Here is a 144179-nt window from a genome sequence, read left to right on the forward strand (position 1 = left end):
AATTTCATCAAACATACTCTAAACGACTGAAGAGTGCAGATAGACTCCAACACAGTGGTAGTGGGAGATTTTAATATGAGCCTATTATCAATAAATAGGTCATCCAAACAAAAACTCAATAAAGAAATTTTAGAACTAAATTACACCATAAACCAAATGGATAAAACTGATGTCTATAGCATATGTCATCCAACATCCACACAATATACATTCTTCATAGCAGCCCAAAGAACTTTCAAAAAAATTGATCATATCTTAGGCACAAAGCAAGCCTCAGCAAATATAAGAAAATAGAAATAACTTTCTGCATTCTATCTGATCACTATGCATTAAAACTAGAACTCAACAACAAAAACAACAGCAGAAAATATACAAACAATTAGAAGCGGAATAACACATTGCTCAAGGATCAGTGGGTCATAGGTGAAATAAAAGAGGAAATTAAAAGGGTCCTAGAAGTTAATGAAAATGAAAACACAACCTACCAGAACCTATGGGACAGAGCAAAGGCAGGCCTAACAGGAAAGTTTATAGCCATGAGTACATATATGAAAAGGACAGGAAGAGCTCAAATAAACGACCTAATGGTACATCTCAAACTCCTAGAAAAACAAGAACAAGCAAATCCCAACACAAGCAGAAGGAGAGAAATAATAAAAGGGCTGAAATTAATGAAATAGAGACAAAAAAAAAAGCACATAAAGAATCAACAAAACAAAAAGATGGTTCTTTGATAAAATAAACAAGATTGACAAACCCCTGGCAAATCTGACTAAAACGAGGAGGAAAAGATCCAAATCAGTAAAATCAGAAATGAAAAAGGGGAGACAATAAAAAATACCAAGGAAATTCAGGGAATCATTAGAGACTACTTTGAGAACCTATATTCCAATAAATTTGAAAATTTTGAAGAAACGGACAAATTTCTAGATATCTATGACCATCTAAAACTGAGCCAAGAGGATATTACCACCTTAACAGATCTATATCACTAAGTGAAATTGAAGCAGCAATAAAAAGTCTCTCAAAGAAGAAAAGTCCACAACCTGTTGGATTCTCTGCTGAATTCTACCAGACTTTTAAAGAAGAACTAATACCAACTCTCCTTAAACTTTTCCACAAAATAGAAAGGAGAGGAACACTGCCTAACTCATTCTATGAAGCCAGTAGTACACTCATCCCAAAACAGGACAAAGACACATCCAAAAAGGAGAACTATAGGCCAATCTCCTTAATGAAGATCATAGAAAAATCCTCAATAAAATAATGGCAAACCAAATCCAACAACATATCAGAAAGGTCATTCACCATGACCAAGTCAGTTTTATCCCAGGGATGCAGGGGTGGTTCAACATACACAAATCTGTAAGTGTAATACAGCACATTAATAGAAGCAAAAACACTTTGTATCTCAGTAGATGTAGAAAAACCTTTTGATAAGATTCAACACCACTTCATGATAAAAGCTTTAAGAAAACTAGGAATAAAAGGAATGTACCTCAACATTATAAAAGCTATATATGGCAAACCTATAACCAACATCATAGTTAATGGAGAAACACTGAAACCATTTCCCCTTAAGTCAGGAATGAGACAATATAGTCCTGGAATTCCTAGCTAGAACAATAAGGCAGGAAGAAGTAATAAAATGAATACAAATAGGTAAAGCAATTGTCAAAGTATCCCTATTTGCAGATAACATGATCCTATACCTCAAAGACCCAAAAACACTGCCCAAAAACTCCTAGATATTATAAACAGCTTCAGCAATGTAACAGGATACAAAGTCAACTTAAAAAAATCAGTAGCCTTTTATATACCAACAATAAACAAATTGAGTAAGAATATTGGAAAATAATTCCATTTATAATAGCCTCAAAAAAACCTCAAATAACTAGGAGTAAACCTAACAAAGGATGTAAATGACCTCTACAAGGAGAACTCAAATCTTTGAGGAAAGAGATTGAGGAAGAGTACAGAATGTAGAAATATCTCCCATGCTCATGGATTGGCAGAATTGACATAGTAAAAATGGCTATACTACCATAAGCAATCTACATGTTCAATGCAATTCTCATCAAAATCCCAATGACATTCATCACAGAGATTGAAAAATCTACTCTAAAGTTCATTTGAAAACACAAGAGACCATGATTAGCCAAGGCAGCACTCAGCAAAAACAGCAATGCTGGAGGTATCAATATACCCGACTTCAAACTATATTATAGAGCCATAACAATAAAAACAGTATGGTACTGCCACAAAAACAGATATGAAGACCAGCGGGAACAGAATAGAGGACCCCGATATGAATCCACATAGCTATGCCCACCTTATTTTTGACAAAGGAGACAAAAACATATGATGGAAAATAGCCTCTTCAACAACTGTTGCTGGAGAAAGAGGTTATCTGCCTGCAGAAAACTGAAACTAGATCCATGCCTATCACCCTGTACTAGTATCAAATCAAAGTGAATTAAGGACCTTAATATCAGATCAGAAACTTTGCAGTTAGTATATGAAAGAGCAGGGAATATACTAGGAACAAAAGGTATAGGCAAGGAGTTCCTCAGTAGAACTCCAGCATCACAGCAACTAAGAGAAAAGATAGAAAAATGGGACTACATGAAGTTAAAAAGCTTCTGCGTAACAAAAGAAATGGTCCCTAAACTGAAAAGACTACCCAAAGAGTGGGAGAAAATATTTGCTGGCTATACATCAGACAAAGGACTGATAACCAGAATATATGGGGAGCTCAAAAACTAAACTCCCCCCAAATCAATGAACCTATAAAGAAGTGGGCAACTGAATTAAACAGAACTTTTTCAAAGGAAGAAATCCAAATGGCCAAAAATCATATGAAAAAATGTTCACCATTCCTGGCCATAAAGGAAATGCAAATCAAAACCACACTAAGATTCCACCTCACCCCTGTTAGAATGGCTACCAACAAAACACCACCAACAGCAAATGTTGGTGAGGATGTAGGGAAAAAGGAATCCTCATACACTGCTCATGGGAAGGTAAGCTAGTACAAGCACTTTGGAAAACAGTATGAAGCTTTCTTTAAAAAACTAATCATAGATCTGCCATATGATCCAGCAATACCACTCCTAGGGATATACCCAAAGGAATGCAACTCAGGTTATTCCAAAAGCACCTGCACACCCATGTTTATTTCAGCAGTATTCACAACAACCAAGTTATTGAAACAGCCCAAATGCCGCAGTGCCAATGAATGGATTAAGAAAATGTGGTACTCATTTACAATGGAATTTTACTCAGTCACAAAAAAGAATGAAATTTTGTCATTTGCAAGTAAATGGATGGAACTGGAGAACATCATCTTAAATGAAGTTAGCCAGGCTCAGAAGGTCAACAATCATATGTTTTTCCTCATATGCAGATTATATACCTAAAACAAATGCAGTAATATTATTGGACATAGGTCACACACTAAGGAATGAACACATACAGGAGGAATAGGGAAAGGGAAGAAAACCTAAAACTTGAAAGTGGGTTATGTGCCCACTGTAGTGGAGTGAATAAAGTAACCTTAAATGGTGGAGGCCACTATGAGAAGGTGACCAGGAAGAAGTGAAGAGGTCTGGTGGAGATGAACCAATTTGGGTAGTAATGCACATGTGCATGGGAGCAATGCTAGAAATCTCTCTGTATAGCTATATTTATCTCAAGCTAGAAAAAATGCTATGTCTTTCTTATTATTGCTTTTATTTTCTCTTCAACAAAATTGGAGAAGAGGGCAGAACAGGTTCTGCCTGGAAGCAAGGGGATCGGGGGAGGGGCTGTGGAGTGAGAAGCAAGAGGGAGAGATGGCCCAAACAATGTATACACATATGAATAAATGTATAAATAATTTTTAAAAATCAATTTCAGCATTAGACAATAAAATCCTTTATTAAGATGCCAAAAAGAAAAAAACAAAGATGATAGTACTATATGATGTAACTTACTGTTGTGGCTCAAGAATAAGTGAAGAAATATTATTTTTCTATTATGGATCTTCTGCTTGTAAAAGCTAATTTCTAGTGAATCAACCACCACAAAAAAGAGGGGAAAACTCTCAAAAAAAAAGTATAAAAGAAATCCATACAAGTATTGGGTAGCTTCTGTATTATTTGTTAATGTTTATGATGTATCACTAAGATCATCTGTTCAAGACTATCCTGCAGCTTAAAACATCTGCTTGCTGAGCATCTTCTTTCCCACTGTCTTGAGTTCTCTTCTCTCTTGCAGCTGATACATGCTTAGAAATGTGTGATGTATCTAGGGAGTCGCATTAAGTGATCTGTGAGAAACAGATGACATTGCAGTAGACCAAAAGACACCATTAGATACATTTTGTCTTTTCTTTAGAAAATCAAATACATTTAAAGGACCAGACTTTGGGTACCTGACAATGGTACTGAGTTCTCCATTAACTCCAGTTAGAAACCAGAGTCTAGCACAGGGCTTGGCACTTAGTAGTTTTTAAATAAGTATTTATTTAATAAATCAACAAAAACTATCCCAGCAAAAATTTGAAACAAAGGCAATTATAATATACAAACTTTATTGATTAATCCAAAACATAACTTTGTTTTTTTAAAAAAAAGTATAAACCAAATTATAGCCTTTAATTCATAAAATGAGGCTTTTCAGGGTAGAAGCCCCAATTAACCAGCACAGTTCTTACAACGCTGAAGACCATTCTCATTGCAAGCTGTACACTTCAAGGCCTTGAAAGAGTCTGTAAAGCAATTTCGAAATACTGACATCTTGCTCCCATGGCACACGGAGCACGGAAGAAAGCCAAAACCTCCACAGGAACGACACTCGTGTGGATGCTGCACTCTCTGCACAGGATGACAGGGGACAAAAGTTAGAAAATGTGTTAGCATGAACAATTCAATCAGTCTTCCCATCATTCTGTACTGTGTAAGGTTGTAAAATAATATTGGCATTACTTACTATGGCTATACACTTGAAATCACCTACTAACATTATACATCAGACTGAGGGGGAAATTAGCTAAAGTCCTCCTTCATTACCCCATTGACTGCCATGGATAGCACAGGCTTGTTGCACAGTAAAGGCTGGTAAATTTTAGGTTAAATAATATGCCTTTAAGAATTCCATCACATTTTTGCAAAACAAATAATTTAGGAGGTAGTTATTCAAATTAAAGGAAAATACTTTAATGTTCCCACTAGTATCTCTTACCAGTTTTATGTCCTTGTTTATAGAATAGGACCTCTAACAGCAAATTTGGAAAATTGGAGAACTATGTTCTAAAATATACAGGGACTACAATCAACTGAAAATCCACTGCTATATTTCCAATTTGAAAATGCTTTATTCTTTTCAAAGCATTTCAAATGCATTATGATGTTGAATCTTCCCCCATTCTTCCCTCCACATATGTAGGTGTTTGCTTTGATAAAGATATCATTCAAGCATCATTATCCTCATTTTATACTTAAGGAAACAGTCACAGATAATGTACATCCATAAAACTTCCCTACTTCTCTAGCAGTAGAATGAAAACAACTAGTCGATGTGTTGAGGGCAAAATTTTGAAAATCATTATGCATTTCTACTTTTTGAACATGCTGCCTTTGTTGGAGTCCACTAGGTGGAGTCTATCAGGTCAGGGAAGATTGGGTGCCGTTATAAAGTGAATAAAAAAAGAAAAGCCATGAATCGATTCTCAGCTTCTGACTTAGAGAATAGAAATTAGCAGACAAATTTGAAAGCCTAGCTTTGTAAAAAGAGTACTTACCAAAACAAGGTTGGGAAATACACACACACACACGCACACACAAAGACACACTCATAGAGACATGCATAGCATACACATACATAAAGCTTTTTTTTGGAGACTTCTATTTCCACATGTACAAGTCTCCAAAAATCCAACTGGAAAAGAACTTGATTAACTGTATTTAACCCACCATTTCTCTAATGTATACCACTAACAGAACCCAGGAAACTTTTCCTAGGAAATAAATATAATTGTTTCATAATAAATAACTTGTGGAATATACCCTGAAAAACAAACATAAAAACATGATTGACTTATAATTTACACATTTCCACATCAGTTTTCAATATGCATTTTCAGGTATGTAACAATATTCACTTATAATTACTATTTGACTTAGCTCTTACATCAAGATGGCAAAACCTATGAAAATTTTCAGTCTTAATAGCCCAAAATTACTTTGAGATAACGTAGTGGTTGCCAATCTGACTAACACAAACAAGGAACTTTGTCACAATTATAGAGATGCAAAGGTCTTCCAAACAATACATCAAATGTATGTAGCAATTTTGTTATTTTGCAAATGGATTTCTGTCATTTATATATGCAAAAATTGACCCTCAAAAGGATGCACTGGACTTAAATCTTTTATATTAAAATTTCTTTGGAAAAAATACTTATGAGTAAAAACAAAACAAGCCCAGTAATGGAAACAGAATGCTTTAAAAATATAGACCTAAATATAGGCCTGTAATCCCAGCTACTCATGAGGCAGATAGTGGGAGGGCTGTGGTTCAAGGATACCCTGAGCAAAAAGTTAGTGAGATCCCATCTTAACAAAAGAGCTGAGCATGGTAGTGTGCACTTGTTGTCCCAAATACATGGAAGCTCTAGATAAAAGGATTGCTGCTCAGGCTGGCCCTGGCCAAAAATGCAAGAGTCTATCTAAAGAAAAAACATTAAAAAGTAAAAATCCTACAAAGGTAAAAGGGCTGGACAGGTGGCTAAAGTGGCAGAGTGCTTGCCTAGCAAACACAGGCCTTGAATTTAAATCCAACAACAGCAAAATAATGTTTTAAATGAAGGAATTAGTAAGTAATGGTGTTCTTTTCCAATTTTATAAAGAAAACAGATCCTTGGCATCACTAAAGCTATGAAAGTAATTTACATTAAAAATATTTAATAACTTATACAACAAGTGCACCAGCTAGATAGAACTGATGCTGGACCAGCCTAGAACTACAGCAAGAAACCGTAACACTCCAGCATCCAGGACTTCACTCGTTGCTGTTGGATTGTGAATAGGTCTGGGATTCTAGTAAAGCAGGATTGTCAAATATTGCAAATGAGTATACAGAATGTTCAATTAAACTTGAATTTCAAACAGACCATAATTTTTGTATAAGTATATATAAAATATGCACAAAATGTTGCATTGGACATACTTAAACTATAAAATTATTCACAATTTATGTGAGATTTAAATATAAGTGGGCATTCTATATTTTATTTGGCAACCATATAGAAAAAAGGCTGCCAGACCAGAGGATTGATGTTTGGGCGGCAGTTCTTTATCAACCACTATAAATTATTTAGTATCTTAAAACACAGTAAAAACATGTTTCAATATTTTTAAAAACCAGTATAGCTGTACCAGTATACATTACCTGAATACCAACTTATCACTTCCTGGTGCATCCCAAGACACTTGCAAATGACTACATTTTTTAATAGCATATAGTTTTACCATAAAATATATTTGTGATGACAAAGAACAACAAAAGTGAAATAAGATGTGAGTGCTAGGCAGCTTCCTAGGCTCATTCTCTTCCTATTTTACTCACCCCAACACTAGGCTGCTAGTATGCAGAATTCAAAATGGTAACACAACAAAATTAAAAATTTTTCTACATCAGGGGCCTGTAATATGGCTTACAAAGATTACTTTCAAAAGGAAATAAAGGCCAATTGTTAAATCCACTAAAAACAACAGTCTATTTCTTCATAATTTATCCAAAAAGCACAGTAAATAAATGTCACAAAACAAAATTAATACATTAATACCAAAAGCTCCATTTCCATGTTTAAAAAGAATCACAAATAGATCAGGCCATCCTGAAATCCTTTCTTCAGAACTCATAAAATTCTGTGATGTGATGTGTATTTTACTCAGAGTTATTGAGATGATTCAATGAATTATTTTACATACAATGAATAGAACATTGCCTGGCACATAGGAGACACTCAATAAGATTAGTAATTATTGGCCATTATTTCATTTATAAATATCTATCTAAGTTTTATAGACTAACCGCTATTGCAGGCTAAATTGCCCAGGGTCACATAGCACAAACATTTTTTATCAGCTGAATCATTTGATCTAAATATATCTATATTTAGCTTTCTTGGTGAAGTTGTTTAAAAAGTACTCAGTGGGTAGGATCTTTATACTTTTTAATTCATTACAAAAATCTTTATCGAACATACACTAGCAGAACACTATGCAAGGCATTGGGAATACAGCATTGAATTACACTTCCTTGTTCTACTAATAATAGCTCCCAGCCCTACCCCTAGGTCTTTGAAAAGATCTACTTCAGTCATGTAAATTGAAACTTACAGAATTCTCAAGTCTCTAACAAAATAATAAGGGGACAAGGATACAAGGGTGGAATACATAAGTGATTGTCAAATAGATTTACTTTGTAGTACAAATTCAAATTTCAGCAATATATAATGTATTCTAGGTCATCCAATGCAGAAACAGGATCAAGAGTCTATGTTTTCTTCAAGATCAGAAAGTAAAGCACTTATTATTTTTAACTTCAAATTATATAATCTTATTCCAGTAGATTTTAGAAGTCTCTTAAATACCCTACCAAAGCAAAGGCAACTGGTGACCATAAACTTCATCATCTAGATGGTTTATGAAGTCTACTTATTTATGTAACAAACGGTCAACAAGTCCACACTTGGGATATAATCATCTCTGAATAATTAAATTCTGTCTATATATTTTAAACTAGAGTCAACCTTTTAATTCAGCATATATTTGCTAAGTACCTACTAAACACCTCACTGCCTGATCAAGTTGCTAAAAAAATAATACCTTTCCTGTGTTCCAGCATTCTCAGTTTGCAGTTTGGAAAGAAGCCATTGGACAAACTGCACAGGAAATTTGTAGCTTATAATCTTAATATCTCTCTGAATGTAGGTGCCTGATTCTCCACCCAAATTGTTTGGACAGCCACAAACCTACATAAATGGGTATTTAATATTCAGAGAGAAGCAGATGGTATCACCTGATTACACAGGTGAGTAGGTGGTTCTCTATTGCCATGGCCTCTGAACATGCCATGCCCACTCCCACCAAAAGAAGAAACATCCAGAGCTGTGCTTCTCCAGGGAGGCTGAGGACAGTCTTTGACATCTCCAGTGCCTTATACACACAGCCTGTGGCATTTCTACCATCCTCATGTGTAGCTAAGGAGTCTTTCCTCTGTTCTTCACAGTAACAAATAGAAGTTACCAGCCCTCAGGGGAGAATCAAACTAAGTAATTCTTAGAAACTTTATAAGAAAACAAGGACAGAAAATGGGCACTATGTTGGTAATTTCAGTAGACATACCAACAAAACTTTCTGTCCATGTTTTAAAAAAATATATGGCTAGGCAAAAGCTTACTTAGAACTTCTTTGCTATTGAAGACTTTTACTCCAGTGTCTGCCAGAACCAGTGGTACGCTAATACATCTCAGTAGTACCCTGGCTTTCTCTGTATGGGAGCCAAGAGAATCAACTATCCACTTCAATGATCATTTTAGGGGAAATCCTAAGACTTTTTTTTACTTCTAATCTCCAGTCTGATTATTAATGTTAATAAAAGAATACAAATAAAAAAATCTTACTAAAAAATCTTTTTCACCCAAGCATTCTCCTATATAAAATAATAACTTTCCTCCCAAATCCTTGGATAAAGAAGGATTTGTTCATCTATTCATTCAACAAATATTTGCATATTGAGTATATACCAGTTTCCTAAGCACTAGAAATAAATAATTGAGCAAAATAGACAAGAATCTATATCCCCATGAAGCTCATATCCTACTAGGAGAATGAGCTGCAAACTGTCAGAGCTACTAGCTATAAAGACCCCAGGTCTTTGTACTAACCATCACATAAATTACTTGCCTCTGCTCAACAAGCCACACCCACTGAGCATCCCAGAGCAATTTTCTCTTGAGCAGGATGTATGCTAGAATTCTGAAATACTTGAAATTATTTGCCAACTTCATTTTGATGGTCCAAAAATCTGCTAAGCTTCTTTCTTCACCATCACTTGGGATAACTGCTGAAACTGGTACCTGAATTATGAATACTATAGACAGTTATAGACTGTGGTACGCAAGTAAGAGTAGAGCTTGGCAGGATCCCTCTAATTTCTCTCTAAAGATATCACCAGTTTCCAGTCTTCCAGAATCCTCCACTGGTATCACAGCATGGTGTTAAATTCCAGTCTTTTGCCTGGAGCTAATACTTCTTTTTAACCTTCTAGTACATTTCTCACCCAGACTTTTCATCTTGCCATGGTATGGTCAAATATTCCAGACACACATGTCAGTTGATTTGAGAGTCATGACTGCATAAGCTCAAAGTTAATATCATGGGCTATGGAGTCATACTGAGTAAAATCAGAAATTAACCACTTTCTGTAAGGCCTTGAGCAAGTGATTTACTCTCTTGTCCCTCATTGGTAAAATAGAGGTAATAATAAAAGGACCATTTTAGCAGAGTTGTTATAAGGTTTCAATCACTTAAAATATATAAAGCACCAAGAATATCACTTGCTATAAATTAAAGGCTCAAATGTTTCTTGCTTTGTGGATATTTAGCTCCTGCTTCACTGTCAAAACCAACCACAAGTATGGGATGGTTCAGATTTAAATCTTACATCCCTATCCACTTTGCTTGATCTCCTAATGATTCTGCAAAGCCAGTCTTTTTATGTGAGTTGTTTTCTCTAAAATCCCATCCCCTTCTCAAGCACAGTTCTAGAATTTCTTGGCTGGCTGCAAATTCTGTATCGTTTTTATTATGTGGACAAGTCAGCCCAACTGAATTATGGCACCTTGATATTCTAATAAAAGTAGAAACCAGAATCATACCACCATTTTGAAAATTGGGAATAGTCATAAATATTTGCACCTTATTTACATTGCTTATAAAAATAGAGAAAGAAAAAAGCTTTTTCCAAGTATTTTAAGCTGAGATAGAATGGTTATGTTAACCTAGCATGAGGTGTTAAGATGTAGAATTAAAAATGGATAAAAAGGAATGAAATTTCAGATTATCAAAATTGACTGTAAATTTGTATGAAGAAAACTATTGAGGCTTAGCCATCTTATAAGATCCTAAAAGGCACTTTTAAACTATAGACATAAAAACAGTATGACATTGGTGTAATAAAAATATAAATGGATTAATGGAACTCAGTAGAGATTTCGGAGAAAGACTGAAATATATGTGGAGATGTATTATAAAATAGACAACACAGAAAAATAAAGAAATAATAAATTATTTGGTGGATGGTATTTGGAAGTTAGTTCACCAAATTTAAGAAAATAAAAGTAGCTGGGAGTCAGTGGCTCAAGTCTGTCGTCCTAGCTACTTGGGAGACTGAGATCAGGAGGATCATGGTTCGAGACCAGCCTGGACAAATAGTCTGTGAGACCCCATATACAAAATAACCAGAGCGAAAGAGACTGGAGGTGTGGTTCAAGTGGTAGCACACTTGCTTTGCAAGCAGGAAACCCTGAGTTCAAACTGCAGTCACACCAGAAAATAAAAAGAAAAAAATAGTCTGTGTATACAGCAGATATAAAAAGACAATTACAAAGTTAATAGAAGAAAAGATAGCCTTTGCAACCTTAATATAGAAGAGTACTTTGTAAATAAAAGCCAAAATCATCAAACAGGAAAATGTAATAGATTTGATCACATCAGAATATAGACTTTCTGTTGAAGGACACCATGGAAGAAGCTAAAAGAGGGAAGGAAATATTGTCAATGACTAAAACAATGCAGAAATTAAAATCTATAAAATAGAAGAGTCAGTCTTCTAAAAATCAAAGCTGATCAAAAGACAATTTCAAGTATTTTAATGGGCAAGGTTTAAGAATGCATACTTTACTGAAGAGGAAATGTAAAAGTCTAACAAACATAAATTCAACAGCAATCTGAAAAATATAAGTTAAAATAATGTGATATAGCTCTATACATACTAATTTGCAAAAAATTAGAAAATGGGACCATGTAACATATTTCCTGGAATGTGGAAATGTAAAAAAACACTTTCTCTACAAAAGGGAATGTTGACTGGTATAGCCGTTCCAAAAAGCCATCTGGCGCTGTGTAGAAAAATAGGTACACATCTGAGTTAGGATCAGCCTTTTTCACTCTCAGGGAAATCCATAAGAAAACATATTCAAGGTTGTCCTTTGCATCACCGATTGTTTCAAGGGGAAAATTGGAAGATGCCTGGGTGCCCATTAGTGAAAATGTGGACAAATAAAGAGAGTGGTGGGTACTATGAGCCACACTATCCAAAACAGAACCGCTGCCCACGTAAGACAATTTTAATCTAAATTTAAATCAAGTAAAATTAAATAAAATTTAAAATTCAGTTTTTCAGTCATGCTAGCCATACTTTAGGTCCACAATAACCATTTGCTATTATTTTGAACAAAACAAACACATCCTCATTCCATCATTGGAGAAAGTCCTATTGAACAGTGCTCCCTTGAAAAAGTATGCAGCAGTTAGAAAAATAGGTTAAATGTGCACATATCAATACAGATGGCTCTTAAAAACACCTTGCCCAATGAAAATATTTCAAAATCAAACAAAATTACATAACACCACTTACATAACTTAAAATGTGCAAAGATCTATTAATCAAGTTAAATGGCTTAAATAAAATGGTACATATTGATCTAAGTTAATTGTTACATGAGATTGGAGTAGAATATGAGAACATAAGGAAAGAAATAATTTGGTCCATACAGAATTTTTCGCTGAGAGGAATTTTAGATGATCAAGTTGCATATCCTTACTTGACAGATAAAGAAATCAAAGATCCTGAGAGGTGAAAGACCATAGCCACATAGCTACCAGTGAGCTAAAATCTTCTAATTTTCAAGTCATAATCCTTCAAAAATTATAAACTTTGAAAACCAATGAAATTTAGACCACTTTTATACAAGCAGGTTGACTCTCTAAAAAATATCGTATAGTTTTGAATTTAGAAATCAGATCATGGTCCTTTCTCTTCCTATATCCTAGAGACCCTTCTTCTTCACAAGCACTTTCTCTCTGGCTATCATCTCTATTAGACCAAAGTGTATAAATGCAATGCTATTGTTGTTATGACAGAAATGAGTACAAAGCTTTTCTGAGTTATTGCTATTGCAAGCAGCTCTGATCAAACATGATGTCTTCTTTAGCAAAGTGCTTATAACTACTACATACTTACTAAATGAATGAATATATTGTGTTTTCTTCTGGACAAGATCATGATACAAATTAAAAATGATTCCTATGAATAAGGAAGATAGTTCATTTGAGACATGAATTAAATACCCCAAGAAAGTAATACAAGGAAGACTTTGATAAGCACCCAACAAAAAAGGTTACAGTGATTCAGAGATAGAAGAGATTAGAAAGGATGTTTTGACGAAGTGATATACAGCACATGGGCCGAGAAGATGGCAGAAGGAAAGGAAGAACTGGAAAAAGAGCACTCTAGGCAAACAGAGGAACTTACATAGAGGAATGGTAGTAAGAAAGGACAAGAAATCACATCATTTTTTATTTTGACTGAGGTGGAAGCCATGTTAGAGAATCAAAACTAAGGTTAGTTTTGATTAATGGAAGATAGGCCAAAAAGAGTCAGTAGGAGAATGTAGATGCTCAGTGATTCTATGACTAGTCTAGTACATGGGAAAGGCCTGATTAATGTTTGCTTTCTCATAGTGATCACTAGTGTATACTTTTCACTCTTACAGTGACCCAGCCTAGATGTTAAAGCATATGGTCTTCCTATATAGAAGGATAAAGAGCTTGATAAAATAATTTAGCAGAGAAGCAATAAGGACTTTCTGGTTGCAAACAAACTTGATACATTATATATTTGGATAAGTATTTTTCTGATGCTGTAGTTATTAGAATAGGAACAAAAATTAAAATGTGTTTTTAGAGAAATAAGTTTTTCTTTTATTGTAAGGCATGATGAGCTAGTTCATGGAAAAGGCGAAATAGTTTCAATGGCAAATTTTAAGTGTGCTTCAAGACAATTGCCTGACTTAAAGTACCTCATCAACGTCTCTATTATAGAGAATTAGACTCAAATAAAGCTGACCAGAATTTTCAACTAATAGTAGGAGGTTGTTAGAAGATAACATTAAAGTCACTCTAGCTGAAGCAAACCTAATGGCAGGTGATAGCCAATTAAAACTGTCACTTGTATCCTGTTACACATTTGTAAGAACATGAGAGGAAAATTCAATTAGGAAAACTCAATTATAATCAGAATGTGTTTAGGGTTTTAATTTCTAAAAATAAGTTGCTGAAAGTACAGTTACCTCAATTTTGGTTAAGAGGTCTTGCAGTTCTCCTGATTCATTCATTGACAAAATTTTCTCAGCACCCTATTAACAAAAGAGGGAAAGGTGGGGGAAAGAAAATCCGTTCTGTTAGTATTTGAGAGTACAAAGTTATAATCAGGAGAACTTAACTCACAAAATAATCAACATGATTCTTCCCTTCATATCTGAGTAAACTTATAACAAGGAGGCCAAAAAGAAGTTTCTCTTTACTATCATAGATTTGTCCCTCTAATAAGGCTTCCTAGTAGTCTTAGAGAAAGCTGCCAGCAGGAGGCGAGCTCTGGCAAACCACAGATGTCACATCAAGTCCAGACATGGAAGGATCCAACACATCCTTCAGAGTTGTTCAAGGAGCTTGGAGCCAGCTCTACCATCTGAGAAAGGAAACCTATGAGCAAGTTTGAGCCTGGGATGTCTCTGCCCTACTCCAAACAGTCCTTGACATGCCCTCCTTACAGTCATGCATGTGACAATAACAACAGCTAATATAACGTAATACACTATAAACTGATGAATAATAAAGGAGTGTGGTGATAGGGAAAGAGTGAGTAATGTGGGGGTAGTCTGATTAAAGCATAATCTATACATACATGTCTGAAATGCCAAGGTGAAACCCCTTGGACTATCAATATACACTTTTTAAAAAAATGAACAAGAGGTCTTTTCCAGGGATGGGTACCAGTGGGGCGGGAAGGGAGGAATAAGGAAAGGGTGAATAAGAGTGAATACAATGGATGTATTTTGTATTCATATATGAAAATAGAAATCTGTTGAAATTGTTCTAAGTAAGGGGTGGGGGGAAGAGGGAGAACAATGGAGAGGATAAGTCCAACTAAGATATATTAAAAGCACATATGCAAATATTGTAACATATCCCTCTGTACAACTATTATATGATAATAAAAAGATCATCAAAAAATAAAAATAAACTAATAATAGTAGTAATAATAGCCAATATTGTTTATTGTGAATTAGGCAACAAGCACTATCTCATTTGACATAGTAGACTCAATTATTAGCAGAAATTAAGCCTCCATGGCTTAAGAGGAAGCATAGAGGGAATTTGAACTTAAACAGGAGACTTACAAAAGAACTGATGCTTTTAACTTTCAAAACTTTACTGTGAAAGTTAAAAAAAAAAAAGGGAGGGAGAAATATGTGCACTTCCCAATTTCTTTGAATTGCTCCAGTTTTCTCTCCTGTTTAGCTGCTTCTTACATTCTCCTATGTTTCCCATCATGTAGGGACGGAAGAAAGAAAAGGGGGTAATTATTTTCAATCAAAGGCAGACCCCCATATTTGCTTGTTCACATCATGTCTCCATTGCTTAGGAGAGTAGGGTCAAATCTATTTTTGATTAATGAACAAGACAGGGGGGAATATCATCACACAATAAATATTCCTTTTGAGATTCTTATTTTTGCTAGGCCAATACTCATTTAAAGAAATGAAAAGGTCCTAATTCCTATGGAAGTCACAATGTATTTTTCTATAAACACACATAGAATGGGAAATAGGTACCAAATGAGTGATGCAGAAAAAAATGGTAGCCTAGGAAATCACAATATGGGGAGCAGAGGGGAAGAGATCTACTTATAGAGGCTATAAAAGGCTTTCTGGGGTTGGAGGCATTTGACTATTTGATTGGGACCACAAAGATTGTATGGCGTCTCTAAGATGGGGCAGGCAATTCCGTAGTGACACCAAAGAGCCTCTAATCCTTGGCTTCATTTTGTTTCATTCTATCTTAGATAGCTCGTGTCTTCTTAAAACACTATTAATAAATACACAGGGCTATAGAGAATGTATATAAAATTCTGTTCCTTTATCTGTTGGCAGTTTGGCCAGGAATACAGACGTGACACATGTAAAGTGAGAACTAAGGTAATGAAAGCATATTGACAGAACATTAAATGTAATAATAACTGGTAATATTTTAGTATTGCTGCATTCTATTCCTTTTAAGAGTTAGCTAAATTAAAGTGGGGAAAGCCTCTGGAGCATTTAGTATATGAACTAAGGCAGTAAGGAGAACATATGCCTTACTTTTCCTTAAGTAAAAGAAAATGCACCACAATGACTTCAAACAAAATGAATGTACCAGAAGAGCTATCATGTATGTTTCCCAACTCTTTTCTTACTGGGGCATTGTGCCTCACAGTTGTTTGGAATACAATGCTATGACAAGAAAGAATCTATTTCATTGCTCACAAATACGGTAAATTTGCTCTGTCTCAGCCAAATAATTCCAACAGTGATAATACTAAGGAAGTAGGTTCCACTTCTCAGGAGAAATGCTAGCTTTGCTTGAATCAAGTAAGGTGCTAAAAACATCATTATTCCTGGTTTTCAAGATGCCTGGATATCTAGTGGACAGGTGGTATACCAAGGGCTCAAGACTGAGAAAAATTTGTCTGGTAACTGAGAACAGGCAGCCAAATACCTACTTTCCTCTCTGAACTGCTGCTTCTTAACCCAACCTTCACAACTCTACCTAACCTCTTCCCATATCCTTTCCTTGAAACCAACTCCTGGTCTCTGTAGCCAGAACCCCCAGTTCCGTAGTTGATCCCATGTCTCTGCCCTCCATCAGACCATGTCATTGCCAGAACTAAGAGCAAGATCCTGGAATGGGGACAAGAAAATCAGATGACTCCTCCACTCTGATCCTAAGAGCAGTAGCCACAACAACAGCAACAAAATGGGGATCTCACCTAACTGGAATATTTTAGGGGATAATTATAGGTCCCTCCCCTCCTGAGGTTTGGAACTCTGTTATCAGAGTGTTCCTGAATCTTCTCTGTTTGTCACTCCATTTGCATATTCCAAAAGTCTCATTCCCTGCCTTTTTCCATCAAAGACATTCCACAACAGAGAATGTTGTTGTGGCCCACAACAGAGAATATACTTCCTTAAGCACTGATATGCTTAAAAATGTTTCTTTGGTTGGTACTTGGCTAAGAATATTTGTTACTTTTCATGCATAACTCCACCATTTAATTCCACACTGCTGGAAATTAGTTAATCATTCTATGACTTGGCATAGTTTACCAAGACTTCTGGGATACCTACCGAAATATTTCTGGTGTGCTTTTTAATCAACTCTGAATTGATATTTCTTTAAATATAATCCTGAAAATATTGATCATAGAGCAATAGTAATGTATTAAGTGCTGGTTTTAAAAAGAAAAACAAACCAGAGAATATATCAAACTGCAATTCTTTAGGTGCAAGTGACCACACTCATGTGACTTCATGATAGAATTCCAGATAATAAAAGTGAGAGGATGAATACTGTGCAAATGACTTCCTCTATCACTTCTTCAAGCTGGGCATTTGATGGAAACTGAAGAGCAAACCACTGGAGGTAAAACTCTCTGGTTCACTCGCTGATGAGGACCAGGAAGCTAAGACTGAGTCACTACTTGAACAAGAATCCTTCTGCATATGATCAGAGCAGATGGCCGGTTGAAGGAGCTCAACCAGTCCTAGCATGATGCCTGCCAAAGGATGTGCTCAAAAAATGTTTGTTGCTATGACTGCCATGCCCACCGGAAATGGGAGATTACATTAACTCTGCCTGTAGATGAGCCACCTGAGCCTGTTGGTAAGTCAGAGTCTACTCCAGGAAATCATCTCTGGATCTTCTCTACTGCATGAACAAACTCCATGGAGTCCCTGGAGTTGTACCAAACACTTACACCTGGAAAGTGTTCAAAGCAGGTGTTGCACTATCCCGCCAGTGTCTCAAACACACAGTAAAGGCTCCCGTGGATAATCTCACTCTAAAGAGCTTGGCTTTCCCGTGTCCCTGCAGGAAGAATTAACTAAAAATTAACTAGTTGAATTATTTCAAACAATTACGTTTCACAGACCTCTGGGTATCAGAAAATGCCTGCCAAACACAAGGATTTTAGTTTAATGTTATTACTGTTGAACCACTATTTTCAGAGTAGTTATGAAGAAAAATCTCCCATTGAAGCTAACTCTGATTTTTATAATAAAACTATGCAATCAAAATAGTTGATCATGGGAATGTATTATTTGCCTCTTTGTTGCAGAAGCAGCAGCAACAATAGCAACAGAATGGGAATATCCACCGAACTGGGATATTTCAGAGTATTTCAGGGATATTTCTTTAAGTTAATATCAAATTATATGAAAGTGATATCAAGTCACCATCTTTACAAAAAGGAAAAAGATAATATTGGGGGATTGGGCTAAAAGAAGCCAGAAGATTGTTGTAGATAATAGATTTAACATTTTTGGTCTGCTGCCTCCCCAAATTCCCTTTACAAAGGCTGACTTCTAAAATGTAGTGGTTAAGTTCACTAAGTTTTTGGTTTTTGTTTTTAAATAAGACAACCCAGAATTAAATTCCAGCTCCACTATTACAAGTTAGGTTAACTTGACGAGTAATTCAAACTTTTCATAGTTAATTTCCTCATTTGTAAAATGGGTATAATAATGCTTATAAGGTTGTCATAAGGACTACATGAAGTGATATGTAGTAGTCAAGAGCACTGTGTGGCACAAAATAGGAGCTGAATAAATAGAAGTCACTTAGCAGTAGTGGTAGTAAATTCCCTAAAATTCGATGACAAGCACACAAAATTTGGTCCACAAATTTTTCCTGTCTAGAATTAACAAATAATGAAAGATTAATGGAGATCAACAACAGTCTTGCATTGTTTTTGGATGATGACACCATAAATTAAAATAGAATGTAATTTTTTATAAAAGGGGGGAATGTAATAGTTAGACTTACTATGTTGTTACTATTCCTCATACAAAAATTGGGAAGAGTGTCCTAATTTTGACTGCGCATAGCGGCACATGCCTGAAATTCCAGCTATTTGGGAGACAGACATTGAGGAGATTGTGGTTCAAGGCCAACCTGGGCAAAAAGAAGTTGGTGAGACCCCATCTTAACAAATAAGCTGGTAATGTGAACCTGTGATCCCAGCTACATGTAAGACATAGGTAGAAGAATTACAATTTCAGGCTGACCCTGGGCAAAAAATGTGAGACCCTATCTGAAAAATAACTAAAGCAAAAAAGGACTGGGACATAGATGAAATGGTAGAGTACCTGCTTAGCAAGCAGGAGGCTCTAAGTTCAAAAATCGGTACTGCCAAAAAATAAAATTTTTTTTTTTAAAAAGAAGACCTAATTTTGTTGTTTGTTTGAAAGGAAGAGTAGCAAAAAATTTAAGGCCTAAACCAGGCCATAAAAGTTCTCAACTAAGGTGTAAATAGTTAAAGTGTTTTATATTATGGGAGATTTATTTAGCTTTTAGCTAAGATTCTATGAAACATCAAAAAAATATATAAAGACGGTGAACAATATTGCTGAAGCAAGTTGAGTTGATTGTTTTTCTGGAACAACATGAATATTTAATCAATCAAAAGGAAAAATATTTGAGGAAGATTCACCTTGTGACCGTAATTGAGAAAATATAATTAGATGGTCAAAATGTCAAATAAAATTCATTCATTGGAAAGAGTTCCAACTTGAATGGGCTCTCTTCCTAGAAAGGATCCAAAGATGTTTGAAAATAGATTGGTTACTAAAGATTGATCACTGAAGCTTATTTCAGTCAACAAAACCCCCCGTATTACTCACATTACTATCTTAGTAAAATGACCAAGGCATTGAAGATGCCCAATTGCCACCAAGCAAGATTTCTCTTCAGTGACTGAAGTTTAGGGATACATGAAATGAAACGGGTATCCCAATTTTATAAACTCATACTAATATCTTAGTCTAGCTTTCAGGATTCTAGCAGGAAATAGAGAATATGCACAAAGGATTTTACTAAGAAATGTAGAACAAAGGTCCCACTACAGACATGTCGACAAGGCTAAGTAAATCAACAGGCCTGAGGAAGCACCCAGGAGCTCTCACCAATAGGAAGCTGTTAACACCCCCATGTCAAAGGAGAAGGTGTGGTGTTTTTGAACCATATAAAAGATGTAGCCATAGGAAAGAGACTAACAGGAACTTAGCAACTGCTCAAACTGCCTCAGCATGAAAGAAGCAGAAGAAATAAATATCCCAGCTCCTCTAGCTCACTTCACTCAGACTTCCTGCTCCTTCTCACTGAACCCAAGTCGAAGTCAGAACACAGAGGTGCCTGTGTGAACCAGTTTTCCTTCCTGAGTAGGCCCACAGTATGTCAGGGAAGAGGAGAAAATAGGTCTGGAAGGGAAAACAGAAAGTAACCAGAACAATCAGCAATGATGAATCAAAAGAGTTCATTTTTTTGAGTTCATTTTTTTGAACTCATTTTGAGTTCATTAAACTATTAGAGACTTCTTCTAAGGGTTTGTTACTGCGCCATTGTTCAAACTCCCTCCTCCAGCCTTAAGAAACCTTCCTGGCATTGCCCTATCCATTGAAACATTGACGTCCTCAAGAGAATAACACAGAAGCCTTGTAACTTTCAGAAAAATCCTAATCCTGCCTTCTTTGGAGGCCACAGAGGCCAAGACAAAGGGAATCTATTATGTGTTTAAAAAAGAAGAGAGTGGGAGGGAGGGAGGGAGAGAGAGGAGGAAAAGAAGACTGAGAATCTTCCTATAATCCTGTGGTGAAGGAAAGTAAATCATATGGGTAATGGGATATGTTGGGAAGGCTGTAGCATTGAGGTTAAAATTGTGAACTCAGTCACATGTTAAATCCTTAAATCCTATCTCTTCTATTTAGTAGTTGCATGAGCTTGCACAAGTTACTTAACCCCTCAAAACTTTAGTTTTTGAAAGGAAAAATATTTTTATATGCAGAGTTTTAACAAACAAAAGAAATAACTATGTTTAGCATAGTTTCTGACACACATTAAAACTGGGTAACAAGAAAAAATATTGTATCATCTTTTATCGTTTTCAAAAGATTAGTACAAGTTTTGGAATTTCCAATGAATAAAACAAGACAGTAATAATGACCTTGTCCAGAAAAATTGTTTGTAGATATTTTAGATTTTATCTTTGTCCTTTCAAGGGCTTTACCTGTTTGAAGAGGCAAATCAAGGAGATAGTAATTCAGTGAGAATGAATAAACCAGACCTCTAAATCTGAACTGAAAACAAAGCCTACTGTTCCTTCATCATTTCCCTTTGTCTTGGCCTCTGTGGCTTCCAAAGAAGGCAGGATTAGGATTTTTCTCAAAGTTACAGGCTTCTGTGTTTCATCTCTTGAGGACATAGATGTTTCAATGGATAGGGCAATGCCAGGAAGATTTCTTAAGGCTGGAGGAGGAAGTTTGAACAATGGCACAGTAACAAACCCTTAGAAGAGGTCTCTAATAGTTTAATGAGATGCTCTACACACATCACTTATTTAATCTTTACTGCATCCCATAAGTGATCTTTTAAAATTGTTAATGTTAAAAATAGGGAACTGAAACACAAAGAGATAATAAAAGTTCAAGAGTATGCATTCAAAGTCACATAGCCAACAGTTGACAAGTTCAGAATTCAAATGTAGATCTACCTAGCTTCCCAGTCCATGCTTTTCTTCATTTAAGTTCACTTTTGTCATTTATAAATGTATCTAAAATAATGTCTACCTCTTAGGAATACTAGGAGAATAAAGCATGTCAAACCACAGCCCAACACAGAGCATACTAAGAGCTTAATAAATAACATTTATGACTGCTATTACCATTATTATTATTACAACTACACACTATGATGGTACAATATTATAAATGTTGTCAAATGTAAAGTAATGATAGTTGATGGAGAACCTAGACTTTAGATCATATCATTTCTTGGGCCTCATAGACACCGTATTTCATTTATGTCCCCAGTGAAGGCACACTAAGGCTATGAAGAAGTTTTGACTCTTATTTTCCTTCCCATGATTCACAGAAGGAAACTGATGAATATTTAGGTTGTTTATTAAAGGATGTAGGAAGGTCTGTATCAGGACCATCCAGAGAGTAAATAAGCAGTCCCTTTATTTAGAAGATGGGCTAATCGAACAGGCATCCACATAAGGACCACTGATCTCACCAGCCATTTCATAAGATAAAGCATGGTCATAAATAAAAGATAGTACATACTTAATATTAAAAAGATGAAAAAACTAAAAGAAATGAAAGCACACTCAAAGCAGTAAAAACCAAATTAAGAAGAAGATTCCAAGAACAAAAAGAAGTTTAGTAGAATCAATGAAAACTAAATATAACTGAGCTAATAAAAACTGGCGAAAAGATACTAGTGAAATAAGACATTATAACCACAGGCACAGCAGAGTAAGGAAATTAAGATAAAAAGAGCCCCAGAAACATTTTTAAAATAAAACAAAATGAGTATGATATTTAAAAATATAAAATTAACTGTCAAGATATTATGAAGTCTGAGAGTAAAAGCCAAAGAATTGTATTATAATGTGTAGATGGGGTAGCCTCTAAGACCCAAAGCACAAATCCTCATATGGAGACAATTTGGGCTGTTAAAGCTAAAGTCCATACTTATTAAACTGTAAATTGCACCATCAGATATTTATTTGCTCAGATTAACAGTCTATCAATTGGTATTAATTCTTCATTTTTCATCACCCCAGATCCAATGCATCAATAAGTCCTGTTGATTCACCTGCAATGTTCTTTTTCAGTGCGTTCATTGTTCACCAACTTTGCTGCTAACATCCTGCCTATTTCTAGGGTGCACCATCTCCCTGATTCTATTCTTGCTTACCTCCTATTTCTTCTCCATGCAGAAGCCATAATGATCTTTTACAAAGTCACAACTGATCAATGTACTAACAATTCCCCTTTTTACAAATATTACTTTGTTTTCCACCTTTCCATGATCCACAAGATCCTGTAAGCTTTCTAGCCCTGCCTAACTCTCTAGCCCTACTTCATAGCCTCCTCTCTGTCTCATGCCCATGAACTCACTGGTCTTTCTTAGACTCCTAGAATATGCCCACCTCCTTCCTGTCTTAAAGAACCAAAACTTGTGTGAATGTACAAAAATCTCTGTGGTCAGAATGCCCAACTGTAGGATCTCTTTATGGTGGTCTCATTTTAATGCTTCAAGTCTTAGTGTCAAGTCTCAGATCCTCAAACAAACCATCTGTGATCACTAAAGTAATGAACCCTTTTCATAATTATTCCAAATCTCAGATCCTGTTTACTTATTGCTCCACTGTCCCCATTCCCATAGAACTACAATCTCCATGGGACCAGAGATACTTATTTAAGTCAGCACTGTGTATAACTGGTGCCTACCATGACACTGGACTCATCTTAGTTTCTCATAAATATCTGAAGAATATAAGTTCAAGCTGTAGGTTTTTTTCCAAAGCTTTAGCCTTCACAATAGACAAGAATACTCAAGATTTAGCACCAAGGAACAGGTGTACTGCCTACCTTAGATATTAATGTCAAGGTAACTCAGTATAGCATGGTAAAACTCTATAGTCTGCCCACTTGAGACCTATAGTTTACAATCTGCTCACAATCTCCCCCCCAGCAGTGCCACTTTGTTCATTAACAACATAAAGCTGAACAATATGGAACTACCATCATTGTCAAAAACGATTGAACATCAGCAGTTTGTTATAGTTAAACTTAATACACGCAAAGGGACCACAGAATTAAAGATAAAGGATCTGCTACATATAATAAAATATATCCAACCAGTTTCTCAAAGGTTACCACAGCCTACAGATATTTGGGGAGAGTAAAGACGCTGGAAAACACCTCAGAAACTAAAATCTGGTTCGATACAGCCCATAAATTTTGATACCTTTGGCCAAGTGGCTCAAGTGGTAGAGCACCTGATTAGCAAGCATAAGACCCCAAGTTCAAGCCCCAGTACTGCCAAAAAAAATAGATTTAGTACTTGTTTTTGCTATGAGACCAAACTAAATTATCATTTCTTTGCTCCTGGGGTTGTCAACTGAATGAAAAGGAAGTTGGAAAAAATATAGCACTTGCACTCAGGGACAAATCAATTGAAATATAAGGAGGATATCATACACACACATCCAAATCACTACTAGCAAGTCATTCAGAAGTTTCCATTGAAATAATATACTTCTAAGGACTTACATTTCTCCTCCAGAAAAATGCCTCATAATTTACATGCCTTTCCTCACAGTGCAGAATAAATAACTCACTGATTCCTGAATTCAGAATTTTAAACTTGATACTTTCCAATAGAAAAAAAACTCAATGTGAGAGCAAACTTAATACTTCTCAAGTCTAGCATCAGGAATTATGCCAAGTTCCCTTCTACTGAAGTGTCACAGACTTTAGATCCTGCTCAAGATAAATTTAGGAAGAAGAAGGGGGTGAAAGAAGAAGAAGAGGGGGAGGGAGCAGGGAAGAGGGAAGAAAAATGGGAAAGAAGGAAAAAGAGAGAGAAAAGAAGAGGAAGGAGAAAACCTTACATAAGACAAGCAAAAGAAACAAATTAGAGACCTACTGAAAGTATTTTTCTGAAAGCATAGCTGACCACCAGAGAAAGAAAATTTAGCTTTGGCACAAAATTATCCAATCATCTCTTTCAAAAAAAAAAAAAGGTAGGATTTGAACTGAAGGAAGAGGAAAGTACATACTGACAACATGACTGAAAAAAATATGTATTGGTAAGACAGTTCTTACCAACTCCCCCACATGTTTTAGTAACACACAATCACAGTAAGCTTATATACCACAGAAGATAACAAAAGTCACATTGCAAAGAAGCTCAACTCCAGCAAGCATGTAACTGCAAATCATTTTAAGCCAGGTGCAGTGGCTCATGCTATAACCCCAGCTACTCAAGAAGCAGAGATTGGGAAAATCATTATTCAAGGCCAGTCTGAGCAAAAAAGTTAGCAGGGCCCCAACTCAACCAATAAGCCAGACATGGTGGCACACACCTGTATTCCTAGGTACTTGGGAGGTATGGGTAGGAGGATTAAGGTCTGAGGCAGGCCCCAGGCAAAAGCAGAAGACCCTATTTGAAAAATAACTAAGTTAAATCTAAATCTAAAATAATAGTAATATCTATATGACATAATTGTAAGAGGAGGGGAAAAGAAGAGGAGGTGAATATGACCTAAGTTATATCATATATGTATACGAAAATAACATAATAAACCCACTAAGAACAGTTTAAAAGGATGAGGGGTGGAAAGGGAGGGATTAAAAAAAAGTAATACAGATGGGGTGAATTTGATCAAAGCATATTTTATGCATGTATGTAAATAGAACTTACACTAACAAAAATTTTAAAAATAAAAAGTAAATTAAAGAATAACTAAAGCAAAAAGAACTGGAGTCATGAAGTGGTAAAGCACTTGCCTAGTAAACTTAAAGGCTATGAGTTCAAGCCCCAGTATGGCCCCAAAAAATGAATGAATTAAAGAATTTAGTGGAATTGTTTGTTTATTGATATGAACAATTGAGCCAACAATGTGCTCTGGGATTTTTTAATTTGTCTACGTTTTAAGAGCTGTTAGTGAATTAAAGGCTATTTTCTTAATTCAGCATAAAGCATTAAGCTTTAAATTTTTTTAAATTTCTAATAGTTGCTCCAAACAAGTTACCTTTAGTGGGAAAAACTGTGTGGGGGAAAAGCCCTGATCTTGGCATATCTTGAGGGAAAATGTGGGCCTGGGTGTGGGAAGGGATTAAGAACCCAAAGGCAGCAAAGGAGAATGGCCTTGCTGTCCTATAGAAGACCGTGAAAGATTCCTTGGCTTTGCTTCCAAAGAAAGGGAAGAGGGCAAAAGAGACTAGAGCGTAAAAGCATGCATGGATAGGGTAGCAAGGGTAGTGGTGAAGAAACCTAAACCCCAAGGAACCCTGCAGCCAAAAGGACTTTGAAGAAACTCAATGGGAAGTTGTCTTAGTGTAATGCAAGTCATTCCTCTACCTCTCCTTACAGCTCTCTCTAAGTAAATTCTAGTCACAGGTACTTTGTAGATGTCACATGCCGAGGAAACACTACACTAAGAAGACCAGCGGAAGTAGAAGCAATCATAAGAATGCAAACCCTGCTACCCTTACTCCCCTTCACTCTCAAGAATTCATGAAAACGTTGCTGAGGATTTTGGACACGCACCAGAAATGCAATTTTGCAGCTCACTTTAATGTTGCCCATAGCCTATGTGGTCAGTGGTCCCACATGTCATCTGGATTGAGGGTCTATGAAGTCATTTGTTCCAAAGTTCTGTTGATTTAATACTTTTTCAGAGCCAAGAGAGACCTAATGTAGGTAGCAGATATGCAATCAACTCAATGAACTGGATTTCATGGCCGCAAAGGCTAAATCTACTAATTTTCAAATTATATTTTAAAAATCCAGCTCTTAACACTTGCCTGTGACATAAAAATTCCAACTAAGGACTTCATCAGGAAGAATGATCAAAAAGGTAAAAAACATTTCTCCTCTTTAAATTTACATTTTTAGAGCTAATTATTCCTCCAAACAAGACCTCTGACTTATGGAGAAGTCAAAACACAGAAGATGCTTGGGTAGAGGACAAATTTCGCCAATAAATGGGGAAACTCCACAAATGTGCAGGCTAAGCATGGAGTCCAAAATCCAATTCCTGCTAACTTTCTTGGTTTTTTATTAAGAGACATGAACAGACTTTTTCCCCTGTACAAGCCCTGACCATTTTCATGACTCTGTATCCAGTCATTTGCATTTTTACAAGTTGTCATTCTCTTGTATTTTTGTGATATTATCTTTAGGAATTGTGACATACTTACCATTTAATTACATGTATGGTGAGCATATGGTTAATCAACAAAAATGTGGGGCTCTCAATGGAGGAGAAGTTCTAGTGTATCCTTTTCAAATTTTCTTTGAGGTTAAGAATCTGCCAATAGTGAGAAGTATGATGGGAAATGAAAGGGATGGATTTGGCAGCCTTTTTTACAGAGCATGGCCTAGTGACAGGAAGCATATTTAAGCTCTATGGTTCAGATTACAAATTCTAGTTCAGAAACTCTTACTCTAAATTTGCTCCATCACTTCCTGGCTATACAACTTTGGGTAGGTTCCATCTTCTCTCACATTCTCAGAGCCTTTATTTGCAAAATGGACATATAATAATATTTACCTCACAAAGGGGGGAGAACTTAGTGAGATTCCCTCATGAAATACATTTACTAACCACAGTGTACTTGATAAACATAAACTCTTAGGTGTTAATTTCTTCTACTTTAAAATGCAGGCCTTGTGATTATTCTGGTATGAAGATGCCAACCAATCAAAGGACAATTGCCATGGAGAAGAGAGTTTGTTCTCAGAGTTCCAAGGAGGAAGCCTATCAGGCTGAGGCCACAGAGAGAAGCGAAGCACCAGAGCCAATCAGGAGGCAGGGTTGGGGGGAAAATTGGGCCTTTGTTGTGGTTTGCATGGGAAGGTAAGGGAAGGCAGGGTTAGCAAGTTTAGGACTGGCTAGTTTGAATAATTTCAGTGGTCTTTGGGACATGGGGCCATCCTTACAGGTCTGTCACCAAGTCTCAAGGTGATTTAAGATAGGGAGATAGTGGCTCCAGTGTAAAAGTCCCATAGAAGTGGTAGTAATGGGTGACGGCTCTGATTGGTGCATTTGCATTTCAAAGGCTTTTTCCTGGGTAAATTGCTAGCCATTTCTAGGAATTAGCTCACCCTGCGAGGGGCAATCTCTCTGTCAGCAAGGCCACAGATGTCGAAGCATCAGAATTTTTCTTTAAAAAAAAAAAATCAATACATTTTCAGCTACACATTGTTCTTATTTTCTCCTGCTAAAGAGTTTTAGTTCACGTATGGATACTATCCAGGACACTGCCTATGTGAATAAACACATATTTCTGCTCATTTAAAATTACAAATTGCCAATCTATTCTACAATCAGTAATAACCTTCACCAAAGTTTTAAAACTTCTCACAGATGGCAGAAAGAGAGAGAGAATAGCATCAAGGTAATCAAAATCTATTGGAAAATATCGTCTTCCCAAAATGTATTATACCTTTGGGTAGTAACCTCCTTTTAATGTAGAATATTTAAACATACATATATTTAACATATCTATCAATTAAAATATAATTGTCATTCAAGGACAGTTACTCAATAAATTGTCAAAATGGCTACTGACAACATGGCAAGAGATGGAACTAATGTAGGTGGGATTAAGGAAAAGAAACAGAAACTATTCAGAAAGCAAAGTACTTGGTTCTCAAGGGATTGTAACTAAAAGTGCTCATACCATTTGAGGGATGAGACAGAATCCTGTACATCCATACATCCATAATATATTACTATTTTATTAATGTATTACCTTAAAATTTTAGTATTTATTGGAGTTTATATTTTTATACAGTCAGTATATTATTCTGTCATCATTTAGAGTTGCAATTTTGAAGGTACAATGCAGAGTCATCTTCAAAATATCACAATTAGTGATGACAGCTCTCTATAATAAATCTAAACTTGCAGGGTTTGTTTTTGCTATATAAATTCACAATGAAATGAGTACTTGACTATAATTTTGAAGCAAAATTAAAACTTGGTCACAGGCAAATCTGTTGTTTTAACTAGAATTACATATCTTCAAAATGCATAGATTATTAGTCAGAATATCCTTATTGTGTAAGCCAAAAGTCCCATGAATCAAAAAGCACAAGTTGGAATAACTAAGATGATTTACTATTCAAGTAACTTTAGGTCATATTTAAAGATGACTTATTAGGGTCATAAAATATCATTGGATGTAGTAAATTTATGTCTTTGTTTTGTTCCCTGTCATTTTGTAACCAAAGCTATTTCTAGCCTGCCATAATGTATATTTTTAATCAGATAGTATTATCCACAAGTCACAGGGACACATGACTATAACTCTATTTATAGTAGAGAAAGATTTCTGTGGCACTACAGCTAAAGCAGGATTTATTCATCAAATTAAATTTCCATTTCACTTCCTTAGTAATTTTGCTTCTAAGGAAATCATTTTGACCCCTAAACTTTATCTTGAAAAGCAAACTAGAAACTTGTATGTTTTTCTTCATACTCCTAAAATAACAATAGTCTAAAAAAAAATCCACTCTTAATTGATTAACTGCTACCTTTGACAAAGTACCATAATGAAGAAAGTGAAAGCTTTAGCGTATATTTGAGGTGTTCTCTGATAATATGCAAATAGATATAAGATACAAGTAGATAAAGCTATTGCCTGGCATCATCATTCCTAAAGCATAGTTTTGATTTAAACAGCTTCTAAGCCCTCAGACTCAATAAGACTTTGTCCTGGGCAGGTTACATGGGTTTTGTACCTATAATCCTATGCACAATTCTACCAGTTCTTCAAAAATGATACTCTTAAATTTGTTAAAGACAAAATAATCCTCACATCTGACATGTTATTCCTTACCTTAGAAGGGAAAAACAATCAAAAATTTTAAATGTCACTGCCCAACTTACCAATTCATTTTATTGACCCAAAAAGTGGCATACATATATTTTATGTTCTCTTTAGGCAGCAAATGCATTGGCATTTTAGTAAGATTTGCACTACATGTGGCTTTCCTCAATGCCACCCAACTCTGTGTACATAGGATTGTAGTGACAAACTCCTTACAGCAAGGATGTAGTAAAGTAGTGACTCCTAGTGGTTGTTACACAATTGTGCAAATATCTATTTCCAGCTAAATCAAAAAGAATATAATATGCAGTACAGTGCTTCTTTTTCTTCAGACTTATTTCCCTAAGAAACATTTTAAATGGATCATTTCTGTACATGTGAAAAAAAATAAATGCACAAATAAACATGTTTAAAACTATACTAAAAAGTGTCTTGTTTAAATTGTGTAAAGCAGCAGAAACATTAAAATGCATTAATGAATATTGTTAAAATACAACTGTACCTCAATACTCTCATCTTTTGTCCCAGGAACAAAAGTTTGTATCCAGCATTCTCTATAAAGTAAACCTCTACGCTGGAAACATTAACTTCCAAGAAGAGGGAAATATTTTAATAGATTCAAAATATGTCACCATGGTGATGCATAATAAAATCATACTCAAGTTTAATGATAAATCCTTGGTAAAAAGTAAAAGATCTTTTTGACAAAATGCTGTATTTAACAAGCACAGTTAAAAACAGTCCATTTATTGTGAATTCGTCATAGTGAAGAACAAAGTTGACTTGAATACTCTGCCATCACCACAATAGCAGCTGGAGCAGAGAAAGACAAGAATGTGGTCCTTCATTTATTTTGGCAGTTTTCAGCAATCTACATTAGAACTTTGATGTCCTTAGAGTTACCCAGAATTCTCATGATTTTCTTTCATTCATGTCCTCATCGTTATCCTGACTGACAGACACTGAAGGGTAGAGGACTTTGCACTTGGGGCCTCCCTTGCTCTGGTCCCTGCAGCTTTTTCTCCCCATCCTCTCTTGAACATGACTTGTACCCTAATTACTCCACACTTCTTGATATAATCCAAAGTGATCAACAGTTGTTGCTAATCTGCAAGAAAAAAATTCCCTTTTCTCAAGAAACATTGTTGGACAATTATTCCTTAAACCTGTTGAAATTCTGCTGACCTATTCTTGCTATAGTGTTTTAAAACATTTTCCCCTTTCCCCACACAGTAGGTTCCTTTCAAGCCTCCTCCTGTTGGCATGTAGAATAAAGATTTATGCTCGTGGTGCTCTGGTTGATTTTCTTCTACACTTCTTATCTATGAAAGACATAGAGAAGGGACCAATGTCTGTTCTGCTCGTCAGAACATTCGGCACCCATCACAATCGCTAATACCTACTTGGATCCTGATAAGTATTTCTTAGTTGAAAGTATGAAATTGAAAATGAGAGCTTATAGTTCAGAAGCTGATACAGCAGTCTAAAACTAAAAGTCTAGTTCTTCAGTTTTTTTTCCAACTTCTTCAGCTCAAAGTAAAGATGCATGAGGGAATTAAATGCCCTAGGGTCCAAGAAAAGTAAGTGGAAGACAACTAACAAGAAAGATGAAGGAAGTGTTTTTGAGTGTTTGCAGAAGAAAATAACTCCTATCTGACCAGGAGCACATTTTGACTGCTCCTTCCATTTCACCTATATTTTCCCTACAAAAGACAAAACACACAAAGCCTACCATTGACTAAAGCAACATTTGCCATTTCAAAGCTGACATGACATGTGGTATAGGTAGTGCTTACTAACAAAGGAAAGGAGAAAAAATATAACCTTAAAAAAAAGACCTAAATTTTCATTTTCTCACTAAACCAGAAATGTAACAAAAAAAGTAAGAAATGGAAAAATACAAGTAGTCAAAGAAAGCACAAAATTTGTAACAACTTTATAAAATATTTTAAATTATTTTAAGAAATGCATTTTATTTATATTTCATACTTAAGTAATAATAGTAGAACGTGTGAATTTTACCCCCACCCACAATCTTCTCCCTTTAATATTCTGAATGTACCACCAGCTAAGAGCAATGCAAAGTCATTTTCTCAAGAGGTCATGTGCCTGAATCAAGCTAAGTATTTTAGGGATTCTAAATTTCAACATGGAAACAGTGAAAGGGGCTTTGAGGTTGGTCATTAGTATGGCTGTGTTGAGTATAATATAAATGAATGTGATTTCAACTCCTATCTTCATTTATATTGAAGTCCAAAGCAAGGAAATTGTTACAAGAGCAATGAATGAAGATTACCTGGATCATAAAGCATTAACAATCTTCAAAGGTAGAAAAATTAGCTGGTAGCTTCATACATCTTATGGCATAACATATAAAGCATAAAATCACATTAAATCATCATCTGTGATCTAATTAATATGAGAATGACTTTTGATATGCTGAGGAATTGGCATTCCGATAAAATGATTATCCTGGGCTTAATTTATAGCACTCTTTTTTCTCCCGACTACCAATTATCAATCACATTAAAGTATGCAGCTCTCAGAATGAAGCATTTGCTAAGTTGCATTTTAATGCTATGCCCATGGCTGTATTCTAGAATCTTAGGAAAAGCTACATGGATTTCTGGATAAGATGGTGACATAAATTCAGGAGTCTAACTCTGCTTTCAACCACTATCAGAAAAGGAAAAAGAATTTAAGAATTGAGGGAAATCTGATTTAGTGATAAAAACCAGAAAAGGGTGGTATCCATGCATCAGATGCTTAAAGATTTCTGCAAAAGGAAGGGCATATAGGACTGAATGTTCCATAACTCTGCCAAATAGAGAAGTCACACGCCTGGGGTGTTAGGGCAGTAGAAAATTTCTTCCGAAACATCACAAACACTTACTCATTTAGAAGCCAATAGCAGTAATAAGACCTCTCTAAAAAATGTGTATTTTCAGTGAGGCCAGTATTATCTCTAAGAAAGTGAAAATTGGCCAGGCACCAGTGGCTCACTCCTGTCATCCTAGCTACTTGAGAGGTTAAGTTGGGAGTATCACAGTTCCAGGCCAGTCTAGGCAAAAAAGTTCCCAAGATCCCATCTCAATAGAGATGTACAATATAGGCACTAATCGTGATTGTTACTATGAATTCCCACCACCACTACCCCGTATAACTATTATATCCTAATAAAAAAATTTTATAATAAAAAAAAGACTTTAAAAAGTATTTCTGTTCTTGGCCTTATCTCACATTGGGAAATTTCTCCAAAAAGGTAATCTACCATTACAAAAATTACATTCACAAAGGTGCTTATTGCAGTGGCTTCTAAAAGAGTGAGAATATTCTCAATGGTAAGAGAATGATGAAAAATATGGTATAGATTTCTCAAAAAATTACAAAACAGTTTTAAAACATTTTATCATTATGCAGACTGTAGAATATTTTAGGGGCAATTCACGTGCTAGCGGGAAATAGAGTGCAAATTTCCTGGTGTCTTTTTTCATCTCAGTCTTACTCTAGAAGCCCATAAACATTGCCAATGAGCTTAACGTAACAGTGCATGTTTCTTCCTCTTTTGTAGATGTGAAAACTCGAGTAGAGAGTGTTTAACTAACATGCTCAAGATCCCCCAGTCAGCAAGTTAAGTTAGATCTCTAAAGAGATGGACCATGAAAGAGTGATATTCTGCTCCAAGAACCACACAACTCCATCTTTCATGTCCTTCTCTGCTCTGATCATACTCCACTCACAGTCTGAAGAAAAATGCTATAATATGCATACTGAAATTATTCTTAACTTTTCAAACTTAGTGCAAGTTTCTGTAAGGCTCTGGAATTCTCCAAAAGGCCCAGCTGACACAGCACATTAATTTCTCATTAATTGACCAATTAGTCACTTCACAAATTTAAAGTATTCAGTGATGGAGAGATGTAAAGCGTAGAAGAAAAAGATTTTCTTCTAAGAAAAGAAAAAACTCTACTTATAACTAAATATTTAACTGTATTTTATCCCAATTTTCTGATAATTCATTATAGTATGAATTGCAGTATATCTTTTAAGACTTACCTGGAAAGACTGTTTATTGTGAATAACCTCCCTTTAATTTGAGTCCTGCCTGCCCCAAAGAGAAAGAGCAAACTGAACTTGGCGATCTTCAGGACAGATCATATTTTCATTTTTCTTATACCTTTTACCTGGGTAATGACTGAGATTCTGTGTCATTCAGCATCAGTGCTTTCAGTTATGACAGAAGAAAATTTATCTGTTTCTCATTTTGACTTGTAAAAATCTGAAAATGTAGGTCTTGCCCTATTTTCCTCAGTAACAGAACTCAGTGGGGAGTGGAGGCTGGATCCTGCTGCCATGAGTGCTCTGCACACCCTAGGCCCTGGGCTCACCTGTTTGTGCCTTCACTGGGATCACTCAAGGGAACACCAGAAGTGTAAAGCTTAGGCTCAGGTCATTTCATACTCTAGAGCACAGCACACAACTAAAGACTTCATTGAGAGGACCAAGGAGAGACTCTTATACCTTTTGGCCTTTGATTTGGCAGCCACAACAGAAGACAGACAGAAAGGAAACTGTTTAGAGTCAATCTCTGTCAGAAAACCTTATTGAAAACCTTTTTCCTTTAATACTGACATTTTGTAAACATAAGAAGTCATGCAGAAAGACTCATTGAGTAGCCAGGGATCATTGATCTTGCATTCCATCACCTAGATCTTTCCCAGAACAAAACTGAACCATACCTCATTAGGCAGAGGCAAAGATCTTTATAAGTCAGCTATAGCATAGATTTGTTTTCTGGAAATCTCATGCTAGGCAAACAAGTGGTATGGAATCTGGGGCACATTCCCACCCCTGCTTATTGAAATCTTATGCATTGTGCAATTTGCAGCTCAAATGTCTCCTTCCTAGAATCTTCCTTTATGGCCATAATTAAAATTAGCCTCCCCCTTCCTTCCCTTCCCTTTCCTCCCCTCCTTTCTCTCTCTCTCTCTTCCTCTCTCGCTCTCTCTCTCTCTCTCTCTTTCTCTCTCTCTCTCTCTCTCTCATTCTCCCTCTAAATAAAATTTTTTATCACTGTTGATTTAGCACAACTAACATTGCTTATCTTGAGGTAGTATGTGTTCATATCCCCCCCACCCCCACAATACACATATACATTCACTCACACACACTCCCTAAATTTTGAGTTTAGATGGCTAGGATAATGAGTTTTAAATTTTAGATTCTCTGAGACACTACACATAGATTAATACACTGTAAGTGTTCAATGTTTGCTCAACAACTTTTCAGATTTTTCATTCTAGGTTTTTCAGGGTGACTAATTTTAAGATATTCTGAAAGGTGTGCAAAGAGAAACGTGTAGACCTGCTTTCTGTGATTGTTGATCAACACGCTTTACCCTAGATCAACAATAAGGCCCAAGTGTCAGAGAAGCTCAAATATAACATTGCTATAAAGAACTTTAGACATTTGTTTTAGGGTTTCCCTGAGTTGCTCAAGTGAACTTTTTGTTTATTTTATATACTTTCAAGGGAAAACATATGTACAATGCAATAAAATGTGTATATTGGAGGACACCACTTGCATTTAGAGAACATCTTGAAATCCCTCTCACATCCATTACCCATCAGGTGCCTGGCAAAGGAAAGGCTGAAGGAACCTCTAAGGCACCACTGAGATTAATTTGAAAAGCAAAAGTTCTAACCAGACTTTTATTGCCTCAATTGGGTGACATGAATCAGGGAAAGGTGCTGAAAGTCAAAGCAAATGGATGAACATGAACTGGTCCCTAGAGCCAAAAAATAACTAGCCCTTGTTGATTTCCTGCAAGGTCACACCCAGAGAGGAAGTCTACAATGAGCCCCTTGCCTCCGCATTTCAGGGTTTGCTGCTGGACAGATGGTTTGCTCCATTTTATTCATTATATTCATTCTTTGAAGCTAACCCAGAAAATAAACACCATCAGGACCAAACATATGGCCAGATCTTTAGCTTAATTTTTGTTTTTGGAGAGAGAGGCATCTTGGGCTGAGCTCAATCAAACTGGGAGTCCAAGGAGTGATTAAATTTAAACAAAAACAGAACACAACCCAACGTATCCTGATCCTACCTGGGCATAAGGAAGCTGCGACTTGGCTCAGAGGCTTTACTTAGTCAAATCCCTGTGTGAAATGTTTGCTCAGTTGTAATCATATATAACATCATGGTAACAAACTAGATGTTTATAGAAAATAGGTCCTATGGGCCAGAAATTCTCTGAAAAACTATTCAGGTATAGTAAGATATTTACTTTATTTGTTTTAAGCTATTGAATAAGCTATTTAAAACTGTTCCTCCTAATTCTTTCTCTTCTTAAAAGGAAATTTTTATTCATAAGCCATACATTTAAGACATTGAACTTTAATTGGGCTCAAAAGGAAGCTATATCACAAATGGTTTCTTCTATTTTCATTTATGTTCTTATATATTTAATATATTTTCTTATATTGTGAGAGCCCTCTAGTGGCTGAGAGGACACTATGTGGCTATGCTCATAAGACCAGAAGTAGAGTTCATTACCAACCAAGGCTCTTCTTCATGGAGACTCTGGTTTCAATTTCTATTAGAAATGAATGCTTATTGAAATTTCAATTAATTTTCATTGCATTTATTTTTATTCATTAATTTATGTTCATTGTCTAGGATTAAAAGAAAAGATCTTACATGAATACATCTTTAAATCCAAATAAGAAAATATCAGTTATGCACAAATACATTTTCTCTTAAATTATGCAAATTAAGATATAGATAAATTGGCTCTTCTGTGTCTTTATTAGGTGGCATCACAACTATTTTATACTTATATAGTGTCTAGGTCCAATACACCAGCTTTAAGACTCAAGTTTTTACATATTTTGTAACATTAAATAATAGACCTACCAGTCACTTTATGAGTACTGAACTACACTGAGAATTACAGCAGACAAAGCTAAAAATGGCAAAGACCTCGTGTAACTTGACAATTGATTTAAATCTGAAAAATGATAAAGACAGAATATAAGCTAATGAAAGACTGTGGGGTAAAGCTATTCCTTAGCCTATAATTTAGGAATACTCATACCTGTCTCCTTCCAATTTCTCTCTTTCAATTAACACTGTTTCATGAGTGAAAATTGAATTGTGCATAAACAGGTTTACTGTTATAAGACTTTCCAAATTATTCAATTAACTACAGCATCCAAAATATGAGATAAAGAAATTGTCAGTTAGCATTTCTGCATTTCTTCTATGAAAATTAGACTTGAGGGAAAATATGAAAAACAAACAAATTTGTGGAAGTGAAGGTGAAGATTTGGTCAGTATACCAAGGGTATCACAGATGTAGCTGGTTATGCCACAGAATTGCTCACAGAACAAGATGGTGTGTTACTGTGAAAATTTCAAGGGATTTGGTACTTTTATTTAGGTCTTCAAAGCTGGGTTTTCAATGCCAAACTATACAACAAACAAGTTTCATGGGCAAATGAAATGTTAAAACATTATTAACTGGCTTCAGTCTGTCAAAAGTATGCAGTTCTCCAACATGGAAATGGTACAGATCAATGAGCACATTTGACTTAGGCAAAAGGCAGGGTTAGATTGAGATCAAAGTTCTGTACTGTCATAGATTATTGCAGGAATGCCCTTAAATTTGTTCATGTTTTGTTGTATGCTCATCTCTACCATGTAATGTTAGTGGTTCTCTCCCATCAAGAAGTGGAGTCTATTTCCATCTTGAGTCTGGACTTGATCATGTAACCTGCTGTAGTCAATGGGACAAAAGTAAATGTGACACAAGCAAAGGCTTCAAATATGCTTGAGCACTGGGGCTTGCCTTCATTTCCTGGTGGAAACCCCTTTACCATCATTTGCCTTGTGCCAGCTAGTCTGTTAGAGAAGCCACATGGATCCAATCTCAAGAGTTGTCACTATGGGCATCCTAGGTCACTCAGCTCTAGGCAAACCACTAGCAGATCACATAGAGCAGCCAAACCCCACCAATACTGCAACCCACAGAACAATTATTGTTTAAGCACTGAGTTTAGGAGTAGTTTGTTATGTAACAAAAGCTAACACAGCTGTATTGTAATACTCAAGCCTTCACTATGGTTTGTTACAGTCTATGCCACCTTTCTTCAAAGAAGTTTGAGACATTTGATGAATTCTTTGCTTTCTAATCTAAGGAATGATATCGGAAGCAGTTTTGACTGCTTATAGAAAGAGAGTCAACAATCATAAAATATCACCATCTATATTTCACAAAAAGTCTTTTTTTAACTTGAGGTCTTAGTTATTGTCCAGTAACTACACATACATGAGAAAGATATTTGGGGAAAACCTAGTAAAATTTATCTAAAATCCAAAAAAGATAAAAAATTTATCTTGTGACAGCATTTGCATGAAAATTACATGAGAATTTTAAGTAGTCTCAGACTCACTATAATCAACTATATGATGTAATTATTTAAAGTAAATCTAGGCTCTGTTAGAAGAGGAATAGAAATATGTACAAGGAAATATTATTGGAAGACTGGCTGTGGATTCTCCTGGAAACTAGAGTGGCCTAATGAGAATGGTATGACATGGAGGTTCAAGAAGCCATACAATAAGAGTTTAAGGAACCATGGAGAAGATATTCTAACATCTTTGCAGAAGTTTGTTATGAGGATGAGTGCTATGGTTTGGAAACTGAAGTGGTCCCCAAAAAGGTTCATGTGGTAAAGGCTTGGATATCAGGTGATGGGCTTTGGGAAGTGATTGGAACATGAGGGCTATTACTTCATTCATTGATGAATTCATGACTGAATGGAATCACAAGAAGGTGGGGCCCAGTTGGAAGAAAAAGGCCACTTGAGGATATACCTTTGAAGGGTATATCTTATTTCCAGACTCTTCTTGTCAGTTTGTCTTTCTGTTTCAGGGCTGCCATGAGATAAGCAGCTTTGCTCTACCATACCTTCCACCATGATGTTCTGCCTCACTACAGTTCAGAAACAATGGAGCTAGACGACCAGGGAAACAAAAGTTCCAAAACTGTGATCCAAATCCTTCTTCCTTTAAGTTTTTTTGCTCAGGTATTTTGTTACAGGAACAGAAAACTGAAACAGTAAAGGAACAGTAAGGCCAAAAGAAGGAAGTTAGAGGCAGATTTGTTTTCAACATGAGAAATAATGTTCCAACATTTAAAAAGTTATAACAGCAAAATAGAGTAGCTTGAACAATAGTGAGTTTTCTGCCCCAGGATAAGTTTAAAGATTGCTTATTTTTGTTTGGTGATCTGGTAGAAGGTATTCTTCCACTGAGAGGCACACCAGACAGAATTATGTCCAACATTCCTTCCAAATCTAAGGTTCTGTGCTTTTGTATGAAACTTATACTTGCATCTATCTACTATTAGGTTTTTCTGGACTAGGAAAGGAAAAACAAGTGAGGAAGATTGCACAGGACAAGGAAATAGCAAACTTGGAAGGACTAGAGTGCTTCTCCAGTGATTGCTAATTGTGGAAAGCAGACTATGAGAAGCCCATGAGAACTGGACATAAGCAAGATGAGATGCAACTCAGTTGCTTTTCCTAAAATCTGTAGACTGAGACAGGCACAGCCCCTGTCACAGAAGAGGAAAATGCAGAACAGCTACAATGTCACACCCCTCCCTGAGAACCTCTGCTCCACCCTGTTTACTACTGTGTATAAAAGACTTGCTGAAGGAGGACGTGAGGCTTTTGCTTTGTGGGTGAAGGAAGGCTTTTGGCTTTGGACAAAGGAAGGCTTTTTGATGTGGGAGGCTTTGAAAGGGAAAAGAATGTTGAAGGGAAAATGAATTGTGGAAGGGAAAGTGCTAGAGGGAGGTTGCTGAAGGGAAAAGAATTGCTAAAGAGGGGTTGATAGAAAGTCTGAACTGAGAACTTTATACACAGGCTTTAGAAAAGTTAAGCTAAAGAAAAGCACAAAGAATGTAGGACCATGCAAATCTGAGCACCTAGCTTTAAGAAAGCTAAAGAGAGAACATGGACAATGCAAGACTGGGCACAAAGATTTTAGGAGAGATTATGCTCAAGAACAACCAAAAGAAAACATGGGACAGAGCGAGTTTAAGGAAAAAGGTTTTAAGCAAGGTTTTAAAGAAGACTTTAGAAGCAAGGTTTTAAAGAACTGCAAGGAGTAAGGCCTTAAAAAATAAAGATAGAGAAAAGAAGCAGAGTAAATGAAGAGAAAAGAAGCAATGAGGGTTATGTGTCTCCAACCCAACCAAGTGCCCAACACATCTGATCCCACTTTCTGTCTGTTTGTCCATTCTGTGTCCTTTCTGCATCTCCAGTTGCCCCCAGTTAAGCCCAATTAGGTTTGGTAATAACCAGGAGTGACAGAAAGCTTGCTCCAACAAAGGAGCAAGGAAAAAAGCTCACTTCAGCTAATGATTAATGAAATGACCAAGCTGATTGAAGATGACTTTCAAAGAAAAAAGAAGAGAACATAAAGATTAATTTCAGCAGTTCTATAAATCCAATACTGAAAGTCAAATTAACTATGGTGGTACCTATCATAATGAAATGGTTCACATTACTTGCTAAAATCCTTCAAGGCAACTAAGGAGTCAGACACACTGCACCGTCTCCAAAGAAAGAAAACCTCACAATTCATGGATATTGAGTAAAGAGTTCTACAAAGTCTTTATTCAGTATTAGAATTAGTTAACTTTAAAGTAAACACTATTCTTGCCCCACCTAAAAAAATATTAAAAACAAAATCCAAAAGATCAAAGGGTTTTCATGTGATTTCACTATATCACAGAAAGAAAAAAAAGCCCTGAAGAATGTTTATAGGAATAAAAAAGTATCCCAATAAGGAATATTTTTACCCAACAAGGTAAGATTCGAGTGTCCTCTACTCAAAGAGTGCCAAGGAGGCTGGTATGGTTTGGGTGTAATTTGACTGTCTCCAAAAGGCATAAATGTAAAGACTTGGTCCCCAGGGTGGTGATACTGAGAGGTGGAGCCTAGTGTGAGGCCCTTGCGTGATTGGGGTGTGCCTTCAAAAGAACCCCAGTGTCTCTCTCTGCTCAGGTGTAAGATGTGATTATTTTGCTCCTACATGCACTCCTGTCATGATGTGTCACCATCTGCCACCTCACCATAATTAAGCTGATGAAGGTGCCAAACTTTTGAATCTCCAAAACTGTGAGCTGAATACATCTTTTCTAGGTACAAGTTAGTTGCCTCAGGTATTTAACTGTAGTTCTGTGAAGATGACTAATACAGAGGCAATAGAAAGAGAAGAAAAATCAATTAAAATCAACCTAGAATTGACATGGATACTTGAATTATCAGTGAAGAAGATTAAAATAACTGTTACACCAGTAACCTGTATGTTCAAATAGCTAGAAGAAAAAGTGAGCATATTAAGTAGAAAGATAGAAAAAAATACATATATTTGAATTTAAATAGGTACTGACAATTAAATTTAAAAGGTACTGGCAAAAGAACAGACAACTACATCAATGGAACAAAAATAGATGGGTTAAAAATAGATCCACATAAATACAGTCAACTAATCTTTGAAAAAAGAGTAAAGGCAGTACAATATTCCACAAAAAATGGTGCTGGAACACCTGGATATCTCATGCAAGAGAATGAACTAGACAAAGATACTACACCCTTTGCAAAAACTAACTCACAATACATGGAAACCTGAATGGAAAACATTCACTCTAACATAAAGGAACATAAGAGAAAAGTTAAATGACCTAGGTTTGTCAATGATTGGAGGAGCTGCCACACCAAAGTCAGGATCCATGAAAGAAAGAATTGATAAACTGAATTTCATTAAAATTGAAATTTTCTGCTCTGCAAGAGAATGAAAAGACAAACCACAAATGGGGAGAATATATTTGCAAAACATATATCTGATAAAAGATAGTTGTCCAAAATATACAAAGAACTCTTGCTCATTTGTTTGTTTGTTGTCTTGGTTTTTGTCTTTTGTGGGTTTTTTGTGTTTGGTTTGTTTGTTTGTTTATACGGTTTCACTATGAAGCCCAGGCTAGCATCGAGCTCACAATCCTCCTGTCTCAGCCTCCTGAGTGGTAGGATTACAAGTGTGCACCACCATGCCCAGCACAGAGAACTCTTAACACTCAACAAAAACAAAACAAGCACTATAGCTAAAAGTGGGCCAAAGATCACCAAATGAAATACATAATGGCAAATAAACATACACAAAGATGTTTCATATCATATGTCATCAGTAAATTACAAATTAAAACAATGCAAATTTAAAACACTATTCACTCATTAGAATGGCTAGAGTCACAATCACAAGGACATGGAGCAACAGGAACTCTCGTTGATAATGCAAAATGGTGCCACTTTGGAACACAGCTTGTCAAGTTCTTACAAAATTAAACATAATCTTACTACATGATCTAGCAATCACACTTGGTGTTTACCCATATGTCTAAACAAAAATGGACTTGAGTTTTTGTAGTAGATTTATTAAGAATTGCCAAAATTTAGAAGCCAACAAGAATTCATTCCGTTGACAAAAGGGTAACAAAACTTTGGTGCATCTAAACAATGAAATATTATTCATTGTTAAAAAGAAATGAGCTATCAAGCCATGAAAACACAAGAAGGAAATCTAAATTCACACTATTAAATTAAAAAAGTCAATATATAATGGCTACAACCCATATGACTTCAACTATAAAACACTCAGAAAAAGGCAAAAATATGAACAAAATAGTAGCATCAATGATTGAGAAGGGTTGAGGAGAGAGAGAAATGAGTACATCAAGCACAGATGATTTTTAGGGTAGTAAACTACCCACAATGGTGCTATAATGGTGGATGCATGCATTTTAATGTTTTAAGGCATTTTCATTTGTTTATTTCTTTACTTATTTTTTCCCATGCTGAGGATTAAACTCAAGGTTTCATGCATACTAAGCAAGTACTCTACTACTGAGATACACCACCAGCCCCATATTATTATAAATTTATCCAAACCCTTAGAATATACAATATCAAAAATAAGCCCTAATATAAATGAGGGGTTTTGGGGAGCAGACAGTCAATATAGTTTCATCAAGTGTACCAAATGTACCATTTAAGGGAAAGGTTGTTAATAATGAAAGAAACTGGATCTGTAAGAACAGAGGATATATGGGAAGTCTCTTAACTCCTGCCCAATTTTTCTGTAAGCCTAAAATTGCTCTAAAAATTGAATCCATTGAAAAAATTAAACTTCCAGCTGGGTGCTGCTGGGTGCTCATGCCTGTAATCCTAGCTACTTGGGAGACTGAAATCAGGAGAATCACAGTTCCAGCTCAGCTTAGAGAAACAATTAATGAGACCCCATCTCCAAACTAAAGAAAGCGAAATGGACTAAAAGTGTAGCTCAAGCAGGATAGTGCCTGCTTTGCAAGTGTGAAGCCCTGAGTTCAAATCCCAGTCACACCAAAAACAAAAGAAATTGAAATTCTGAAGACAAAATTACAATCTCTAAGATTAAAAACTACATGATGGGATGGGATTGAGAAGATATTTGACATTATAAAAGAGACAATAAGAGACTCAGGACATTCAACAATTGAACCTGTCCAAAATGAAAGGAAGTATGCTTTGGAACAACTTGAAGTGACCTAATATTCATGTAATTGGTGTCTCTGAAGCAGAAGAGAAAAAAGAGGAAACAAAAATAATGTTTGAAAAAACAATAGCTGAAAACTTTCCAAATTTGAGAAAATTTATTGACTTACCTATCCAAGAATCCCAATGAGCTTTAAAGACAAGAAACAAAGATAACAATATCAAGACATACTGTAATCCAGTAGCCAGTGACAAGGGCAAAAATCTTAAAAGTACATGAGGGAGTGGGAGATAAGATACATAATATATTGCAGGACAATGATGGACGTGCATAAAATTTTTCATTAGAAATAATATGAGTGAGAAGATAGAGGGGTAGCTCTAACATAATAGAAGAGGGAGGGAAACTTTCAACATAGAATTTTATACAGAAAATGTATTTTTAAAATAAAGGTGAGATAAAGACATTTTTAGAAATAAAAAAGCAAAAAGAAGCCATCTACAAGGGCTCAGGATGTAGCTTAGTGGTAGGGCACTTGCCTAGCATGCACGTGACCCTGGGTTCAATCCCCAGCATCACAGTAACAGCGAAGTCATCTGCAACAAGCCCACACTACAATAGCAGTATGTGGTAAGTCCTTCGGATGAAAGGAGAATGATGTCAACAGGATATAAAGATCTACACCCAAGGAATAAAAAGTACTAGAAATTAAAATTCCATAGGATAAAATATTTCCATGAGGTCCTTATTACCATGATAGAAAAAGCAGACAAAAACATTATAAGAATAAAAGACTGTATTGACAGGCAGATTGACTGCCAAATGGTCTGAGGAATATTTCAGAGGCTATAGTAATGCCATACGTGGCACTTATATGGGGATATTTACCTAGAACCACATAATTAGGTGATTTCATCATCATCACCACAAACCTAGGTGGGCTATATGTACATCTATTGATTTCAGGTTACAAACCTGGACAGCATGTTACTGTACTGTATGGTCTGTAATTGTCTACTTACAATGGTAGTATGATAAGTTTGTTACTTATCATACAAGTATTACAGTACTTTGGTAACTAAACATAGAAAAGGCACTGTAAGAATATGGAACAAAAGATTTAAAGATTGGTACACTGATATACTACATTTAGCAATGGAGCTTTGAGGACTGAAAATTGCTCTGGGGAGGCACCTGCACATCCATGTTTATTGCGGCACTATTCACAATAGCCAAGTTATGGAAACAGCCAAGATGCCCCACCACTGACGAATGGATTAAGAAAATGTGGTATCTATACACAATGGAATTTTATGCAGCCATGAAGAAGAACGAAATGTTATCATTCGCTGGTAAATGGATGGAATTGGAGAACATCATTCTGAGTGAGGTTAGCCTGGCTCAAAAGACCAAAAATCGTATGTTCTCCCTCATATGTGGACATTAGATCAAGGGCAAACACAACAAGGGGATTGGACTATGAGCACATGATAAAAGCGAGAGCACACAAGGGAGGGGTGAGGATAGGTAAGACACCTAAAAAACTAGCTAGCATTTGTTGCCCTTAATGCAGAGAAACTAAAGCAGATACCTTAAAGCAACTGAGGCCAATAGGAAAAGGAGACCAGGAACTAGAGAAAAGGTTAGATTAAAAAGAATTAACCTAGAAGGTAACACCCACGCACAGGAAATCAATGTGAGTCAATGCCCTGTATAGCTATCCTTATCTCAACCAGCAAAACCCCTTGTTCCTTCCTATTATTGCTTATACTCTCTCTACAACAAAATGAGAGATAAGGGCAAAATAGTTTCTGCTGGGTATTGAGGGGGGGAGCGGGAGGGGGTGGAGTGGGTGGTAAGGGAGGGGGTGGGGGCAGGGGGGAGAAATAAACCAAGCCTTGTATGCACATATGAATAATAAAAAAAAAAAAAAAAAAGAAAGAAAAAAAAAAAAAGAAAATTGCTCTGGGTGAGTCAGTGTGTAAGTGGTAAGTGGGTGAGAGAATGTGGAGGCCAAGGACATTCCTGTGCACTACTATAGATTTCATGAACACTTTACACCTAGGCAACACTAAATCTATAACAGAAACTATTTTTTTATTCATTTATTCACATGTGCATATGTGCATATATTGTTTGGGTCTTTTCTCCCCCTGCCTCCTGCCTCCACCCTCTCTCCCCATCCCCCCTCCCTTTCAGGCAGAACCTGTTCTGTGCTTTTCTCCAGTTCCATTGAAGAGTAGAAATAAGCAATAATAAGAAAGACATAGCATTTTTGCTAGTTGAGATAAGGACAGCTATACTATTTTTCAATGATAAATTAGACTTAGTTCACTGTAACTTTTCTCAGTGAAGTTAATTTGTTTTAATTTTTTGACTATTTTATAATGACAACTTTAAACTCAGATTGTACAGCTGTACAAAAGTATACACTTACTCTATAGACTTTTTTCAATTTAATTTTTCTTTTTAAAACATTTTTGTTAAAAACTAAGACACAAACATATTAGCCTAGGCTTTCACAGAGCCAGGATCATTAATATCACTGCCTTCCACCTCCATACCTTATCCCAATGGAAGGTTCTAAGTCATGAACGACACTCAGGTATTATTACCTGATAATTGTGTGTGCTTTAGTTTCATATGACAAGCATCACTACAAACTGTGGATAGTAAACTCCACTACAGTGTTATGTCACAGCTTCATTATAGTCTTATGGTACCACCACAGTGTATATAACCAGTCATTGACCAGAGCATCGATATAAACTACTTGGTCATATATCTTGAATGTATTGGTAGATTTGTGAGTGTACACATTTGTCCAAAGTCATTGAATTGCACACTTTGATTCATTTGTTTATTTGTTTGTTTGTTTTGAGACATGCTTTCTGTATATTACATAGGCTGGTCTTAAATTCTTGGACTCAAGTAATCCTCTTGCCTAAGCCTTCTGAGGTGCCTGTACTTTATTTACTTTAAATAGGTACAAGTCTACCTTAGTAAAGTCAATTTAAGAAATAATAAATGAGAACAGCATATCTGTGAGATCTGTGATTTGGTCTCTCAGTAGCCAATTCAGTCTTCTTCCAAATTGCCTTACTCTACTGCAAAACTGACAAAAGGAAGGTCATTCTCAGACTCCCTCAGAGTTATGTTTGTTACTCATCTAGTAAACAGTTCAAATACACACTCTGGAGACTTTATTTAGAACCAGAATTAAATAGAAAGAAGGACAGAGAACAATTGGTTCTCTTTGTTAGTGTGAATCACGACAAAGGCAGTGAGTTTCTGCAGCAGGTTGCATTTTGATTGTGGCAGAAGCTTCCTTGGGGGGTCCATTTCTGCTGAGAAGTTTTGTGAGTAGACCTTGGACATGTGCCTAGAGTCTGTATTTCTAGTCTGCAAACTAGCTGTTCTTAGTAATAATTGCCTTCTTTTAAAATAATTGCCATTTTTTAATGGAGTTTGTACTCAGAACCTCCCGCTTGCTAGGTAGGTACTCTACCACTTGAGTCACACCCCCAGCTCTTTCTTGCTTTAGTTATTTTTCAGACAAGATCTGACGTTTTTGCTGGAGCTGGCCACAGACTTCAATCCTCCCCCCTATGCCTCCTGTATTGCTACCTCCTGTATTGCAGGATTACACATGCAGCTTATTTGTTGAGATGGGGTCTGGGTAACCTCTTTTCTTTTCTTTTCTCTCTCTCTCTCTCTCTCTTTCTTTCTTGTTGCCAGGACTGACCTTGAATCATGACCCTTCTGATCTTTGCCTCCCGAATGGCTGGGATTATAGACATGAACCACCACATCTGGCCAGCTTTCATTCTTAAATGTAATAATACAGCACTTTAAGTATATGAAATTATCAAAAACAGTCACATTTCAATATAAGCAAGTTTAAGAGACATATCTAGAGGCCCATCTAGATGTCTCTCTCTCTCTCTCTCTCTCTCTCTCTCTCTCTCTCTCTCTCTGTCTCTTACCCAAAATTTCACTATTCTAAAGATCCATTCTAAAGGGGGTTTGTGAATTTCCGTTGTAGAATTTTATGGCTAGTCTAGAAAAATCATTATTTCTAACTTTTTTCCTAGTGGAATTTTAAAGATAATTTATGTCTAAAACTATTGGAGCACATCTGTTTGTGGAAAGATTTTCTGAGGCCAAAACAGCAGAATAGTTGGCCTAGCTAGTTCCAAGTTCAATTTGCTTCCCTCCTCCCAATGGGTCATTTTAGTGTAGATTTGTCTTCTAAAGGAAATCTTCCTCTTGGGTGTTTCATTGCTTCCATCTTCAGTTTTAGTTTGGCAGGAGAAGGAAGTCAGGATAAAGAACATAGTGTCCTTGTCAGTTCTTCAGTCTTCCCCATTGAGCTCACAGTCTTCCATTGGAGACTCCATTCCTCCAGCACCACCACCCACCTGAGTCAGGTGGCAAAGATGGTGGAACACTAAGGTTGCAGCACAACATTCTCTTGTCTCCCATTGTCAGCCTCTCTGACTGTCTCTCGGCCTGTCTCATTCTCTGCCTGTTCCTATTTCTCCATTTCTCCCTCTCCCTCCTCAAAGAAAATTGTATTATACAAGTGATTAATCTTGAATTTTCTCACCCATCTAAATTTAAGCTAAAACAAATGGTTTCATGTGACTGTTTAAATACCCAAGATGTTTAGGGAAGATACCAATATCAGCTTATTTTCCTCTCTGAAAGCAGTGTTTCACCACATGCCAGAACCCAGCAGAGGGCATCCTTCCATTTCGGTTGCATGGCTAGAGAGGAGAAAAGGCTCTGCAGTGCAAACAATATATTCAATTGAGGATTGCTCATTGGAACTTAACAAAGGGCCTATTGTAGCTTGTGAGGAGTTTGTTATATAAGTGGTTCTGGACTGTATGCCCTTTTGAATTATAGGTTTAGAAGTAACTCTCCATTTATAAGAAAGAAAAAAAAAAAGAAAAACATCTCTGCTTCTGGATTCTCTCCAAGTTTGGAGCATTAGCTTCAAGTCACAGAAGCAGTGAGGTTGCAACTGTGTAATGTTTCCTCTCCTAGCTACAGTGTGTGTAAATAAAATCATCATGGAGAAAAAGCAATTGAGAAAGAAAAGCGCTCCCTACTTCATTTGTCTGTAGCACTGTCCCCTCTGTCCCTCTGAAAGATAAGTATCAGGACAGGTATTGTATAGCCTGTTACAGTGTCTCAGAGTAGGACGAAAATAAGTTGTTTGGTGTCTGGATGAGAACTGAAGTGGTCAAGAGCAGACTATCAGATGAGGCCAACATTATACCTGTGTACACAGACAGTCAACCCTTATTTTAATTATGCAATTTCACAGAAATTGAAATTACACAATGAGAAATATCTCACATTGACAGAACTCTTCCCAAGTTAAAAGGCAAATGCCTAAACCCTCATAAGTTACATTGTCCCTATATGGTTGAGTTTATGGAAGATGAGGGAGAGAAGGAAAGACTGTGAGGAAGCAATATAGCTTAAACCATGCATCCAGGCAACACAAGTTTATTAGAGCATCTGCTTTGTGGCGTATCCTTTTCTAGGTGCAAAGACTACATCAACAGTCAAAGATCCCTTTCCTCAAAGTGATGGTCCAGAAAGCAAGGGCTTGGAATGTTAAACAGATCTAACTTTGAGTCATGGTCCTGCCACTTAGCTAGCTATTTCACTTGGAGCAAAGGAATCCATGCTTACTTTTGCAGTACAGAGATAATTATTAGTGTTTCTATGCACAGAACTGAGCTTCTATATGTATCATCTCATAAAATCCTCTCAATCAGCCCATGAGATAAGCTCTATTATCATTCTCATTTTACAAATGAGGAAAGCAAGAGAGATCACCATAAGCATCAGAGCAGGAATTTGAAACAAGGCCACAGGTGTCCAGTGTCTGTTTCTTAATCTGTATGCCACAGGAAAGCTGATTTCTAAAGCTATCCTGAGGACCAGATGAGGTAAGTGTAAAGCTAAGAGTGCATATAGTTATTGTTGTCACCAGTATTATTTTTACCTCTTATTATTCTGCCATTGTTGTAGTTGTAGTCTATGTGAAACATACTAAAAATCAATGCTTAAAATCAAAATTCCTCTACTTCAAAATGTGGTGTCTGCCTAGCTCTGACTGAAAGCAAGATTGCAGAACATCCTATCTGTAGGACCGTGGTTTCACAGTATGCATCTTTCCACAAGATGATAGGTTGCTTCTGACAGCAATGGCTGGAGACAGCATATTACAGCCCAGATTCCCTGAAACAAAACATGAGTGTTTCCTCATCTGGATTTTTCTATCTTCCCCAAAAGCTAAGGTTAAGACCAGATGCTAGACACAACCAAGATCCAAGCAGCCTCCTGCAGTCTGATGGTCTTTTTCTTCTGTGATAAGTGACCATGCAGTCAGCACAGCCTTCAGCAGTGCTGTACCCTGGGCTCTTTGTTCTCCCTTTTTGCAGGGCCTGCTCTTTGAGCGTTTTACCCAAGTGTGATCACAGATCGATGGGGGTTAATTATGCTAACGGTATTACTCAACAAGAAATGAAGTGGGCACGTTTTGTCGCTAGCCTGGGAGTTCTCTCTGCTTGCTTACTATAAGCCTGATTCTATGTCTCACTGCTACATTACCAAAATCAAGATTAATTTTAAACAATAAGCAGATAAAATTCTGGCCTCATTTCCAGTTGTTTTTTATTTCAGGACTGTTATACTAGGTTCCTTAGATAGGAAACTGGGTGTTCATATTGGGGTTTTAAGAGAATTCACAAATGTATATCTTATAAATATTCCATTTTTCTTTTGTGTACTGAAAAGTAGTATCTCATATGTCAATCTTTACAATGTAAAACTTAAGTCAACTGAACATCTAAAAATGTATTTCTATACAAAAAGGCAATTTCATGTGATTTTTTCTCACTGTACCTTTTGCAGGGATGACCTCTGTATCAGCACATTGCTTGGGATAGAAATAAACAACTTCAATTCCTTTGGTTTGAGTGCCCCCAAAATAGCAAATGTTGTAATAGTTATGTTCAAGTCATCTTATCATATAGGCTTATGGATTTCTTTTTTTCCACCTTTATTTATTTGTTTGTTTGTTTATTGGTACATGTGGTGCTGGGTATCAAACCCAGGACCTTGCACATGTTAAGCAAGTACTCTACCACTAAGCTACATCCCCAGCCAGGTTAATAGATTTCTAACTTTGTTCTGTGCCAATGGAGGTTTTCCTTAGCACTCTACTTACCCCAAGATAATGGCCATCAATGAACACGACAGGGAGAGAAGGAGCTTCAGAAACTCGCCGGCATCGTTCATCTAACTCTTTTCCATATTCACCATTCAGAGCTATGTTTTTCTCTTCAAATTTTACTCGATGATTTTGGAAGATTTTTCTAACCAGTTCACATCTCTCAAAGGTTGTCCTTACCACACGAAGGCAAGTGGTATAAATCACTACACGGTCAAATTCTAGGTCAGTTGATGGTTGCTGAAGAGAAAACATTGGAGTATAAGTACATTTGCTTTTACTTTCTTACATTTTATTATTTTAAGGCAAGTTTTTAATTGACAAGTTTTAGTGTCTTGTACATGAAAGGCTTATAATGAATGAGTCTATTGTTTGTCAATTCTAAGACAAGTCTTTTTAAGTTAGAAGATCTGTAATTGAGATAGGGATAGCAATTTAATTTAAATGATAAAATTTGATTGATTTCAAACAATCTTAAATTGGCAATGTCTTACAAGGGAGGCCATGTACTAAAATAATGAATGGCTGGATTTTTGTTAGGTTTTGTGGACAGTTTTAAATTACTATTTCTGTTTCTTAAACCCACTAGGTGGGAAGGTAGGTGTTTGATAAAGGAGTATTGCCACAGAACAGTCAAGATTGTCATTTAACCACTTGGAAATTCTTCTGTGTACCCATTTATCAAATGTTATAGTCTTTTGAGCTACATTTCCTGGGAATAATAGACCTATATCATAGGATTTTTCTGAGGTTGAAATAGCACAGCTTATGTGTATGTACTATATTGAGTGACAGTCTTCCAACATACAGTCTTCTGCCACAAGGAGTAAAGGACCAAATGATCCAAAAAGAGAGTGCATAGAAGCCAACAGAAGTGGGCAAAGGGTCAAAGCCAGGCATTAAAAATAGAGCAAAGAATCAGACGCACTGGAGTAAAAACAAGCAAAACTCAAAACGAAGGTAAAGACTGACCTATGTAAGAACCTTTTTCTAACTTTCCTACTAAATCAGACTTCAGTGATTGTTTGCCTGGGAAACCATGCTAGGTGCTGTTACTGTGACTAAAGGGCCATACTGAGTAAGCTCTGACATCAACAGTGAAGCTCCTCTTCTTCCTTACCACAGTCTCACTTGAAAGAGACTGAATATAATACAATAGCAGGAATCTTCAAGGTGTTATGGTTTGGATCTCAAATGTCCCCCAAAGGTCATGTGTTGAAGGCTTGGTTGCCAGCCTCTGGTGCTATTGGGAAGAGGGGAAACCTTTAGGAGGTAGAATCTAGTAGAAGGAAGTAAGGTAATGGAGGTGTGCCTTATCTTCAAAGTCAAGAAAGTACTTTCTGACATTTGAGTTGAGATTGAAGGACAAAGAATTAACAGAGAAATTAACTAACTTAGGTAGAGAGCATGGGGGAAAATATTACATTCAATATAACCATTTTAAGATGGGAGGAACATGGCATGTTTGAGACTCTTCAAAGTTTCTTTCTTAAAACTCAATGATGGAAAAATAAAATGCTACTAAATTATTCTAGGAAGATATGCAGGATTGATTTCGTGTTATATTGTACAGCTACTTTAAAGATTTAGGGTCTTTAGCCTAAGAGCAATGAGAAATTCCAAAATGTTCTTACGGAAAAAGTTAGGTGTTGCTCTGAATTCTGTTTACATATCAAAAATGATGAATGGAGAAGGACCAGTGTACATTGTTACACAAGATGTGCACTGCACAAACCTAGGCAGTGTCAGTAACAGCATAGTCTAAACAAATGATTTGTGAAGGGCTGGGCAGTTCACTTGTAATCATATTCCCATCCTTCTTGGTCTGAGAACTGAGATTGAATATGGGGAAAATTTGGAGTAAGAAGTATGGTTATGTTAGAATATGCTATTTTATCACATGATTTTTGTATGGTTTAGAAGTAGATCTTCCTAGAGGTAAGGGTATATTGGATTATTTCTCAATATTTTTTCCAGTTTTATAATATGAATTTTAATTGACATTGTCTTTGAGAAAAATCCTCCTCAACATTTGCTTCATTTTCTTTCCCTCAACAGATTTGTCAAAGCATCTGGCCAGAAATCTAAAAATAGTCTCTCATTGGCTCGCTGTCCCCTTTCTCTCTCCCTGAGGGTTACCATGGGAATTGCACAATGAAGGATGGAAGCCTCTAGGACAGTACAGAGAAGCCACTGGGGTGTGTAGCCTGCTGGCTTTCAGAGAGACCTAGAAGGTGATAAAAACAGACCATTTCCTCCTTTATGGTGATTACAAAGATGAATCTTAGGGACCCCTGGAAGCCCCACAATAACCTGCAACAAACACAGATGTGCTAGACAGGGATGGAAATTGCCATAAATGAGACTAAGGCGTTACCAACAGCCATCCTGTGTCCCCAATCTGCACTTGCTGTACAATAGCCACTGTGAACCAATGATTACTTTCATTACCTGCTCATCTTGAGACGATTCTGAAGCCTTCACATCCACTGGACCTGCCCTAGAATTCAGGTCAAGAATTAGCCCCTGTGAGAGGACCAGCTTCTCAGTCTGGAGCAAAGCCAGTGGGTTATTCTCACGTTAGCCCTAAGAGTCCAGCCCAGCCTCCTAGCCTTGCCCCAGTGTATTCCCATGTCCTCAAAGAAACTGGAAGCCCCCAGCCAACTTCAGGAATTCTAGTCTTAACAAAACATTAACAAAAATCAAGAAAGAATTTTTAATGTCAATGGCAGACATAATGCTAATACTTTACATTCATTTAATCCTCACAATAACTTGCATGGCGTTACTGTCTTCACTTATGGACCGAGAGGTAACAGAGTTAAGTAAAATTCAGCAAAACTAGAGAATCAGAATCAAGGTGTGCTGCTTCCAAAGTCTGTGAGCTGGACCTGTGCTGGGCCCAGAAACTCTTTGTTGTTTTGCTGCCCATCCTCACAACAAAGTTGTGACTAATTCACATCCTGCTGTAGACCAATCCATTGCCCATGAGATAAATGCTGTGATTTAAAGAGGTTTGTCTCTACTAAACTAGGTAGCCACATTTAACAGTAAATTACATCCCAAAGGGGGCATTTTAAACTTTTTTTTCCATGTGAAAAGGCTGAAGGTGAAGCCTTTTCACATGGAAAAGAAATCTTTTGTTTTCTCCTGAAGCAAAGAGGCAAACCAATTGGCTCTCAGAGTCCTACATCATGTCAGAAAGCAACTGGGACTAGACTCAAATTTCTTCATCATCAGACAACAGGCCAACTTGGCAATTTGAAGCAGCAGGAGTACCCCAGTGGAAACAAGGCTATGTACCTTTGCAAAGGGCAGGAAATGTTTACATCTATTTCTCTCTATCCCTCTCCATTCTACTCTGTAAATACCTATAGTTAAATGTATATTGTGAGATACTTCTTAATATTAAATTTAAATAAATAAATATCCCTCTGCCCACTTTGGTCTTACATCACCTCCAATTTTTCTTCTTGATCATAACACAATACGAAAGCCTACTTTATCTATACCACATGCTTCTCAGTTTATTCCCTGGATCTTTTTCCATTCTAGCCATGCTTCCTATTCAGCTCTAAAGGGAATAATGATTTTCTATTCCACACGACACTTCCCACACATTGACCACAAAACGTTTTTTTGTATTTTGTAACCAAAATGTGGGACTTTAGGGGGAACATCTCTTTGTCCCTCTTATAAGCACAAATTATAAGAATAATTATAATTTACTGCATGATTACTGAACATTAATATATAGTTCTAGAGACTGCAAATAGGACATCACATGTAATTTTCATTCTCATAAGCAATGAGGTTTATGATCTAGATTTTACAGATGAAGAAATGAAGGCCTGGAAGTACATTTAAGAAGCCCAATTTACTCAGGGGGAAAAGGAGCAAAAGCAGAATTTGAGACTGGGCCTGCCTCCTAAGTTCTTGCTCTTTCCCTAGGAAGATGTTAGATAACCCTGTATATTACAAATGACCAAAAGGTCACACTGTTATAGAAACGAATGGCAAGTTTTACCATGAAGGGACTGTCACAAGGACAATCTAGAAATCCCACTGCTCATCACTCTACTTCATTCCCACTGCCAGGTAAACATCACCCCTCAAACAGACCTTTCTTCATCACCCCATGGAAATAGCCCCTCTATTCTCTTACCTAGTTCTTTTCTTTAAAGTACTTAGTGCTGTGGAATATTATACTGTGGATGGCTGGTTTGCTATATAGCCTTACAAATAAAATATGACCCCATTAAAGCAGAGACTTAGTTTTGTTCACTAGAACTAAGAACCCAGAATACAACCTGGTACACAGTAGACACTCAGTGAATACTATCTGGCCTCCTTTCCATACATTCAATTCAAATTTGGCTTTAATCTCCTGCTTGGTAACTAAATGATCTTGAATTCGTTACCTAAACTCTTGAAGTCTCAGTTTTCTTATCTGTAAAATAGCCTATTTTGTAGCTAATAGAGAGGATTAAATGATTTAGTGAATGGAAAAAAACTCAATGTAAAGCCTAATGCATAATAAACATTCAGTAAATAGTATGTCTTGCTATTAAATCATTATTATAAAGTACTATTGACTTATATGTCAGCACCACCATTAGTGCTATGAACAAAAACTCCAAATCACAGATGCCACCAACCTCACAAAGTTCAATTGCAAAGTTTAACTTCCAGTTACACAATAACCACAGATTCTTATTGAAGTAAATTCCCATTTCTCTTATTTTGGGATATGCCATCAATTTTAAGAGTAAGACAATGGAATCCAGCATATTTATTAGATGTCATAAAAATCCCTCCTTTTCCAAGTTCAGTTGCCCACTGTCCCACTTGTGACAAGAAAAAGATGTATGAGTAACTGGAGCTTGTAACAACAGTAACTGGAGCTTGGCATTAGCCACCAAATTTAGATGGCACATCTCTTGATATCATGTTTCATATAATTCCTCTCTCTAGACAATTCCATCCATTGGCCTTGTCCACACCACCTCTTCAGATGTGATATGACATGGCATCTAGGCCAGTTTGTTACAAACATTATTTCTAGGAGGAAACTAATGCCCACATGATTTAATTATGTGAATCAAACCTTTGTTTAGGAAGCAACATATTGCAGTGGAAGGAAAACCAATCTTGAGCCACTGGTTTGGCCTCAGAAGCTGTGATGGTTGATTTTATATGTCAGCTTTACTGGGCCAACAGATGTAGAGATATCTGATTAAGCAGTATTTCTGGGTTTGTCTGTGAGGGTATTTCTGGAAGTGATTAGCATTTGAATTGAAGTTAGCATTAGGTGGGCACCAGGCAATCTATAAAGGGCCTAAAAAACAGAAACAGAGGGAGACTGACTTGTCCTCTCTTTTTGTCTGCTTGAGCTAAGACATCCTCTTTCTCTTTCTGTCTGTGCTTATTCACAGGTCGTCAGCCTTGGACTTGAATCAATACCATTAGCTCTCTGGCTAGCAAGTCATTGGTTTTCAACAGCTTACAAACTATAAACAGTGGGATTCCTCAACTTCCATAGTTTTGTGAGCCAATATTGTATAATAAATCTCTTCCTAGATGTAGGTTCTTTCCATATGGATTGGCAGATATAGATATGGATAGAGTATTAGTTCTGTTTCTCTGGAGAACTCTGATAGTCTGCTTTTCTGGGGTAAGATTTTCTCTAATATGGGAGTAGTTATACTCTAATCCATGAGGGACTTGTAGGATCATACATAAAATGCACCTGAAAATACATTGTCAATTACACAATTTTACAAGCATACTAGTGTCAATATTGCTCAAAATTATGTGACTGGGAAAAGAGGGACTAGGATATAATTCAGAAATCTCTCTTTGAAACCATGTTCCAACAAAAGTATCTCTCTTCCAATATGAACGCTATGGCTTCTATAGAGACTGTTAAAAACATTATTTATCGGCATTTTATATCTGCTCATATCTCTGCCAATAAAATTTATATCAAGGTGAATGCCAAAATCACCATACTCAAGAACATCTAATATCAAAGTGATGGATTTACAACAGTAAAAAGTCACAGAGCAAACAAATCAGGAACATTCTGCAAATGGAGAAAAATTTAAAATACATTTTTTCCTCTCATCCTTTAAAATGGTCAAGTTACAAATCCAGAAGAAAGGGACCTAAAACATTGGATAATGTCACCAGAGTAAGAAGTTAGGTAGTCCTGTGCTAACTGTTTTCATAATGCTCCTCATCTTACTTAACAAAATGCTGGTGCTCTTTCTTAAAAGCAAAGAAATCTTTTCTTTTCCACTCTCTCACATGTATATATACATCATGAATAAATATCAAACAATGAAGAAATTGTCCTCAATTTTCTACATCAAAGAAAATACCTGAATAATCAGCTAAGTGTAACCAATTTCTTGCAGTGAATTTAGATGTGATGAAAATCTACTTCAGGGTAGAAATACCTGTACCTCACTTCAGCATGATACTTTCATGAATTTCAGGGTGACAAAAAGGAGAGATCTCAGTCTCTGTGGAGTTCCAAGAATAGATTGAGAACTGAAAGCAACAAAGCCACTGAAAATTCAGGAGACAAAAATTGGATCCAGCCTCAGGAAAATTCTTCATTCTAGTTTTAACTCTTCTGTCCCTCTGACTATGCTGTAGGTCATGGTCTCACCCTCACCTAAATATGTTCTTCCCCATCTTCATACTGAGCACAGTATAAAGTAAATGTTGAAGAACATGTATAGGAAGATTAGAGGTTAATGTCAGAAGCAAAAATGTGTATATTGCAAGTCTCCTTTAATTGTATAAGTAAGGTAGGGACTGTTATCTTAATTTTACAAAAAACGCTAAGGCACAGAGAAGTCTATGTCTGCCCCAAAGTCAGACAACTAGCAAATACTGGACCTATTATTTGATCCAAGTTAAGGAACACAAGTCTTTACGTAATTTAATTAACTGTGACTCTTATCTATACCCCTGTCTCATTTAGTAAAGAACAAAAAGTTCGAGGCACTGAGACAGAATTTACATATCCTAACATTTTTTAAACAGAAGTTTTTACTTTATTACTGCAATAAACACAAATTACCACAAACTTAGTGGCCTAAAACAACAAACACTGATTATTTTACACCTCTGGAGGTCATAAGTCCCAGAATGAGTTTTACTGGGCAGAAATCAAGGTGTCTATAAGATCATCCTCCCTTCAAAGCCTCAGGGGAGAATCCTTTACTTTGCCTTTCCCACCTTGCAGAGATTTTCCTTGGATGGTGGTCCCTCCTTTCATCTTCAAAGCATACTGCTCCAAACTTCACATTCCTCTCTGACTCTGACTTCCTGATTCCCTTTCAAAAGGACACTTGTGATTACACTGGGCTCATTGAATCTGGGATAATTTTTCCCATCTCAAGCTCCTTAGCTTAATTACATCCTTCAAGACCCTTTGACTATAAAGTAACAATTTGTGGGTTCTGGGGATTAGGAGACAGAGTTTTTGGCAGAAGGGTAATAGTTACTCTTCAGCAGCCTTCCACAGACAGATGTTTTAAGGTATCAGATCATAGGCATCATCTAGTACAGCTCAAGCAAATGTATGGCGATGTCAAAGAATTCACTCAAACTTCTGGTTATTTGACTAGATCTTCTTCCTTGTAAATATCAGTTTATTTATTATTTATTTTTTATCCATACTGGGGTTTGAACTCAGGGATTTGTTCTTACTACACGGGTGCTCCACCACTTGAACCACATTCTCAGTCTTACCAGCTTATTTTAGAAACACAGCTTACTTTCAGAATAGAAGCGGTATAGAAAAAAAGCACATGCATTAACAAGAGGCAGATGATTTGCCTGTTCCCTACAAGGATAGACTCTCATCTCTTTCTTTGCAATGTTTTGCCTCTAATTGTCAAAGAAGCCTTAGAAGTTGCTACAAAATTCAGATACTAAATGTGACCAAATAAAGAAAGTATTTTGTGTTACAGGAAAAGGAAAACACAAATGAAAATGTTTGAAATTTCTGCATAAAGCCAGAGGTTGATATTGTCAGTGTGCTCCACAAAGCAACCTAGATCATTTTTCAGCTCATTTTCAAAGAGAACAAAGAACCACAAGATTTTAAAAGCAAGAAAGTGTTGCCTTTCCATCTCTTCTGAAATTTCCTCAAAGCAGGTTGGTTTAATAAAAGCACCTGAATTATGAGGCATATGAAGACTATAGAGGCAGATGTGCAGAATTCTGCTCCAAACAGTAAAAATAATGTATTTTCAAGTATATAGTATACTATTTGAGATGACTGATGTAATTCTGTAAAGGAAATTTAATGACATTATTTACTGAGATTCACATGAAAAATGAATGCAGGTGTTTTCAAAGAAGATTGATCACAGTGTCATTAAAAGAAAACAATTATTTCTGGAAATGTCCTTCATCAGAATCTGCCTGATTTGTTACAGAGCTCCATACTCGAACTGATTGTTAAATTTTGGAGATTAAGCTATTAGGAAAAGGATGTAACTAATTTATTGAGTGAAATAGTTAAGTATTATTAAATGGTAAATCCCATCACGAACCATTTTATCTATAACACAATCAACACTGGAAAACAAAGAAAAGTATTCATTGAATGAATCCTGTATTCCAGGAATTATGTCAGTGAATCTATTTATTGTCATTATAATCTTCACAATGTACTTTTCAATAGACGTTATTATTTCTCTTTATATTGACAAGGAAAATGAGTCACCAGGGGAATGCTAACTTTCTCAAGTTCACAAAACCATAAAACTTTTCCCATCCCCTTTTCATAGGTTTTACTCCTACATGTTTGGCTGCTTCTTTCCATGTTCAATAATGGTCACTCTCTTTTCTTTTTTTCTTGGAGGTTCTGGGGCTTGAACTCAGGGCCTCATGCTTGCTAGAATAATGGTCATTCAGAATGCTTTTAAGCATTCTGGTACTCATGAGCTCTTGGCTGGGTTCACTGGCCACTTCCTTCTCCTGATAAGCTCTTCCAAAATTTCAACAGTTTATTGAAAGCAATGAACCTTCAATCTTCAGCTCATATCCAGACATGTATGTAACATCTTCCCTTGGATATACTCTCCATATGTTGAATTAAGAATGTCTGAAGCTAGAACGATCATTGCTACTGAACCTACTCAATCAATTGCCTACAATCAGGATGATTCTCCAGCGTTTACCCTTGCCAGCACCATGCTCTATAAATCAAATCTCCCATCAATTCCACATTTTTTTGTATGTTTCAACTTCTTGTCCCCCTCTGCTGTAGCCTCACAATTTCTCAACTGGATTACCAGTCTTTTAATCAGCCCCCTGCCTCCAAGATAGGCCCTTCCTAATCCATTCTCCAGAGTTCCTATAAAAGTTTTATTTTTGAAAGAAAAATCTGATCTTATAATTTCTTGACATCAAATAATGATAAAATAATTTTTTCCCTTAGCTTTAAGTTTAAAAGTCAAAATACTTACCCATAAAGCCCTCTTTGATGTGGCTCTTGCCTTTTCCCTTAGCCTTGTTTCTTATAGCACTCCCCTCCATTCATTTATTATTTATTTGGCTAATATGTATCTAGTTCTATGATCTAATATTTATCAAGTTCTATGTGCAAAATTCTCCAGACACACCAAACTGCTACAGTTTTCCAAAATATATCATGTCCCAGACTTTCCTTATGTCTGAGTTTTGATTCCTGGAGCCCTCTTTACCTCCATTGCTCACCTAACATCTTCCTTCTAATACATACATTCATGTCAAGCAGCACCACGTGTAGGGAGCCTCTCCCTGCCCTCCGGTCAATGGGCTGTGACATGCCCACCTTCTGTACTCCCAGAACTCGCTATTCACCACGGTGAAATTCATGAGACAGAAACGGTGTGTCATTTAATTTTATATCCTCTAGACTTAATGCAATGTCTGGCACAAGATCAGATGGCTTGAATATTAGGATTCCTACAAAATTCCTATGTTGAAACTTGATCCCAATGCAATAGTAATAAAAGGTTGGGTCTCTGAGGGATAATTAGGTCAGTTTCTTATCACCATCATCTTGTGGGTTAGATTACAAGAATGAATTTGAGGGGACACATATTCAGACCACAGCACTAACCAATATATATGATACCCAGATTCAGTGAAATTTATGCATCAAGTTTTTGTTCTTCATTTAAAAAAAACTTTCTGGAAATAGTGTTTTGAGGGAAAGGCAGTAGTTTACACATGCTGGGACCATAAGCCCATCTTTACACTCAAGGTGTGACCTGGGCTTCAATAGAATGAGCACAGAACTCCAGAATGCCAGGTTCATCTCCCTCTCACCTCTGGTGCTCATTGGTATTACGCATTCTGAATTTAGAGGTAGAAAGCCTCAGGTGTGCATCTCATTTCTGGCACTCTGTAATACCATTTTTTGTTAATATAATTCCCTGTTAACAAAATAGGTAAAACCTACCTGCATACTCATGTTACCCAACCCTAGTGAGGATTAAATAAGAGGAATAGCCTGACTATACTTTAAACAGAGATTCACAAGTGACTGCCAGCAATTGCTGGCATCCCCAAGGCTCATGATGAACCTTGGTGTCTTTTCTATGCATTCCTCCCTTGAAGGACTCATGTATTTGATTGCCTAAAACTATCACCTGCCAGCTCCTGGCTCCCAGGTTAATGGTTCTTTTCCTTTCTTCTCATTTGTATTGCAGTCTAATGAATATTTCCTTTTTAAAATCCTGATATAATCTCAAACTAATGAGTATAAAAGCAAACATTTCCCCAATTTCATGTTGCCTCTGTCCTTCCCTCTTCAGCTTTGGTCTGTTCATCTTCTACAGGATCACAGAGCCAACTTCCAACTGATCTTTTCATTCTCAATCATACATCAGTTTCTACTGAGGAGTGTCCTTATAAACTTTTCTTCTTCTTTCTTCCTATCATCCTACACAACTCTCAACTCTAATCAACTTTTGCCTAGATTACTATATCCTGTCTCACTAGTCTAATTCTATTTTCTTCCCAGTATACTATCTCTTTTCTACCAATATCAGAATAATCTTCAAAGATTATTTTTCTTCTAGAAACTTCATACATTATGTATATATATATATATATATGTATATATAATTAATACATTAATATGTATATATTTCAGTATATTTCCTTCTATTTCTACATCTAGCTTTTCTTCTATGGATAATAAAAACAGCCATTTATGAAGTAACTACTATGTGTCAGTCACTGTGCTATGTAATTTCCAGTGTTAGTACAACTCTATAGTGTGCTTTTATTTATTTTTTATGTTTTTGAATGATGTAGAAGCCAAGATTCAGAGACATAAAGTAACTTGCTCTAAATCACTTAGCTACAATGTGGACAAATTGAATTGAACTGTGGTACTTCTACCTCCCAACCTGATAATGTGATACTTTCCATGAACTTGTCACATGTCAGCCCTTCCATGGATAGCTTTGTGGCTTTCTCTTGCTCTCAAATATACTCTATTCTCCCCCTTACTCTTCAATAAATGCCAATTTTGTGTTATTTGTTTGTTTGTTTTTTTGTTGAGGGTTGAACCCAGAACCTTGCACATGCAAGGCAAGTGCTCTGTCACTGAACGGCATCTGCAACCACATCACTTATCAATGGCACTATGTCTAAAAAGAAGATCGTGACTATTTTGAAAGCAAGATTTGAGTCTTTAAATCTTTTATTATACATTTTGACTTATTTTCTGTTCCCAAAATAAAGTTGAGAATGAGAGGGAGGAGAGCGAGAGAGAATAAATCTCCTCCTAAAAAAGAAGAGATGCGTTATGATGGCTTCTCATAGTGAGGTACATAAATCATGGGGGTCGGCTGTCCTGGAATTCAGGTATCAGGCTCCATTCTCCTTGATTCTGGTGCAGTAACTTACTGCTGCATTAAAAGCCCACATGATTTGTATGCATCCAACACAATGCAAATCACTGAAATCTGAAGGATCTTGATTCAAACTAGCATATTCTATTTGTGCCCCACGGAGAGTAAACAAAAATTCTACAGGAAGTGTGCCTATTTCTATGACTGACAAGGGATGAGACTGGCACCTTTTTTTCCTCATTTCTTCTCCTCACTGAAGGAGAGTTCCTAATTAAAACCTCCCACTGAACTGACAGTGAGTCAGTTTCAGGTACCTACACTGTCTTATTTCCTTTCTTGATTTCATGAAGGAAAATAGGATGAAGTCTTATACAAAAATCCAATTCACTTTTAAAATACTCATCTTATTTCAAATAAACATGAACTTGCTCATATTTTCTAGTTATGTAAGCTTCACCTTGCTTCCAGTTTAGAAGAAATGTTTGCAAATCTTGAATAATAAAATTAATTACATCATTTTACTATTATATTCTATACAAATGATTTCATTGTGGTTACCATGACCACTGCCAAAATAGTTTCCTATTATGATGCTATAGCCCCACTCAGATAATTTTATCTTTACTCTCCCTCTTTTAAAGACAGTACAAAAACAAGCTGTGAATTGGAACCCTCATAATGAGATTTAGATAAAATATATTCAAATTTTTGGATTGGGTTTGCATATATGCCAAATTCATAAGGAAAAAAACTAAAAAGTTTCAAAATTTGATCCACACATATCATTAAAAGAAGATGAGGGGAGGGCAGTGCCCTTAAGTGTTTTGGTTTTTATGGTACTGGGATTTGAATTCAGGTCCTACTGCTTACTAAATAGGCACTCTACCACTTGAGCCATGTCATAACCCCAGCCTTTTTGCTTTTGTTATTTAGGGTCTCCTGTTTTTGTCAAGATAGGCCTAAGCCATACCCTCCTATTTATATCTCAGGTCCTCGTGGGGGTGACAGGCATGTGACATCACAGCTGGCTGATTGGTTGAGATGAAGTCTTAATAACTTTTCCACCCATGCTGGCCTCAGACTGTGACCATACTGATCCCTGCTTCCCAAATAACCAGGAATACAGATTTGAGTCATAGTACCTGGCTTGGTTTTGTTTTGACTACCAATAGTGAAGATTATTTTATTCTATATTGGTACCCTTTCCTCACTGACATGTATTGCGATATGACTTCATTCCTTTCAGTCTATTATTGTTAAGGAAAAACCTGATGTAAGCAATTCCAGCTAAAGTGGATGCCCTGTTGTATGAGGACAGTGTTGGTCTTGAAAGTGGAAGTCTAAGATCTTATTTCCAGTTTGGTCACATCTTTGGGGCTTTTGTATCATCCATCTGGAACTCACTTTCCTCTGAATTAAAACAGAGGAGTAGAATAGATTAAATCAGGTATCACAAATTCAAAGGTTTTTCAGGAGCTAAGCAGAGTAAATAGCATGTGGAAAGCAAAATGACAATGTAATTCAACAGAGAAGAGCGGAGACTCCAGGGATCTAGATTTTTATGCTTCCTTGAAAGACATTTAAATTAAAAATAATTTTAAAACACTGCTATAACTAAACCTATGAACCTCAAATTCAGTCTTAATCCTACTTATGGTTCATTCTGGGAATTGGTAGCTTTTCAAGTACCTTCTGGTTTTAACCATATAGAGTATTATTCTAAAATAGCAAATAATGTTTGTTGAAACAACCAAGGCAATGATAATATTAATACAGTTAACATTTATTCAGTGCTTACTATATGCCAAGCTTTTTTCTAGAGACTTTACTTAAATATCTCATTTTAATCCTCACACTTAATGAAGTAGGGTTATTATTTCTACTCTTTTCCAGGGGAAGAATTTGAGACACAGAGAGTTTAAATGTCTTGCCCAAGCTAATTCACTTACATATCTGTGTGTATAAGAATTATCATAGCACGACAAAATAGAGAAAGTCAGGTTTAACCAATTTCATAATTTACTAAATATCACCATAATAAATCTCCATAAAGAAACTTAATGAAGGATAAAAAGTAATAATTGAAAATAAGGAAATATTTTGTATGGCAACACTATTTAATGTTCTACTTCATTAAAAATAGTACATAATTAAGGTTAATTTGATATCTCTATATTAATAAAATAGCATTGTAGGATTAGAGGACTAATTGCGGTTATAAACTAGAAAGAGGAGAACTAATGTTTTATAAAAAGGGAATTATCTAAAATGTTGATCATTTTTTAAGTCAAAGGGAAAAGGGTTTTATCAGTGTCTTGGAAGGCTAATGCAGTCATAGAATCATAATGAAAACCCAGAAGAGGTTTCTAGAAGCCAATTGGTATTGTTTCTTCACACACTTATAGGAATATGTTCCAGTTGCAGTCTTATCATAGAAATTAACAATTTTCCTACAAAATACCAAAAGGGATCATAATCATTAAAACTGAATAGTTTGGATCTCCAGTTCCACCTCCAACATGTAAAAAGTTGAAGGTGGTTGTCCCCATACTTATAACAAGTAAAAACTGGACAAAAAGTAAAAATAATGACTTTTTGGGGTCCATCAAAGAACTATTTTCAGGGAAAACCACTACCCTGAAATCTGAAGAGACAGACACATTCAGAGAGATGTAACTGACATCTACCTATCTGGAGCAGAAGTAGAAACAATAAACTATTAGGAACACTTAAATGATAATTTTTATCTATTTATTTTTCTTAGTTCTGTAATTTTTTGAATGATACATAATAATTGTATGTACTTATGGCCACAATGTGATAATTAAATATAAGTATATAATATTTAATGATCCAATCAGGGCATTTAACATTCCCATTCCTTAAACATTTATTATTTCTTTGTGTTGAGAAGCACTGAACTCTTCTCTTCTAGTTCTTTATAAAATAAATTATTGTGAACTATAGTCACCTTATTGTGCCGTAGAGCATTAGAATTTATTCCTGACATCTAGCTATATCTTATTACCCATTATCTAACTCTGCTTTTCCCACTCCTCCCCCTGTCCTTCCTAGCCTCAGCCAACCATTGTTGCACTCTATTTTATGAAATCAACCTTTTCAGCTTGCACATATGAGTAAGAATACGTGATGTTTGTCTTTCTTTTCCTGGCTTGCTTCAGTACACATAATGTCCTCCATTTCTATCCACGTTGCCACACATGACAGGATTTCATTCTTTCTTTGTCTGAATAATACTCTTTTTGTATAGATGTCACATTTTCTTTAGCTATTCATTCTAGGTGAGTGCCTGAGTTGATTCTATAACAAATGAAATATACATGGTAATTTTGATAAACTACTGAGGCCAAGTGTGAACCAGCATAAGAGGAAGAAAGTTTAAGTGCCCACTATCTAGGAATCCCAATATAAGAGAAAAAAAAAGAAGAACTGAAAATACTCTACTATGGTACTTAACACTACACATGAAGCTGTATGGTGATATTTGAAAATTAATATAGTTTATTAAAAATGTGTAGCTGCCATACACTGTCCACTGAGATGTAACAGTTAAGTAAATGGATGACAGATGATGGAAACTACATTTCTCACTATTGAATCTGGAAGTTTAGAAATAGGCAAGGGAGAGAGAGACTACAGCAATACATGTTATACTAATCTATGTTCAGCATGAATTCATGCTTAGCTTAATTTAGAAACAGATGGTGGCACATAGAAATATTGTAGATATTATTTCCTTACTCTGTCAACTGAGAGGGCCTAGAAACAATGACATACCTGGAATAATGAACACACTTATGAATTTTGGCTCCAGATATTGCATTCTAACACCCTTCTCCAATAAAATAAGCTCAGCTTTTTGGACAAATGGACAATTCTAGGACTTGAGCAAAAATTAAAGAAGTTAAAAAAACAGTGCCTTAATGATCTGGATATATAAAATGGACACAAGAGCCATTTGGAATTTCAATAACCAAAGTTAGAAAAATTCAAGTGACAAAATAAATAATGTACTTGGATGGTCTGGATGTGGTTTGCTCACCCAAAGTTTCATGTGTTTGAAACTTGGACTCCAGAGTGACAATGTGGGGAACTGGTAGAAAAGTTAAAAGTTAAGGCCTAGTGAGAAGTAACCAGGTAATTGAGGACACTGTCTTTAGAAGAGATTGGTGCTGTTCTTTTGGAATGAATTAGTTCTTCAGAAAACAAGTTATATATAAAAAAAAAAAGACTAACTTCTCTTCAGGCTCATACCATGCTCTTGAATCACTAAAACTGTGACCTAAATATGCCTCTTTTCTTTAAAAATATTCAACTTTAAGTATTTTGTTAAAATAATAGAAAACAAAGTAGGACAGTAGTGTTGGTGTCTTTGTCTGATTCCTGCTGCTATAACAGAATATCACAAACTGTGAAATTGGGAGAGTCATAAATGCTAACTTCAAAACAGTGAAGAGGAAGACAGAAAAAAGGAGGGGCAGCATATATATCACTAAGTGACCATTCCTTTGATTGGCCATGACAGTTGTTCTTGTTACATGACAGAAAGATGGTGACCCTAACAGAACCATGCAGCTTCTCTTGACTTTGGTAGTTCCTGTTAGGAATGATCATGTCTTCCATTTGATCCCAGCTAGTGGATTCAGCCAACATCACTCTGATTCATGTGTCCCTTTCCACCGTCCCATAAAGAACTGGTCCCAGAAAAACTATAGCTACCTTTATAATTACCCTTAATAGCCAGGAATAAGGGAGTGGGGTGCCCATTTAAATGGAGAACCAGGTGTGATGTATGCCCTGGGTTCCTCTCTGCTTAGTAATTTTTCACCATGCTGTCTCTACCTAATTCTCTTTTCCTTTGTTTTAATAATGCATTGACAAGTTAGAATATTTTCCTGTAGAGCATAATAGTTCAGTAAAGCCAATAGTCTCTCCTAGAATCATAGTTGATTGTCTCACTACTCCCCAAACTGGCTCCTTTCCTCCCTTAACTTATGAAGGTAAAAACACCAGACCCTCTTATTTCTTCTGTACCTCAAGGGGTAGGATGGTGGTCAGAGAAGTATATTCTCACAATAAACCCCTCTGGGAGGTAAGCAAACCCAGCTGCTGCCAGCTCTGTAAAACTCAGAAGCACTTAAGTCCCTTTATACTTAGACTCGGTGTTGGTTGTGATCCTAGCCCATAAGGAAGTGTATTATTTCTCAAAAAATAAACTACAAACACTATGAGGACAGAGATGTGTCACATTCCATTGAGACGCTGCATAGCACAGTGCCTTGTATAGATGGCCATACTAACCCTTACAATAATTCGTTTATTATTCTATAATGCCTGTGATTGATTCTCAGTAACGTAGCACAGTCCTTCACATTGTGAGGATTCTCACCTAGTAATGATAAACTTTCTCTATATGCTTTAGAGGCCAGAGAAACATTTTCTTTTTTTTTAATTTTTTTTTTATTCACATGTGCATATAATGTTTGAGTCAATTCTCCCCCCTCTCCCCGGCCCCCTCCCTTATCCTCCTAACCCCTCTCTACCAGGCAGAAACTATTTTGCCTTTATCTCTAATTTTGTTGAAGAGAGAATATAAGCAATAATAAGAAAGACCAAGGGTTTTTGTTAGTTGAGATAAGTATAGCTATACAGGGAATTGACTCACATTGATTTCCTGTACATGTGTGTTATCTTCTACAGGAAACATTTTCAATCCATATTTAAATTTACTTTATGAATTTTGACATGTCCTTTAACCACATTTCCAGCTTCTGTGGGTGATACTGAATCAGAAGTATGTTGGTCACCACTCTCTCTAAGTTAGCACTTTCCAGAAAGAAGCAGAGAGTTAGAAAACAATCTGGAACCCTGCTTAGATATGCCAGCACAGCAGTCTTGCTAGCTTCTAGAAGTGTTCCTGACTCAAAGAAGGCACTTAAAGAAGAAATTATTCATATCCAGTATGGCAACAACTTAAATGGTTTTCTAAGCATTATTTCACCATTTGACATTTGATGAGACTCTAAGATAGGACTATTTCCAACACAGTTTTGAATGTGACTTAAAGGTAAAAATAAATTAATAAGTGCACAAGGATGACATATTTTAAAACAATGTTCTCTAGAACGATTCAGAGGAGACGGGCGTGTTCAGATGGTATGGCCGTAGACTCCAGAATGGTTCAATGTGATTCATGAACCAGCAACAACAGCATCAACCAGAGCTTGTTAGTGATGCAGAATCTTGGGCTGAAAACCAGACTTACTAAATCAGACTTTACATGTTAATAGCATCTCCACGTGATCTACATGCATGGAAAAGTGCCTTCTGGAAGAATGCTGCATTAATACTAACCTCACCAACCTAAAGATAATGCAAAAGTTGAGACTGAAACGGGAAAGAGGGAGAGAAATTCTTTGTAATGTATTAGTGGAGGGCTATGGCATTTGTCTACCTTTACGTAGTTGGAACCAGGAGGGAAGTTTTAATAGAAATGCTCAGAGAGTTTGCCCTGACTTATTTCTCTTGCAATTTATAAAAAGGTATATGGATAAAAGGCTTGCTAAGAGGCCATGACTGCATAATAAAGACATGGCATTGGAGAGAACACTGCACTTACCCTGATTCTAGAAGATTCATGTGTTTTCTCCCTGTAGACCATGAAGCAAGGAGGAGCGAACTGGAGGGGTATGAATACTGCCCAAGAGACACACTACTATAGGGAGATGCAGTCAGAGATGAGACATAAACAGCTTCATACCAGAGGCCAAAGAAGGAATCTGTGCCAGCCTGGCAGGAGGACAGGTGTGGCATGTATCAAGAGGGCAGCAGTTGAGGTATTGGTCAAAGAACACAAAATTCAGTTGACAGGAAGAATAAGCCCAAAAGATCTATGTACAACATGGTGACTATAATCAATAACAATGTTTTATAGTTTTGAAAATTGCTGAGAGATTTTAAGTGTTCTCACCAGACACAAAAAACGTTAAGAATGTGAGTAATGCCTATGTTACTTAGGTTAGTCTAGACATTTCACAATGCATACCTATTTCAAAGCATATTTTATGCCACCAGAATATTCAATTTTGTATTTATCAACTAAAATATTTTTTAAACTAAAGGACAATAATAGAAAGGTCACAAATTGGATATCACACATAAACTCACCAAAGTACTCCATGAGAGGAAGAATTAGCCTTGGAAAAGTAAAGTTCCCAGAAAAATACCAGCACAAGACTACATTTTATCAGCCATGAAAGACTTCTCTTCATCTTCCCAACCAGAATCTTAAAGAAACCAGAGAAAGGCTAATGAGGGAGGAATAAGTTGGGGAAATAAAGAAGAAACCCCTCATAGTACTTCCTACTGGAGAGACCCCAAATGGAAGACAGAAGAAATTAACTTCAAAAGAAGTTCAAAGTTTTAATTATTACTCTAGATTATACATTTCACTTAATGAAATGGGCCAAAAACCTAAGACCTTTCACTTTTTGTATTAGTCAGCTTTCTATCATTAGAACAAAATTCCTGAAAAAAATCAACTTAGAAACAGAATGGTTTGCCAGATGTGGTGATTCGTACTGTAATCCCAGCTAAGAAGGAGGTAGAGATGGGAGAATTGTGTTTTTAAGACATCCCAGGCAAAACAAGTTATCAAGACTCCATCTCAATGAACAAGCTGGGCACAACTAAATGGGAGGCAGCAGTAAGAGGATCATGATCCAAGGCTAGCCTAGGGAAAAGTGAGACTCTATCTGAAAAATAAGGTAAGGGAAAAGGGGCAGGGTGTGCTCAAGTGGTAGATTGCTTACTTAGAAGGCATTAAAGGCCTGGGTTCAAACCCCACTACTGCCTAAAAGGAAAAAGAACGAAAAAAACAGAAAGTTTTATTTTATCTCACAGTTTTGGAGGTTTTAGTTCGTAAGGTTTTAGGCCTATCAGTAAGACAGCATATTCTGGTGGAATGTGAAACAGTCACATGTGGTAGAACAAAACCACTCACCTTATGACCAAGAACCAAAATGGAGGAAGAAGACTGTACCAGGGTCCCACAATACCCTTTGAGGGTACGTCCCCAATGACCAAAAACCTCCTACCAGGACACACATCTTAAAGGTTCTACCACCTACCAATAGTGGCACCCTAGGGGACCAAGCCTTTAACACATGGGACTCTGGGAGACATTAAAGATCCAAACTATAGCTTTTTCTACAAGGAGATACAACTATGATGCAGCATGCCTGAAAATTTTCTGATGCTTTGTGAAGAATGACAGTTGGGAAAAAGAGTATAGATTTTTGGCTCACATTGTAACAGTGCACCTCATTCAACACACTTGTTATTCAGACAAGAAAAGAATTAGAAGAGATCATACATCCTTTTATTTTGACCTTTGCTGAACTACTATCTTCAAGCCATAGGTTTGCCTAGAGACTACAAAGCAGGATGAACTAACAGAAAGAGGCTGTCCTATTGTTCCCAAGATCATTGTGAATGCATTAGTCTAAACAAAGTCCCATTTCAAAGCTCCCTAAGACATTGTCTGCTAATTGATGATAGTGGTAAAATCTCCAAAAACATCTTGAAATAGCCTCAGTAAAATCCAAATTTATACCCTTTTGTCATTTATATTCCAAAGCCAATTTTACTCTAAAGCATTCTCAAGAGTTCATGAGACTGGGAGAAAACCAGGTGACCCATCTTTCCTATCCTAGTAAAGCAACCTCAATCCATTTCTGTTGAGTAGTCACTAGACTTTTCAAAGAAGAGTTAGGTAGGAGCATTGGGATTCAAGTTCCATTTGTATAAGAGAGGGGAAAAAAAGTAAGCTTTTTTCATCACTCAGTGCAACTCTTGTCACTGAGATTGCTGGCTGCTCGAGCTACACCTAACACAAATCACTTCTTATACCATAAGAAAATTCACTGACCAGATGCTGGTGGCTAATGTCTGTAATGTTAGAAATCAGGAATATGGCAGGTCAAGTCCAGCCTACGCAATGGTTCACAAGACTGCTATTTTGAAAATACCCAACACAAAAAAAGAGCTGGTAGAGTGGCTCATGTGGTACAGCACCTTTCTAGCAAGTGTGAGGCCCTGAATTCAAACTCTAGTACTGCCAAAAGGAAAAAGAAAAAAGAAAATTCACTGGTTTCATCAACCTCTAATTATTCTTGTGGCTAAAGGAAAGAAATAGAAGACTAGAGGGAAGGAATTAATGTTTCTTAATGCTTTCCAATGTGCCAGGGACCATGCTAAGCCCTTCCACATGCTTTGTCTGAATTTTGAAAGCATATATTGGGTAATGCTAGCTCAATTGTCTATTTTTTAATTTATTGTACATCTGATATATGCCAAGAACTGTTTCATGCACTGGTGATCACACAGTAGTGAATAAAGCAAACCAAGAAGTAATTTCTGCCCATTATATTCTAATGAACTCTTGGAGTATTTACCAAGAGTAGGGCTGGAAGAAACCAGAATGAAGGTAACATCAAAGTATATTTAATCTCTGGCAGAACTCTGTCTTTCACTTGGTTTTTATTTGTTTATTTATTTGTTTCTTATATTATTTATTTCTTATTTATTTATGAGTTTATGAAAATCTATAATAGACCTGCCATGCTGAATCACTGCTCTCTCACTAACAGCAATGAAGGAAAATATCAACTGAGCATTTTCAGGTAGAAAGAGTCACAGGGAAAGAACCTTGGAAATGTTCAAAGTAGTTCACCCCTTTGCAATATTTAATGAAGTCACTAATGAGTCAGAGTAATAAGAACTTCTCCCACCCAAGATCCTACATTGAAGTTCTTGCTCATTTGCTCCAGCAACTGTCCAGGTCAGGAGAAAATGCTTGGTGGGATTAATTGAATCACCCATCCTTCAGTACTATCCCTGCTCATCCAAGTTCAGTTCCTATCAAAGCAAGCACTTTTTCTCCATCTCCCTCTCCCTTTCCACCTCATTAAGTCTCCTGCAAAGAAGAGCAAAGGGAACAAGTTCAAGTCATTCAATTTCATTCCTAACTATGAAGAAGAAATGCACTGAAAAGTTTTTACATGTACAGATTCAGCATTTTATTTTGAAGTTGGTTATATCTGAGAATGTTATTCTAAGAAAAATGCTAAAAGCAATTAAAATGATAACCAAGTGGTTGAAGAAATAACACGCTATTGAAATAATCAAAATTTGGTTATTTGGTCTGCTGCAATTTATTCATAAAATGTAACTGTCAGTGTGCTGATGTGCTCTATAAAAAAGTCTTGCTTTTTATTTGCCACTAGAATTGAATTATTATAATGTTTTTTCTATTCCTGGGTAAAACAAAATTGAGGGGTTTTGGGGAAAGTTAGATCTGTAGTTTTCAAATTCTTCTCCCATTATCAATTTGCCCTTACTGATTCCCTCCCAAATTCTTCACTAATCAACTCTCTCCTACCTAATTTCCTTCCTCTTCCTAAGCATGTAATCTTGGTCCTAACTGCAGGAATTTTCAACCTAAATACAGAATCTGTACATACTTGCAATACAAGGACTTAGTGACTCAAATTTGAGAGGCAGGGCAAGATAGCAAAGTAGAAGCTTTCTCTGTCTGACTACATAGATGAGAAAAGTCACAGTAACAAAGGTAAGACTATATTCAGAAGAGAGAAAGAGGAAGATAACTGGTAACCATGAAACAGGGACAGGACAGCTGAAAAGCATTGTAAAACAGAAAAGAGTCAGAGTAAATTAGGAAATACTCTAACATTCCAGTCCTGATTCTTCAGGAAGAGAGGAAGACAAAGTCTCTACCACAAGGCAAAATACTGGCAGACCTAGCCACAAGAAAAGCTGATACCTTCCACAAGACTTAAACCCAGTGTAAGGATTTGGTGGGACAGTGACTCTCCCAGCATATTAGGCTACCATTGGGCCAGAAAGACATTTTTCAACTCCCCATGCCTCAGAGAGCCATAGCAACCTGCTATCTTGAGAAAGAGTCTACTGTTAGAGAATGAGCTACTTACAGTACTTGAAAAGCAAGGAATAATTGTGAATCATGTAGTCTTGTGACACCCAAATACAGTGTCTTATGGAGAGGCAGTCATGGAGAAGGAGAGGATCTGACATTGCCAGAAGTTCAAGCAATGAAGAACCTCGTGGTTGGTGCCCCCTCCCTCCCTGAGACCTGCAGGCAGAGCACCTGAGTCCCTCATTTTTCCACCTCCAGTGCAAAACTCAATGCTCCCCCCCTCCCCACTACATGAGGCATTCAGGGGAAACCCCTTAATTTACATGCTTGCTACCAGTAGGGGGTGCAAACTGGGGGGCTTGTGCAAAGTGGGAACCTGCCTGGCCCACAACTACAAAGCTCCATGCTGCCAGCAGTGGCTTTCAGTACATAAAGAAGGGAAGCTTCTAATGTGAAAGAAGCACCTTAGAAGTGGACAACTGACCCTCATCAGCCTTGCCCTCAACCTCTAAATACCACCACCATATACACTAGGAACACATACAACATATACAAGAGACTCCAGCAAGTTTTCCTTTATCTGAGTGCTGGGGATCAGGCCTGGTACCCTGAAAAGGTGGGTAAAAGTTTGACTATCAAGCTTCCACCCAGTCTGGTGATGAGAAACTACATCTCAACTCTGCCACTACACAGTCCTGTCTGAATGTTCTGAACATTTAAAATGAAAGACTACAAGTGATAAAAAAAAATTCCAACCATTAGCTTGGTCTCAGACACACAAGTCCCAATGCAGAAAAACAAGGCAACAAGACTCACCTAAAAGACAGTGCCACAGTAATGGCCACTAAGGATAGTGAAGTGGATGAAATCCGAAGGAGCTCAAAAGAATGATTATAAGAATGATCAAGGAAAGGAAAGAGGACATTTACAAATACTTGAAGGAACACAAAGAGAATACAAATAAATAACTGAATAAAATAAGGAAGATAACTCAGGATATGAAATAGGAATTCAATAAAGGTATAGAAATCCTGAAAAATAATCAAATCAAAATTCTGGAAATTAAAAAAACCTTAATAAACCAAGTGAAAAACTCAGTTGGAAGCCTATCTAGTAGAATGACTCAAACTGAAGACAGAACATTAGGACTTGAAGAGAAGGTAGGTATATTAGAACATTCAGGTAAAGATAAAAAAAAAAAAAAAGAAGTTCTAACAGAACATGCAAGACCTCTGGGACATCATTAAAACACAAAACCTACAAATCATGAGCATAGAAGAAAGAGAACAGGTACAGGCTAGAGGCATAGAAAATATATTCAATAAGATAACAGAAGAAAGAAATAGTAATTCAGGTTACTGGAGGCTTTTAAGGCACACACACACACATGACCAGAAAAGAACCTCTCCTGAGCACATTAGAGTTAAAACATGAAATATAAATAAGGAAAGAATGTTGAAATCTGAAAGAGAGAGGCTCAAGTCACACACAAAGGCAATCCCATCAGAATAATAGCAGATTTCTCAACACAAATGCTAAAAGCAAGGAAGTCATGGAATGATGTATTTCAAGCTCTGAAATAAAATAACTGACAGCCTAGATTACTGTATACAGAAAAGGTATCCCTCATAACTGAGTAAAAATTAAAACCTCCATGATAAACAAAAACTAAAGGAATTCATGACACCAAGCCATGATTGCAAAAGATATGTAAAGGAATACTAGGGAGACCCAAGATGGCCACTAGAGTACAAAGGCAGAAAGCCTAAGCTCCATTACTCCAAAAACCTCCCTGAGATGTTGAAGCCACACTTGGGTAATTCTGATTGCTTCTAGACAAAATAATAACTGCCATCACATTAAGAGCAGAAAAAAATTTAAAGATTGACCCTCAAATCAGCCCTTAATTGCACCTAACAGCTGCAACACATGGCACAACCAGCAAGATGGGTCCAATCCCAGGGAAACCCTCCTCCCCCATGGCGATTTCCCTCTTCTTTTTTTCTATATTTTCTTTTTCCTCCTCTTCTCCTTCCTCCATCAAGCAGAAACAGAGCATCAACCAGAATCAAACTCTACAACATCCCAAATCCCTAGCCCATAAAAGCCTCACCTCACTGCACTGCACTGAGAAAAGGTGGCACCATTTGTCCCCACCACCAGCTCCAAACCTGCCTGTGCATCAATTGGCATAATGAACAGGTAAGCACCACACACCACATGGGACTCCCCTACCCACCCCCTGGGAACATAAGTCAGTGCAGCCCCTGAGCAGACTGATCCTCCCCCCAACAAAAATGAAAAACACACAGCGAACTGTAATCAAACACAGACAGTGGAGGGGATGGGTGGAACACTGAACCTGCCCTGGGGAAAGGGAGGAAGGCAAGGATCTTTCAGTGAATAAACACAGGAAAGGTAGCAAAGGCTGAGAGCAGAGGTGGGGCAACAAACCACCTCCCAAAGCAGGGTAGGCAGTGGATCACAAAAATGATCTCCTGAACCAGAGGGCAGCACTCAAAACCAAGCTGCCCCACCTCACTGGGGGAGGAGCTGACCAAACAGCTGCAGCTGAATTATAACACAGCTCTCAGCTGGAGAAAGCAACAGCTCTAACTACCCTGCATGATCTGGCAAAACTACTTCATCCCCCAATTTCAATAAAACTGTTGGACAGAAGAACAAAACACTACTCACAAGCCAGTCACCTGGTGAGACCACATTAGAGCTTCTGCTTATATACAAATACCAGGACTGGATGCTGGAAGAGTAACTCCAGAACGTAAACAAAAACTGAAATTCTGTTATCCTGAAGCTGTGTTTTTTAATCGTATTTTTTTCTGGTTTTGTTTTCTGTTTGTTTGTTACAATATTGTGGTATTTTTATTTTTATTCCTATTTTCTTCTTTCTTTCTGTACTATCAACTTCACCATCAGTATCTTCTCATCCTTACTCTCACTGCCTTCATTCTCCCTCCTTCTCCTGTGCTACAATCCATTGCTCTCCTTCCCAACTACTCTTTCTGATCCTTCTCATCCACTCTCTCCCTCTGCTTTCAACACCCCTTCCCATCCTCCCCCAACCTGTCACCACACTACCCCACACATATACTCACCACCTGCTGACCAACCTACTGTACCAACTTTGTACAACCCCAACCCCTGCAATCCCTGACACAAGCACCCTACACTACAACAACATAAATATACCCAAACACACACAAGGGCCACAAAACCCAGCAGCCCCCCACATTGCTTCCCTCACTCACCCACCCCACTTCCCACATCCCCTTTGAATGCCACCCTAACAAATTTCCCATATTTCTATAGCTAGTCTAACAAATATTAACACACCCACTGTTTATACATAATACCACCAAGGGGTCTTCCATATAATACGTAAACAAGTGGTCAGGCATTGAAACTGTGAATTAGTTATTGCTAAATTACACCTCTAGGCCAGGGACAGAAATAAAACACCAACATAGCTAACAACAAAGGCAGTCACAACACAAAAATTAAATCAAGGAAAAGAAAACAGGCAATTAAAACCACCAACTAGCCTATCAAGAACATAGTTGCACAGCACCAACTGGAGCAATGGAAAGAAGAAGAAGGGATGGAAGCCACTCTCCATAAAAAAATAATAATAATTCAATACAGGGTTCAGAGAGAAATGAAGAGAATGGATACCCAGTACCTGACCCCAACAAAACAATGATAAATGACACTAAGGAACCCAGTGATACCCACAAAAATACCCTCAAAGAAGAAATCTTGCAGGAAGTCACTGAGAATTTCATGAAGAAGATACTAGACATGGTTAACCAAAATGTACAACATGCACTCAAGAAATTTCAAGGCATCAAAAATAAAGAACATGAGAAGACACAGAAACAAATAAATGAACTCAGACATGACCTAAAAAAACACCAAAGTGAAACAGAGGATTCTGTAAAAGAGAGATTAATGAATTAAAGATGAAAATAAAAAATATTAAAGAGGAGGTAGCCAAAGATATGGAAAACCTCAGAAAAAAAAGAATCAGACAGAAACACAAAACACAGTGGAAGGCCACTCCAGCAGACTAGAACAAGTGGAAGACAGAATTGCAGAACTTGAAGATAAGATAGAAATTAAAGAAAAAACTAAAGAAATGTTAGTCAAATAACTCAAGAGCCATGAAAGGAATATGCAAGAATTCACCAACTCCATCAAAAGACCAAACCTGAGACTAATGGGTATTGAAGAAGGAGAAGAGGTACAAGCAAAAGGGATTATAATATATTCAATAAAATTATAACAGAAAATTTCCTTCCCAAATCTCGAGAAAGTATTGCCCATTCAGGTACAGGAAGCCTCCAGGACACCAAGCAAACTTGACCAAAACAGAACCTCTCCGTGGCATATTATCACCAAAACAAGCAGCACAGAGAATAGAGAAAGAATACTGAAGGCTGTAAGAGAAAAAACAAATAACATACAAAGGTAAACCCACAAAATCAAAGCAGACTTCTCAATGGAAACCTTAAAGACAAGAAAGGCACGGAGTGAGGAATTTCACCAATAGATAGGTCATCCAAACAAAAAATCAATAAGGAAATTCTAGAACTAAATACACCGTAGATCAAATGGACCTAGCTGATATCTACAGAATATTTCATCCAACTTCTACACAATATACATTCTTCTCAGCAGCCCATGGAACCTTCTCCAAAATTGATCATATCTCAGGGCACAAAGAAAGCCTCAGCAAATATAAGAAAACAGAAATAATCTCCTGCATCCTATATGATCACAATACATTAAAAGTAGAGCTCAACAACAAAAACAACAGCAGAAAATATGCAAACAATTGGAAGCTGAACAACACATTGCTCAGTGATCAGTGGGTTGTAGAGGAAATTAAAAGGTTCCCGGAAGTTAATGAAAATGAAAATATGATGTACCAGAACCTATGGAACACACCAAAGGCAGTCCTAAGAAGAAAGTTTATAGCCATGAGTGCATATATTAAAAGGAGACAAAAAGATCTCAAATCAATGACCTGATGCTTTATCTCAAACTCCTAGAAAAACAAGAACAAGCAAAACTCAAAACATGCAGAAGGGGAGAAATAATAAAAATAAGGGCCAAATTAAATACAGACAAAAAACCATACAAAGAATCAATGAAACAAAAGGCTGGTTCTTTGATAAAATAAACAAGATTGACAAACCCCTGGCAAATCTGTACAAAATGAGGAGAAAAAAAGACCCAAATCAGTAAAAAAAAAAAAAAAAGAAATGAAAAAGGGGAGATAACAACAAACACCATGGAAATCTAGGGAATCATGAGAGACTACTTTGAGAACCTATATTCCAAGAAATCTTGAAGAAACAGACAAATTTCTATATACGTATGAGCATCTAAAACTGAACCAAGAATATATTAACCACCTAAACAGATCTATAACATGAAATGAAATTGAAGCAAAATAGTGTGTCCCAAAAAAGAAAAGTCCAGGACCTGATGAATTCTCTGCTGAATTCTATAATACCTTTAAAGAAGAACTAATACTAACTCTCCTTAAAATTTTCCATGAAATAGAAAGGGAAGGAACACTTCCATCTCATTCTATGAAGCCGGTATCATACTCATCCCAAAACCAGACAAAGTCACATCCAAAAAGAACTATGGCCAATCTCCTTAATGGGGATCAATGCAAAAATCCTCAATAAAATAATGGCAAACCAAATCAAACAACATATCATAAAGATCATTCACCATGACCAAGTCAGCTTCAACATATGCAAATCAATAAATGTAATACAGCACATTACTAGAAGCAAAGACAAAACCCATTTAATCATTGCAATAGATGCAGAAAAAGCCTTTGATAAGATTTAACAGCACTTCATGATAAAAGTTCTAAGAAAACTAGGAATAGAAGGAAAGTACCTCAACATTATAAAGGCTATATATGACAAACCTATAGCCAACATCATTCTTAATGGAGAAAAATTAAAACCATTTTCCCTAAAATCTGGAATGAGTCACGGGTGTCCACTCTCCCTACTCCTATTCAACATGGTCCTGGAATTCCTTGTCAGAGCAATAAGACAAGAAGAAGTAATAAAAAGAATACAAACAGGTAAAGAAATTATCAAAGTATCTCTATTTGTAGAAGACAAGATCCTGTAACTCAAAGACCAAAAAACTCTACCCAAAAACTCCTAGATACTGTAAACAGCTTCAGCAATGCAGCAGGATACAAAATCAACTTACAAAAATCAATAGTCTTTCTATACACCAACAATAAACAAATTGAGAAAGAATATAGGAAAATAATTCTATTTACAATAGCCTCAAAAAAAATCAAATACCTAGGAGTAGACTTAAGAAAAGATGTGAAAGACCTCTATAAGGAGAACTACAAACCTCTGAAGAAAGAGATTGTTGAAGACTACAAAAGGTGGAAAGATCTCCTGTGCTCATGAATTGGTAGACTCAACATAGTAAAAATGGCTATATTACCATAAGCAATCTACATGTTTAATGCAATTCCCATTAAAGTCTAATGACATTCATCACAGAGATTGAAAAATCTACCCTAACGTTCATTTGGAAACACAAGAGACTGTGAATAGCCAAGGCAATACTCAGCAAAAAGAGCAATGCTGCAGATATCACAATACCTGACTTCAAACCATATTACAGAGCCATAGCAATAAAAACAGAATGGTACTGGCACAAAAACAGATATGAAGACCAGTGGAACAGAATAGAGGAGCTGGACATGAATCCACATCTGACAAAGGCACCAAAAATATATGATGGAGAACAGACAGCCTCTTTAACAAATGTTGCTGGGAAAAGTGGTTATCTGTGTGCAGAAAACTGAAACTATATTCATGCCTATCAGCCTGTACTAATATCAACTCAAAGTGGATTAATGACCTTAATATCAGACCTGAAACTCTGAAGTCTGTACAGGAAAGAGCAGGGAATACTCTGGAAGCAATATGTATAGGCAAAGAATTCCTCAGTAGAACTCCAGCAGCCCAACAACTAAGAGAAAGGATGGGCAAATGGGTCTATATGAAATTAAAAACCTTCTGCACAGCAAAAGAAATGATGGCCTCTAAACTCAAGAGACCACCCACAGAGTGGGAAAAAATATTCGCTGGCTATACATCACACAAAGAATATACAGGAAGCTCAAAAAACTAAACTCCCCCAAAATCAATGAACCAATAAAGAAGTGGGCAACTGAACTAAACAGAACTTTTCCAAAGGAAGAAATCCAAATGGCCCCAAAACACATGAAAAATTGCTCACCATCCTTTGCCATAAAGGAAATGTAAATCAAAACCACACTAAGATTCCACTTCACTCTTGTTAGAATAGCTATCATCAAAAACACCAACAAAAACAAATGTTGGCGAGGATGCTAGGGAAAAAAGGAGCCCACATACATTGCTGGTGGAAATGTAAGCTTGTACAAACACTTTGAAAAACAATATGGATGCTTCTTTAAAAACTAAACATAGATCTGCCATATGATCCAGCAATATCACTCCTAGGGATATACCCAAAGAAATAAGACTCAGTTTATTCCAAAGGTACCTGCACATGCATGTTTATTGCAACTCTATTCCCAACAGCTAAATTATGGAAACAGCCAAGATGCCCCAATATCAACAAGTAGATTAAGAAAATGTGGTATTTATACACAATGGAATTTTAATCAGCCACAAAGGAGAATAAAATTTTGTCATTCACAAGTAAATGGATGGAACCGGAGAACATCATCTTAAGCAAAGTTAGCCAGGCTCAGAAGGCCAAAAATCATATGTTCTCCCTCATAGCCAGATTATAGACCTAAAACAAATGCAGTAATATTACTGGACATTGGTCACACACTAAGGGTAAAACACATAAAGAAGGAATAGGGAAAGGGAACGAAACCTAAAACTTGAAAGTGGTTGATGTGCCCACTGTAGAGGAACAAATAAAATAATCTTAAACTGCCAGAGGCCACTATGGGAAGATGACTGGGAAGTAGTGAAGAGGTCTAGTGGAGATGAACCAATGCTGGTTGTAATACACATGTACATGGAAGCAATACTAGGAATCTCTCTGTATAGCTATCTTTATCTCAAACTAGCAAAAATGCTGTCTTTCATATCATCTCTTATGTTTTCTCTTCAACAAAATTGGAGAAGAGGGCAGAATAAGTTCTGCCTGGAAGTGATGGGGATGTAGGGGGAGTGGATGGGGGAGGGAAAGGAAGGACAGGTGGCCCAAACAATGTATACACATATGAATAAATGTATAAACAATTTTTAAGAATGAATCCTACACAGAGAAAAGAAAGATAAATGCAACCATGAAAATATGAGAAAGAATAAATCTCACTAGACCAGTAGATAAGCAAATGACAAGTAGGAAAGAAGCAAATATTTAAAAAGAACTGAAAAGAATTACTATATACCTTTCAATAATAACTCTGAATGCTAATAGTCTCAATTCTCTAATCAAAAGACACAGACTGGGCAGTTGGTTTAAAAAATAAGACCCAGTCATTTGTTGCTTAAAAGAAATATACCTCACTGGCATTATAAGCTTAAAGTGAAAGGAAAGAAGATTTTCCAAGCAAATGGAGCCAAAGAGCAATAGATGTACTTATATCTGTAAAGCAATAGCTTTACTTATATCTGAAAGAGCAGAATTCAAACCAAAATTTGTCAGAAGAAAGAATGTCACTTAATATTGATAAAATTAACAATTCATCAAAAGAAGATAACAATCGTAAATACGGATGTACCCAATGTTGCACCCCATTTCATAAAAGAAATACTACTGGACATAAAAGCACAGATAAACCCCAACACAAGAATAGTGAGTGACATTAATATTCCACTCTTACCAATAGAAAGGTCATCCAGACAAAAAAATCAACATAAAACTTCAGAATTAAATGACATTATAGATCAAATAAATTTATCAGACATCTATAGAATGTTACACACAATAGCTGCACAATACACATTTTCTCAGTAGCCCAAGATAATTTCTCCAAAATAGATATCTTAGGACATAAAGCAAGTCTTAATAAATACAAGAATATTGAAATCACTTTCTATATTCCACAATGGAATAAAACTAGGAATCTGTAATAGAAAAAAAAAACTACAGAAAATATTCAAACACATGGAGATTAAACAATACACTGCTAGTCATTTGAAGAAATAAGGGGGGAATTCAAAAAAATTCCTAGAATCTAAATAAAATCTCCTGATTTTAATATATTAATAACTAATTTATTTTATCCCAAAGAATTATCAAATGGTTATATTGGCTACTATTAAAATGAAAGGCCCATGAGCTCTCAAGTTGAGCTTAAAACAGATTCACCCTATGATGTAATATGTGTGAAAGGCCAGAGGAGGAAGTCTTCTAGGGCTCATGTGAGTAAACTGAGACACCTGCTGAGAATGAGCTCATGTACCAAAAAAGAAATGACTGAAACACAAAAACTTGTTGCACAAATAATGGGAGACAGCAGAATGAAGACATGTTGTCTTCATTCCCTCACTGACAAACAACTACATGGGCATCTGCAAGGGTAGAAACCATTCTAAGGAAAAGCAGTGGGTGTGCACAGGATAGGCACTACCCACAGTGGGAAGCAGAAAATGCAGCTGGAACATAGAGGAGAAAATGAGGGACACCATGAAGCCAGATATTATGGTTTGAATGTTTGTTACCTACAAGACTCAGGAAAATTTAATCATCAATGCAACAGAGCTGGAAAGTGGAGCCTAATGGAAGGTGTTTATACCACTAGCATTCTTCAATCCTGAATGAATTAGTGACATAATAAAAGTGGCTTTCAAGAGTGTATTTGCCCCCTTATACTCTTCTGCCATGCAAAGAGAAGCTTTTGTCCCTTGTGAAGGATCCAGAATTCAAGGCACCATCTTGGAGGTAGAAATGACCTCACCAGACTCCCAACCTGCCAACACCTTCGTCTTAGACCTTTAAGCCTTTACAACTGTGAAAAAAAAAATTTCTGTTTTTTATAAACATTCAAGTGTCAGGTATTTTGTTATAGCAGCACAAAATGGACTAATATAACAATGGAGTGTTTTCATACCCTCGACCAGTGCTTCTTAATCTGTAAAGGTCTCATCTGGGTATCTTGCTAAAATGAGCATTCTGATGTAGTGGGTCTGAGTGACACCAAAAATTCTTTGTTTTTAACAAACTCTCAGATGCTGGTTGATGTTGCTAGTCCTCAGCTGACTGGTCAGAAGCATAGCCCTGTTTCTTTCCGGGAATTTTAGTACTTCAGGGGAACAAATAAAACTGTTAGAACTAGAGTTGGTGCATTGTCTGTAAAAACTCAAAAAAGTATACGAATGTGAAGTAGTTTAGATCTTCATGAAAGTGAGGCTGATATGGCAAGGACAACACACACCATGGTAACTTTTAGAGAAGTATCAGGTGTATATAAAGCTGAATCCAAAGGACTCTACACTCAGATATAATTAAGTGCTGGCTCTGCTGGAATCTTAAAATACCTACTTGCCAGTTAAGTTCCATGTCAGATCTCATAACACTGAAAAACTAGATATTAAAGTGAATGCTTCAATGAGTTCTCTCCTGTTAGTTTAATTGCCTAATTCTTTGCATGTTTCTCTATTACAAGACTGTTTTATGCCTACTAATTCTAGTTGATCTTTTTCTACCCTTTTTGCTAGGGCAGCTTCTTTTATAGTGAAATTCTTTCACCCTCAAGAAACTCTTATCCAAGAAACCCTGTGTACCTCCATCCTGACTGGCCACCTGTTTCTGACACTGTTTAATTAAAATAACAATCAGTAGCTCCATTTGTCGCTCTCCCTGTGTAAGTGACAGTAATTCTCAAGTCACTGCCTGGGAAACCCTAACTGGTGAGGCTCTGCTGAGCTGCGGGTATACAGCATTTTCATTGCAGGTTTTCCAGCCTTCATCTGGGATTAATTACTCTATAGGCAGAGTCTGCCTAATACAACAAAACAATTTTCATTCATCAGCTGTGAGTGTGAGATTAATGAAAACCACAATCTCAATGGAATGAAACATTAAGCTCTCATTTGTTTTGTCAGTCTGGAGAAAATAGGACACATTTTTTTTTCCATGTATTTCTGCTTTCAGCTATAAAATCAGACTTGACTTTCATTAATGGCAAGTATTGTACTCTTAGATATTGTGTGTATGTATGTTAAATGGATATATATATGTATATAAATGTCAAATGTATTGAGAAGCCATCAGCAGCCACTAAAGGTAATGAATGAAAGCAAATCACAGAAAATGTCCTAATATCAGCCTTCTTTTTAAGGGGGAAATTCTTGATTTCATTAACCAAATTGCCTTTTTTGGCCCTAAAGCAACACACACTATTAGAGTGAAATGTTATAGGAAGAGAGAACATTAATTTCTACTATCAGACTTTTCATCAACGTGTACTATAATTCATTGAAAATCTCTACTTAAATATAATTATCCTGTAGGCAGACAGAGATCTGTATAAGGAAGACACCAAAAACTTGGGCTCTCAAAGGCTCTGAGAAAAATAGTAGGTTTCTGAGTCTAAATCATAACATCCATCCTCCTGAAAAAACATAAGATCAACAAGGAGCAAACGTAAAACCACACATGTCCTGAAAGGAAGGAGAAAATAGCATGAGCTTCAAATGAACTAAAATTGAAAAATAAATGCAAAATTACAACAAAGCTTCCTCCACCACCATTGTTACCTCTGTCCACAGAAAGAATCCACAGCAATGGCAAAGCAGCAGCAATGAGCAAACCTATCACCCAGATTTGGTTTCCTAACACTATTCCACACCAATGAGAAATGGCTGATTCCCACACTGGGCAGAGAGGTCCAACGTGAACCAGAAGTACAGAAGGGGTCAGAAAATCAACAGAGGCATGAATCAGTTTTAAGCTGTCCCAACCCCCAACCCAAACCAGAGCATTTAGACCATTAAAATAAATAAGGAACGTGATAGATTATAACCAAGTGAATAGGAATCCATGAGTCTATATATTGATAAAAAGTAGATGGACAAATAAAGTTATAGACAAAGGGGAAATAAACGGTCTTCCTTAAGAAAAGTGCAGACTAATATATGTATTTTAACAGTCATCATTTTGCAAACATAGTTCTAAAACTTTATTTAGACAATAATCATCAATGGGTGTAAAAGTTTGATAAGGAACAATATATTTACACATCCTCAAGCATTTCTTACCAAATTACTTATTAATTATAACGAGAAAAATAACCATGTAACACAGAAATTATATATTATAATAAAATGATCTAAATATCACTAATAGAGAGAAAACAGGTATCATGTGTCTTTAAGTATGATATTCTCTAAATGATACAATAATTTCCTAGATACCCAAATTGAGGGATATTCTATAAAATAATTCTTCTAAATGTCAACAGTATGAAAGAAAACAAAGGTCTAGCTAAGGAACTATAATTTCCAAAAAAAAAGATAAATATGTACGTTATATTTGAATCATGACTATATGGCTTGAGTGGAATTATCATTTCAACTTATTGTTTTGTCATTTGTAACTTATTCTCTTTTCCCTTGGGCATGCTTATGTAACTGAAGTAGTCCTCTTTGTGCCTATAGACTTTTTTTCACTACCATTTAACCTTTTTATTCAATATAGGCCAATGTCTCTCTGGTCTGCTGAACACTTTGTTCCTAGCATCTTCCTTTACTACTTTCCTGACTTGTATCTGGTATTTCTTGAATTATAAATCTCCTGGTTTGTAACTTTCTATTTTGCATAACTACATGCTTTGGTAGTTATTTTTCTAAAATGACAGAAGAAAGGTAAACTCTCTTGAATCTTTGCACAAATGGAAACTATTTGTTCTATACTTGATCAAATGACTGGGAGCAGAATTATCTGTTCAAAATCATTTTTCTGAGAGATGTTCAGTCAAGATGATATTGCATCTTTAAGATGTGGTTCCACTGAAGAATATCATCTTAAGCAAAGTTAGCCAGGCTCAGAAGGCCAAAAGTCACATTTCCTTCATTAGGATTATAAACCTAAAACAAATGCAGTAATATTATTGGACATTGGTCACACGTTAAGGGGAAAATGTGTATGGGAAGAATACGGAAAAGGAAGGAAAACTAAAACTTGATGTGCTCACTGTAGAAGAGCAAATATAGTAATCTTAAACTGGCAGAGGCCACTATGGGAAGGGGACCAGGAAGTAGTGAAAAGGTCTGGTAGAGATGAACTAATGCAGGTTGCAATACATGTGGCGCATGGAAGCAACGCTAGGAATCTCTCTATATAGCTATCTTTATTTCAAACTAGCAAAAATGTTATGTCTTTCTTATTATATCTTATGTTTTCTCTTCAACACAATCAGACAACAAGAGGGTGGAACAGGTTCTGCCCAGAAGGAAGGGTGGCAGGGAGGTAACCCAACAATATATACACATGTGATAAAAGGAAAAGATAATAAAGCAAGAGGTTTGGGGAGTGAACTCTCCTTATAAAGGAAAAGACCTATTTAAATTTAAATATTTTCAGAGATCTGTTTATAACTGCAGGAAAAGCTATGCAGTCCAACATTCCTACTGCACTGATGTTTGAGGCTCATTGAACGCAATCCAATTAGCATTCCTGGTTCAATGCTTTGGCTAACTCTGCGTATGATACTGTTGAAAGTAGACACGTCTCAAGAAAAAGGTTGTAGTACTTAGTATGCAAATGCTTGTCTAGTATGAGATGACTGTCATGCCTAGACCCTAACATGGTAGTCATTGCTCATTGCCTGGAAATTACCCATATGTTCCAATAAAATCTTGATTTTCTAAGAGGAAAAACTATGCCCAACTAATATACGTAAATCTAAGACTTTTGGAGGGAGTGGATAACAAGGAATGGTTACTTAACACAGTTTTACCTAATGTGATATTAGCAGAAAGGCTTCTGTGATTAGATTTACAAAAAGATTTAGACTTGAATGGCAAAAAAAACTGTGGTTCTAGACATGGTGGAGGTAGTAGAGGAACCAAAAACTACCAAGGTGGAAAGTAGAGGGAGAGGAAGAGAAAAATATCCTTCCATTCAAGACATTCTAATTCCGAATGTATGAAGAAAGTGAACTCTAAGGTTCTGTACAGGTGAAATGAACATACTTGCACAATCTGAAGATTTCTAATCAGACATCATTCACCTACCATTTCAGATGCTCAGGTCCTCACTTCTCTCATTCTCTGCTGTGGTGACCAGCTCTATGTGGGCTCTGATCAGCTTAAGTGAGTAAAAGTTAATAAGTCTGCCTTACACCTCTTATTCCTGTCCAGGGAATGGCTGTAGTTCCATTCAACATAGATTAAAACTATAGATTTGCTTTTCTGAGCATATCTAACATTTTAATATTTTGCATCATTAAAGAGATGAGATCTCTATTTTATATCACTGGTAGCAACACTTTAGTTTACAAAAAAGTATTTACAAGGTAAGAAGAGCAAAGTCAGAAGAGTGTTGAAATCACAGCACAAACACTGCTAATGTTGTCACTGCCCCAACAAAATCACTGAAAATGAACAGAACTGCAAACCAGTACATGAACAGGTCATGGATTTCATTTGCATATAAAGTGAAAGAATTACCAGACACCTAACCTATATTAGTTTATTTGCAATGAATTTTGACTTCTTCCTAAGGCTGCATTTTTTTTTCCTTACAAAGGGTTCAGGTTCACATATTCCTTCAAACATTTCAAAATATCTTGAGAGCAAATCACATTGCACTGGTATGAAAAATGAAGAATGCATTGAATAGATTCTATCAGATAATCTCTAGGTTCTTTTCAGTGCTGGTTTTATGATTCTTTGGAAATAAGTGTTATTTTGAAAAAAACATTCAGGGGTTTCCTCCCAATCTACAAACTGTTCTTCTCCAATGCATCTTACACGTTTATGCTAGATTATCTCTCCAAATCCCCACAACTCTCATTTAAATACCCCCTTTATAGATACTTTTAATCTGAACAGTATACTAATATAGTTTTAATAATTATAGCAGGAAAATCATTAAATAATATCCAGGGAAAACAAACCCACAAAATTATCTTATCTTTGTTTGCTCCCATTACTGGTTATATTTGACTTTTTGAATCAAAAAATATTGGTTAAGAACCCAAAACAGCATTGCAATTTTATCTCCTACCATTTCCACACATAAACTCCTTGCTACAAGTAAACTAACCCCTTTACTGGATCCTAAATGTAGTACTATCAGACTAACTTCCCATTTTTAAGGTAAATACATATGTAATACAAGTGTTATAGACAGCCACTGCTCTAATCTCTAAAGATATATTAACTAATTTGATCCTCATAATAACCGCATGAATTAGGTATAATAACTGACTCCAATTTGCCTAGGATTACACAGCTGATGGGTCATTGTGTGACCTAGGAATTTGAACCTAAGAACTCTTTTCCAGGGTCACTGCTACAAACTAGCACACACACTGCCTAATTCAAATTCTACCTGCTACTTAGAAACCTTATGCCTCTATCCCTAGAAGATATTATAATCCTCAGTTATCACAGCAAAAATACTTTCAATTACTTTTTTCCCTACTCAATTACCTTTTTCCCTACTTATCTACACTACCTCATAAAATTTCATATTGGTATATTTCCCTTTCTCTTATTATTATTATTCATCCTTTTATGTGTTTGTTTATTAGGAGTTCTATGTTCATTATATTGATTTGTTGCTTGATTTTCTTACAGTTATATTATTGTTGTTTGGCTGGTTATATGTATCATAGGCATATTTGGATACCTAGCAGCCATTTTCCACAATATATCCATGCTTTGTTTACCAGTTTAGCTGCCCATTGCAGCATCAAAATGTACTCATTCATTTAGTCCACAAGTATTCAAGGAACTTTTATTTTATAGCCAAGTGTATATCCTAGCCTTTCAGGATATGGAAATAAAAAATACAGTTCTCACAGACTCGTGGCACAGACATAAGAGCTATAGACACTATAATAAAAGCATTGACAGAGCTGTAATACAGATGTTGCAAGAGCTATAAGGCACTTAGCACTAACTGGGGGAAACCATGGAAACTTCCAGCAAAGAATCAAGATTAGTTTAAAAGATTAACTAACAAAACAAAGTGGCAGCATTTCTAGAAAAGACATCAACACATGCCAAAACAAAAGATCAGGCTATATAAAATGGCACAGTGAGGTTAAGATATCTGTACTGATATAGACTGTAAGGGTAAGCCATGCCCAGGGATGAGTCTAGAGAAGTCATAATGGGAAATCTCAGTGTGTATGTGCGTGTGTGTGTGTGTGTGTGTGTGTGTGTGTGTGTGTTTCTGCCACCTCTTTTGTCCCACCTCATACCCCCTCAGCCTCATGTGAAATTCCAGTCACAGTTCCAGTGACAGCCTCGTGTGAGCTTCAAATCACTTTGTACAAATAAAAAGTCATTGAGAGCTTGTGCCACACATCATTTTCTTTCTGCCCTGGGCTTTCTCCCACTCCTGGGTGGAAGGCTCTGGCAGAAGGCCACTCATATTAGGTGTATGTAACCCAGAAGGAGGGGAGGATTTAGATCTGTTAGGGAAACCCTCAAAAAAATTGAAAGTGAAGCTCAGAAATGCTTCTGTCTGTTATTGCTGGGCAGTGTGGATTCTGAATGGTAGTCTAGACAGTGCTCAGAATACCCCAGAAGGATCTAGAACCAAAACCTGTCTGTCTATGGTAGTAATCCATGACTTTGTGTGGCCTTTTCCTCCTCCTCTCTCCAAGTTCCCTTATGCCCTGTGGTTACCACCCTGATAAAGTACCTGAATGTAAGTCCTATTTCACAGTTTCTTGAGAGAAATGCCAGGCTACTAGATCAGACTGAAAAGTTTGATTTAAACGTAAATATTACATAGAACCATTGGTGTTTTTAGTAAAGGAGTAACATGGTCAGATTTGCAATTATATGAGGCTAGAACAAGACTGGGAGATGGGGAAAAATAGGAGGAATTTCTAACAATTGCAACATAGACAACATACAGCTACTAATTAAATGCAGAGGTAGATGGACTTTTTAATGACAAAATAGCAAAAATGACTCCAAAAATTAACTAACCAGATGGCACTTTCTGATTGAATTTTAGGAAAAAGAAAATGTGTGGGAACTAGCTCTGGCTCCAGGATAAATTACTGTGTCTTGGGATTGGATTTTTTTTAGAGGATGGGGACAAGGCTGTTGCTCTTCACTTTGTTCTGTTTCAGTTGTTTCTTCAGAATCTTCTCAGTAGTCTCACTTCCAGAGGGGTGTTAGCAAACTACTTTCAGAGGGGAAAAATGCCTAATTTATAGCATTTTATGATTTCTGAGCAGTGAAACTACCACATGGCCAATTTAAACTGCCAAGGTTCTAACAACTGACTTGCTAAATTTTGGAATGTTTAACAATCCTCTCCTTAACATACCACCACCACTTCCACAGGTCCCTGGCTACTCACAACTTCTGGCAAGCAATTCTCCTAATTCTATTTTTCTCCAAATGCATCTGCCTTTTACTACTTTTCAGTACAATGTGTCAAGGACAGACCACAGTGTCCTGAATTTTGATTCCTTCTCTACCCACCACCTTTCCTCCTCCTTGTCTTCAGAGGTCTCTGTCCTCTACCTCTTCTGTTCACAAGGCTGGTGCACCACCTCCGACTGTTTGAGTACTGGCTGCAAACTGTACTCAGCTGCCCTTAGTGCTCCTTCAGATGAACGGGTGCCACTTCATCCAGGTGATGAGTGGGAAGGGACAGGCAATAGCGAATATACCACAGAACCTCACACTGGTTTGACATCAACTTATTAAGACCTGGTGTGCAAGAATCTTCTGCATCTGGAGGCTTCAATAAAACATATTCCTAAGCATACAAGAAAAACCCCACAAACATTCTAACAAAGACCTCCTAAATAATAAATACTGAAGTATTTAGGAGTCTTGAGTATGCCAGAACCATGCCTCAAAAGGCAAGGGTGAATTACTGCATTTTGAACCCTCTACTTCTAAGACAAAAGCACAGTATATGGTGGGCTTCTTTGGGTTTTAGAATTCATTTATCAAGCAGCATAGAGGTTGGTTTTGAACAAGGCCTACAGAAAGAAGGGCTTCACAGCTGCTCCAGGTTAAGATACAAGAAGCCCTGAAGGTTGATTCATACAACCCAGCAGATTTCATGTTAGTGGGGTTATCTGCAGTGTAGAAGATCACCATGTGGAGTGTCTGGCCAGCCTCAATAGGAAAGGCACAGCAGCAACCCTTAGGATTCTGGATCAAGACCAAGCCATAACCAGGAGATAACTACCCAGCATTTAAAAAGCAGCTTCTGACATGGCCAGAGCCCTGGTAAAAACTGGTCACCTGCCCTACCAGGCCATCGGAACTGCCTATCAATACTTAGAACACATTTACTGTTTCACTTAGGGAGCTCTAATATTAAAACTACAGTTGATATCTGGTCATAATGACTCATGTGACTCATACTGACAATTATCTTGCTGGCATAAAAAGTTGCCATGCCAGCAAAGGTAATTGACTCTGAGGATCACATTGAGGTAGAACTTCTAGTCCACATATGGGGCAGGGATATGTTTTGCACTCTTGATGCTCAAATGAGTTTAAAAGGAAATGGGCAAGTACAGCCCAGTAAGAGCACAGTGATTACAGCACAGACTTCAGGGACTGACAACATGGGTCACCATGTAAGCCGCCAAGAAGAGCTGAAGTGCTAACTCAGAGAAGGAGGGTATAAAATGGATAGCAAAAGAAGATGAAAGTAAACAGTGGCTATCACTTCCAGACCAATAGCACTTGAGGAGCTGTAATTTATCCCACTAACTGTAGCAGGCTGTGCCTAAATGGAATTTACTTAATGGAGGGAAGCGAGTAAGCCTGAAGGATACATGAGGTAGACTGTGGTGATGTTCCCAGACTCCTTACAGGGCCCATGACCCACTCCTCTGCCACTGTAAACACTGCTGGCCAAAGCTCATAGCCAGTGACCAATGACAGATTGACACAGGCATATAAAATGCCAGCCCAATCTTCATGGTGGGGCCAAATAAACTCAACAAATTGTATCCCAGAGAATCAGACCACTGATGCTGGTCCTACCTTGTTTACCCTTCTTCCCTGTCCTAACCTGCTTCTTTAGTGCTCTTTATTCTGAGAGTACTGCCTTAGTAAATCCCTTCTTACAAAAATCCAATCCCGGTCTCTGCTTCTAAGGGACTTAAGACAAAGGGATCGCTGGGTTAGGAAATAGGGAAAATAATAGAATTTCAGGTAGCAGACCAAATAGAAGGCAAAAAATGTTTGGGGACAAATGTCTTTTCCTTTGTCCTTTAAATTATTTGTTTTCAACTTACATCATCTAAAATGAGTCAAAATTCACCTTTACAAGTTTTCTGTGAGAAGTAAGTAACAGTATTGTAAGAGAGATAATCATTTCTCACACATGGGCATTTAATAAAGGGTTGTTCTTATTATTAATAGTATGTTTTCAAATAATACAGAAATAAAAATGAACTTGTTTATGACTAGCAGAACCAGGGGAGCTGAGGGGGCAGTGCTCAGAGGCCTGCTGAGGGAGGGTCTGCATGCAGAGAGGCTTTCTAGCCTGTTCTCAAATGTGAAATGAGTTCCAGCCAGCTGACTGAGGAGCCGCTGAGGTGACTGGCTTCTGAAGCAAAGAGGAAAGGAACGCACTGTGGGAACGAATGCAATGACTCTGTAGTCATGTGTCTTATATTTCATTTTGTTTTTGATTTAATGTAGGACCAAAAAAAAATAAAGCCAGATGCACTGTTTTGAGGTAGTTCCTTTCTGTTTTAGGTTACTCAGGTTAGAAAGAATGTAACATGTACCTTTTCTTAAAAAAAAATTATTTTAGTAAGGAAGAATCAAACCCAGGGTCTCATGCACGCTAGGCAAGCCCTCAACAATTAAGCAATATCCACAGTTCTTATGCACCTTTTTAAAAATTACATAATTAACATCCTGAAACAGGTACTTAAAACTATTTTTGCTGAAAAGCACTGACCCTCATTTGGCCCCACGAATTAACAAAAAGCAGGAAAAAGTTTGGCATCTCTTCCTCCATTTTGTATCTGTCTTTGCTCTGAGCTGTTCCTTCTGCAGTAACTTTGCAATCACTTTAGACTCTAGGAAGGACAGGACTGATGATAGCATCTCTATGACAAGGGAATAAAACTATCCCTAAGGAAAAAAAGTTTCCTCAGACAGACCACCTGCCAGGTAACAATGATTCACGGTAACAACTTCTGGGGAACCCCTCCCAAAACAAGTTCTGAGATAATGATCCACCAGAACACAGCTGACTGTTTAATAATTATATCCCTTTAACACCCTGCCCTAATTCTTTGTCTGTTTAAAGCTAAAGTTCATATCTATACACCGAAGACAGCTAAAGATGAACCAAAATTTCGTCTTCTCATGGCTGCTCGTGTCACATAAAAAACCTCCTTTCTCCGCCCTTCACCAGATCTCTTTACTTGGCACATAGGAGCAAGTGGCCAGACCTGATATATGACATCCCAGGAATCTGGGCCTGCGGCATTTCAATCCTACCATAGATAGACCGGGTAAGTAGTATAGATAACTATAGATAAAAGATATAACCAATATATGAACACTTTATTATTATTTATTAAATAAAACTTGCTTACCAGTCTTTATGTTATTTGAAGTTTCTGCAATTGAAGTGTTAGAATAATTGAACATGTCAAATAAAAACCTCTGGCCTTGGAAAATACAGATGGCAGCAAGATATCAAAAGTAATGAATACTGAAAAAATAACTTGAAGAAATGAAAAAATATTATAAGAAAGCAAGAACAGACTAAAGATACATATGTAGGTTATAAAAATAAGATCACTATTCAAGTACTTTTGTAATTCAAGTAGCATGATCCAGTATGGGATCAATTACAAAAAATTATTTCCAAGTTCTTGGATGATAATATGGCAGGCATGGTTGCTTGCTTATCCAACAGCTACTTCCAACCCTGTCCTCCCTTGGTATCTTCTGCCATTATCACAGAGTCAATGCTAGACATGCTCCTAGCCTCTTATTGTAACAGCAAGTGGAACTGTAAAAGAATGCCCCTGTGAAGTTTCTGGAATTTTTTCACCTTACTGATAAAACAGACATATCTGTAAGGAAAATTCTCTTTTGTCACTTCTCTTTCTATTTTCTACTTGGTTTGGCTTTAAGTTTTAGTGGCCATTTTGAAACCCTGAGCAGACATCACAAACAAGCGAAGGATGACAGAGCAGAGTAGCAGGAAAGTCTGGGTCCTTTCTCATGTTATCAGTCCCTCAAACAACCTCAGTAACTGCCTCATATGAACTTCATATGTAATGTAATGAATGCCTGTGCATTTTAAGCCACCCCTATGGCTTATAACTGAACATGTATCACTGGGAGAAAATAATCCCTGGATTGGTGCGAAAAAGGCATGAGAAATCAATGCAGACTGCAACTAAAGAAGAGATTGAGTATGCCTCTACCCAGAAGGACTAGGAAAGATTTTCAGCGTGATGGGTGATGGGAGGAATACTCATATACAAAGCACATGGATGATTAGCTGAGCTAACAGGTATGGAGCCAAGTGTAGCAGAGCCAGCCTGGAAGACACTTGGCCATGTGGACAGGGGAGGTGAAAATCAGGCAATCCAAGAAAAAGGTAGAGGTAGGGTCCAGAGCCAAGGCTTCTATCAAACAGAAGGAATGGTCTTAGGAAAACAGTTTTGTGTGGCCAGGGCAGAGCCAAGGTAAGAGGCAGCAGCTGAGAGTTCCCCAAAGGAAGTGAGTTCTGCTAAGAAAGCTTTCACTACCATCATGCCTTTCAAAAGTGGCCCAAGACTTCTCACAGAGCCTTAGATTTAAAAGATTGTGTTTGAGGAAAACAAGATCACTGTAAGATTTACCGAGTTGAGTCAGATGTCTGTCCTCTGCCCCAAATAAACTCCTGAGAACTTACCATATTTTATATTAGCTATGCAGTTTTTTATCATCTAAGATCAAACAAGATTCTCTGAAGACACAAAGCATGCTTTATTCATGTATTCACTCTCATGGCCTAGCAGAGAGCTTAATGGTATCTGATTCACAATTTGTTTGGGAGACAGATAATAAGAATAATAGCAGTATTTATTGAATACTTTTAATGTGCCAAATATTGGGCAAAATGCTTCATACACAATAGTTCATTTATTTCACAGGAAATAGCTACTGTCATTATCCTTACTTTACCAATCAAGAAACTGGGGTTTACAAAATTGTATTTTCCCAGAATAGACAACAAGGAAATGGTAGATTACATTTGAAATCCTGTCACCTTCCTGTGGACAACAGTGCTGTATTCATTACTGAAGGGAAAGTTAGCACATTAATCATATAAGATACCACTAAAGAGTAATCATATTTTTCTATTGTTTCCCTCACAAAAAAAAGTGGGGCTTTGGTTCCTAAGCCTTAAATCTTCCTTTTCTCCTGAGAATAACTGATAGAGCTATGCTTTCTAAAATCTGGACATAAAGGCAAAGAAGTTGGAGAGTCCAAGTCTTGGAAGAAGCAAAAGTTGGGCATCTGGGAAAAGACTGATGCAAAGTACATGAGAGCTGTCTACAGTGTCAGTACAGTATCATGGGGCTGGAGGAGCAGTGACAAAGATGGATCCACTAGGACCCATGGACCAGAACCATCCCTAAGTATTCCAGGCACTCCCCTTGTAAACATTTATATCATGTTGTTAACAATGAGTGAGAAAAGGGTCCCGACTGATGGCTAATACAGAACTTCCAATCCCACTTACAAATAAGAGCCAGAGCCACTTTCAATCTGATTTATAAAAATCAAGTCAAATGATTTCCCTACAGCAGAAGGAAGGAAGGTAGGAGGAAGACACATTCAAGGAGTATTGAAAAGTACCTAGTCTCCAACACAGGCTTTGGGTGTCTTTCATTTCTCATAATCTCCTTCCACCAAATTCTTTCTATGGGGGTATAATCTCACCTCAAGAAATCCTTCATAAAAATACTTTTAAGAATTCCCTGAGAGTATCAACTTGTAACTGATCAAATAAGGGGAAAATACTGTCCTTGAAGGATACTGAAGTCAGAAGTAAGAAGATTTAAAAAAATGACAGGTGGAAGATTTTATATATATACATATGATTTTCATGTGTGTGTGGGGGGCGTGAAAACCCCACAATTAGAAGAAGAGCCCTGAAAATTGGAGTTAATTTAGAAAATCTATAAAACTGTGTCCCAAATTTCTATTATTTAGTTTTCTGTGTAATTAGAAAGAGAAGTGGTATCCTCAGTAAAGGAAGGTTAGTTTTGATGTTGTATTCTCTTAATAGATGTTTGAATATTTCTTTTAATTGAAAAATGTACATGGTTGTACTACTAGGTATGAATTAACAAGCACTCAAGGAAGTAAATCTTCAGCCTTCAGGCTCTTCAGGCTCCCTTTGGATTGCAGTGAAGCTCTATGGGTTCTAGAATCTTCACTACCACTACAGTTGAGTAGTTAACTATTGACTCAATTGACTCCACAGTCTTTTTGCCATGAGAACAAGCTATACGCTTCGGAGATCATAGTTATTGTACTTAGACTGTAAAAATTAGGATAGTCTTAGTTCATATTCAATAACAGAATTCTATAACAGAATACTTGAGACTGGGTATTTATAATGGAAAGAAATTTACTTAGCCTCATGATTCTGGAAGCCAGGAAATCCAAAATTAGGCAGCTAAACCTGGAAAGAGATTCATGCTGCTTCATAACATGGCAGAAGATAGAAGAGGAGAGGGAGGCATATGAACATGAGAAGAAAGAGGCCAAAGTCCCATCATAGCTACCAATTTTCATGAGGAAGGGATTAATTCACATATTAATTCCATCACAATAATCCCAAAGTCTTAAGTTCAAAGTCTCATCTGAGAGTGAAGACAAATTCCTTTGAGCTGTGAGCCTGCAAAATCAAAACCAGTTATCTGCTTCCAAAATGCAGTGGTGAGACAAGTATAGGATAGACATCCCCATTTTAAAAGGGGGTGACAGACAAGAAGAAAGCATTAGCATGCCCCAAGTAACTCTAAAATTCAAGAGGGCAGACATTAAGTCTTAAAGGTGGAGTATAATTAATCTTTTGCTCCATGTTATACTTCCTGGGCACATTTGGGTACCCCAACTCCCTATGACTCTGCTGGGCTTAAGGCAGAGATGAGGCAACAAGGAAATTAAAAATAATTAGAAAATATTTTAGAAGTCCAGATTCAGGAATTAAATCAGAACCAGGAAATAAAAGAAAAAAAAATCAGAACAGCGAACTCTCCTCCCATTATCCTACCTTTTAGATGGTAAGAAGATACAAACTCTTTGAATAAGCAGAGAGACAAAAAATTAAAGGGTACATCTGGCAAATGGATGCCTTAAAGTTTCACCTATTGTCCCTGTGTTTTGGATAAGCCTACGTCCCTGGTCTCCATGTTTTTGAATAATAACAAAACCCATTTTAGCCATGTTTGGGGTATGATTTTTCCTATGTGTGATAGTCCTGTGATTTGCATGGAAACTGGGAAGGTTTGGAATTCAATTCCTCTTATCCTTGTCTCTGATAATAGGCTCAGTCCATGCTTCAGCTCTCTTGGATTGGAGTTTCATGCTGGGGCCTGCAGCTTTCCCAGGTAGGCAATGAACCCTGCTAGTGGATCTACAAATTGTGCAGTCTCAAGGACAAGACCCCATTCCTATGGTACCACTGGGCATTTTACTGATAGGAACTCTCTGTGGTGACTCCACCCCTGTGGCAGGTTTCTGCCTGGTCCTACAAACTTTATGCAATGTCTTTGAAATCTAGATGGAGGAAAACCACGCCAACACAGCTCTTGCGTTCTGAATGCCTGAAGAATTAGCACCACATGGCCACTGTTACCCATTACAGAGGGGCAGCCCAAGTCTCTTGAACTATGGCCAGGGCCAAGTAGTGCTGCACAAGAATGCAGAGAGAAGTTCTGAGATGATCCTGGACAGTGAGCCTATGGAGGGTCCTCTGAAAACACTGCTCTCCAGCAGCTCTGGGGTTGTGCCAGGAGGGGGCAGACTATAAAATCTCTGAAGCTCAGGCACTTTCCCTTACTTAATCATTAGCACCTACCTTTCTATTCATGATTTCTCTAGTAACTTACTCTTCTCAGTCACACCCTGTTTTGTCTCCTTTACATAGACAGACTGTGAATTTTCCAAATTTTTACTTTCTGCTACTCTTTTAGCTAAAAAGTATGCCTTAAATAATTCCTTGATGGTCTTATCTTTGTGTATACAGATAAAAGGAGCCATACAGCTCTTTGAGAATTTTGCTACTAGAGATACTTCTGCCAGATGTCCCATTTCATCACTCTTAAGTTCTGCTTTCCACAAAGCCCTCAGTAATGGACACAATTCAGACATGCCTTTGAAACTTTATAACCAGAATGGTCTTTATTCCAGATCTCAAGAAGATATTACTCATTTCTTTCTGAGACCCTACCAGAATGGTCTTAACTATACATATTTCTTTTCCTTTTTCCTTTTTTTTTTTTTTCAGTGTTAGGGATTGAACTCAGGGCCGTGCACAGGCAAGGAAAGCACTCTATCATCAAGCTGAGGCAGGCTAGACTTAGGGAAAGTTCAGGACTCATAAAAAATATATAACTTAATATTGCATTTCAGATTGACTATGACCTGGCTCAGGGACAGCTCAGACACCCTCACCTGGCCTGGGGACTGCCCATACCCTTTCCTATTCATTGCTTATTGGTTGGGAACCACCAGGTTCCTCCCTTTCCATAGGTCAGCATAAGTTTTAAAAGCACCTGGAGAAGAGAAGCATGCTCTCTCTACTTCCAGATTCCACCTGATTCCACCATGGTCCCCTTTGTAATTACCTTCCCTAACTTGCAATAAACTCCATTTATATCCACGTGTGTTGCTATAGATTCTTCCACATGGGACACAAAGAATTTGGAAATCTTCTGATTACAGACTGCACTGTTTCTGTTAACAAAGCCACATCACCAGCCTTGCTGTCCATATTTCTATCACTGTTCGGATCATGACCACTTAAGAAATCTTTCCTTAGTCTTCTATATCCTTTAGAGCTCTCTCACCAGAAATGTCCGGAAAAATCTCTTTATGGCATTCTAATATTTTCCTAGCATTCACTTCAGAACTCTTCCAGCCTTTACCCATCACCTAGTCCCAAAGCCACTTCCACATTTTCAGGTATTTGTATAACAACAGCCAATTTTCTCAGTACCAATTTTATGTCTTATTCATTGTCTGTTGCTATAACAGAATATTGAGACTGGATAATTTATAAATGAAATGTGTTTATTTAGCCTCATGCTTCTGGAAGCTGGGAAGTCCAAGAGTAGGTGACCTTATCATTTGAGGGCTTCATAACACAATAGAAGTTAGAAGGGGAAAGAAAGAATATTCTTGCACATGAAAATAAAGCTGAACTGTGATACCCAACACAATTCTATGAAGAAGGCATTTGTCCATTCATGAGGACTCCATTCCCATGATTCAATTCCCTCTGGGTTCTATCTCCCAACCTACCACATTGAAAAATCAAGTTTCCAGTCCATGAAATGTAGGAAGACATAGTCAAATAACAGCAAGAGCCTGTGAGGACAAATGATTTCTTTTCTGTATGAAACTAATGGCATAGTAACAGTAATGCATAAGGGTAGCTCATTTTTGGGCTTTTTGTCAACTTGGTTCTTTTTTTATTGTTATACTGGGGGTATAAAAGTAATTCTTAAAGATCTTAATAAGAGGGAGCCTATGGAGTCCTCTGAGGCTGATACATTCTATCACAACCACATTTACTTCATTTTCTCTGTCTTCTTTCCATGTATTCCATGTACTCCTCCTTTCCCTAAAACCACTAGTTTAATTTTATTTTGTTCTGGTAGTTACTAAAAACACTTGCATCTTTATTGGGGGGTGCTTAATTTCCTTTAAATTCATTTCTTTTTACTCACCTGATATCTATTGTTTCATTCTAATAATTTGCCATAATCAAACTGTGTTCCATCGACTCATAGGTAAGGTATGAAGATGTGGTTATATTCAAAACAAGAATCCCAAAAGATTTCAATAATACGAACTCAAGAATATGTTATTCTCACAATGAAAAATGCATTCAGTTCATCTCCAAGAGTCCCCATAGGCTTCTCAGTTCCATCATTGCTCAAAAGTCTAGGTTCAAAGTATTCTGTAAGACTCAGGGAAAACTCTTAGATCTGAGACCCTGTAAAAATCAATAAACAAGACAGAACTGGTGGTATATGCCCAAAATCTCACTCAAGAGGCTGAGGCAGGAAGAATGCAAGTTCAAGGATTATCTGGGCTATGTGGCAATTATCTGGGCTATGTGGCAACTCTGAGACCAACCTGGCTACAAATGAAAAATAACACAGAAAACATGTTATAAACTTCTAACATACAATGGTACAGGTTAGATATTCCCATTCCAAAAGGGAGGAATAGGACATAGGAAGAAGGGATGGGACCAAAGCAAGACCAAAAGACAGCAGGAAAAATATTAAATCCTTTAGCATCATGTCTAGCATCTGAGGCACATAGTAGTGTGACATGAAAATCAAAAGGCTTGGGAAGCCCATCCCCATGGCTACAGCTCACATGACCACTTTCTTCAGCTGGCTCTGTTCATTGCCTATGGTTTTCCATGGCAGACAGTTCACATTCCTGGAGTCTCTAACTTCCTGGGATCTCCACTGGAGCTTCAGAATTCACTCTTATAGCTTTATGCATAGCCCTTTTGGAAGCTAACTGCAGAGATTCTGATGTTGCCACATACTGCCTGGTTTCCCAGGCATTCCTTTGAAATCTGAATGGAAGCTTCTTTGACCCCAACATTTTGTGCATTTTGCATACCTGCAAAATCGGCATTACGTGAATAATGCCACAGTCTGCTGCCAACTTAATCAATGGCTGGATCTGCTTGGACCATGCTGAAGCAGCCTCTAAGTATCTGTATAGTTGATCACAGTGAAACAAATCATAAGGAAACAGCTTTCTAGTCAGTCCCTTATGAGCAGGGCACCCTAGAGCTGTCTTCTCAAAGTGAAGTCTTTCAAATGTGTTTACAATTTTACACCTTTGAGCCTGAGATGGATGGATTACAATAAATTCCTGAGATACCCTCAAGGCATCTTTCCTACTGTTCCCTTGCAAAGTACTTGGTTTCTTTTTAGTGGCACTACTCTCTTTAGAAGCAATATTTTCCTTGGTCTCAACTTTACATGTGTTTCTTTTCTAGACAAACTGCAAAATTTTTAAATCTTTCTTCTCTGCTTTTTGTTCCTGGTTCTTGCTGTAAGTGTGGTTAAAAGAAACCAGCAATACCTATGACACCACTTAAAGGTCTTAAAACTTCTTCTGCCAGATTAATTAGCTCTTTGCCTTTAAATTCAACCACACACAAAGTCTCATGGCATGGATAAAACAGAGATACATTCTTTGACAAAATGTATAATGAACGGCCTCTAGTCAAATTCCCATTAGAGTCTTTGTTCCCACCTAAAATCTCATGAGTACAATCTTTACTGCCTACATTCTTCTCAGCATTCTGGTCTTCTAAGCTTACACTAAAATCATTGGTTAAACCCCACTTATAACATTCTAGGGCTTCTCTAATCTGTATTTCCACACCTTTCCAAGCACTGCCTGAGAACCAATTCTAAAGGCTTCTAAACATTTTCAGGTATAATCACATTAATGACCCTATTTCTCAGTATGAGTTTTTCTCAGTTAGTCAACTTTCTGTCACTGTGACAAAATATCTAAGGGAAAAAAAGAGGTAAAGGCTTATTTTGGCTCATGGTTTGAGAGGCTTTATTCCATGGTCACTTGTTGCTTCTGGTCCCATGGCAAAGCAGAACATCCATGGCAAGAAGTATGTGGTACAGTAAAGCAGCTCATTGCTTGGAAGCCAGGAAGCAGAGAGAGAGTGGAAGAGGTAAGGAACAAAATATCCCATTCAAAGGTATGCTCCAGTAACTACTTCCTCCAACTAGGCCATGCCTCCTAATGTTTCCCTCACCTCCCAATAGGACCACCAGCCCGGAACCAAGCCTTCAACGCATTAGCCTTTGGGGATATTCACACCCAAACTGCAGCAGAAGATTATCCTGGATTACATAATCCTGGATTATGCAATTATAAAGGCCTATGTGAGGTAAAGGAGAGAAAGAAGTTGGTGATAATGTAGACATCAGAGTGATACAGGGCTTTGAGTCAAGGGATGTGGAAAGCCACTAGAAGCTGGAAAATGCAAGGCATGAACTGTCTAAACCTCCAGTGGGAATGCCATTCTGCCAGAGCCTTGATTTTAGCCCACAAATACTCGTGATTCTGACTGTAATTATAAAGAAATGCAACTGTGTTGTTTTAAGTCACTAAGTTAATGAATATTTATTTCCGAAATAATAGGAAACTAATATCCTGGGTGAGTAGTAATCTTTGTTCCTGAAAATGAATACTATAGACTTTAATGTTTACATAACCAATGCAATTGATCTAAATACCAAAGATCCTATTCTTTATCAGGAGAAAATTTTGAGTCCTCGATAAATGAAATGCTGTGTTTACTTGGGATAGTTTTGAAGGAGTTCAGCATAATCTTAGAACATGGAAGGTAGTGACTTCTGCCAAATGCTTCACAATCACTGAGCTGACAGATGTCAAAAGAAAGTGCTTATGAGATGCCCATGAAGGAATAGGAACCTGGATTCATACCATAGGTAATATGCAGATAAAACAGCTAATCTGTGGCACAGTCTGATTCTGGGACTCTCCATGTTGGCACTGGTTGAACTCATGTAGGCTCTCCACTTTTTATGCCCACCAATTTCTCCTAAGGTCATAGCCTGTCCAGTTTTTCTCCCTTCCCAACTAGGATAACTCTCATTTAATCTCCACTAGTTTGGTGATCTAAATCCCTCCCTAGTCTCTTTCCACTGTCCTTCAATAGCATAATTCTCTAAAACCTTCTCTTTTACCTTATCTCTGGCAAATCAACACATTAGCTCTCACTACTCCATCCTCATTGTGGACTAACCAAGCGTCTATAGAGTTTTCATTTAGAAAAGATCTTCAATTTGTTTACCATTCATTACATAAAAGACACAAAAAGGAAGCAACTTAACTTTTCATGACACATTTGTTGTTTAGAAATCAGTAAGCTAAGGAATGTTCTATTATTATTTATTTTATTAGCTTCTTAGGAGGATTATAAGAAAAATATACTTCCATTTTTCCTTTCTGATGAAATGTTCTAAGGTATTATTTGTTAGCAATTAGATGAGGCAATAAATTATTAGAAAAATATGCTTGAACAAAGAAGTGTCAAATCTTGAGTACATTTGTACACATAAACAAAATTCTCTTAATTAAAACTTTCTGCATGACATTTTATTTAGTTCAGAATTTTTTAAACCCCTTCCAGGAAATAATGATTATGGGATTAATATATTTATATAATGTGTCAGTCTATAGACTATTAATTATTTATGTCACCTTTATTCAAAATGTAAAGTACTGAGTCCCAGAGAAATTATCAGAAATTATCCTGGCATGTACAAGCCACCAAAAGATGTTTGTCTTCCCCTGACATTACACTATTTTTTTTTTTTTTTACAGTTTGGTAACAAATGTCCCATCTTCAAGCTCACTGATTCTTTCTTCTGCTTTATCAAGTCTTTTGTTAAAGCCTGTTGTTGAATGTTTCAGTTCAGTTAATGTATTCTTCATCTCTAGGATTTTTATTTGAAAGTGGTTAACTTTTATTTCTCTGTCAAACTTCTCATGTTGTTCATGGATTATTTCCCAAATTTTATTTAACTTTCTATCTGTATTTTCTTGTAATTCCCTGAATTTCTTTAACAGAATTATTCTGAATTCTTTGTCTGTCATTTCATAGATCTCCTGTTCTTCTTGGTCTGTTAATGCAGCTTCATTAGTTTCTTTTGGTGTTGTCATATTTCTTTGATTTTTCATAATCCTTGTGTCCTTATGTTGATGTCTGCATATTTGATGAGATGATGACCTCTTCCAACATTTGCAGGTATTCGCAGGTGGTGACAGACTTTTATTAGTTAGTCTAGCCTGGGATTCTGGATGGGCCGGCTGGTTGCAACCCCCAGCATTTGAAATTATCCAATCAGAGGAGAAAAAGAAAAAAAGAATGAAAAGGAATGAAGAAGAAAGCTTATGGGATTTATGGCATAGCATATAAACAGCAATGTATAAGTCATCAGCATTCAGAAGGAAGAGAGAAAGAAAAGGGTAGAAAGCTTATTTAAAAAAATAATAACAGAAAACATTCCAAACCTGAAGAAAGATATAAATATCCAGGTACAAAAAAATCAAAGAATGTCAATCACATTTTATCCATATAAGACTAGCAGAAGCCATTTTATAATCAAAATGTCAAAGATCAAAGACCAAGAGAGGAACTGAGAAAAGCAAGAAAAAGGCAGCAAATCAAATAAAAAGAAATTCCAATTCCAGCTAGCAGCAGATTACTTAACAGAAATCTTACAGGCCAGGAGGGAGTGGGGTTAGATATTCAAAAGACTAAAGGAAAAATAGTACCCTACCAATCAAGAATACTGCACCCCAAAAAGCTGTCATTCAGATATAAAGTAGAAATGAAGACTTTCTCAGACAAGCAAAAGCTGAGAGAGCTCTTCACCACCAAGCATTTCTTATAAGAAATAATAAAGAGAGTTCTCCAAGTTGAAAGGAAAGGATGCTGATGGGAACATGAAAACATCTGAATGTATGAAACTCACTGGCAAAAGTAAGTATTCAGCCAAACTTAGAATCCTATAATATTGTAATAGTGTTGTGAAAACACTCACAACTCTTGTACAAAGGTTAAAAGGCAATATTATAAAAGGGAATAACTACAAGAATTTGATAAGTGATATGTGATATAAAAAGTTACAAATTATGACATCAAAACTCAAAATTATAGAGGAGGCAGTAGAGTAAAAGTGTAGTTTTTATGACTGAAGTTAATTTGCTACTAGGTGAAATAAGTTGTTATATCTAGGAGAGATTTTTGGTAAGCCTCATAGTAACAACAAAGCAAAAATCTATACTAGACACACTGAAAATGAAAAGGCAATGAATAAAAACATACTACTGGAGAAAATCACTTAACCACAAAAAAGTTAATAAGAAAGAAGAAATCAATAATATAATCAACTTGAAAACAATAAAAATGGCAGTAGTAAACCTTATCTACCAATAATTACCTTGAATATAAGTTGATTGAATTCTTCAATTTAAAACATAAGATTGCTGAATGTATTTTTTAAAAAAAGATCCAACCATTTGCTTTTTACAAAAAACTCACTTTACCTGTAAGGATACACATAGAATAAATGTGAAGGGATTGAAAAAGGTATTCCATGCAAATGGAGACCAAAAGACAGCAGCAGTGACTATACTTATATTAGGGAACATAAGCTTTAAGAAAAACTGTAAAAAGTGACAAATAAGGTCATTATATAATAATATAAGGACCAATTCAGCAAGAGAATAACAATTGTAAATATATATGCACCCACAATCTGAGCTCCTAAAAGTCTAAAGCAAATACTAATAGATCTGAAGGAAGAGATAGACCACAATACTATAATAGTAGAGGACTTCAACATTCCACTTTCAGCAATGGACAAATCATCCAGACAGAAAATCAACAAGGAAATATCAGACTTAAACTATACTGTAAACCAAATGGACCATTATCTATCTATCTGTCTACCTACCTACCATCTATATAAACACATTCCATCCAACAGGTATAGAATTCACATTCTTTTCAGCTACATACACATGGAACATTTGTCGGCCAAAGAGATATCTACACTCTCATATTTTTACAGCACTATTCCCCATAGCCAAAACATGGAATCAACCTAAGACTTCATGGCTAGATGAATGAATAAAGACAATGTGTTATATATTGACAATGGAATACTATCTGTCATAAAAATATTGTCTCTTGCAACAACATAGATGAAACTGCAGAACATTATGTCAAGTGAAATTAAGCTAACCACAGAAAGACACCACCACATGATCTCATTCATGTGTGGAATATAAAAAGTAGTTGATTATATTTAAAAAAAGATGGTAAACAGTAGATATCAGACACAGGAGTAATTAGCAAAGAGTAGAGGGTGGGAAGATCTTGGTCAAAATATATAAAATTAAAGTTAGATGGGAAGAATATTTTTAAATGGCCAGAATAGGAAAATAATTAGAGACAGAATGTAGATAAATGATTGCCTTATGCTTAGTTTGTGGAGAGAGGATGATCAGGGATGAGTGACTAAATAGACATGATGTTTCTCTTTTGGATAACTATAATGATGGCTGCATATCTCTGTAAATATCCTAAAACCATTGAACTGTATACTTTAAATAGGTGAATCAAATGATATATGAATTACGTCTCAATAGTGATATTTTTAAAAATCAAGCTTAGAAGCATCTGATGTTAATTCCCCAATTATGCAGTAACCACGGGCTGCACATAAAAGTTTATTAGGCATTTACAAGTCATCTTGTGGAATCCATGGGTTTGCTCAGCCTGTTGTTCTACAGTCAGAGTTCAGATAGATTCATAAGATTAAGTCTGGGCAATGAAAACCAAGGTTGCACAAATTTAAAAGTCATGATGACACAAAGATCCCAATGAATAGAAGAGAGAAAGAGATTTGTTGAGCTAAGGAAAAAAAGCTTTAATAAGATTCAGAGAACTTGGATAACTTGGATTCATAAAATTTGGATCACTGCTCATGACCAGCCACTGTTACTGACTTCTGGACAGTTGTAAGATTAAGATGAGAGTCATTAATTGTACATTACCCTTCAGCTCTTGGTCCTTGAGACAGAACTAAATTAGAAAGAAAGCAAGAGAAATTAAAAATTAAAAGATTCAGTACAATGAGGGGATAATAAGAGAAAATTAAAAGTAGAAACACATAAGCATTAGAGAAATGAAGAATAGGTTACAGAGAATGTTAAGCAAGGAAACAGAGAGAGAATCCTCTGGAGATGGGAAATGCAGTCCTTATCTGAAATCTTTCAGAAACTGCTTTATATATCCATCCAAAAATGCTACTGAACAATCCATGAAGGTATGTTTGCTCTATGGTAGATATATAATACGTGGTTATTAAATGAATAATTAAAGGAATAATAATGATTACTCACAAGAAAACTAACAGAATGGTGCAAGCTAGCAACATTTCACTATGCAAACTTTAGTCCTATCGAATATAGGAAATTTTCAAATCCAAAACAGATGGAAAAGAGGGAAATAACCATTGTCTAAGAGAATTTCACTTAATTCATTAACTTAAAGAAAGGACATTTATCGAAGTCCTTCTCAGCATCAGTGCCAAATGCTGTGACTAAGGGTACCAAAGTGATAAAATGTAGAAGGTGGTCTGACTATAAAGTCTATTGGTATAAATCCTTTGGAAGGGGCAGTACTGGGCTTTGAACTCAGTGCCAGGCAAGCAAGTGTGAGGCCACTTGAGCCACACCCACCAACACTTTTTGCTTTCTTTTTTTTTATTTAAGATTGGGTCTCTCCCCTTTACTCAGGCAAGCATTAGGCTGCAATCCTCCTACCATTGCTTCCCCCTAGTAGTTGAGATTATACGCATGTGCACCATGCCCAACTTATCCTTTGAGGTAGGGTCTTGCTAACTTTTTGCCTACCTGGGCCTCAAGTGGCAATCCTTCTCTCTTCACCTCCAAAGTAGTTGGAATTATAGACGTAAGCCATCATAACCCATACAAGTTTTTGAAATTGTAAAATATCAGTAGTAAAAATTCTTCTTTGGAACTATTTTTCTTTCTTGGTATTTGGATAATAAGTCAACTAATTTCTTAGTGTAGTTTCCTATATCATTTGAAATTGTATCCAAAATCCTAACATTTCAAGGTTAGGTGTGATCCCACATACCTTAATCTCAGCTACTTGGAAGGCAGAAGTAAGAAGATCACTTTCTGTGACTAGTTGTGCTTAGGCAAAAGCACAAGACCATATCTGAGAAACAAACTAAAGCAAAAAGGGCTGGAGGCATGGCTAAGTGGTAGGGAGCCCTGAGTTCAACCCCAGTTAAAAAAAATCCTAGAGTTTCTTGCCTACTTGCCTATAGGTAGCTAAAAATACATTATTTCCATTAAATGGTTTACATGAGAATTTCTTTGGATTAATGACACTTGAAATTCAACATCTTAATGTTTCTTACATAGAGGAGCTCAAATTACAACAAATTTATTAACAATAATACTATCACATAGGGTTTCTGTAAGGAATAAATATGCCAATACACATAAGTAATGTGAATAGTGCCTGGTATTCAGGAGTATTCGGGAAGTATTTAGTCAGTGTTAGGTATTATCATTGTTGCTTTTACACAGTGGTCCAAATAAATCATCAGGACCAAGAAGTCACCAAGAATATCACTCTGTTTTACAAGGAATATTGTTCTAATGCCAGAGCTAGAGTCAATGAACCAGAGATGGCTTAGTAATAGTGCCAGAATGCTCTGTGAACACCATCCATCCTGAGCACCAGTCATTTCTGCTTGAGGTAGCCAAGTCATCCTCTTCAGGTGTCAACCATTGCAATCTCATGATAATTTAATGAAATATATTATAGAAGTAATGGCTTAGATAATATTTTAAAATACTGTTTGAAATTGAATAGAAGCAATTTAACTTACAGGCCTTCCCTAAATGAAGATCAAATGTCAAACAAATGATAAATTTTAAAACCTGCCAAAAAATGTTGAGGTTTCAAAAAGATACCATGTCATATCATGATGTCTTTAGTCTTTGTAAATATTCATATTAGTCATTATAGCATTTGAAGAGGTAAACTCTTGAGGTTTTGCATTTGGTACTGTGCATCTTTAATAAGCCAAAATAACAAATGATAGAATTTTTGTATTATTAGCTTTGGACCAGGTACTTGATTTCTCTAACACTTAGTTATCAGAAAGCAGGAATTATAATAATATTTTTTCTCCTTCTCTCATAAAATTTTGAGTACAATTAAGTAAAGCAGTGTATGTGAATTCCCCATGCAAAATTCAAATTGTTCTGAAAACATATTTTTTTGTTTTGTCTTAAAATATTTGAATGCTTATAAATAGTAATCAGATGTAAGGTCATACATATATAAGCAGAAGCTATATGTTCATTTCAGTTCTTAGGCAGGAACTACCAAATTATAGTATATGTTGTAATTATTTTCCTTGTTTATATCTACTTTTCTCTAATATAATAATTTTAAATTTAGGTAAGAAGAAATAAAAATTATGAAAATTCCAGTAGAATATTCTAACAGAGTAGACTCACATAGTTTGAGAATAAGGTTAAGGAAAGACAACTGTCTGAAATTTAATGCCATGACTATGAATTTTTAAAAAATAAATAACCTTACTTATCTGTACAATTGATCTACCTTAAGTGGCTTTCGAACTATGTTGTGGCTAAAACCAAGGTTTACCTCAAATTCAATCATGCAAATTGGTAATAAGATATATGAGCTCTACAGTGGTTTTGTAGTTTGTTTTGCATGAATTACAGTGACTAATTTTAAGAAGAAAGCAAAAACTGTTTTGCGTCTAAAATTTTCCATTATCTAGATAGAGCTATCCTTGGAGTAGAATTTCAACAATTGAAACAGAACACCTACATCAGAGTGTACTGGTAAGATTTCTGGGCCTGTTGCTGAATCAACTAATTGATAAGTTAGGATATGAACAGGAGACCTAACTGTCAAGGTAACCTTTGCTCATCTTTGACTCAGGAAAGATCCTCCTGGCAATCTAACCTGATCAGAAGAACAAAACGTACATCAATGCCTACCTTCTTCATTTTCCTCATTAAATATTGAAGATGTAAGTGACATCAAGAAATTTTATTTTACTCTATGGAACTAGACAAGTTTCCTATTTAGACTCTAGATCAATGACTTTCAAACTTTCATGTATGTAAGAATAACCTAAAGAGTTTCAAATAAATGCATATTTCCAGGCCACAACTAGATTGTACTTTTCAGATTTGCAAATTAGCCTCTCTTGAACATTGTCTTCTTGTTATCTCTAGAAAGATAGAAAGTTCAACTTCCTGGATCTGAAGAACCATATTCTAGACCAAGTGGAGGCCTTGAGTAATTCACCAACAAACCAAGTCTACGTGAACAGACATTTGCTCCCATTTTCATCATCACTACCCTTAACCTTGATTAATATTCTGCATCCTCAATTACCCAGGGTTCCTTAGGGTAAATTGAGAAATGAAGAAGAAATAATTTCAATGACTGGTCTCTGCGCAGTTGAAATTTTTTCAAGGTATATGCCGATATTTTATGAGACAGTAATCATAGAGTGGGAAACTAATAGCTAAGAAGAAAAGTGATTAGCATTGTCTTTGAAAGATTCTATTTACATTTAAGGCTTCCTTTCAACTTCCAAGTTGAGTACTTTAAGATTTTATAACTTAAAACAGGAAGAAAAGCCTGACTGTTTCTTCAATCACAGGTCCTTATTCAAAAAGATTAGTCATAGATGATAAAAGAAAAAACAATAAAAAGAAAATAATAATTAGTCATTCATTGAAATCTTAACCAAATAGTCAAGATACCCACTGCTCACTCTTTCCTCTCTCAGAGAAATTACTGAGTTACAGTTACATGCAGTCAAGTTTGCTGCTTCCTCTGCAAGGGGTAGGGAATAAAAAGAGCAATCCAGAGAAAGAGTTATACTTGTAGTGGGTACAGGAGAAATTGAATGCTAACTTTGAATCTCTAGGGCTTCTCTGCTATTGTATTGTGAGAAGGTTGTGGGAACCTATTCAATCACTCTAAGACAAATGCCTAAGACGTAGGTTGCCCCTTAGAACATGTACATCCCTTCCCATTCAAATCAGTTCTCTACACAATGCTGCATAGGTTGTATTGCATAACTCAAAAGGGTGCTGGTCACACAAATGATGATGTGAGTGAACAGTGCCACTGGCAGTGCTGATCTAAAAGAGCTCCTTTAACTTATATTTTGTTATATAAAGATCCAAGAGCATTCATTTGATGCTGATATTGTTGTTGACCAAGAAGAAACTAAAAATGCTGGGCAAAATTTGTGATGGCTTATAACATGCAGATTAGTTTGTTTACACTATCAAAAAAGAAGAAACAGACAGGAAAAAGTCTAACTAAATATCGGAGACTTTGAAGACATCTGTCGGTAACTGCTATTTTCCCTTTAAAGTCTGGGGTAAATGGCATTGTGTTAAATTATTAGAAAAAGACATTTTTATTGAGTTTATTCTCACAAAAGATTATAGCATTATGCATAAAAAAATATGCAAGTAAATATTGTAATCTAATCTAGTACTGAAATTTTAACTTTGGAATTTTATTTATTCCTTATTTGTGAATTTATAGCACTGTCTGAGTAAAGATACCTAAGGAGAATGGTTTTTCTTCTTTAGGTTGTGAAGAGTTAAGATATTTACTCACAAATAATAGGGATTTTATTTTTGGAGATTTGAATAAACAAATGCAAGTCAAAGTACTAAAACCAGTAAAACAGTTTTCTAAACAGCCCTACAAATCATAACCAAACTCAAATAGCAACAAGCTAAGTTAACCACAACAAATGCAAACATTTTAAAAATTGTGACAAAGAATCTTGGTCTATACCTTAATAATAACTACTTTTATGTGGGATGGAACTCATTCCACAAAGGTTATGCTTAACCTAATAGTCCCATCTCTAAAATTTATGCAAGATTGCTCTCGATCTAGTAAAACATGGTCATAAGTTTCTGATTTTTGGCCTTCATCCCACCCTTGACCTATAAACTTTCTCATGAGTAAATTTTATATATGGAAATATCTGCTGGTCCTAACTGCATTTTTTTCCTTTAACTAAAACTTAAATTTGTTTCTTTTTACCTTCATGATTTGATATTTTCAAATACTGCCTTTGAAGTATTGGAGTAACTTTTGTTGAAATCCGTTCTCCCCACAACTCCTACATCCTTATATAATGAAAAAGCATCAAAAAATTGCCAGAAGAGATCTTTTTTTACAATATTGAAAAAATATAAAACGGAATTACAGTGAAAACTATTGATTAGCTACTTTAGTGATAGTGGTTGTGAATTTCATGACTGAAATCATGACAACTGCTTTTAACCCAAAAAATCATTTTACCTAGGCTTCCAGGCAATTCCAAATACTTTCCTTAACATTAGATCATGGTCAAAGCCTCTAGGATCTGACTAACACATTCCTTTAGGATCTATGTGTAGGATCTATCACATTTTAAGGACTAATTATTTACTATGAAATGGGATCTCAGTCTATACATTTATAATTGAATAGTTTTTTTCAAGTACTACTATAGAGTTAGTATAGGTAAGTTAGTGGAAACAGACCAGATAAAACCTGAAACTTCCTCAGGAGCAGAAGGAAGTCACAGTCTTTATACCTTCGTAACTTTCCCATCAAGTCCAAACCACTGAATGCAAGCACTCAGCCTTTTCTGGTTTACATATCCCTATTCATGATGAAAAATGCTAACCTGGTGACTCAAGGATAATAAACCAGGAAGAAGTTAACTTCTAAGTTTTGAGAAAATGCTTTGAACACAATAGCTTGTCCTTTCTTGGCCAAGAAATAAAGATATTGTTTTAGTCATCACAAACCAGAAGAAAAGACCACTTATATGTTAGAAATGTGGCAAGCAAGTCTTGCTTGCCAAGAATAATGGCCCTGTTTTTAATCAGTGGCTGTTGAGACAATGTCTTAAATGGGAAGTGTCTCATGAAGTACAGAAGAGTCATGAATAAAAGAGGCTCACTTTAAACTGGAGAACTGAGAGGTGTTCAGACGGCCAGTTAGAGCAAAGCTCAGGGGCAGGAAAGTGTGACAACTTACCTGTAAGACTTTGGACAAATTGTTAAACAGGGCTTGGCCAGCACTCACTTTGTATTTGACGCCTCTGACGGTGCCATTTTTGCTTAAAATGTTGACTCTTCTTGTACCGAAAGCCTTCTCGCTGGCAGCCCTTGCTAACACCAGCAAGTTATCCTGATCATCCTCCTGCTTATCACCTTCTGATCCTGTGTGGCCATTAGGCTGTCCATCAGAATCACTTAGTCCATCAATCCCACATATACTGGCACACTCAGAATCCAGAGAGCCAGATGGCTGGCCATCTTCATAAACCTCCTTCAGAACTCTCCCACTGTGAGATGATGCGATCCGAAACCGGACTTTCCGTGGCCTGTCACTTTCTGGCTTCATCTCTCTTTTTAACATGGTCACCTCCACCCACATGAACAGTTTAAATAATTCTGGATCTGTTGTTAGTGCACTAGTTGATCCACTTGCCACATAGCAATATCAGAGCTGAATGGAGTGATAGTAGCACTCCAATGAAACTAGCATCAAAAGGAAAGCAGATTCCCAAGAACATACAGTGCATCTCTGATATTAATAATGAATGTCTGTGTGTGCTATGGTTACCTTTAAACTAAAACCTGCAACATGATCCTTGCTTTTAAATATTAAATGGCCTTGGTGGACTCTTAATGGGACAAGTGCAAGAAAGTGGCATGCCATGAAACAGAAAATAAGTGTGGGTCAAGGAAATGAAAGGCTTGAACTTTGAAGCCAATGGTGAGTGTTGAAAGGGATCTTAGCAGCAATAACAGCTCTACAATTTGTTGTCCAGAGAGTAGAGGTCAGAGATAAAATGTGGAATCAAATGTTTACATAGGAGGTGTCACAGTCTTCTAGCACTGCTAATTTCAACTTTTCATTCTCCTGGATGATCTTTCAAAAGGCCAATGAACATGCTATATGCCTGTAGACAGCTATTAGTATTAACCCTTATTAAATATCAATTAGACTTCATCTACATTGTGTAAGGTGAATTTTCAACTTACATCTTCATATCATGGAGTTTTGCTTAAGAAAAGCTTTGAAACAGACTGTGATAAGAAATAACTTTTGGTTGGCTGTGCTCCCAACTTTTGCTAGTAGAAAATGCCTTTCTCTTTGATGGTGGGGGGCAGAGTTAAAGGAAACATGGAAACATAAGGGAAGGATGGAAAATCTCCCAAGCCAGCCAGATAAGCCAAACCAATCCAGGTGATCAGCACTGATAGATATTACATCCCAGTCACCCATGCATAGAGAAGGGTCCTCAGTATGCTGTACTCAGTGTATTTTCTATCATTTTGGCAAGTACCCCAAGCTGTTTGCACCTCCAAAGGAAGGATAAGAAATTCACCCATACACTGTATTTCAAGTTTTATTATTTATACTTTTTAGAACCAAGTTTACATTTATTTTAGAAAATAGGAAAAGATGAAAATAAAAGTAGTGAATAGTCTCATTAGAGATATTATGAACAGTGTATTTTCTTCCATTGTGTGTGGATGATCAAAAAACTGTACTGTTCTACCTCTTGTATTTAAGGAAAAAAGAAACCAATGCTCAGTTTTTTCCAAAGGGAGATGAGCAAAAGTTATATATCACTTATGAACCAAAGCAGTTAAGACAGAGAGTGAGCTGTCTGTGTTAATTTCTCTTCTTTCCCCCTTTTCTAGTTCAATGACCTCAGAGAAATATTGAAGCAAATACTAAGTTGTCAGAGTCACAGAGAAATTTATGACCACCACCACGGTGCATATATTATGGTGAGAAAAACAATCAGTCTTTTTCATGTTAAGCAATGGAGTTGTAAACTTAGGGTTTATCTATTAGAAGAGTAATCATTACTGAGTCTGACTAAATAAGCTATCATGTGTAAAATACTCTGTGTTTATTTAGTGTCTTCCTTTTTGTGTAACATATACAGTCTTTTCTTATATCATTACTTCTTAAAAACATGAATTTAACCTAATTAGGCTAATATCCATGCTCTCCCCATTCACTACTTTCTGAAAACTCTGGATATTTGAACATAAAATTGTGTTATTTTTCTTGTACCACAACAAGTATCTCCTCATTTAAGTTCTTTTGTGTACTTCTGTAGCAGGCTAGTTTCCAGTCTACTGGACTTTCAAGTTTATGCTTGAAACAGAGATGAACTCAGCTAGTAGTACCACTTTAAAAGTACGTAAAATATTATATATGAATGTGCACATATATGCATATTATACACACTTTTCACATATATATTTAAAATATAGTAAAACTGGGCATTCTAACGAAGTCTTTCTATTCTTCAAACATATTTCTCACACTAGTAGAAACATCTGCTATAGACCCTGATATATATGTCCTTGACAATTATAATTTATATACCTATCTAAAGCTAAAATAAAATTAAGCTTAAGCTAAAATAAAATCAAATTATCTCTTTGGAGATAAATTTTTGCAATTCTTCATTCAAGAAGTGAGTATTCCACAAGTATCTACTGAACACCACTCAAGAATAAAACATAGTAAGACAGTATGGTAAATATAAAGATATATGAAATTATAAAATTATGCCATATCTTTCACTGCTGACATAATACTTAAACAAAATAGCTCTAGTTGATACAGTGTATTCTTCATTCTTATGGACTTCTTTCCCTTGAAATAATTGAATTTCAGGAGAAATGACCCAAACATTGTATGCACATATGAATAAATGAAAAAAAAAGAAATAATTGAATTTCTTGTCATCATTAATATATGACATCATCATTATTTCCAATAGTCTCCAATCTCATTCTCTTTAAAATTGGCTGTTAGGCATTCAATGTTGATAACAGGAATTTCTGACTATTGTACTTGTCACTTTTCCCACTGTCATCCTATTACTGTTTACATATTAATCCCTTTGCCAGCTTTGCCTTTTCCCTTCACCAACAGTTTCCTTTACTTACTTCAGATGTACACTTGCAATTATTAATTTACCAGTATTTAGTGAGCACCTACTGAATGTCAGACAGTTGCTGGATCTAATATACATAGGTAAATACCATAGCCATGATCCCTAATATATAAGTAGCTTGAGAACATATAATACAGAAGCAATGATCTAATGAAAATTAAAACAAAAATTTCAAAAGACACAATAAGTAATGATATAAGAAGGGAGCCTACTTTAGACCAAGTAGACACAGCAGGCTAGACATTATGCTAGGGTCAACCAAAATGAGAACATATTGAGCATGTGAAAACTTAAGAGATAGAAAGGAGTCTTTGTAGATAGTTTCACAGCTACAGTAGCATATACAGAGGCCCTGTGGCAGAAAACCAATAGGTCTAGTCTCTGAATTAAAAACCAGCAGAGTGACTGAAGACAAGTATGATTTCCATTTCTATAAAGTTCTTCTCAAATGAGGACAAGACCACAAGACTTTTCTTTCCTAGCCTAATCTTTAATTTAGGTAACAACTGAACACATGAAATAAAAAAGCTATAAGTCATATTGCCAATGTATAAATACTTCAAATATTCATAGGTATGACATCAATGGGTATCTATTTGTTGAAAATTATAAATATTCATAGGCATGATACCAATGGGTATCTATTTATTTAAAATAATAAATTATAAAGTCCAGAAGCCCTACAGAGTAGAATGTTACCTTAATGAAACTAGGGCAACTTTTAAAAATACTGTTAAGCATAAATTCAAATATTTAAAAAATCCCTTCTTTGATTACCAGTAGAAATAGCAACCCCCCAGCAAGACCTAGGTCTATTTCTTGTTCTTTAATTAGAATATTTAATGATTTTCATATTTAAGAGAAGGTATGACGTCAAAATACAATTTTTAAATTTATTGCAGCTCCAAAATATTGCAGCCCAGGGCTATTTTGTGTATGATTAGCTATTCTGTATATTGAGAAAAAATTCCAAACATGTTCCTAGCCTTGGGGTATAATTTTTAAATCCCTTGCATTGCTGTAGAGGTATGCAATGTGCCAACATTCTGCTGCTTTTAGTTCTCACAATCACTATAATGCTTTTTGCTCTTGAAAACCCCAGAAATTGATCACTAAAAGTGAAGCAGAAAGTCTGTCTGTCAGCAAAATAATTATCTTTTCTCCAGCAACACATCACTAGAGAGGCAATAAACTGTGACTCAACCACCAGTGTGTTGTTTTCAGAATTTGTTTGGAGAAAGGGCACCTATCAATTTTCATTTTCTAATGACATTGGTGATTATAGGAAGAATAAAAGATTTATTAACCATCAGTACAATTGGGTAAATAAGCTATCCCTGAAACCGTTCTGTTTATTGAATAGTGAACATTTAATTGACATGAATTCATATATCAAAATTCACAGCTCAACTGTCAATCTGAAATACAGAGAATTTGTAATCAGAAAAGAAACTGAATATATTTCAAAAAGTATTCTTTAAGGACCTTTGTCATATTATGTAAAAAAGAAGGAAGGATGATTTTTTTTAGGTTTATAAATTGGTAGTTAAGAATGGGGGTTTTAATGCACACAAACAACATTTAGTTTGAATATTGGACCTGCCATTTTCTGAGTGAGCTAGAGACAAGTGCTTCAGTTCTCAGAGCTGTTTCCCCAGAGTCAGTTTTCCCATCTGTCATATAGTATTTCCTATCTCAGACAGTGTTTTTAAGGTTTCAATAGAGTAGTGGATATGAAGTGTTTATGAAGGGTTCAACAGAGAAGATCTATCATTCCTACCAAGTGCCTAAATTAGCTACAGACCCATACCATTTGGGGGGTAGAGAAAGGAACAGGGCCAGGTAAACCTAATTAACAATGATAAGTAATCAAGGTGGGATTCAAGGTAACACCTTCATGTTTCTGTTCTGATTCTAGGACCTCAACATTGATCCGAACCTCTTAGTTCCTGGAGAAGGTCTCCAGCAGCCTCTTTCACTTTGTGTCTACATCTCCGTACTAAGTGTTGACAATATATGATGTACTGTGTTGGGGGCTGGGGACTTTAGTGCTGGCTTATTTGCTGTCACCATGAATCCTGAGTGGCTACGGGTTGTCTTAGACTCCTGGGGCTGCTCAACTGTGGAATCAATATGTACCCAGCTTTTTCTTTGAATAATTATGTAAATTTTCTAAAAATTAACAGAGCCAAAGATGAAGCAGGATCAATAAAGAATCCCCTGAGCAACAGCATCCCAAAATAGACCTTTCTAGTTCACTTTTTATCTTTGAATCCCACACTGTATCTCATAGTGTGTTTTGCATATAAACATGTTCAGAGAATGTTCACTGAATTAAAATGAGCTAAGTTAGATTTTAATGTCAGAACCAACCTTCTACATAGGAAGGAGGGGAAACACATTAATCTCTTTCTGTCCTGCTTCCAGCCCATACACTATGTAGTAAATTATACTTATTTACTCGAAAGGCGAAAGATCTGAGCTATTAAATGCTATTGGTCTCATTAAAAGCCCCACCTACTACATTAGCAACTGTTGAATGCTAGAAACCAAATAGCACACTCTGGCCACAAAATCCAGGTCCCAGAAGAAATAAAAGAGCAAAGAGTCAAGTTAACTATTTGCATGTTAAAAACTTGACTTGGCTACCTTCAGTATAAAAAAGCCAAGTGGCTCATTGATCAGTCCTTGTAGCACAAAGTAGCCATAAGCCCAAGCAAGATCTCTAGCATGAAACAAAGACTTTGCTATTTGCTGTTGGAAGGGATTTTCTCCCACATTGCATAGCTAAGATTTTTTTAAGCTGGAAGGGGAGAAAAAGATCACTTTTATGTTCTTCTTTAATCGGATTGATTTGTATAATTTATGTTAAAAAATTTTTTAAATAACTGCTTTATTATTCCAGGATATTAGTACATAAATTCTACATCCCTTAATTTCTTATAAAGAGATAGTCAGTGAATGAAATTATGCATATTTTATCCAAGATAGAGGAAGTTTGTTTCTCAAAAGTCTGATTGGAACTTTACCAATAGTAGATTCAACTTTTGTGGAGTGGGGTACAAATCAGAAAAGATGAAAGAATAAGGCATTTAAGAATTAAATACTGAGACAGACCCAGAGATACTCAGGCTATTTTACTACTTATCATGAATACTTTTATACCTGCAAATCGTCCATAATTAGTATAAAAACAAGAAGACAGGGAAGTAGAATCAAAATATTAGATAATGTCAGTCTAGAGGCCTGGGGATGTAGCTTGCTGGTATATCTGAGGCCCTAAGTTCAGTCTCCAGTATCACAAAAAAGAAGAAGGAGGAAGAAGACAAGGAGAAGGAGAAATAGAGGGAGGAGGAGGAGAGGGAGAGGGAGAAGAGAGAAAAAAGAAATTTGGAAGAGGAAGCAGAAGAAATATCAACCCAGAAAACTACTAATATGGATATCAGAGGTCCATATGTTACAAGCTTGGTTGCCATAGTGGCACAATGGGAAAGCGGTAGAAACTTTAAGAGTGGGGTCTAGTAAGAGGTCTTTAGATCACTGGAATGTGCTCTTGAAGGGGACAATGTGACCCCCATTTCTTCTTTCTCTATTTTACTTTGCTCCACCATGTGCTCTCACCATGATGTGCTTCCTTACCAAAAAGCAATGATGACCATCAATCACTGTAACCTCCAAAACTGTCAGGCAAAGTAAACCTTTTCTGGTTATGTACTGACTATCTGGGCCATTTGCTATAATAACAGAGACTAAACACAGTTTTCCAAAACAGCAGCAGAATATCAATGCTGAAGGTGTGACTTGGAAGTGCAATTCCCTAGAGTGTCGATTTCTTTCTCTATAATTAGACTGTGCTTGCATAAAGTGTAAAAATCTTTAAGAATTTTCAAATCATTAGATAAACTGGGAAAGCTCTTAGAAAGTACCCTGTTGATAAATTTTACTTAATCATTATTTTTAAATTGATGAAAAAGTAGGATATCAAGAGAAACATTCCAAGATGCCTGAAAAATACATCCTAGGGAAATCTCCAACCTAATATAGGCTTCTTGTCTTATTATTGTGGCTGAATTCTTTAAAAAAAAAAAACTACTGAAATTTATCAAACATTATCTTTAACCAGTAAATGCAATAAATTAACAGGCACTGCACCTTTAAAATATTACAAATTGTGTTTTACAATTGTGTTGTTTTCTTCCAAGATCAGAAAGCTAGGAAGGCGCCCTGGGACATTCTAATTCTATTTTCCTATCATCGTTGCCAAGGTAACAGGGGCCTGATGATTCTGCTGTCTGCCATGAAGGTTAAAACTGGCAAAGAGAGGCAAGACAGGAAGCCAGCAAGCCAGAGAAAACCTGTGTTCACTTACAGGTCTAGAGATATTTTCCTTTTCTGGTGAGATTAGACTTTGGAGTCCACAAAAAAATTAGAAAGTTTTTTAAAATGGAGAACAGAGATCAAATCAGTAAGAGATACTCAGAAAAGGCCAATGAGAAAAAAGTTACCCTTAGAGAAAGCATGGTGGAATATAGATTTTGAGCTTTCTGGCACATCATCCTAGAAACTATATAGTTCAGTCATTCTCCCAAAATACCAATTTCACATTGGGACTTTTGCAGAATAATAAGGGTTTTTTTGTGCCATGTAGCATCTCTTGAAAAATGAGTTAATGCAGTTTCCAAAGCTTTTGTATATGTAAACTTGGAGCTCTAATATAATCTGAATGATTTGTTTTTGATCTTCTTTGTTTGCAAACTAAGTAAAATTCATTGATCATTTATGTTGACCGGCCACCATTAGGAAATATTCACAATGGATATTTGAGAAAGTGCTTGCTCTCCAAGAATTTAAATTCATTACAAAGAAGGGGTTATGAGTGCAAATTAAGTGAAAGATAATTATTACTGGTCTGAAACTAGCATGATAGATATGGGTCATTGTTTCTACTGCCTCTTTTTACATAAATTACCATCTACAAGGATTGCTCCTCAAAAAGTGTCAGTGTGGGGAGGGCACAGACATTATTATTTGTAACATTTTTCAGGGTTAGGGAACTTGAGAGTTTGGGAGGGATTGAAGGAATAATGGAGATAATATGTCTCTCACTTGTAAACTTGGAATAATTTGAAGTGCTTAGACTTCAGAGGTGATAGCCAGAGGCTGGGAGTCTCTTGGAAGACTATGAACTCTAGAGACAAGCCTTGTGCTTTGAAACCCAGAGAATAAAATGAGGTAAGGAGTTGAGGAGAAGATCACTGCCCCCCTCTCTGTGAGAAAATCTGTCTCTGATATTTTGGGGAGTGGCAGTTCTAGGAAACTTAGACAGCATCCTTGCGATGCACAACAGTTGACATCTGTAGTTGCGCTCTCCAGGCAGCTTCAGGTGTGGTAGGTAATATGATCACAGTCAAGGTGGAAAATCATGCCACATGAGGCTGGGCTCATGAATTATTATGTGGCCCATTGCACCTCCTCCTTTCCTGAAATAATTTCTTGAGGCTTTGGAGTTGGGGAACATGAGTTCCTGCCATCCATTAATTAAAGAATCAGAACCATTACAAATTGTAATCTTATTCCTCCAGATCACGAAAACCTGCTACACATGTTCCCTGGTGCATCTATGTGAAAGGCTCAACCTAGAATGATAAGGTTTTTGGTTTTTTTTTTTCACATTTAACATCTCTGAAATTATTGTGCATCTGACCCCCAGATCAATTAGTGACAATTATGACATAGTTGTCATTGCCTGCAAGTGGACATCAAAACACATGGACAGAGTATCACTGACTTCACAGAAAATTCCACAGACAATCGCAAAGCAGGTCATTTGTGTTTAAAATGATAGTACTTTAAAAATAATGTTTCTTCATGGAACATAACTCTTTGTTCCAAGTAAGTACACAGGAAAAGAGTGAGACATTTCCTAGATTATAGCCTGCTTTGAGCCCCCTTATTAAGGAATATTTTTAAATTATATCATCCAGACGTAAAACACAGTGCACAGCAAATAACATCCCATAATCAAAAGAGTATTTTCATGGAAAATTGTATCATCTTTTTAGAAGCTCCCCACTCCTTATAAAACTCTAAGTTTCATAAAGATGGAGATATATTTCAGAAAGGAATCATAATCAGCAGCTCATCTTTCTTTTATGACACTTCAGTTTCTGAAATCCCTTTTACGTATATCACTTTGTACTCTATATGGAGAAAATCTGGAAGTTAAATGTTCAATACTCTTAATCTAAGTCTATGTGTCCACTGAATTTTTATGTGCTGAAATATCTCCTTCTTATCAGATATATAATATGTCAATATTAAATTCTCCAAAGCCAGGTTTTAACAAGTCGTTGATCATCCTAGCAGTGGAAGATTTGTATCACATACGGCATGAGAGAGTGAAAGAATAATCAATATGTACTTCAAATAGCTGGAACTATTGAACCACCATCAATGTAACATATGGGATTAAATTTATCTAAACTTCATGAGGAAACCTGCAAACAAGTTTAACATATGAAAAGTAAGTATATCACTAAAACTGGAGATTTTTAAAAATTACAGTCTACTCTAAAGTAATTCTAGCCAATGAATCTAGGCATTTATATTTAGTCTCCCTGTATATTTCACCTGAACATCACAAAAATGGCATCAGTAAAATAAATAACAGTTCGATAATAAATAATTAGCCTTAAGTATAAACTTTAGAATGCCATTTTAAAACATGGAGAAATGTCTATCATAAAAGTATTAAAAGTAAATTATATGATAAAAACTTCTATTTTAAAGTATAGAGAAATTTAATTAAATACATAAATGTTAGAGGCTGTGTGCAAAGTGGCAAGTCTCCTAGCATTACTAGCGGGTATGTACACTGACACCGACATTCTGGATCTCACAACCCACCAATCCTACTGAGGTTATGCAGTCCAGAAAATTTGACTCACAGGTCCACAAGGGACCACTGTGAGGACACGTATTTCAATATTGTGTGGGGCTGTGCTGTGGAGAACTGGAAGAAATAGCCTGTCCAAATGCTATGTAGAAATTGGAATCAACGAACTAAATTCATGCATAACCAACCTATATCTTTAATACATAGCATTAATATTAGATAAAATAATTTAGAAATAGAATAGATTCTACAGGCAATAATATAAGATTTATGCAGAGTAAAAACAACTGCATGCACAAAGCAATTCTACATATTTTATAAGGGCGATATAAGTCAAAGTATATGCAGTTAAGTGTATATAAAATAGAGTAAGTGGGCTGGAAATGGGAATAGGGAATTAAGAAGGAAAAGGAAGTTTTGCATAGACCAGTGATGACAGTGCTTTGTGAACAGAAATGTGCAATTATCTCACTCCATTGTACCCAGAAAATAAGTGTGTGACTATCTCATGCTTGAGATGCTATAGATAACTTTTACTTTTGAGCTTTTTTTGTACTTTCACCTATTGTTTTTATATTTAATAAATAAAGCATAGTTATTCCTTAGATTTTTCAAGCCACATAATATAAAAACATTGTATTACATATAATTTACAGACATTAAAATTCACTCTTTTAGTGGCACAGTTTGATGAGTTTTATTAAGTGACTTGCTTCAACTAGATCTCCCTATGCAAAATTCCAGTGCTCCTTCCATTATATTAAAATACTTTTAAAGAATACTCAAAAACTTTTCATTCATTTCTGCTTGCATTTTATAATACATCATTCCATTTTGCCTCAAATAATTAATTACTATAATAAATTCTTCCAGAGAACTTCAAGTGGGAGGACACCATTAGACATGTTCTTTGTTAGGCAAAACAATTGCATTGAGGGAAAATTATTCTTAGCAGTGAAAGAGCAGAAGACCAGACAAGAAATCAGGACACCATGAACCTGACACTTTCTTTGGTGAATTTTAATGTCTAGCCTTATGTTTTTTCTGGATAGCATTTGACCCATCTTAAAAGTACAGTTAAGTTGACTTCATAGATTTAAAATTTTGCCATTCTAGCTGGAATGACAGGTTCTGACTCATTTCTTGGTTTCCACTTGCTATGGATAGTTTCAGGACTCCAGGGGAGTTTTTGGAGAAGCTGAGATCAGGTATAAGCAACTAGACAGACACATAATAAAAGTAACATTGAAGGGTAAGAAAAATGAGCTTCTGGTGTCCAACTGACACAGCATAGTTAGTCTAGACACAGGAACTATGGGTATGATACAAGGTCAGCCACCCAGAGGAGGCATGATATTCCTGTAGCTGCTGGGACTTTGTCCCTGACTACACTGGCAACAGCTTGTCATCTAGTTTAGAAATCAGATCCTCCTCTCCCAAAATAAATTAATTAACACCCACCCCTTTGAATTAAACAGCTCTGTCTGCCTGCCCAGCTTCTGTCAGCATTCTTTCTTCTCTAATGCTTTGAGCTTTCCAGTGGAGCTTCAGAGCTGCCAAGCAGGCAGTTCCTGTTCTTTAATTCACTTCTATCATGTCAGGAGATTGCAATCAAGCCTTAATAACATGCTGTAGCCTGAGGAGCTATTAGCTGTCCTCCAAAGGAGTCTTAACTAGAGATCTTAGAAAATGGACTATCACCTAAGGACTATCCTGCATCAGGTTCCTTATTCCTATTAGAAATATGCAAAGATCATAAAATGATATTCTGTCATCTAGAAGATGACCAAAACAATTGAGAATATAATCTTGAGAAGCATTTTTGTTTGTTTGTTTACTAAACTATCCAGGTGGCTCTCAGCTCATTATAAAGTTAAGATAGCAAGATTCTATATTCATTCCCTGCTTTGGTTTCCAAACACCTCTCACCTGCTGTGTCTTGCACATCAGGTGATAAAAATGGGATCTGAAGAAGCTGGTTTTGCAAAATGATTACCCCAAAAAAGCTTCTTAGTGAGAGAACAATTTAATTTTCAATCAGGTGTTAATGTTGGCAGCCAAATAGATCACATAGTCCATCCATAATTATTTGCAAACTCGGCCATCTGTTACCTGAAGCACAGTTGGTCCTTTCTGTATAGCAGGGCAAATTCAAGCATTAAAAAATTAAGACAACTGATTCATTGGAAACAAGTTTGAATTTGATGCCCCAATGAGATATATTTGTCTTGATGGTAAATTTATAAAGATATTAATCCCTCTTTTGTTTTCACTACTTTGGGAATCTGTAGGCAAGATCCATTTATTCATTTTCCAATCATCAAAATGAGCCTTCATAATTCTTACATGATCCAAGAGAGGCACGACTCAAAGTAATACTCTAATTGAAGTTTTCAGTCATATGAGAGGATTTGGAGCAACAGATTTTATGATTTAAAGTCTTTGTAGTAAAAACAAAGATCATATGTTTTCTTTCATATGTAGTAGATAGATCCAATACAAACACAAGCATTATCATATATATATATATATATATATATATATATATATATATATATACAGAACATGTTTCCAAAATTGGAATTGTTAGAGGAGAGTAAGGGCGGAGGAAAAGAAGAAAAGAATGATAGAGAGTGAATAATAATGAAATGCATCATGTCTGTGTAGGAACAAGACACAATGAAACACACTGAAAACTGCTGAATAATACAGGGTGGGGGAAAAGGGCAAAGAAGAGTACAGGAGGGGGTTAGGCTGATTTAAGGACAAAATATTTACAGTTAAAATACCAAGGCAAAATCTCCTCTGAAAAACAGACATCTAAACAATGAAGGACTGGAATGTAAAACAGGTCCTGTTAAGAGAAGGGCTTCAGTGGGAGGGGAGGGTAAAAGAAAAGAGTGAATATGGTTGATATACTTTCTATATACCATTGAAACCTGTTGAAGTCTCCTTGAGAAGGGGAATGGGGTAAGAAGGAGAATAATAGAGGGGATGAACCAATTTGGGGTATAAAACATGTATATATGGAAATGTCATAAGGAAAAAACATGGGTTTTTTTCTTTTTAATGGAGGGTAGGAAGGTAAAACAAGTTCTGTACAGGGGCAGGTATCAGTGGGAGGTAGGAAGTTATAAGGAAAGAATGAAAGATGACAAATATGCTGGATGTATTTTGTATTCATGTATCAAAATAGAAACTGTTAAAATTGTTCTATGAAGTGGGGAAAGGAGGATGAGGGGAAAGATGTAGGGGATAGATCTAATTAAGACATATCATAAGCCAATGTATCTCCTGTACAACTATATTGTGCTAATAATTTTTTTAAGTATTTCTAGTCATAGTGTGATGCTCAGACCATCAGCATCAAGTGACTTGAGAACTTGTCAACAATGTAGATCCTCAGACCCACCCAGACCTACTGAAGCAGAATCTGCATTTTAACATGATCCCCAGGGGGTTCCTAGGCACATGAAAGTTTGAGATGTGCTGGTTTATAGCAAGTGCAACAGTGGGATATTTGCATTCTGTAGTAAATTCACATCTGCCACACTTAGATGTTTATTGAACTGATGTTCAAAGAAATATACAATGTTTAGCTAATTCAGATTTTCAGGGATAATGTGGATTAACCAAATCACTTTATAAAGTAGGAAGGGAAATGGGCTTCTTTATCCTCAATAGCTATAGTAGAAAGTTAAACGAGGCATTCATTGGATTCAGGATAACCAACAGTTCCAATTTTCCCTAGATGGAGGGATTTCCCAGGACCAGGAGTTTTCAATAGTAAAATGAGAACAATTCTGAATGAAGAGATGGCTGACTCTAAAATGACTCCAAACATAATCTTCTCACAAATGTTAGATTATTAAAATGTTTATACTCATAAGCTTTTTGAAAATCGTAGTTTACAACCACTCCTCACATTACATGAGATCATAACAGGTCTTCTCCTAGAACAATACCCTCAAGGTGCATGGACATATGGTGACCCAGTCTCCTGTGGCATGGGACAGCTTGGGAAAGGAAGGCAGATCTTAATGTAATATTGATAAGACCATGAAGATTCCTGATGAACACAGACACAACAGAACAGAAGCATGAAAAGAAAAGTCTCTAGCTCTCCAATCTGGAATTTAAAGAACCAGCATGAGGAACAGTCTCCTGTTTCACATCCATGCCACTGCAAGGTCCTCACAGATCATTTTCCAGACTTCCTCTCAGTTGACCATTTTAACGATTTCCCATTGGATACCTTTTTTTTTGGAGGTACTTGGGTTTGAACTCATGTTCTCATGTATGCTAGGCAGGTGCTCTTCCACTTGAGCCACTCTGCCAGCCCCCAACATTTCACCTTTTGATTTGAGATTTCACAGTTCCTTCTTAGTTTTCATGAGCTTGAGTACTAGGACCTCACCCTCTGACCCTAATATCCCAGTACTAAGTCAGTATTTTGCAGGATTATAGGATTTCATGGGCTCTACAAATCTCTCTGCATCTGTGCATTCTAGCCTGAAAGCTCTCCAAAGAAAGAACCTATTAATCTTCTCTAAACAGCATGCATCTGTCAGTAAGGCACAGTGGAAAGACCATGGACTCAGAAGGCAACTGCCTTGCCTTCAAGTGTTGGCTCTGAGTCAAAATATGTGACTTTGGCAAGTTTTCCTCTTAACTTCCCCCCTTTTCCTTATACACCACATGAAACTGTCATTTCTGAAAGGTCAAAAATGATAGGGCATAAGTAACTTCACATAGATCCACCTAACAATATTATACCTGTCTCACAATGAGTGAGAAAGAGAGTAATGGTTTAAAGAATGTAGTAAAAGTGCAACACAGTGAGTAATGACTATTAATCTTGACGTGTCATTACTGTTGTTATCTAACACAGTACATTTGTGCCCATAGGTACAATGTAGTGATGAGGAGGAAGGGGAGTTAAGCAGGCATAAATGGCCTGACCTTCCATTACACTTTAGACATGAAGTGGTTGCTCCAAAGACTCATACCTTGAAGGCTTGGTACCTAACTGGTGGTGCTATTGAGAGGCAATTAGATCATAAGACTGACTTCACCAGTGGACTATCATAGATGAATGGACTATTAGGCAGTGAGCCTAGCCTGGAAGAAGTAGGTCACTGGGAGCATGACCTTGATGTATCTTATCCTTAACCCCTTCCTTAATCTCTCTATTCCTGCTTCCCAGCTGCCATGAAGTGATAAGCCTCCTCTACTATACATTTCTGCCACAATGATGTTCTCCTTTGCCACAGGTCCAAATTAAAGGTGCCAGCCTGCAATGGATTGAAATCTCTGAAATCATAAACCAAAATAAATCTTTCCTTCTTTTAAATTGTTTCTCTCAGATCTTTGTCATGACAGAAAGGTGGCTAACACACTCCCCATGCTGCTAGGCTACCCAATCCCCTAACTCTAGAATGAGCCTACAGAGTTGATCAGTATACATGGAGAAACTGTGGCAACTGAACAGCAGCTGCAGGTGCCACAACAGTAGCAGGAAGAGCATACAAGCTCTTTGAGGACACATAGAAGCACAGCCCTGTCTTTACAGTAGAAATGGGGTACATACAGAAAAGAGGTGCAGCAGTCATCCTATAGATGGCAGCCATCAGACTTGGGATGAGACGAATCTTTAATCTCTCTCCTCTCTCTCTCTCTCTCTGCACACAGTATGGGAAAGACTGCCAGCTGACCAGCAATTCTTTTTCCCACATATATAATCACCCACATCAGTGATCAGGCTCTGACCAGGCAGGCTAGAGAGTCCTCATAAGATGAGTCCTTGAGGTGGCATTCTTAGGAGAGGCAATTACCTTGGTGGCATTTTTTTTTAAATTCAAAAAAGGCCAAAAGTCTGTGCAGAATGATTCAAGATTTTTTTCTTTTTGGATCACTTTGTCTCAAACACACCCTCTGCTCCCTTATTTCTCCTGATGTCTGCCCAAAGCTCACATTAACTGTAGGATAACCATATACTCTTTAAATTGCCAAGGAGAGACCCAGCTGATGTCTGTTTTCCTAGGGACATTACTAAATAATGCTTGCTTTCATACTCAAAGTATCCCCCATTAGACAATAAATCATTTAGTCAACTCTACATATCACCACTTCCTTCCATGACAACTTAGATAAAATTACATTCTTCTGTCACTGTTTCCCTTGACTTCTTTATTATTCTGCATAATTCTTTGTTTCTTATGGTCTGTCTTCTTCCATCAAAATGTAAGCTGCAAAGACTTGAACAATTTCAATAAAAGATACATGCCAGCATTCAGAAGAGTGGAAAAACTTGGAAGAACTACCAAAAATGCTTGTTGAATGACTACAAAAGTGAAGAAATGAGATAAATTTCATTAAACTAAATATTTCTATTTATACACTGGATAACATCCAGTGTATTAACAAGTTCAACTAAGTACATACCCAGTCTTTACTTAAAATGCTTCCATGTTCTATATGTTTTGCAAATAAGTTTCTTGAAAAAAGCAGACACACAGCTTTTTCATGATCAGTAGAGCACTTCATCAATAGTAGTTAGCAGGCATGTTTTCAAGTGGCTTGCCTCAGCCATCATGCCTCTTCACAGTGTCTGTTCCAGCAACTCTGTTGATCAGGCAATGAGACATACAGCCTTATCCCTGGATGACCTGATCATGTTACTGGGAATTAAAACACGGCAATTCTAAGAGCTACAAGTACAGAATATTGAGAAAATAGCTGCCTTGATTCCTGGTGACTCTTAAGACCTGACCATTATGTTATGCCTCTAGTTAATCATCCCCCCATTTACTTAAGTTGATTTGAATAAACTTCTGTTTGTTCCAACCAACAACCCCTGAGTCACTGGGGAAAATTCACCAAAGGTATTTTTCCTTCTTATTACTACAACTCTCGGGGAACCAAAATTCCAGTGCAAAATTGCTGCATGTCTAGGGTTGTCATGTACCATTAGTGAATGACATTTGAGTGAAAATATATTGATGGGTCAAAGCTTCTTCATGATTTTTGTTTATTTCTAATGTCTACCAGTCATTGCTAGTAGTATGATTCTGTCACCTAAATGTAAAATACCTAAAGTTGACCTTCATTCTTTCTCATTCTCTTCTTTCCAATCATCCCTACTGCTGCCAATATCATAGACTTAGAATTTCTGCTCTCCAAACTTTATCTCTTCCTTGGTCTTTCTCTAGGTGGTTCCCAAATCCACAAATACTACCTGTTCTTTCTTGTAAACACATCTCAGTTATGTCCTCTCTCCTTGTTCTGAGTCTCCACTTCTGCCCAACACTTTAGTATGAAAAGTAAACTCAGAACTGGAAAGTCTGAGTTTATTCCAAACTTGCCTAACAACTGGTTTTGAGTTCTATGTTTTTAAACATAAAACTATAAGCCAAAGAATTTGCATGGATGAACCACGAGCAGCAAACCAAGCTCAGACAACTTGGTGGATTAATGATTATTTCTTATCCAATAAATTTACTCTGCTTAATAAAATTCTCTGTGCACTTTACCCTGTCAAAGTGTTTCCATATGGCTATTTTTTACTTCCTTTCTACCTTTTCATTTACCTCTTCCCATTTCCTCTATTTGTGAAATATCTTATTTAAGCTTCCTCCACTTTTGATTTTTATGCCCTGGCACCTGGTGAGCACATGAATACTTTCCAGTTCTGAAAGGTGGCACAGCTGGGCTTTTATGGGAAATGGAAAAGGACAGAACCTCTTTTTAACCATCTGGAGAGCTCATCTAGCTTTTTGACTCTAGCTTTATATTTCATTTTCAAAAGACTAAATAATCCTCCCATATCAAAAAAGCACCAGTGGCCCTGAGAGCAATCCCTTGTTGTAAAAGCAGATAAAGATGAATAACCTGGCTTGTACATTTCAGTATTTTATGAATGGACCCTAGCCTCAGAGAATCATTTCAGATGCCACATCTAAGTCATAACTTGGTCAGTGATTTCCCGAATATGGTTATTTATAAGTTTAAGTGTGTCCAACTCTATCAATGGTCCCCATTTGTATCAGAGCCAAAACTCCCTTTTATGACAAATATTTTGTACTCCTTATATTATTCTGAAATGAAATTCATAGACACTATATTCCATCCACACAGAAATAATACATTCATCCCACAATTCTAAAACCAGTAAGTTCATAAAACTTTTAAGCTACTGCCCAAACTTTCATGAGCACACCTCCTGGCAACTTGTTTCACTTATCCTACCTACTTGGGGATATTTGTTGCAGTGAAATCAATGAAACACTTCAGTCAAGAGATTCTGTAATCCCAGCACTTGGGGGGCAGAGGCAGAAGAATCATGAGTTTAAGCCAGTTTAAGCAACACAGTGAGTTTCAGGCCAGTCTGAGCTACATAGTGAGACCCTGTCTAAAAAAAAGAAATGTGGATTTTTAGCTATGAACATAGGCTTATTTAACACCCATAAATATTTATAAAATATAATTCTGTCATTATTTAGCCCCTCCCCACTAGGTTCTAAATTAGAAAATCTGCCCAAGTACTTTGTTCTCAAGTATTCTTAATATTTCACACATCCCACCTGTTTTTTCCTCACTTTCTTTGTAGAAAGAACATATGTTTTTATAACTAGAGTTTAGAGCACATGTACCCATACTACTACTTGTTCAAAGACATAATTTTACCACTCTATTGTTTGTACAGTTTACAAATAAAACAAGAGAGAGGGTAAATAAAAAGCTGGGTGGTAGTGACTTAGTGCTCAATAAACAGGATTAGTTCTTTATGTAGAAATGTTCCTGCAACTTTTTTGTTGCTATTTCAAAAATAATACCATAGCTAGAACACAACCTATTTAGAAGGCTTGAATGTTTGCTGTTTTGAATGCTGAAGTGTTATTTCTTTTTGTTTGTAAAATAAAAAATATTTATTCTGAAAATAACTTTTCAGAAGTCAACTTTTATAATATAAAACTGTGAAATTGAATTGCACACAAGAACTTGAATACTTAGAGAGTTATTTGGAGTGAGAAATTCATTTCATTCTATTACTGGTATACTTCTTATTGAAGAGTCTCAATTTGGGATGTTTCATAAAGAATGAATTAGTGACAAAAGTAACATTTACTATTTCCTGGATACAAAAAAGTTCCATGTGTGACTTCTTTTAGTACTTGCTGTGTAACATGCAATATGTCACCATTTTACATGAGATTCAGAGCCATTAAACACAATCATTAAGGCAGAGTTGAAATTCAAATGCAAATCTGATTGAATCTTGCATTCTAGCATAAGGACATTCTAGTATGAGAGCTGAAGGACCCACTCCTCTATATTCCTTTTTCCCAGATTTCTGGATGACAATAAACTTCCTACTTCTATCTCTAGAAAACATAAACTGCTTCTTATCCTTAATGCTTCCCTATGCTGTGAACTACTACTGTGCAGTAGAAAGGTTTTGCTCAAATATCTCCTAAAAAGTTTTTGGAAGATCACATGAAAAAAAAGTCCTAGAAGTGGAAAATTGCAGTAAAATTCACTTGACAGTGGTAGGACTTCCATAGAGCTGCATGTCAAAATGTTGGAGTCTTTATGAAACAAGCAATTAAATACTACACAAGAATGATGAGTATTATTTATGCAACTTGTTTTCTATACTATCATGCCCCAACAACTATAATTTTTCCACTATTTCTGGGACATTTGCACCTCCTTAAAGAGCCTGAAAACAGCAACTGACTGAACCTATAATATGCATGCCCAGTTGTGAGAATGGAGTCAGTCACGGGCAATGCTTACAGAATGAAAGAACAAGAAAAGAACTTAGAAATAAAATTTAATCCCATCAATTTTCAAAGTCTAAAGTCAAGGAAGTCATATGGATAGGTAGGGGTATCACCCAAATTAAGACTGGCTTCTGATGGAGATGTTTTTCTATTACTACTTTTCCATGCTACCAAACCTCAATAATACTTATGAGATCATATTCACACTCTTAGGTTAAATTTTAAATTCACTTTGTTTATTACCATGCTGTGTACATTGTTGAATGTATAGCCTCCTGAGGCCATAACTATTGTTGGGGATCCTCTTTCCTATTAGTTTCTCCTGATAAATACTGGTCACCTGCTTCTCTATTATTTCCCCTTCTAGTCCACACCTGTTGGGCTCCACAGCATCTGGCTTTACAAATTTACCTAGGCATTTATCTCCCTTCCTTCTCAAATTACAATGCAATGCTTTTATGTGCTTGTATTTGGAATGACAAGAGTAAAGGTAAGCCTGACAGAGAACAAGGAAATAGCCAAGACCCTTCATTCAAGCTGGCTCAAACAAGGGATTAATTAGAGAAAGGGATGAAAAGAAGAAAACTGAGAAAGGTCAGCATTAGGGTTGGAGAAAATAAAACAAAAAAGAGTAATTAGTCTCCAGAAGAGTGTGACAAATTCAAATCTTACATTCAAATGGCACCCATGTTCATTGAGAGGTGAAGTAGATAGGGTGTGACAGCAGAGTACAGGTGGAGGACATTTTCAACATAAGGCTAGGGTGAAGTGGAGTAGTGGACTGTCAGGATTCTTAGTCATTACTCTTTTAGAACAGATACCATCATACTCCCAGGTAAACGGGAGGCATTTTTCAGCCATGAATGATAAGGAAAGGACTAGCAAAAGCTAGGCCAGAACTAAGCAGGTTCTGAGACCCATCAGAATATGTGAAGGTCCAGGACGAAGCTCCAAAACCAGCAGGAACTGATACAATGGCTTTGAGGCAAGCAGAAACCCTGTTGCATAGACAGGACCAACAATGCAGAAATTAGGGTAATGCTGCAGTTTAGTGCACTCTTCAGGCTTGTACTGATTCTCTGACTTTGGTCACCAAAGCTGTCTTGTCCTCTATTGTCTGATGGAGTAGAATGTCTCTTCTATGTCATACAGCTTCAGGAAATGGTGGGACCTCAGTGCCCATGCTGAGCTAGGGAAGGCTGAGGAAATGAAGAAATTAACGATAAAATACAACATGAGAGCTGAATGAATACCACAGTATATACTTAGAAATAAACCTGCAGTCCACAAAACAATTGGACTTTAGACTGAGGCACAGCCTGTTTTAAAAAGTTTCTATACCTTTCTCCATGGAACAAGCACCAAAAATCTAGCTTCATAGACTCTGACAAGCCTAGGACTCAAACACTCTATAGGTGTAAAATGCAACCACTGTAGTATTCAGCAGAGCTTGACATCCTGAGAGCAGTTCACTTTGGAATTACTCCCTCCATGTATATACGGCTCAAATCCTAGTCTGGGATGCCTTACAATGAATGCATGGTTACTTTGGTGATCCACAAGCATCTTACTACCATGTATGCTGCAGAGCATAAACAAAACCAACTTTTAAGTAGTGAGAACCATTCTCTGCTGGCATTTCCTTATATCACAGTGAGAAAGAGAGAGAGATTATAACTTTTCTAAGACATTAAAGTAGAAATAAAGTTAAAAGGTAACTTTAACCCTTTTAAGTAGGTAAGCACCAAAGGCAGTTTGCTTTAGTAAAGAAAAATGTTATCACTATGGAATTGCATTTTGTTAATTAGAACTTTAAATACCAAATGCTAAAATGTTTGTGTCATACTTATTAAAATGTAGCACAGTTTTCCTCACTTTCTGAAAAGACTACATTTGCAGTTTCTTAGAGAACAGAAACACTTCACGATGCTGGTTCTATAAAACCAGCTGATGGTAACTGTCACAGCCATATAGCTAAAAGATAAATACATGATCTGAAGTTTTAGGGCTTTTTTCATTTTTTTCCTTTTTTTACTAATTGTTGTGTGAAGGCCCTTCCTTGGAGGGTTATCAGTAAGTTTCCAGTCAAGAAAAAAGAAATGACCTTAATTGTTTGTTATGGTTTAGATCTGAAATGCCTCCCTAAGGCCATGAGGGCTTGGTCCATAGCTGATGGGGCTTTGGGGAAGTAACAGAACCTTCAAGAAGAGGGGCATAGTGGAAGAAAAGTGGAGTATGCCTCAAAGGGGATATTGATATCCCTTCCCTACCTCCCTTTTTATAACTCTCTCATTTCCAAGGCCCTATGAGGTGAGTTTTCCTCTGAGGCACACTTACACCATCACATACTGCCTTGCCACAGGCCCTAAGCTACACAGCCAAACAACCATGGACTGAAACTTCTGGAGCCATGAGCCAAAATAAACCTTTCCTTCTTTTAAGTTGATTTCTTAGATATTTCATCTCAGTGACAGTTGACTAATATAGGATTTCAAAGACGGGGAATTTTTTAAATTATTATTATTGTTATACTTGGAGTATATTGTGATATTTACAAAAGTTCTTATAATATATCATAGTTGAATTCACCCCCTTCATCATTCTCCTTTATCCCCCTCCCCCTCATTCCTGGAATAGTTTCAACAGGTCTCATTTTTCCATTTTCATACATGAGTACATATTTCCAACACAGTCATCCTCCTACACCCTTTCCTTATAGCCTCTCTCCTCCCACTGAGGCCAACCCCCAGATAGGACCTGTTTTACCTTCTTGTTCTCTATTTTTGACAAAGGACATTTTTGTCTGTATTAGATAGCTATACAAGGAGTTTCATTATAAAATTTATATATATATATATATATATATATATATATATATATAATAACCCAAATTGGTTCTTCCCTTCTATTTGTTTCCTTTCTACCTTAGTCAAAGAGGGGGAATTTAATAGAGGGAATTGCTTAAACCAGTATTGAATGAACTAAAAGAAAAAGGGTGGCAAGGTAACTCAGAAATCAGTAACTGAGTATTTCATTTCTCTATTTTTGAATAATGAATTACCTCAAAATTTAGTGGTTTGAAACACTACCATTTATCATTTTATTTCATGGTTCTGAGAGTTTAGTGGTTTCAGTTAGATAGTTCTCACTTGGGTGTTCTCACACCTTTCTAGTCAGATAATGGTGGAAGTTGGTGTCATCATGAAAGTTTACTTGTTCCTATGTATGGTACTCAGTGCCAACTATTGGTTGGGACATTAGGCTGTTGGACAAAACATCCACACAGCTCCTCCATGGACCTGGACTTGACACAACATGACAGTCTCAGACGTATCACATGAAGCTCAAGCTTCAGAGGCAAGTGACCCAAGGAAAAAAGACAGAAGATGCATTACCTTTATATGGTGTCTCTTCCACCATATTCTGTTTACTGACTAGTTAGTTAGGTTGCCTTTGATTCAAGGGAAGAGGACATAGGTCTCATTTCTTGATGGTAGGAATATCAGAGAAATATATGGATATATTTTAAGACTATCAGACAGAGGAAGTAGCTACCACTTCTACATTTGGTAGAACAAAAAGACTTAATATTAGAAGACCTAAGAACTACAGAATTCGAGCCACACAGGCCAGTGCTGGAGGCAAATTCTGGATGGTGGAAAGTGAATTCAGAATACAGTTCTTGCCATTCCAAAACCAGTGATCTTATAGATACTATACTCATTATTCCATAATAAATATTGCTTTTGTCTGCATCTCAAATAAATTTGCCTGTTCTGTAAATGTACTGACTGGTACATCTATAAGCTCTCTAGTACACTATCAATTTTGATTGTGATGGTAACAACTTCAATGAAATAAGGCAGCCAATTTTTAGAAATTGAGTCCTACAGATTTTTACATAGTAGTCTCTTTAGTAAGTCAGCATAGTAAGAAAAAGCAATTGTTCCAAATTAAAATAAGGGAGAGGACATAGTAAATGCAACATGAAACAGACATTTGTTAAGCTATGATCTGGGAATTAGACAAGATGAAAATTTACTGAACTGGAAAGATGAGGATGTTGACTAAGAAAAGAAGCTTATAAAACATAATATACAATATTGACATGCACTAAAGATTAGTAGTGGTGGTCCCCAGAGAATAGGAACGTAACATTCTGTTTTGTTTTTTAATTTCACTTGTTCTGTATTCTTATTTTCAACATTGTGTATCTGCTATTTCTGTAACTTTAAAAAGATTACTTGATTTTTTAGATTATGACATACAGATGAAATCATCTAGAATTTGTCTCTCAGATTTGTAATTTCACATAATATCAAGATAAGGAACAATTTCATTTTCATGAACCCTGAGTCCAAGTAGAAACCACAAATAGAGATTATGACCTCCAATGGGAATCAATATATTTCCTTCAGATTCAATGGATATTAGTAATTCTGAACAAAGTGCTATAGAAAAGGAAATTGAAGTTCTCTTCTAAACTAATTTCCTCTTGCCCATGAAAATATCCTATTCTCTCTATTCTGAATTAAACATGATACTCCCCAGAGTTCTCTTCTTGTCTATTTTCTTTTTCTTTATATGTTCTATTTTTCTTAAAAAAAATACCATCATCTATGATGTTGGCTCCCAAATGTATATCTTCATTCCTGATAGCTCCCCAGAACATGGATCTGATTGCTAAACATTTCCACACATATTCTTCTAGGGACCTAGAATTTGACATACCCAGCATTGAAGTTAATCACATTTCTTTCTGCACAATATACTCTTAACTCTATACTTCCAATCCTTATTAATGATGCCACAATCAGCCTAGCAATCCAAGTCAGAAGTATGGGCATATGGTGATCATCCCAAATTCCCCTCATGCTCCCCACCACTCACACATACCTAATTATTTGCAGATACCCAGATAATTTATCTATGTTAAAAATCAATGCAACTACTAGGACTGAGTTTCCACAAAAGAAAGAACTAAAGGCCAATTTCTTTAATGAACATTGATGTAAAAATCCTCAATAAAATAATGGCAAACCAAATCCAACAACACATCAGAAAAATCATACACCATGACCAAGTCGGCTTCATCCCAGAAATGCAGGGGTGGTACAACATATGTAAATCTATAAGTGTAATACAGCACATTAATAGAAGCAAAGACAAAAACCACTTAATCATCTCAATAGATGTACAAAAAGCCTTTGACAAGAGCCAACACCACTTCATGATAAAAGCTCTAAGAAAACTAGGAATAGAAGGAATGTATCTCAACATTGTAAAGGCTACATATGACAAACCCACAGCCAACATCATACTTAACAGTGAAAAACTGAAACCATTTCCCCTAAAATCAGGACTGAGACAAGGGTGCCCACCATCCCCACTCCTATTCAACATAGTACTGGAATTCCTAGCCAGAGCAATTAGACAAGAAGAAGAAATAAAAGGAATACAAATAGGTAAAAAAAAACAGTCCAAATATCCTTATTTACAGACTATATGATCCTATACCTTAAAGACCCAAAAAACTCTACCCAAAAAATCCTAGACATCATAAACAGCTTTGGCAAGGTGGCAAGATACAAAATCAACTTACAAAAATCATTAGTTTTTCTATACACCAACAAAGAACAAAAAGAGAAGGAATATATGTGGAAACAATTCCATTTACAATAGCTTCAAAAAAAATCAATACCTAGGAATAAACTTAACATAGGATGTCAACTACCTCTATAAGAAGAACTACAAACCCCTGAAGAAAGAGATACAGGAAGACTACTGAAGGTGGAAAGATCTCCCGTGCTCATGGATTGGTAGAATCAACATAATAAAAATGGCTATACTACCAAAAGCAATCTACATGTTTAATGCAATTCCCATCAAAATCCCAATGACTTTCATCACAGAGATTGAAAAATCTACCCTAAAGTTCATTTGGAAACACAAGAGACTGCAAATAGAGCAATGCTGGAGGTATCACAATACCTCACTTCAAACTATATTACAAAGCAATAGCAATAAAAACAGCATGGTACTGGCACAAAAACAGACATAAAGACCTATGGAACAGAATACAGGACCTGGATATGAATACACACAACTAAACCCCCCTCATTTTTGGCAAAGGTGCCAAAAATATATGATGGAGAAAAGACAGCCTCTTCAACAAATGTAGTTGGGAAAAGTGGTTATCTGTTTATAAGAAACTGAAACTACATCCATGTTTATCACTTTATACTACTATCAACTCAAAATGGACCAAGGACTTTAATATCAGACCTGAAACTGAAGTTAGTACCAGAAGGAGCAGGAAACACTCTGCTCCTGTTATAGGAGCAATAGGAAGTAATAGGTTTACACAAAGTCTTCCTCAATGGAACCCCAGCAGCTCAACAACTAAGGGAAAGAATGGACAAATGGGACTTCATAAAATTAAAAAGCTTCTACACAACAAAAGAAATGGTCTCTAAACTGAAGAGACCACCTACAGAGTAGGAGAAAATATTTGCCAAATATACATCAGACAAAGGACTAATAACCAAAATACACAGGGAACTTAAGAAACAAAACTCTCCCAAAATCAATGAATCAATAAAGAAATGGGCAACTGAACTAAACAGAACTTTCTCAAAAGATGAAATTCAAATGGCCAAAAACACGTGAAAATATGCTCACCATCTCTAGCCATAAAGGAAATGCAAATCAAAACCACACTAAGATTCCACCTCACCCCTGTTAGAATAGCCATCATCAAAAACACCAACAACAACAGGTGTTGGTGAGGATGGGGGGCGGAAAAGGAACCCTCGTACGCTGCTGGTAGGAATGCAAGCCAGTGCTACCACTCTGAAAAAAAATTTAGAGACTTCTTAAAAATCTAAATATAGATCTGCCATATGGTCCAGCAATCCCACTCCTGGGGATATACCCAAAGGAATGCGACACAGGTTACTCCAAATTACTAGTCACAATTACCAAGTTATGGAAACAACCAAGATGCCCCACTACTGACGAATGGATCAAGAAAATGTGGTAGGGATTCCAAGATGGCAGCTAGAGGGAGGAAGCAGAAAGTGAGCCTCGTATAGTGAAATCTTGGAGAGATACTGGAGACACATTTTGCAGGCATAATCACTGAGAAGAGGCATAACTTTGACCCCTCCACACCTCCAACCAGAGCAGAGAATCTCCACTTCACATTAAACGGAGAAACCAGGAAGGGCCCCCGGGCGCCAGTCGCCGGCGCCCAGATGGCTTGGGAAGATGCGGACCCGGACCAGGTGAGCTTTGCGGTACCGCGGTCGGTACTCCCACAGACAAGCCTGGGCCAGAGCAGCATAGCCCCCTGGACAGACTGACCTCCACCCAGGGAAAAAAAAGAGAAACTGAGTAATAAGCAATAAGAACAAATAAGACACACAGGAAAGAGGGTGGGGCGCCCTGAGCGCTGAAGATTGGGAGAAGGGAGCCCTTCCCGGGACTGTAAATAAACAAGCCGGGCAGGCCAGGAGAAATCTGAGCAAACAAAGCCTGCAGGGCCAGGTGAGTGCTAAGCTCATCCCAGAGATCTGCATAAATAACGCCTCCAGCAACAGCAGGCTGACAGCAGCAGGCAGCAAGCCACAGCCGCAGATACCATTCTCAGAATTGTCTCCAGACTTTTTTTTTTTTTTCCTTTGTCTCCCTACCTTTGATGAGAGAACAACCAAATTACACCTGCAAGCTGAAAAACTTACTGAAACTGTATTGCATTTGAACTTGGGACACTTGATGGGGTTTTTTTTGTGCATGTGTGGGTAGTTTTGTTCTTCTTTATGCGTCCCCTTTGATGAGACAACTACAGAACAACATCTGGAGACTGAGACTTCACTGCATTTGAACTTGGAGGTTTTTTGGTTTTTTGGGTTTTTTTTGGTTTTTTTAAATTTTCTATTTTTCATTTTATTTTAATACATTTTTATAAATAGATTTTTCTTTCATTTACTTATTTTTTATTTTTATTCTTACCTTTTTGTTTTTATTTTTGATTTTAAATCCTCTCTCTGTCTCTCTAATGTCTGTTCAGCTTACTGTTGATTAGTACACTAAAGCTCCCTGTTTATACCTTTGAAATGTTCTTGTCTGACACCTTGTTCTGTTTTCTCCAGTCTGTGTATTTGTTTTTCCCAATTCTTTAACTTCTTGCCTTCCATCTCAGCTCACTCTTCCATTCTAAATATTACCATTGTTATTATTACAAGCTAGAAAATACTTAATTGCACACAGTACAGGGACAGTAACAATACCAAGGGCAATGATGGGAAGACAGAAAAAACAGGGAAACCAGTTTCCCCACAGCAAAAAATTAGTACAGGAACCAGAAGGGAATGAAGAAAACATGTACTCAGATCCAGACTCCAACAAAATGAAGATAAACTATGCCAAAGGACCCAATGAAACCCACAAGAATAATTTAAAAGAAGACATACTACAGGTACTCAATGAGAATTTTATAGAGATGATACTGGATAGGGTCAACCAAAATGTACAGGAGACACTCAAGAAATTCCAAGACAACAAAAATAGAGAATTTGAAAAAACAAAAGAAGAAATAAAGGAAACCATAGAATCACTGTATAAACACCAAAGTGAAAGAGAGAACACGATGAATAAACAGATAAATGAACTCAGGACAAAAATAGACAACATTAAAGAGGAAAACAGCCAGGATATGGAAAACCTCAGAAAAAAGAACGAAACAGAACTGCAAAACAAAATGGAAAGCCAATCCAGCAGAATAGAACAAACAGAAGACAGAATCTCAGAACTTGAAGATGAAATGGTAATTAAAGGAAAAACCGAAGAACTATTAATTAAACAATTCAAGACCTGTGAAAAGAAAATGCAAGAACTCACCAACTCCATCAAAAGACCAAACTTGAGAATCATGGGCTCGAAGAAGGAGAAGAGGTGCAAGCGAAGGGAATACGTAATATATTTAACAAAATAATAATGGAAAATTTCCTAAATCTAGAGAAAGATATACCCATACAGATGCAAGAGGCCTCCAGGACACCAAACAGACCACATCAAAATAGAACTACTCCACGACATATCATCATTAAAACAACAAGTTCAGAAACTAGGGAAAGAATATTAAAGGCTGTAAGAGAGAAAAAACAAGTAACATACAAAGTTAAACCCATCAAAATCACAGCAGACTTCTCAACAGAAACATTAAAAGCAAGAAGAGCGTGGGGTGAGATCTTCCGGGCACTGAATGAAAATAACTTCAACCCCAGGATACTCTACCCAGCAAAACTATCATTCAAAATAGATGGAGCAATAAAAGTCTTCCATGATAAGCAGAAACTAAAACAATATGTGACCATAAAGCCACCACTACAAAGGATTCTTCAAGGGATTCTGCACACAGAAAGTGAAACCCAACTTAACCATGAAAAGACAGGCAGCACCAAACCACAGGAAAAGAAAAAGCAAGACAGTAGAGAGTAACCTCAACTTAGGTACACACAATCAAACCTTCAAACAACTAAGACAACTAAATGACAAGAATCACCACATACCTATCAGTACTAATGCTTAATGTTAATGGACTTAATTCACCCATCAAAAGGCACCATTTGACAAAATGGATTAAAAAGGAAGATCCAACAATTTGTTGCTTACAGGAGACCCATCTCACTGACAGAAATAAGCATAGGCTAAGGATGAAAGGCTGGAAGAAGATTTACCAAGCCAATGGCCCCCAAAAACAGACAGGAGTAGCAATACTTATCTCTGACAAAGTAGACTTCAAACCTACATTGATCAAACGAGATAAAGAAGGACATTCCATACTAATAAAAGGGGAAATAGACCAAAAGGAAATAATAATTATCAACCTGTATGCACCCAATGTCAATGCACCCAATTTCATCAAACATACCCTGAAAGACCTAAAAGCATACATAAACACCAACACAGTGGTTGTGGGAGACTTTAACACCCCATTATCATCAATAGATAGGTCATCCAAACAAAAAATCAATAAAGAAATCCAAGATCTAAAATATGCAATAGATCAAATGGACCTAGTTGATGTCTACAGAACATTTCATCCAACTTCTACACAATATATATCCTTCTCAGCAGCCCATGGAACCTTCTCCAAAATAGATCATATCCTAGGGCACAAAGCAAGTCTCAGCAAATATAAGAAAATAGAAATTGTACCATGCATACTATCTGATCACAATGCAGTAAAAGTAGAACTCAACAACAAAAGTAAAGATAAAAAATATGCAAACAGCTGGAAACTAAATAACTCATTACTTAATGAAGAATGTATCATTGATGAAATAAAAGAAGAAAAAGTTCCTGGAAGTCAATGAAAATGAAAACACAACCTACCGGAACCTATGGGACACAGCTAAGGCAGTCTTGAGAGGAAAGTTTATAGCCATGAGTGCATATATTAAAAAGACTGAAAGATCCCAAATCAATGACCTAATGATACATCTCAAACTCCTAGAAAAACAAGAACAAGCAAATCCCAAAACAAATAGAAGGAGAGAAATAATAAAAATAAGAGCTGAAATCAACGAAATAGAAACCAAAAAAACCATACAAAGAATTAATGAAACAAAAAGTTGGTTCTTTGAAAAATTAAACAAGATCGATAGACCCCCTGGCAAACCTGACTAAAATGAGGAGAGAAAAAACCCAAATTAGTAGAATTAAGAATGCAAAAGGGGAGATAACAACAAACTTCATGGAAGTCCAGGAAATCATCAGAGACTACTTTGAGAACCTATATTCAAATAAATTTAAAAATCTTAAAGAAATGGACAGAT

The 144179-nt window shown here is 36.5% G+C and overlaps 1 protein-coding gene across 1 annotated transcript; it reads right to left on the reverse strand.

Moving 5' to 3' along the window:
• Nucleotides 1-4676: 4676 nt before the first annotated feature.
• On the reverse strand, nt 4677-114086 carry LOC109675910 (glutaredoxin domain-containing cysteine-rich protein 1). The gene is made up of 4 exons (XM_074041100.1): nt 113703-114086; nt 50637-50879; nt 14402-14467; nt 4677-4856 (listed from the first exon to the last, which is right to left on the reverse strand). Exons 1-4 carry the CDS (start codon nt 114084-114086, stop codon nt 4677-4679), a joined length of 873 nt encoding a protein of 290 aa, XP_073897201.1.
• Between the last annotated feature and the right edge of the window lie 30093 nt (nt 114087-144179).

The sequence above is a fragment of the Castor canadensis genome, chromosome 9, assembly GCF_047511655.1.
Source record: "Castor canadensis chromosome 9, mCasCan1.hap1v2, whole genome shotgun sequence".
NCBI lineage: Eukaryota > Metazoa > Chordata > Mammalia > Rodentia > Castoridae > Castor > Castor canadensis.

What these genes read in the sequence shown, in the direction of transcription:
- LOC109675910 (XM_074041100.1), bottom strand. Translation starts at nt 114,086, where the DNA reads ATGTTAAAAAGAGAGATGAAGCCAGAAAGTGACAGGCCACGGAAAGTC. An exon ending in ATTTGTCCAAAGTCTTACAG is followed by an intron (nt 50,880 to 113,702) that starts GTAAGTTGTCAC and finishes TTTTCTCTTCAG; the next exon opens with CAACCATCAACTGACCTAGA. An exon ending in TTGATGGCCATTATCTTGGG is followed by an intron (nt 14,468 to 50,636) that starts GTAAGTAGAGTG and finishes TTTTGTTAATAG; the next exon opens with GGTGCTGAGAAAATTTTGTC.